We start from the raw sequence: 144179 nt of genomic DNA on the forward strand, positions 1-144179 counted from the left end.
GATAAAGAAATTAGAGGTTGAGAGCTCCTGTTTGACCTCTTGGTTGAACTACACCTTTCTCTCCTGTGCCCGGATCCTTTCTGCCGTGATACCTGGCTGGGCTTTTGTCATTTTCTTCATCATGTTGAATCTGAGTGCACATTTTCACTTTACTCCCGCTGCCTGATTGCGTGCCATCTGCCATTCCATGGCCCCTGCTCTGGTTACTCTGGCACTCTTCCCCAGCTGGTTCCGTCTCAGTTATCGCACTTGACTCACAGTTATGTTGGCAAGATTTGTTCCGTACCTTCACTACTAGTATTTTCTTTGTTTTCTTGTCCTGTCGTCATCCTGAAACGGGAGAGATGATCTCTCCACCCTATCCGGTGTCTCAGTTCGTGGGATCATTGTTGGATTTGTAGTGTTGGGGATGAGTTCCAAGTCCTCCCCATTTTGAGTATTAAATAAAGCGGGGGGGATACTGATCCTGTCTGTCGAACTCTCCAGAACCTGAATTTCGTTTTCCAGGCTAAGACAATCGTTGATTAGAATCATGGACCAGGCCACAGACATAACAGTCTTCCACATCGGCCCTTACCAAAGTGGCATCCGAACTAGTGCAGTCCGACTGAAGTACGTGGCTATAAAACTTAGTTTGTAGTTGAGGGAAGAATGTTGATATTTTCCCTTGTTTCAATCGATTCAACGGACCTCCCTGTTGCGTTAGCGTTCATTCCATTTCATCATCCAAGGGGGAAGAGTCCGCACAACGCAAGTTGTATCGTTTGTTTTTGCCTTTCATGCTGCTTTTCTATTGATGTCACACTCCGGCTCAAACTAAAATTATATGATTGCTGAGTAAAATAGATCACCTTATATCATTCGTTGACAGGGAAGTTTAATCATTCCAGTCGCTGCCGATACTCGGCAGCAAGTGGCTCAAACGGAGTTCCCCATAGTGACCACTTACTCCGAGTCACAGTCTCTATAGCAATGTCTGTATCCAATAAAGTATTGTTTCAACCAGTTCACCGTGTTTTAGGCCCCACACGTGCTTCACCTTGAGCAAACCCTCACACTCTATCCATGTGTCGGGGATCAGAGTTACGTTCACACACAATCTTACTTTCCAGTTCACACCAGGTAGTCCTCATATGCAACATAGTACTTTCCAGCTTACTCCTATCACCGTAGTCTTCCCAATGTTCTGGTCACCGGCCTCCCTTCACGGTCTGCTTTGTGGGAACCGCACCTTTTGTAGATTGGAGGCGAAGCCTCAGCCGACTTCCTCTCTCCTTCACCATAGATGCAACACTGCTGAGGGTTACACTAAAGAACGCCGTCCTCTGACGACTGCTAACACTTTGCAGTCCACCTCGTGGGAACCGCACCTTTTGTAGATTGGAGGCGGAGCCTCAGCCGACTTCCTCTCTCCTTCAGACTACACGCAACACTGCTCAGGGGAACACCAAATAGCGCCGTCCTCTGCCGACTGCTAACACTTTGCAATCCCCAAATTTAGGGGTCATTTGGGGGTCGCAAGGGGACCGCTGGGGTTGCACCTGATACTGCAGAGGCTGCAACCCCTAGAAACCCCCAATTGACGTCCCTATCTGTAGTTCCTATTTGCAGTACCTTCAACGGCTGAAAGTGGAGATTTTAGAGTTTACTTCAGTACCCGGGGAAACCACTGCAATATTATTTGCGGAACTGCAGCAGGACCTAGAAAAAAAATGCTTTAAGGGAAAAGGTCATTTACTTTTGTGCAGATAACACTAACGCAAACCTTCGCAGGAAAAAAAAGCTGGAAAAAACAAAGTGTACTGTAAGGTGAAGAAGGACATCCCTGAAAATAAAATAATTGGTGTGGATTGTACAGCACATATTGCGCAAACTATTCCTGATGGGCCTCCCTTGGACATTGGATCCTTCCTCTTGAAACATTTGTAAGGGTGTAGGAGAGAGAGGTTGACACGGGGGTGACATTTTTCACAAATATTTATTGAGATGTTAAGAAAAAGGCTGTGTGACCCTATCACTGTGAGGGGATTCTCTATCTCAACCAAAACAAAAGGAACTGTCAGAATGTCTGTCAAACAAATAGTCACCGTCCTGTGTCCACACCTATCTCTAGCCCTTACACTCTACAACGGAGGATATCTAATAACACAAGTTCTCCCACCAGGGGAATGACTCTTTTCACCTGGTCGATGCCGAGAGTTCTTCTTGAAAACTTTCCAAAAGGTTCTGAAGACAGGGGTAATGGCTCCCTTCCCCTGACAGCTAAATCTTATTCTGCAAAAGCTCACACAAAGTAAATAGATCCTTATCCAGGAGAATGACTCCCTTCTCCTGGATTTGGTATGGACTTCCACATCCTTTACCGGGGCCAGTGGCAATAGCTTGACCGGGGGAATAGCCTGACCCTTCTCTGCTATGTAGTGGAGCCCTTGCTCACTACTCTTAGAGAGGCACAGCTCCTCCCTACTGATGAGGTCCAACCAGACCGAAACACGTGTCTGGGGATGCTGTTGGTACTCTTGTTCAGAGGAGAATTGCCTAGCATTTCGGTGCTGGACTGCCCCAGGGCAGGACAAAGACTGATATGTTTGGGATATTTCTTCTTTGTGAAAGATAGTGAGCTTAAGACTCTGGGTAAGTCTCTCGTAACCAGGACTAATGTCTGGCAGAGGGGCTCCCAGGACCCCCCTTGTTAATGTGGATGTATGCCTGCCACTGCGATGAGGACGGCCTCCTCTGTTGCTTATCTGGACTTGATTGGGGTCCTCACCCATTACCTGGTGGTCAGTGGGCTTATTGGTATAGCCACTGGCATGAAGAATATGTCCTTGGATGCTGTATTCTTGATGGTAGGAGTCCTCGACACTTCTCAGGAGGTCAGTGGGATTATTGGTATGGCCACTGGCATGAGGAATACATCCTTGGATGCTGTATTCTTGATGGTAGGAGTCCCCAACACTTCCCCATTGGTCAGATGGCTTATTGGTACTGCCACTGGGACAAGAAAGAATTCCTTGGATGCAGTATTCTTCATGGTAGGGGTCCTCGACCCTTCCCTGGTGGTCAGTGGAATTATTGGTATAACCACTGGGACGAGGAAGAGGAGCTGTGCTACACATTGGGCCTTTCCAGGTCAGCCTGGGCACTGTGGTTACAAATGGGCTCTGGGAAGTTAGCCTTAACCTGCTTTACTTGTGCCGCCACATACCCTCTGGGTCTCCCGCATCAGTCGTTACCTTGATTTGGGTGCAGGTGCATCGCCGGGGCTTCGAGGGACTGCGGCCCGCCAGCTTGCTTCTGCAGGCTCTTCAGATTTCTGTTTGCTGTCAGGTGGTGACTCCACCAACAGCTTTCCTCTGCTCACCTTACCTCTGGCATGTTGCACAGGCCTGCTCCTGCAGTCCTGTCTGTAATTTCACATGGCCGACTGCCAGCATCCTACGTACTCTTCTTTCTCGGGTCTGCCACACAAGCTCGATACTCCTGCGTCGGACGAGCTCTACTTTCCCAGCCTATCCCAACTGGGCTTGACACATTACTTAGTCCATAGTCAGTTTTTATACAATGTAGCAAGATCTCATTCGACCCATTGTGTAAGTCCTTTATGTCTCTCTTGGTCCCAATTCTCATGCCTCTGCCTCCATGTGCCACCTTGTATCAGCATCTCTATACTTAGTGATCTTCATGGTTCCCATGTTCTTCATCACGGTACTTCTGTTCCCACTGATGTCTTTTGTATTACAATAGTACATGGTTCTGCTGTTTAAAAAGAGGTCAGCAGAGGAGGAGCTAGAGTATGTGTTGGTGCAATGGTGTTTATCGGGCCATACCCCAGGTGGTCATCCTTATCTCCAGGAGAGGAGTTCCTCCCCATGAGGTCCTCGCGCATTGAACCACCCCTAGGGGGATTATTTGGTAGCGGCCACACCTCCTTAGCCTCATGGGAAAGGTCTCCCTCCTGTGGAGAAGTGACAACAACTAGTGACTCATCACATACCTTTCCTATAATGCTGCCGGCTTCCCAGCCTCCCTCCAAGGGAAATTGTGACAGGAAATCAAAGTTTCTTGTTCCTTTTCATTCCTGTGCTTTACACCAGTGCATTGTCCTTGGGTGGGTGTCCTTACATAAACTGGAAACAGGGAAGTGGCGTCCTGCCACATATATTTTGTAACTTTACAAGCACATTTACTGTACAGATGTAGCCATTTAGCATACTTAGTACATGCAGAGCTGTATTTATTAGCTAACTCTCATATAGAAAGTCTGAGCAAAAAAACTCTTGTAAGATACACTTTAGCTTTTTATTTAGCCGGTCTTTAAAGATGCAGATTCAGTTCCGCATTATGTTTACGTAACAAGTTCTGTATTTGACTTGTATTCAAATATTGTAGAAAAGAGCATACAAATAATCAACAGATACATGGGTAAACATTCATATAAAACATATGTACATATACGTGCAAAGCAATTCCAGGGCCGTGTAAACATTAGTGGTTAGCCTCAATGTACAACATATAAAAGAAGAATCTTAGATTATCCAAAGGGCAACCAACAGAAAATACAGAGGCAGTCAAATTCAAAGCAACATTCTTCCTAGCATTAAATGTTTCAATTTGACTGACGGTGAAAGGACCTAGTCGTACATAAACTGGGCCAAGTGAGCAGTGAATGATCAGTGACTAGCCTAAATTTCCTACATACCCAATTGCCCACTTTATGGCTAGTGCCTCTAGCTCGATAGTAGCACTGTTTCTTTTCGGGCGACCAACTTCATGCTGATGTATAGCATAAGGTGTTCCACACCAGCATAGTCTTGGAAGAGTATGGGTCCTAGACAGAATTGATTTCAGCATGTCAAAACTGGCCTGATCCTCTTTCTGCCAGTGTAGTTTCTGTGGTTCGACATTCTTTAAATTATCAGTGAGACAAGAGGTTATGGTGGAGTAGTTTTTGATGAACCTCCTGTAATAACCGGTAAGACATAGGAATGCTCTAGGGTCACTTTCCCTCTTTGCGGCTGGTGTCTCCTGTACAGCTTGGACCTTTTCTACCTGGGGTTGGCCCAGCTCATTTCTGACTAACCCACCACAAGTAATTTACCGCTGACTGGACTAAATGACTTTTCTTGGGGTTAGTGGCTAGGCCTGCTTTCCTCAGGCCTCTAGTTATCTCATATAGATGAAAAACGTGGCCTTCCCAGGTTTGACTATGGATCACTATGTCATCCAAATATGTGCCGTATAAGTTTTAAAAGGGTCACAATATTTGGTCCATTCATCGCTGGAAAGTGACTGTAGCCCCATGGAGTCTGAAAGGTAGGACTTTGAAATGCAATAGTCTTCTGGGGTGGAGAAGGAGGTTTTTTCTTTGTCCACTGGATTTCATTGTACCTGCCAATAGCTCTTGGTGATATCAATCATGGAGAGGTATACTGCAGATCTCAGTCGATCGATGAGTTTGTCGATGCACAACATGGAGTTATTGTCAAACTGGGATACAACGATTAACTTCCAAAAGTCGATACAGAACCTCCACAAATTATCGGGTTTGGCCACTAGGACTATCGGCAAGAACCATGGACTTTGATATTATTCGATAAGATCAGCTGCAATCATCTTCTCCACCTCCTGGTGGACGATTTCCTTTCTTGCCTCCAGGACCCAATAAGGTTTGAGATTGATTACCTTGCCTGGCGGTGTGCGGATGTGGATGTGGTGTTTAATTCCCTTCACTCAGGTTCATTAACAAAGACATCAGTAAATTGATCTGAGAGATCCTGTATGTCTTTTTGTTTCTCTTTAGAGAGCTCTGAAGGTACTAAGCTGTTCTCAGCCTCACCTTCTGATAGTAAGGCAGCCATTAGTACAGATGAGGATTCTACCAGGTCTTCCTTCCACTCCTTGATGAGATTAATGTAGTAGATTTGAGATTTAGGTCTCATATCTGGTTGGGCAATTCAATAGTTATATGGCCCTGTCTTTTCTAATACAACAAAAGGACCATGCCAGCGGGACAGACTCTTGTGCTCAGATGTGGGTAAAAGCACCAAGACCTTCGACCCGATGGAGAAGGACCGAGGTATTGCCACTGAGCCGTTTGGGACATTGGTAATATGGTCTATTCCCTCTCTTCCCACGTCTCCCTCAACATGTCCTGGATGTCTCGTGGGTCCCGGCCATAAAGGAGTTTGAACAGGGAAAACCCTAGGCAGGCTTGTGGAGACTTCATAATAGTAAAGAGGGCCCATGGGATCATCATATCCCAGTTGCGGCCATCTGCTTCAACAAGTTTCTTCAAAACATTTTTCAATGTCTTGTTGAAGCATTCGACTATGCAATCCATCTGGGGTGGTACACAGAGGTACGCAAGATCTTAATTTGCAAGATCTGTTTCAACTCTGTCATTAGTTTACTCATGAATGTCATTCCTTGCTTGGTTAGAATCTCTTTCGGAAAGCCTACCCATGCCAAAAAGGCATTAGATGTTTGAGAATCTGTTGTGATGAGTTGTAATGCATGGCAATGGCCTCCTGATAACAGGTTGCATAGTTAAGAATGTATTTCTTTTCAAGTTTGGATGGTTGTCGTTGACCCACAATGTCCATGCCAATCCTTGAAAATGGAATGTCTATTCTAGGTTGGGGTTGTAAAGGAGCAGGTGGAAGAGAGTGTGGTGTGGTCTTTTGGCAGAGTGGGCATGTAGCCATGACTTTTTTACATCAGCGTAACCACCTGGCCAGTAGAATCAGCTGACTACTTGCCGTTGTGTTTTGGCCATCCCTAGATGCCCGGATGTCAGGTGGGCATGTGCAATTTCTAGGACCACTCTCCTATGAGTAGAGTAGGCCCTGTTTAAGGAAACAGCATGGACCATCTTTTGTACTTCCCTCCTCTTCAGGAATGACCTTGAGGAAGGCTTCTGACAGGACAGGGTTGTTGCATTGTGCAAACGCTAATACATGGATTATCTCTGTCTCATCTTCTCCCCGGGTCTTGGGTATATCTGCCACCTCCAGTAAATCTGTATTGGCTTCTCTAAAACCCTTGCAGCCTCTATCTATGAGGTCTTGTTCTTGTACCTCAACTGGTTTGGGAAAGAGGACCCAAAGTGATTTTCTCCCCAGCCATTACTTGATATACCTGTTTCCCATTGTTTTGTATCAGTATTTGTTTGTTCCCCATGTGGTCTGGGTCTATTACACCTGCCATCACCTCTAATCCGTATCTCCAGGCTAGACCGGACTTGGATGCTAGTCGGATCTAAGTGCCCTTGGGAGATGATTGGATCAACTCAGTGGGGGGATCAATTGCTGTACAGATACTTCTATCAAAATGTCCCGGCTACTATGTAGATCAAGTCCTATTGACTCACTCATAGCGATTGTGGGATCTATTGTTCAGGGGAGGATATTTCAGGGGCAACATGCTCGCCTTGGAAGCAAGACGACGCAGAGCAATACAGGTTTGATCCCCCGGTCCGCACTTAGAAACCTCTCGGTATTAAGCGCTTTATAAATAACAAAAATTACAATTACCAGTGGGTCTATTACTGAGTTTTGTATACTTGATGATTCCCCAACTTTTATCAGTTGAGTCAGATCCCACGCCTGACCTCATATTTAAGGGTATAGGAGAGAGAATCTGACAGAGGGGTGACATTTTTCACACACATTTATCGAGATGTTAAAGAAAAAAATGATCTGGCCCGATCACTATTAGGGGTTTCCCTGCCTCAACCAAAACTAACGGTACAGTCAGAATGTCTGTCAAACCAATAGCCACTGTCCTGTGTCTAAACCTCTAATAACACAAAAGTTCTGTAACCAGGACAATGACTCACTTCTCCTGGTGGATGCACAAAGTTCTTCTTGAAAACTGTGCAAAAACATTCTAAAGCCAGGGGGAATGACTCCCTTCCCCATATGTCGATATCTTATTCCACAAAAGCTCACACACAATAAATAGATCCTGATCCAGGAGAATGACTCTGTTCTCCTTGATTTGGTATGGATTTCCATGTCCTTTCACGGCCAGGGGGAATAGATCTCTTCCTCTGATGCACTCTGGTTCACTTGGTATGTTACACAGTTATTCAAAAGAGTTTGCCATTCTTTCCAAGTGTAGGCAAACTTACACTCTTTCTTATTGGTATTTCTTTGTCTGGGTTCCCGACCCCTTTCACACTTCCTTAGTCGGGGTCCCAGCCTCTTAATTGCGCCCAGCGCGATTCGACCTCCCCACTGAACTGGGGAACATTTTCTCCTTGACTTCAGTTTTTTATTGTTGGGGTCTCCGACTTTTCTCTGGTGAGTAGTGGACTTATGCCTGCCACTATGATGAGGACGGTCTTCTCTGTTGCTTATCTGGACTTGGTTGGGGTCCTCAACCCTTCCCTGGTGGTCAGTGGGTTTATTGGTATGGCTACTGGGACGAGGAAGAATTCCTCTAAGCCAGTATTCTTGATGGCAGGGGTCCTTGACCCTTCCCTGGTGGTCAGTGGGCTTATTGATACAGCCATTGGGATGTGAAAGAGGAGCTGTGCTACACATTGGGCTTTTCCCAGCTCACATCCCCTGGGCACAGTGGTTAGCAAGAGCTTCAGGGGAGTTAGCCGTAGCCTACTTTACTTGCGCCAATGCATTCCCACCGGGTCTCCCGACCGCCTGTTATCTTAATTTGGGTGTAGGTGTGGTGCCGGGGCTTCCAGTGACAGTGGTCCTCAAGATTATTTCTGTGGGCTCTTCAGGCTGCCATCTGCTGTCGGGTGGTAACTCCACCGACAGCTTTCCTTTGATCGCCTTCCCTCTGGCCGGTTGTACAGGCCTGCTCCTGCAGTCCTACCTGGAAGTTCACGTGGCTGACTGCGAGCGTCCTCCATATTCTCCTTCCTCGGGTCTGCCAAACGAGTTTGAAACTCCTGAATCAGATGAGCTCTGCACTCCCAGCCTAACTTGACTGGGCTTGACACATCCTTTAGTCCATTGTCAGTTTTTATACAACGTAGCAAGGTCTCATTCCACCCATTGTGTAAGTCCCTTTTCTCTCTCTTGGACCCAATCCTCATGCCTCAGTGGGGCCACCTCATATCAGTAAAGATAAAGGCAAATATGAAAGAGGTGGGCATTCTAATAGCCTAGAGCACTTGTTTTCTGTTGTTTGTCTTGTCAGCACTCTGAGGCTTTTGGGTGTGTGGCGCTATACAAAAAATATATATATAGACAGCATTTCTATAATTAGTGCTTTTCATGGTTCCCATGCTCTTCTTCCTCGTGGTACTTGTGGTCACACTAAGGTCTTCTGTATTACAATAGTGCATGGGTCTACTGTCTAAAAAGAGGTCAGCAGAGAGAAGAGGAGCAAGAGTATGTGTTGGTGCAATGGTGTTTACCAGGCCATACCCCAAGTGGTCGTCCTTGTCCCTAGGAGGAGAATTCCTCCCCATTAAGTCCTCCCGCATTGAACCCCCCCTAGGGAGAATATTACGTAGCGGCCGCACCTCCCTAGCCTCATAGGAAAGGTCTCCCCCCCACGGGGAGAGGTGACGACAGCTAGTGACTCGTCATATTGTCTAAATAATTCCAAATCTATATGGTCAGATTGGAACCACTGAAGAAGTTCTGTGAGTTTGTCGATATTGAATACGAAAGCCACCTTGGTTTATGTAGTACACATTGTCTTTCGCTATTGCCAGCTCTTGCAAGGGTGCTGAAACTGGACCCAGCTCTTAAGTCATATCACAGGATAAAGCCCCCACAGCAATTCTCAAGCTTTTTGAGAACCCTATAGGGGAGGCGTGGCTCGGTTTTTTGCCAAACCAGTGTGCAATTTCTAATGACACAGTTAAGGCTTTGGAAAAGCAAAATTATAATGCAATTGATGTCGGCCAAAAATTTATGAGACTAAATGAAAAAATGTGGGGAAGGCGAAATGCATTTTTTAGCAGTAAGATAAGTGCCCTCCTAACCTCCCTTTCAGAAGCAGGGGCTCTAATGGAAGTGAATCTGTCTTTTCATTGTATGACCATTGTGTTAATTACTTAGAAGTTACGGGGGACATAGGTCTCAGAGATTAACACTTTTTCCTGGGTCCTCATGAACAGGTCCCTGTTTGGGAAGATGTAGAGGGTGCCCTACAGTTTGTGCAATCAACATCGGGCAGAGTTGAACTGGATGACACTGAGCTGTTTCATGAACAGAACTGTGTGTTGAGTTCGATGGGCCTCATTACGAGTATGGCGGTGTGTAGAAAAACAGTAGGAATGCAGTGGTAACTTTGTCATCACTGCATTATCACCGCATTATTGCACCATTGTACTACAACTTTGGTGGTAAAACAAAGGGGTTTCCTCCATAAATGCCCATAGAGTCCTATGGAATCCATTAAATGTGGATTCACATCACCTACCACCACTTGTAATCCTGCGGTAAATTCACTGGACCAAGTACGATAACGATAATTCCGTTTGGTGGCATTTTGGTGGATTTACAACCGAAATACAGCCAAACTTGTAATGAGGCCCTATCTATTACGCTCACCTGGTCTCTGTGGAGACCGTTGGGGCACGGTTGCAGCCCTCCCTGAACTTGAATCACCCCCTTCAGGCCTCTCCCTCAGTAGAAAAGCTGTGAGCGGTGGTACGTGGTGATACTGCTCCTGGGTGGAGATAAGATTGTGTGAGTGCGCCAATCTGTGATTGTTGTACCTCTCGAACTCTTCACCCCAAAGTACGGTTTCTGTGTGCATACGCCGGCCCATAAAGTTCACCTGTGAATTATGGAAGATAAGCTCTCCTTCCTGCTACTTCTGGCAGGGGCGCGTCGAATGGGATCTAGTTCCTTCACAGATCCCTGATAAGGATTAGTCCAGTCCAGCTGCGACTATGCTTCTACTTATGATTGGTAAGTCTCTCTTGAGCTCTTGTGATGCTGTTCGTTCTGTTTAATGTCTATATATGTTGCTCCTATTTATGCCCGTAATAATATCTCTCTTCTGTTTTTTTCCCTTAGATGGAAATGCAGCCTCAATGCAGCTGTGAGACACGAGACGTGGCCGAATGGAAGATGGATGCTACCGCAATGTTCGACAGCAGGTAAGTGATGGTTTAAGGAAAAGCGTGAAGTATGGCGAAGCGCAACCTTAAACTGACTGTTTTTTCGATGTCTAACCTTGTCTTCTGTTTTTCCTTGCAGGCGCTGCCGTCGACGATGGAGCGTGTTGTGCTGTGGTTCCAAGATGAAGATTTTGGCGTTCGGAAAGTGTAAAGATGAATACTTGGTTCGCCGAAGAGATGTACAGGTAAGAACAGCTTCCCCCAGTTGGTAAGTATGCTGGCAGGAAACAGGATGTCCAGTAAGCAGGATCTTCAAAGGTAAGTCTGACCTCAGGCGACGGTGAGCGTTACGCTGCTTACAAGTGCAGAATAACGCAACGCGTCTGTCTTGAGGATCGGGGCAGCTTATATAGCTGAGATCGTGGGCACGCCCATTAGGGCCGGCTTACCAGACACATCCTGCCACTCCTAGAGAGTTAGCACGTGCAAAGGCAATCCATTAGCAGCCACACCCAAGAATACACTTGGGGCTGCTTAATGGATGGAATGTTCAAGGTTAATGCTATGTCCATAATAAAAGCTTTTTGGTGTTAAATGGATGCTTTTGTTTACATTCAGTCATGAGCCTGGCGCCAAAGGCGCCAGTACAGTGTCCACCCAGGTCTCCTGTGCATGCAACCCCTGAATGCCTGTGCCCCTGACTTCATGAACATGACTCTATGAGCCTAATAAGTCTTCAGATGAACGGCGGGTGGGGGTTATCAAATAATTTTCAAACTAGAGCATTACTTTCCAAAACAGTGCTATAATGTTCCACTTTGCATTTTGTTTTCCATCTGTAATGAACCTGTGTAACAAATAATTATTTATAATTATTACATTTTTATAATGCGCTACTTGCCCATAGGCCTCAAAGCATGCCACAAAACAAAACAAGACAAATATCTATAGAAAAAATAGCGCCAGATAGTGTCTGCAACCTGAGTGAAGACTGGGGCCTAGGAGGGTTAATCTGGATTGAGATTGAACAGGAGGGTTTTGACGCCTTTTTTTAAATCAAAAGAAGAATCTGACTGCCTCAGCTCAAGATACAATTTATTCCACAGGGCTGGAGCCTGGACATCAAATGTGGGGCCTCCAAAGGTCTTGAGTATATACGTCGGTTGTACCAATTTGGATGAACCACAGGAGCGTAAGCAAAGGCCATGTGAAAGGGTGATAAGGTGATGTGACAAATACTGGGGTGCCTCACTGTTATGACATATAAACGTAAGAGTGAGCAACTTATGTGGGGCAGCCAATGAAGCTCTCTTCTGGCCTCAGTAACATGGTCTTTCCTACATAGACCAAAACGGCTCTGACTACCCCGTTTTGAGCATCTTGCAGCGCCTGAAAATTGTCCTTTAAAGGTACCTGATAACAAACTGTTACAGTAATCCAGGCGTGAGTTAATCAGGGCTGTGGCTAATAGGGATCTGTCTTTTAATGAAATATATGGACAAATGTATTTCAATAATTTATTGACGTAACCACAAGAGGCTCAAACATTGGCAACATGAGGTTTCATGGAAAGTTCTGCATCAAGAGTGATACCTAAAGTCTTAACCTTCTTGAACACTTTAATTTTGTGCCCTGCTATGTGGAAACTTTCATAGTTTGTGTGCAGTTTTTTAATCTTTTGTCCTGAGGCTATGATCAGAAGTCCGATTTTTTCAATATTCAGGGCCAAAGAGGTGGTAGTCATCCACTCCTGGATGGCTTCATAGATAATGTTAATAGCATCTGAGTCTTTGCGTTAAGATCTGGTCAGTTCTAGCTCATCTAGAAGAGTAAGGAGAGACATGGTATAAACATTAAACAGTAGAGGAGAGATGTAGTATCCCTGAGGGACCCCACAGGTGCCAGATGTGGAGATGGAACATGCATTGTCCAAGGCCACTCTTGCGCTCATGGGTCTGAGAAAAGAAGAGATCCAATGGGAAGCCTTGTTAGAGCAGTGTGCTTTATCACTCAGCCTGGCGACTAACAGAGAATGGTCAACCAAGTCAAACGCGGCTGAGAGGTCAAGTAGCATAAGGAGAGCAGGCTTGCCTTTGTCTACAATGCTGCCGATGTTTGATTTAAGGTCCAGCAGTGCAGTCTCTGTTACGTGCTTAGGTCTAAAGCCTGACTGATTGAGAACATTATTAGTTTCTATAAACTCCTGAAGTTGTACATAGGCAACACGACCCAGGATCTTAAGTAAGAAGGGTACATTTGTGATCGTACGGTAGAGATTTCTCTTTTTCAAAAAAAGGGTGATCAACGCTTCTTTAAGGATCAAGGGTACAGTGGCTTCAGCAAAGGACAGATTCACCAATTTAGTCACCCATGGGTCAAGGGTGCCCATGCAACCCTTGAAGATGCTGGAAGGGAAACTGTACCCTAGACATGGGGTTGGTTTCATGTCTGCAACAATTGCAACGATCTAACCTTCTGTACAGGGCCTAAACTCAAATACAGTTTGTATGGGAGGGATATTAATAGATGGTCCTGACAGATTGGTGAAACCGGATGGGCTATTAGTTCGTCCTGAGCACTGATTTTGCTGGTCACCTATTTGTTTTTGATGCCCAGAAATGTTTTTATTAAATTCATTGTCTATCAGTTGACACCAGGCAGAGTCTTTATGTCGTGTTGTGTCGATAGGGAGCTTGCCCTCGAACTCTTTCAGAATTAAAAATAGAAAATGTTTCATGGTGAACAGCACATGGACTGATGAGAGAAACCGATTGGGCATAGGCACCTTGAAAATGTTGTTGGTTAGAAGAGTAACTTCCAACCAGGGCTACAGCTTTTTTTCATAACAGAGTACTGAGAGACAAGAAATGCGGCACAAAATTAATTAGACACAAAGGTAATCTGCTCACAACTACAAAGGGAACATGTAGGGCAATATTTGGGAGGGCATCGTTGTTTTTTGCCTTTTTATTTTCACTATGAGTGTAATGGATTTTAAACTTCTCTGAAATCAAAACCTAGTTCTCGTTTGGTTCCAGGAAATCTGATCCATTGCAAATAAATGTAAATGATAAAGATTGTCATAAAGTCATCGAGATGTGCTATCTTTTTGCCCAAAAAACATACAAGGTGGTCAGCAGTTGTTATTAAATTATTGTCACGTTCCGTCACCGCCGCTCCCTGGCATGGCAATTACAGGCGTACACGTCGCTATGGCAATGTTACATGGGACATCGGCCCTTCCCAAGATGACAGCGACATCCCGCCTCACTCTGTGTGATGACGTAGACTTCCAAGATGGCGGACTGCACCGATAGGTTAAGGACAGCGGTCTCCAGGTAACGGTGCGTCGCAATCAGTCTTTCCTCCCGATTTCTATGACACTAGTTTCCTGGCCCCGGTTGCTGTTTATTCCCTTGCTTCCTTTTGCCTTCTTGATCCTTTGCTCTTTCTGTGCTCTATCCTCTCCTGGTATTCCTGCTGGTTCTGGCTATGCTGGAGCTCTTGCCCGCTTTGCTTGCCTCCTTTCCTGACCCTTGGAGATACGTAATTCAGCAGTCCTTGGATATCCATTCTGGAAACCTGAAGAGCACTTGATTCCTTGGCTGGAGGTTTTTCCCCTCCCTGGAAGGGGTCCTATACTCCATTTATTTAGGCTACCTTTTCAGGTGGCCTCTAGGCTGTTCTGTTTATTTCAGACAGCAGCGTGGCTACCAGGCGAGGCAGACCGTACCTCTTCGAACACAAACCACGCAGGACCTCAAAGGTAAGGTCTGCTTTTGATAATTATGTACAGGGAAATAAGCATTCATTTTATGAAGCTGTGTTTTAATTTACCATGTAAATATTTAAAAGTTGAAAATAACCCAATATTAGCATACCACAATATAGGCATGCACTTGTTCAGGTGGTTCCCCGCATATTCAGTATAAAAACACAAAATACTGATAACAAGACATGGATGCAGTATTTTCATCAGTATTTTAATGGAATTAGTTGATGTGCGCACCCACCACACTACAACCTCCTTCATGTTGGTGAGTGCTGTCATTAGAGTCCTATGTTTGTGTTTTAGTCCGTCTTTCGTGTTTATGGCCACTACCAAAGTTGAGTCCTTGCTTTGTGTCAGCAACCACAGTGAAACTGTAGTGCTGCTTCTATGCTGGTGGTCTTTAATTTTGAAATTCTGGTCACCGTATGCAGGAGGCCACAAGAAAGTTAAAGGAGGACATTGGTGAATCAAGGGAGGGGTAAGGAGAATGTTAGGAAAATGTGGGTACTTGGAGGAGGTTTAGCCAGGCAGTTGTAATTACTGAAGTAAGTTTTGATAGAACCTAGGATAGGAGAACGGGAGATGAAGGCATTAGGAAGTAGTAAGTAGAAGCTTGGACTTGATCAGGTGGTAGGGAGAGAAAAACAAAAGATGACAACAGGTGATAGATGGAGGAGACCCGAAGGTGGTTGTCGAGAATGCCTGGGGATAGCGAATGTAAGCCATGAGTGTGTGATAATGAAGGCTAGTAATGCCTTAATTGAGGAGATCAGGCAGTTTTCAGAGGGCATGCTTGCACAAGGCAGGGGGCAGAGAGAAGATTCCGATCAGAAGGTGTTGAACCGATTGTGCCAGGAACCAGCACTTGGCGTGACACCAAGGAGGGTCAGGGGAAGAGAAAGAATAGCGAGATTATCAAGGAGGGATAAGCCCAGGCTAACCTAGAGCATAAAGAAAATAGGGCCCTCTTATCCTTGTTAGTGGATTTAGAGGAAGGCACTCAAAGTTTGTGTCAGCGTACTATGTCCATATTGTTTTCTTTTCTTTAATTGACAACGTCAGCCACAGATCTCAAAGCTGGTTTAGGCTTAATCTATCTTTGCTATTGGTGCACAGACTTTTGAGACACTGTTCATGATTCCTTGCCATTCAATGGGGGTGTTTAGCACCTACACTTTCATGCGCTCGCCCTGGTACCAGGCACGCTGAAAGTTGTATGGGTGTGTAACATAGGCATCCCTCACACACATAGTTATTTAAATGCCCTTCGCTGGTTGTAGCAGCGGTGACTGCATGGGTTGAAAGCCTACCTGGGGAACCCATTATAGACTCAGGACCAGGGTTCGAATCTGTTCTGAGCCTCAGCAGCTGTGCCAATGCCTCATCTGTTATGTGACCCCCTAATCAACTGGGTCCCAGAATTCAATCTGCCCTATTTTGATTGTTAATGTTAAGTTAATTTATTAGTACATTTTACACATGTGGCATTTATTGAGTATTTATTTATGATTTTTGTTTTTATTTACCTCCTGCTATTTTCATGTGTTTTTATATACTCTATTTTTCTGGTTGCAGGAAATAAGTGTATACAAATGTGTGCAGTGTTAATTGATTTTACTGTACATATTGAATGGATGGGGCATACTTGTAAGTACCACAAGCAACACATATAGACCAACCCCCACTTTACTACCTTACTCACAAGGAGTGTCCAGCTGAAGCTGCCTTCTCCTCGCTCTCCATCTCCCTCAGCCATTGATAGTGTGAGGAAATCGACCATCTGCACGGTGAGTGTGCGCTCACCTGGGCTTATTTGAATTTTTATATGAAATTGAATGGTAGTAGATCAACCTCTGAAAAATGTGTGGGGCTAATCCACAACCGTTTTCGTATGCTCACCACACAACATACACATAGACCCGTGAACTCTGGGTGGACACAGCCTACAGGCTCAGTCCTCCCAGTCATATTTAGCTGGAATCTGACAGGTGAAGTACACGATGCATCTAAGAAAGGGGGAGGGCCAAAACCGTCCTCCTGCCATGGCCAGCCTAATTAACTATCAAAGCCTGTATGGATCTGCCCTGTCCTTTTGTGTAAACACTGCAGATGGTGGCGACAATGAACATAATTAACATACTAATAGAGTATACTTCAAACAGGCACACATCGGGACTGGCTGCATAGGCTAAACAAAAGACAAGAAAACCCCAAAAACATTTGATATGCTCTGTGTCAACCTGGAGCCAGCTCCCGCCTCTCAGTATCAAGGGCAGTGACCTGTCATTTCTGGGACTATGTATTTACAGTAGTCATCCCCGCAGGGAAACCCCATTCAGAAGGTATGAGTATGTGGTTTGGCGGCAACCAAAGGTTTGGTCTCGCCACAACTTCAAGGGAAACCTCCCACGTTAATCAGGAACCACAGAGAGCTCAATTAACCAGAGAGACCCTTTGATCCAGGAGGGGTGGGTGGGACTTAGTATTACATGTTTTCACCCCTTTACCTTTTCTGTTGCAAAGCCCTCTGGTTATGACCTCACACATACAGGAGATTGTTGGTTGGGACCCAGGATTGGTTCAATAAGGTAGGCTTGGCCTACACCAATCACTGAGCCCCATTTGGCTTTGAAAGAGGGTTGAGCCCCTCTTTGGGCAGATCATCTGAAGGCATTAGGATAATCTGAAGACTTTGCAAGGACTAACAAAAATAACTAATTCGGACCCTGGCTGAAGATACAGTCTGCCTTACAGCTTCTGCCAGTGAAGGAAGGCCAGGATTTCCAAAGAGGGAAGCAAGATCCCGCCCCTAAACATCTCCCAGGGAACAGAGGGAGATACTGTATCCAGAGGACCCTCAAGCAGCTCCAGAACCAGTACCCAGCCAGCACAGAGTGTGCCCTGCTAGGCTCTGCAAGCAAGCTTCCCAGGTGGGAGGTGCCAGAGAGTCTCTGAACCAAACCCAGGACAAGGCTGGTGCCTGCAACACTCTCCTCAGCTTTGGACCGTCCACCTTAAAGGATGACACAAGCCCTGTGAAGAAGCTAGGAGGAGTGCATCAACAAGCATCAACCAGCATCTGCCTTAACAGACATTTTCAAGCCAGTCAAGCCCCTCTAGATGCAACTGACTGCACCACTGACTGTTGTCATTCCACCATTGCTAACATCGTCTGAGATACCATGACCAGTGCTTCAGACCCACCAACAAGCACTGAGATGATTCCTGACCCCGAGCCGCCATTTAGGCCAGTTGCAGCCATCCGTTGAGCCTCGCCTGATACCCACAGCTCTCTCCCATCTTGAACGCTGTCGCAGGAGCTGAAAAGTGCCCTGAAACTGACTCGACCTGTTGAGCACCAAGAACTTCTACAAGCACAAGGTACATTGTGGTTCTGTCCCCCTGGTCCTTCTCCGAAGGCCCCTAGGGACATTTTACGACTCATTGCTCCCTTTGTGCGTAAACCAAGTATCCTTGAACTATTGCAATTAATTACTTTACTGACTATCCCCCTGTCAGTATACTGACTGCATCCCTTTTCCTTCTTGAAACTGTCTGTCCTCTGCATTCCTTTAAAGGGTGGGTTGTTTTTTGTAGTGTGCTACAACTGTCTGTTGAATCATAATAAAGTAGATATTTTTATACAACCTTGACTGGGCAGTCCCTTTTATATTTGGGTAATAATTGTACTTTTGCTTTGTTGCAACTAACCAACGATCCACGACCTTGCAGAGATATGCCTGCCGTTCCGTCCACGTTACCAAAATTGGACAAGGAGGTGTATAATTTGCTTTTGTTTCCAATCTGTTCAGATCCCTTCTGGTGTATTATAGGTGTGGGGCTGATTGATGGTTTAGAAACTGATGTTCATCCCTGGACCACTGGTGCCCTGGAAGTTCATTCGTCGCAGCTAGCTTGCAGCAACAGGATCCCATGTGAAAAGATTTTAAGCCCTATGCAAGAGGGTAACATGACTGATGCACCCTTAACTTCACACCTGAGCCACCAAAACCAGCCTGCTACGTTGAATCCAAAATTCACAGTCAAGTAAGAAAGATATCAAATGAAGAGTGGTAGCCCACATTTCAATAAAGATGTCACAGCATAGAGACAGCATTGTGATGATAAATAGTAGCTATCAGAGTATTATTTTATTTATTTGAGGAAAACTAAGTACCCAAACCATGTGAAAAAAGGCAAAATTGTTTGGGAGACGTGGAAATCTAACCCAGCACCTTGTCACTGAAGGCAAACTTTTATGTCCCTCTGGGACTAAGAATACACGTAACTGCATTAACCCACACAGCCCTCAGGTCATACAGACACAATAAGGAGGAGAGACCAGAGCGTAGGGAAAGGTGACTTTATTCACTGGCTTCCGTTCCTAAATGAACTTTTTTTCCCGGCAACTTCCCCCAGCCATGCCCATAACATTACTCCATGCTCACTTGATGCGGCAGCAGGCTTCACAGAAGACACTACACAAACAATGAAGATTACCCCTGCCAATAGCGCAAGGAGTCTTGATTCTATTAAAGACAAGGGGGCGAGCAATATGCTTCAATTTCTTATTTATTCCTGCCTACTACATTTCCCTTAAAACAAGTCCTTCTGCAGTCTATTTTGCCCTGCACACATGACCATAGTCCTTCATGTTCCTTCCTTCCTCCTCTTCTTTGAATGCTCTGAATTGCACTCCAACATCTTAACTGAACTCTCAACTTGTCAAAATACAGAGCAGTCTGTCCACCAGGGGGAGCACGGATGAGGTCCTTCCCCGTGTAGGCTCTAACCCCGAGGTCTGAGAAGAGGCATGAGCCCCCGCTTCTAAACCCCCCCACGGAAGAAAAAGTGATCTGGTCTTGTCAGAGTTCCCCCCCACTCCCCACACGGAAGAAATCCCAGAAGAGATTGGCTTGGGAAAGCCATTGAAATCGACGAAAGATTGTGACGACATCAGAAGCTACGTCCAAGCGAAAGTGAAACTCAAACTGGCCCCGGCTTCAGACTATGGAGAAACCATGGAGGTCGGCAGCTGCATGGAAAACTTCACTGCGGTATATGCGTGCCCTTGCTCCACTACCCACCCACTGCCACTGCTAGGTGAAGTGAAGCAGCTTCCCTGCGTACGGAGAGAAAATCAGTGTGTGGTGCACTCCCTGGGTCTCGGGGGCTGTGCTCTGGCACGAACAAAGAATCACCTACGACGAGAGCGGATCAGGTTCTGCCACGCCCGGAGGACAACGTACTCCAGCAGACTGTCTCCTACACCGTCAGAAAGGAGGCCCCCCATATGATCCAGCAGCCCTGGGGAATCGAATCTATGCACCAACCGAAATCCGAGTGGAACTGCTGAGGGAGCTGACCACCGGAGATACTACACCGGACGGCGGACGCATCCCAGTGCGCACAAGAGGTGGCTCGGTCACAGCTGCCAATGCACACGGTGAGTGAATCCCTCTGATGCTCGCCCGATTATAAGTAATATCAAACACTGTGGTGCCGCCGACCCTCTAAAGGCCCAGCACTGACTGAGAACCACGCCACACAGCCCACCGGTGCCACCGAGGGGAAGGGAGATCACACACCCACTGGTACATGGACCTATATAATAAGCCCCAACACAACAAGGGGTACTGTGCGCTGACGGCCCCACGTGAACCCCTGCAACAATAAGGTACGCAATTCCACAACAACTACTAGAACCACCCGGATGAAGAGAACACAGGCTCCCAGCTATGCACGAACACACATTTGAACTACGAAGTCGGTTTCACTGCACCAACACGGCATAAAACATGAAGATACGGCCGTGACATACCATGGGCTCTTACCCTGATCTCTGGCCAAGGGCGAATATAGGTGAACTCTCCCTGTACTGCCTGGACCCCCCCACCCACTCGACCAGGTGCACCACATGAAAACAACCCGCATAAGCCACTGCAATTCTCCAACTGCTGTGGCCATTCACCGCCTTTGATGTGCGCACACCCACGACCCTCCATGATCTTAGAATCAGTCTAGAGACATCTAATCTGTTAATCCGGAACTGAGGTGACACAGACAGATAGCGCCCCCCTGAATGTGATAGCATAACTGATAGAAAGTACAAGGGAACATAGGCAGCTCACTTGGAAGCCCAAGGCATTTCCACAGCACCACATACGCTCTTAAAGCCTTCTCAAACATTGTTCAGAGGCCTGGCGGGGGTGTTCCGAAGTGGTGAACGCCTCTCCCACGACTGAACCACCCTCATAGGTGCCTCTGTCTGACCAGCCTGGAGAGGGCTGCACCCCAGGTCCACGACAGTGCCCCATCTACATAAAACCTTATGGATCACGGCTCGTGAACCCCATGGCCGCCCTGGACCCTCAATCCTAGTGTTAAGAGCTATCCAATATCCACAACTGAACTGTGTGTGCTAAGGGGTTGAGCCCTCTCGGAAAGCAGAGAGGTGTGTGCCTCCCTTGGGCTAACACACTTACAATAAAAGACAAAAGAAGGGAACCCCTGGGTACGAAACAAAGGCAATTGCACTCCATAGATGGACCGCTGTTGCGGAGGATCTGCCCGGATAACCTTACACCAACAAAACCCGGCGAGAGGAAACATCTCAGCCCCACAGCGGCAGCGAACGGAACAAAAAGCGCATGGACACAAGCCAAAAACTTGCTAAATATCGGTACTCCCCACTCCACTCTGAAGCGGATCCCAAATAGACACCTATCATGGCAACATCAGGAACAGAAGCCGCCGCAACGAAGGCCGATGTAGCAGCCCTTCTTACTGAGATGAAAAGCATGAGAGCAGACATTGGGGGAAAGATCGACAGGATCACAAACAGAATTGATAAACCTGAAGAGAGGCTCGAGGGAGTGGAGACCAATCAAACCTCCCTAGACACACTTGAATCCCAAATAGACCAGAGGCTTGCGGACATCGAGACAAGGGAAGAAGAATATTGCTTGAAAACTGATTTGGAAAATCGCGAAAGGCGTAACAACCTGAGAATCTTTGGAATACCAGCACGAGAAAGGGAAACAGAATATGACTTGAAAAGATCCCTCCATACGATTCTCAAAGTATTATTCGAGGACGACATGGTAGATGAGCCCAAGATCGACCATGTCGAGGGGAACTCCCGGTGGCCCTGAAGACGGTACTCGTGAGATTCCACAATTAATCAGACAGAGCGAGAATCCTGGAGAAGGCCAAAAACACCCCCCAAATAGTCCATGACACAGCTAATGTGATGATCTTCCAGGACAAATCCTTGCTCACTCTGGCCATGCGGAGGAAATGCATACCCCTGACCAAATGGCTTAAAGAAAAAGGAATCTGATATTGGTGAGGGTACCCCTTCTCCCTCATGTTTGAACACGAGGGGGGCCACGCCCCTCCTGGGCCACGCTGTACTCGTTTTTTTAAGGCCTCCATCTGCCCCAGTGCCCATGCGCAGCCCATCTCTCAGCCCCCTCCCCTGCTTCCATTTCCCCGTTTGTGTGCTTCTTCCCGCCTCCCCAACCCTCCCACCTCCCCTGATTGGACCATCTGGCTGTCATAAGCGACCCTTCCAGGGCAGCCCTCTGCCCGGCAGCCCCCGCGGCTAAGGGCCCCAAGGCCAAGGGTGGCTCCAACAGAGGCGGCTCCAGGAAGTGTCAGCAGGTGTCCGCAGGGGAAGCCAACGAAGCCAGCAGACACCAGCAAAACTGTGAGTGTTGCATGGGTGGAGTGTAGAGCAATTACTCTACTCCAGAAAGTCCCTGTCACTCTACCTTACCTTCCATAGCGTAGACTGCCATAGACTTAAACAATACATACTTAGGAAGACTTTTGACCACTGTAAATGGATTGTAAATGTTGCCTTTGTGATGCATATGCTAGTGCCACACATCTAGGGAACTGAACTTTAGCTTGCACCGCATCTAGATTGAAATGGAATTGTTAGCATGTGCCACACTCGTATGGAATTCTGAACTTTGGCTCGCGTCACGTCCAGATAGAAATGCGATTCTTAACATGCGCCACACTTAGATTCTGAACCCTAGCTTGCGTCGCTTTTTTTAGAGCCGCCAGAGTGATGGTGCGCGTTACAAATGTCCTTTAACATTAACTGTGTCTAATTTCCTCTCTGTATAAAGTGGAATTTGGAAGTGTGCCTATTAGCGTGCCCTGGTTGACTTTAGAAGTGTGCCTAACAGGGTGCCCCGGTTGACTTTAGAAGTGCTCCTAATATCCTCTCTGCACAAAGTTGAATTTAGAAGTATGCCTATTAACATGCCATGGTCGACTTTAGAAATGTGCCTATAAACATGCCCTGGCTGTCTCTAGAAATGTGCCTATTAACGTGCCCTGGTTGACCTTAGAAGTGGGCCAAATAGCGTGCCCTCGCTGAATTTTGAAGCGTGCCTAATATCTTCTCTGTGCAAAGTTGAATCTAGAAATGTGCCTATTATCTTCTCTGTGCAAAGTTGAATTTAGAAGTGTGACTATTATCCTCTCTATGCAAAGTTGAATTTAGAAGTGTGCCTATTAGCGAGCCTTGGCTGAATTTAGAAGTATTCATAATATCCTCTCTGTACAAAGTTAAATTTAGAAGTGTGCCTAATAACATGCCTGGTTGACTCTAGAAATGTACCTATTATCGTGCCCTGGTTGACTTTAGAAGTGTGCTTAATACCCTCTCTGTGCAAAGCTGAATTTAGAAGTGTGCCTATTAGCACGCCTTGGCTGAATTTAGAAGTGTGCCTATGAGCACGCCTTGGTTGATTTTAGAAATGCACCTAATATCCTCTGTGCAAAGTTGAATTTAGAAGTGTGCCTAATAACGTGCCTTGCCTGATTTTAGAAGTGTGCAAAATAAAGCGCCCTGGTTGAATTTAGAAGTGTGCCTGATATCTCCTCTGTACAGAGTTGAATTGGGTTGCCTAATATCCTCTCTGTCCAAAGTTGAATTTAGGAATGTACCTATTAGCGCGCCTTGGTTGAATTTAGAAGTGCGCCTGATATCCTCTCCGTGCAAAGTGGAATTTTAGAACGGTGCTTAATATTGTGCCCTGGTTGAATTTAGAAGTGTGCCTGATAGCGTGCCCTTGGTTTACCTAGAAGTGTGCCCATTAGCGTGCCTTAGTTGAATATCCTCACTGTGCAAATTTTAATTTGGTTGCCTAATATCATCCCCACTGCAAAATTGTTTTGGCTGCCTATTACCCTCTTTCTGCAAAGTTGAACTTAGAAGTGTGCCTAATAGCGTGCGTTGGTGGAATTTAGAAGTGTACCTGATAGCGTGCCCTGGTTGTACCTAGAAGTGTGCCTATTAACGTGCCTTGGCTGATTTTAGAAGTGTGCCTAATTTCCTCTCGGTACAAAGTTGATTCTAGAAGTGTATATAACACCACCACTCTGGAATAGCAGGATTTGACAGTGCCCCTAATAACGTCACTGTACCAAAGTCTTGAAAGTCTACCCTATATAGGGTGAGCGGGTGAAGTGGACGCCCTATATTGGGTGAAGTATGGGGATGGAACGGGTGAAGTATGGGGATGGAACGGGTGCAGTATGGGGATGGAACGGGTGAAGTATGGGGATGGAACGGGTGAAGTGTGTGGATGGAACGGGTGAAGTGTGTGGATGGAACGGGTGAAGTGTGTGGATGGAACGGAAGAAGGGTGTCGATGGAACCGATGAACTGACGTAGAATGGGTGAAGTAGGTGGGACGGGTGAAATGGTAGAACGGATGAAGTAGGTGAATGAACGGGTGATGTGCTTGAAACGAGCGAAGTGGGGAGAACTAGTGAAGTGGGTGGAACGAGTGAAGTGGTACAATTAGTTAAGTGAATGGAACATGTGAAGATGACGTATGTGGATGGATGATGCATGGAGTAAGCATAACATGGGTAGAACGAATGAAAGGATCAGTGTGAAGATGACGTATGTGTATGGATGATGCATGGACAAAGGATAACGTGGCTAGAACGAATGACAGGAGTAGTGCATAAAATGGTGAAGGGCATAAAATGGTTGAAGTACATGGAACGGATGGGAGTGCATGGAACGGATGGGAGTGCATGGAACAGGTTGGAGTGCACAGAATGACGGGACGTACATGAAATGGTTTGGAGGGCATGGAATGTCTGAAAGAACACTGAAAGGAATGGTCTGAGTGCTTGAAACGGTCGTAATGCATGGAACAGTCGGAGTACATGGAACGGATGAAGTTCATGGAACTATTGGTGTGGGCGCGATCTGAAGCACCTACAGTAAACCACCATACTCGCATCTCCACGCTTACTCTCTTCTTTACACCACCACTCAAATAGAACACAGCGATACTATGACACCATTCAGTATAGCTGTTCTCATACCAACATCTGCCTCATACTCCCCATCGCTCTAACTAAACACTGCTGGTTACACACCCCCCAGCCAGGCATTCTCCTCAGGCGTAACGCAGCCACGATCGGTCTGGATAATTCCTGCCAGAACGAACACATATTATTGACCTCCCAACCACCACACCTACCGCTAAGAAGCAGCTATGACAGGAATGCCACACCAGCTGCACACATATCCGGTGCTCACACGCACCTTTGACTCTCTACTCTCTCCACTGACTTGAACTTCGGTTCCCAAGGGCGTTCAACCTACCAGCGCCTTCAGACCATACCAATGGTATATAAGGCGCTATATAAATGCAAAGTAACATAACATAACAAGTGCCGTTAGACTGCAAACAGAAAAGGACAGACAGAACTGCATAGCAGACCTAGTAGGCATCCTACCATATGAACAGAATCCAAAAGAAAGACCCCATGAGGATCGACAATGGAAGCTACAGGGACCCAGACGTAGGAAAATCCCGGGATCAAGGAAACATAGGAGGATGAACGCCTCACCTTGAATGGCGCACTGATGGTGGTGACTGTCGAACAGGTGGGGTCCAGAGAAGCACTACCCCGGAGAACATTGAAGTTCCGGCAAGGAAGAACCCCTGAGGATGCTGGGGGCCTGAATGTGACTCCAACTGCAGGACGCCTCAGATGAATAATGTAATTGATGGCAGTAGTGATCCGCAGCTAAACACTGGGGTAGGGACCGTCATGGTGGGTTAAACCATTTGAACCCAGTCACGACACTAAAAGTCAGGTGTTCACCATGAGGGTGGACATCATGTAAATAAATAGCAAAGTACTCAAAGACTTGCATAAATGGACACATAAAGGGGGGGTCTAGGGGGTTCACGGACGGTTATTTGTGATGTTTAAGATTTGGACCGTGGGTTGCACGTTCCGCACAGGTGATCCGAGGCTGGCTGGGTGAGATGTTGCAGCTAGATCGGATGCCAAGGGGGAGGGAGGGGAGGAGGGATGGGGATGGGGAAAGAGAGCGAGCAGAGTCAGGGAGTTTGATAGATAGGATCAAGGGCACAGAGCAATTAAATGACAATAGGTGCATGAGATATCTGCATAGCGATAAAAGCAAATGGGAGTACAATGATGGCGCCACCCCCAGTTAGTGCACATGGGCTGCTCAGGATAGGCACGCTGAATGTGAAGGGCTTAAACTCACCAAATAAAATATCTCTGGTGTGCAGGGAATTCAGGAGAGCACACTTAGATGTGCTCTTTCTGCAGGAAACAAAATACATGCGGGGAGAAGAATGAAAACTTTTGCAAGCTAGAATGGGCTCTGAATACTGGAGCTCCAGTCCCTTGAGAAAGGCGGGCGTAGGCATACTGGTCAGGAAGGGGTAAACCTTGAGGTCTCCAAGATATGGACCGATCAGGAGGGAAGAGGCATTTTACTAGTGGGCAGAATTCACAACATTACCCTTACCTTAACAACACTATACTCCCCTAATACGGGCCAGACCCTCTTTCTGAAAGGCACTGTTCCAAAGATAATGCTAGAGGCAGCTGGACATACTATCCTAGAGGGGGGACTTTAATCTATGGGCCGATCCCACCATTGACAGACAGGCAGGCAACCCAGATGCCGGCCCTCTGCCAGACGGATGCCGAGCGGAAGTGGTGGGGATGATACGAGTCTATGGTTTGCATGATGCCTGTTGGCATTTACACCCCAATGACAAAGGGTTCACTTTTTGCTCAGCCCCACACCTAATATACACTAGGATAGATTACATGTACTTAACAAAGGACATCTTCGAAGTCACCAACACGGCCGACATAATCCCAATCTCATGGTCAGACCACGACTTAGTAGTAATGGTCGGTATTAGACTGGACACCCTTCCATCCAAAAACACAAAATTGCGATGTAATGAATCGCTTTGGAAAGACCCAATTTTCCGCACTGAAATGGCCCATGGAATTGAAGAATACTTTAAAATAAAGAACACAGGCACCATCTCAAAGAGAACGGTATGGGAGGCGGGCAAGGCAACGTGGAGGGGTGTCTTAATTAGAGAGGGGGCGGCAAAAAAGAGGGAGAGTGCCATAATAGAGAAAAAGCTGAGGAATTAAATCACACAGCTGGATACAATAGCATGGACTAATGAGACCGATAGGGCTGCAAAAGTCGCAGAGGCAATGCAGAAAAAGGAAGAATTAAAACGTTTAGAGCAAGACCTAGTGGTGCGCAAACTTCAATTCCTCAAACAGAAACATTATGAGAAGGGAGACAAGGCCGACGCCTTATTGGCGGCAAGACTACGGGGACAGCGGACAGAAAGGTGGGTCAAGGCCATTGAGGAGGAGGATTGGACCTAGCCTAACCTTCATAACCCCCCTCCTCCCCTTCATGGTAGAACTATTTAACAACATCTAACAAACAGGACTGGCCCCTGAATCCTTCTCCCAGGCTTTGATCTCTGTAATTCCAAAAGAAAGAAAGGATCCCAACCATTGCAGTTCCTATCATCCTATCTCCCTTCTTAATATAGACGTGAAGATATACACCAGAGTGCTGGCCGCCAGGTTGGAAACCCATATCCCCTCTGTGATTCACTCAGACCAAGTAGGATTCATATTGGGATGACAGGGAGCGGACACGATGCGGAAAACACTTCACCTCATTCATGAGTCGCAGAAAATGGCAGACAGTCCGGCGCTCTTGTGTGTTGATGCCGAAAAAGCATTCGACAGTGTAGAGTGGAACTTTCTGGAAGCAGTCCTAGCCAAGATCGGAATAGGCCCAACCCTTCGTAAAGGGATCAAGGCAGTATATACACCCCCCAAGACCTCAGTAATGGTAAGTTCTGAATACTTGAGGTGGTTTGACGTGAGCAGAGGAACGAGGCAGGGCTGTCCACTCTCTGCAATCCTGTTCGCCCTTTCAGTAGAACCCCTTGCACAAATCCTAAGGGCGGATCCCCAAGTCGAAGGTCTCCAGACGGCCAGAAGAGAATACAAAATAGCTCTCTACGTAGATGATATCCTAGTTCACGTCCAAAACCCTCTTACTACCATAACTAGGGCCATACTACTGATTGATAAATATGGTGCCCTTTTGGGCTTCAAAATTAATAAGTCAAAATCAATAGTATTTCCATTGAAGGAGCTCATCCTGTCAGAGGCGCAAACGGCCAAGGTGCCAAACAGCATGTACACTTCAAAAGGTATCCCACGCCCAGGGGCCATTGCTCACATGGCCTCCTCAGACCCTGTGTATCCAGGTAGGCCTCCCCTGAAGCAGACCGCGCCCCTGCAATCCACATAAGTGTGTCTCCATTCAGCAGTGTTCCGTTGCCTTGTCTGCACGCCCCCGGCCCATCCATCCCACCCCCTCTATCAAAGGCAGTTCACACCAGTAGATGTGCGCTGCCATGGGGGGCTGTCAGGGGCACAAACGGCCAAGGTGCCAAACAGCATGTACACTTCAAAAGGTATCCCACGCCCAGGGGCCATTGCTCACATGGCCTCCTCAGACCCCGTGTCTCCAGGCAGGCCTCCCCTGAAGCAGGCCGCGCCCCTTCAATGTACATAATACCACGACATATACATGTCATTCATTCACAAACACACCCCTTTTTGTTATTCTTTATAGACCACTGGATGTTTACCATGATTACATCTTTGAGCACTGCAAGTCAACTCGTGAACGTGCTACTCTGTGACCGCTTCGAGTGAACTTGTCAGTGTGCTGCCTGTGATCATCACCCTGTTCTCCTTCCACTAATTACTCTGTTTGCTGAATCCAACTGTTTGTTGGTCAAGGTAAGGACATGTATCCTAATCGAATTGCATCCTTCGCGGGCCGTGCCTATAGTATAAGAAAGTTTCATTTTCGTGCATGAAAGAATATTCAAGGGACCAGCAACATGTTCTGATTTTCAACACATCAATGATTCGTTCGTGAAATTTATCCTATTATACAGCCGCACATGCTGCACTGGTTTTGCTGTGGTGCCCAAAAGAAAGCGTGCATCGAAAAATGTATGGTCCAATTCATTCTTTCTCACATGCTCATGCAAAATAATTTTCTAATAATGTTGACCTTTATTTTGCAGAATTTACAACAATGCCTGCATGTGCTATTTTCGGTTGCCCTTCGAAGACACATGACAAATCCGAAGGCATTACAATGCATGTATTCCCTAAGACTGTTGATCGAATAAGAGAATGGGTCAGACGTTGCGGATATCCACTGGAAGACCTTGAAAGTAGAGTCAACCAAGTCTTGGAGGACAAGAGGGGTCATCGATACCGCATCTGCAGCCTGCACTTCTCACCGAATATGTACGACACATCCTTGTACACAAAGAGGAATCAACCGAGAGCAACTCGGAAATTGCTCCCAAACGCTATTCCGACTTTACTCGTGAAAATGCCCCCACAGGTGAGTCACGCTGCATGATTTGGCTTTACGCCTGTATTTTTGATGTAAATGCCACTTATAGTACTTTCCATATTTATGTGATTGAATAGCTGCTGAAATAATGAGTTTTTTTTTAAACATCAGTACTTGTTTTGTAGAACCCACATAGAAAAATGATTTATGGGGACGGATAACTATGCTATATTATGCGTTTCAATAAGTGTAATTTTCTAGTATTCAGTATCCTTACATGCCATTTTGTAATGTTTGAATTTCTAAATCGAATAATACTTTCCCTTTACCACTCCATTACTATCCACCGAATATGAAGGAACAAGATTCAACATCCACGTGTTGCCTGGAGTTATCAACTACTTCGAGCACGTATCAGGTAATCTTACCTAGCTATTCTGTTCCAGACTGGTTTTATGTATGGAATTCTAGATAATGTGATCATATTTTTGCAACATATCATTGCATTACACAATGTTTCTTTACCACTTTACTGTTGATAAGTACCTTTGTCGTCTTTCCAAATTGTGTGTACCGTTTCCAATCTTTTCGACCTCACTAATGAAAGAACTGTGTTTCAGGGAGATGCTGAAGCTTCCACTACAATGCGAACACCACTCCTAGTAGATCCGGTGTCAGAGGTATGGATCTTCAGAGCTCAGTAGGACGAGATAATCAGATCATATTTTCGCAACCTATCATTGCATTGCACAATGTTTCTTTACCACTTTACTGTTGCTATGTACCTTTGTGGTCTTTCCAAATTGTGTGTACCGTTTCCAATCTTTTCGACCTCACTAATGAAAGTACTGTGTTTCAGGGAGATGTTGAAGCGTCCACTACAATGCAAACACCACTCGTAGTAGAACCGGTGTCAGGGGTATTGGTCAACATAGCTCAATAGGACGAGATAATATGTTCATATTTTCGCAACATATCATTGCATTGCACAATGTTTCTTTGCCACTTTACTGTTGATATGTTCCTTTGTTGTCTTTGTCCCGTTTCCAATCTTTTCGACCTTACTAATGCAAGTACTGTGTTTCAGGGAGATGCTGCAACGTCCACTATAATCCGAACACCCCTATTAGTAGAACCGGTGTCAGGGGTATTAGTCAACATAGCTCAATAGGACGAGATAATCTGTTCATATTTTCGCAACGTATCATTGCATTGCACAATGTTTCTTTACCACTTTACTGTTGATATGTACCTTTGTAGTATTTGTCCCGTTTCCAATCTTTTCGACCTTACTAATGCAAGTACTGTGTTTCAGGGAGATGCTGCAACGTCCGATACAATTAAATTATCCATTGCAGTTGTTCCGGAAACAGACCATACAGTTGCTCCAGAGCCAGAGGTATGCGCATTGACAGTACTATCAAATAAAAGAAAGTCGGTCTAATTAGATGTGTAATGCCAATTGCTTATTTTAAATGGATACTATTTTTTGTAGGGATGTATACAAAATCCGTATATTGAACCGGAGGAACGTGTATCAGAGTCGGTCCGCCAGTTTGCTGATGTTAGAGTAAAGAGGGTTTCAAAGAAAATAAATAAAAATAAGGTTAGTTATAAACACTTTCTATTGTTGGCAAATGTTTTGTGTTAATGCCTTCTTTATATGCTTTTTTTATGTCAATTGTACAACACTGTATGTTGGATTTAGACTGAACATCCCTTTTCCTATCTGTTCTGTAGTTGCCCAATCGAGTACGGACTATGCATACACAGACAGCGATACAAATGACAGATGCTGCTTGCCAAACTGTTTTCACCATGGAGGAACAATTCATTGAGGTGCGTCGTGTTGACACTCGAGATGCCTATGTCCAATGGCCAGAAAATTAATTTAATAAGACAGGCGATTCCACCAAAGTGTTCTTGGACCATTGCTACAATGCACCTGCTTCCCCAGCGGAAGACGCAATTGAATTTATAGAAGATAGTTTTACATTACTCGATGACCACTTGACACAATCGACACCCGCCCAAAAAATGTCCCCCAAAAAACAGTCCACATTGATGTTTTCTCCTATCCATCGTCAAGTAACAGATGATGAAATGACAGAAACTAAAGCATCAACACTATTGACCGACGAAACAGACAAAGATATCGACTATAGTGTGCCCGGTTTGGTTGATATGTCCACAACGGTTCAGTCCAAAACAACAGTGTTGCCAGATGACAGTATAATAAAAGAGGCCAAATACATAGTATTCGGCAGCAGCTTGATGGAGATTATAAAGATGCTGAACTGTGTGCATTCAGTGGGAGGGGAAGTATGTGGAAAGCCATTGGTGAGCACACGGCAGTAACCTGAAAATACATGCCACCTGTGAAAAGTCACATAAAGCATTTTCATGGTCCGCTCAACCGATGCTGGGGAAACTGCCAGCTGGCAATCTACTAAGTGCAGCAGCTTTACTTTTCAGTGGCTCTACTTTCACGAAGTTATCGAGTTTCTTTCAGTTTGTGGGACTACATTTCATTTCTAAAACGCAATACTACAAATACTAACGTGATTATCTATTCCCTGCCATTAGTGAAGATTGGAAACTTGAACAATTGGCTATTGAAACTACATTCCCTGACAAACGGTTCAGGCTAGCCGGCGATGGACAGTGTGACAGCCCCGGAATTTCTGCTAAGTACTGCACCTACCATCTTCAGGACATGGAAAGTAAGAAAATCGTGAGTTCGGTGGTCGTGCAGGTGTCCCAATGTAAATCCTCGGTGGCCATGGAGAAACTTGGTTTTATAAAATCACTGGAAGATCTACAATCGAGGGGAATGCAAATCGACCTCATAGCCACGGACAGACATGTTTCAATAGCCAAGACAATGAGAGAGCAGTATCCAAATATTAAACATCAATTTGATGTATGGCTTGTTGCCAAATCAATCAATAAAAAAATCTCGGCTGCAGGGAAAAAAAATGTTTGGAAAGTATTTCACAATGGTCCCAGTCTTTCAGCAACCATCTTTGGTGGAGCTCCAAAACATGTGATGGGTCTGTGGAAATTCTACTGGAAAAATGGCGGTCACTAATGCACCACTGTTCCAATGTTCACCACTGGACAGAAAACCAACATTTCCACCAATGTGAACATGGCCCTTTGTCCCCAGAGCAGGCATGGAAGAAGAAGTGGTTGATACCATCTTCACCTACACACAAAGCCCTTGAGAAGATTGTGTTCGATAAAGCTCTATCAAGCGATCTGACGGGACTCACAGAATTCTGTCACACAGGAGATTTGGAGGTGTTCCACAATATGTGCCTAAAGTACAGGCCAAAGAGATTGCATTTTGGCATCCAGGGGATGAAATGTAGGACTTTACTAGCGGTTTTAGCGCATAATGAGAATGTGGGCCGGGAACAATCTAGGACTGCAGAAAACTTGGGGATGCTTCGCTACAATATGGTCTTTACAAAAAGAAGCAAAAAAGGGGTGGTCAAGCCAGTAAATGATCAAACGGAATTTAATTTTGTGAAAGATCTCATTGTTAATGTCGTTGAGATGCATACTCATGGAATCGTGCACAAATCTGTTCCGAGCACACATACATTGCCACAAAACATTGCCAGCGTACCATGTCCACCCGAAGCAGAGCTTGTTAAATCCTTCAAATCCCGGTTGAAATGATTACCGTCTGTTTTTATTTTTGCAAAAAAATCTTTCTATGATCTGTATAAATAAAGTATGCATTTTGTCTTTTGAAATATATCCTCTCAGTCCTTTATCTTGAAAATATATTACAATTATTACGATTGCTTTCACATTTCACAGTTTAGTTGAGATACTGTGGGACCTTCATTTTTAGTGTTAATGAACAATGGGTAACAGTGTGTAAGAATATTAGTGTTTTGGCAGTTGACTTGCAATAAAGTTCCGCAAAAAGCTGAATAACTGCTGGACCTACAAAAGGGATTAGACATAGGCCGCAAAACATTCTAGGCACGCAAGAAGTACCGACTGTGAAAAAATGCCATGTGGTAGGAGGTCATGAAATAAACAGTGGTGGCCCTATTGGCAAATTTCATCTACAGCTGAGCAGCGCCACGAACAACGAGCGGCCCCCTATTTCCTGAGCACGTGTTTCAAAATTCATTTTATCATGGATGCATTGACACGGGATGTTGCAAAGTAAGAATGTATGTTAATTTTGAGTGAAGGTCAGCAGCTTTGAATTTCAGCTGGGGAGCTGTGAGGCCCCATGCGTCCCTCGCACAGTATAAGGTTCTATTTTTTTTTTACCTTGAGAGGCAGGGACCGTTGCGAAAGGGATTAAATTGAAAGGGGATGTAATAACGTATGATATGATTAGGTTGCCCATTCTGAAACTGCACCTAGTTACATGTAAGTTCAGTTTATGAGAAAACGTTGACACTAACGGAGGGTTCTGCATCACAGTCTGCATTACGCCTAGAGAATGGAAATTGCGAATTTAATGTAAGTTTCTCTTTAGACGATTTCATACCAGATCTAATCGAAATAAGAATAGCTGACCGCTACTGATGGGTGACATTATACTTGTTGTTCTGTTTGGCATATTGCAATGAAGTGCTAGTGCTTCTATCTACCGGGCAACAGGGGCAGGCCAGCATCGAGACGCATGTAGAACACCACTTGTTTCTCCATGGCTCAAAGCTAATAAATCATTACATTGTTTTTGCACCTCCAATTATTGCCCCAGTTTACGCATTACGTTTATAGCTCAACATTCTCATTTGCACTATCCGCGGAAGCAAATAGCAGAGTACTTTGATATTCCACGTTGTATTCTCTCGGTTCACATTGTGTCACCTCTGCGCTAATAAAGAAAATGAAACATTGTAATAAAGATCGGCTACTGAGACACTTTTCGATTTTTATCTTTTGCAAACAGTTACATCGTGCCGTTCTGCGATTGACATCTATTCCAGACCCCGACCGATGGCTTCTTCAACCACCAGCTGCAGCTACATGTCAATCACTGGATCTACTGGACCGTATTTTGGGACGACAGACAGGGTCCAATCTGTCCGTACGCGGTACCGGCAATTAGGAGCAACATAACAACCTTTACTGTGGTCTAGTACAAAGTTGAAGCACCAGCCTTGCAACTCACCATGCGACCGAAGTGCTTTGATTACCCAAAACGAACACCCTGTGTGCCCAAAAGGAACAGCGTGTGGCTCACAATAAACATTTGCGGATTTATTACCCAAAACGAACACCCTGTGTGCCCAAAAGGAACAGCGTGTGGCTCACAATAAACATTTGCGGATTTATTACCCAAAACGAACACCCTGTGTACCCATAAAGGAACAGCGCGTGACTCACGATAAACATTTGTGGATTTATTAAATGACAGACAAGGTCCATTCTGTCCGTACGCGGTACAGGCAAAGAAAAAAAGTTCTATTTTAATTGATTCGGTCACACGCCGGTTGTTATCGAAACATTTAATGTGAAATAAATGTACTTTACCAATTGTACAGTCTTGTTGTTTCTTTTTAAAATACAGTTTCATATTCCTAATTGTGACGGGCCGCGCTGTGAGGGGATGTGTGTTGTTTTCCGGGTTCCGCGTCTAGTCGCGTAGGTGAGGACAGGGCTCGTTTGGCCACACTGCCCAGCAACGTCACGGAGAGAGGCACAGAATATAAATGATTTGGTGATATCAGGCTCAGGGGCGGGGGATATGATTTAGGGCCGCAAACGCAGGTCACCCAGGGCGATGCGGCAAGTGATAAGATTATCACAAGATGTCCGCGCCCTGATCCCTGATTTTGCTTGTGTTCATGAGACGAAAACTTGGGTAAGGTGCATATGAAATGTTTGTACGATCGATCGAATTAAGATTAAAAGCACATGGTCGAACCATAGGGAAAACAATATTTCTGACCGAACCATTCCTTTAAGTGATATTGCCCACAAGACTATTAATGTATAGAGTCAACAGATCAAGTATTTGTTACCCCAATATGGGGAAATAATCTGGCGAACCAAACATGAAAAAAGGCAAAAGTGCAATTGATGTGTCCTAGGATGATATTCGAATCCAGCGGTGGCGGTCTGATTGACTTCATCTGATAATCACAGTGAAGTGTAATAACTTTACAGAAAAATATTACAGAAAAATATTGGGTATAAAGTTACCAAAGTGTACACACAAGTGCATCAATCATGTTGTAAATGCATAAGCATACAGGTAAACACAGACAGGGAGCCCCACTCCATAAAGTGTCCCAGGGTTGCCCTGGCTAACCATTGATATTGTCATTATGCATATTCATTCAGGCACCCTGTGTTCTGAGTGAAATTCCCGAATCTGTAACACCCAGGGCAAATCATGCAAGCAATCTCTAGACAGTAGTGTTCACAGGGAAGTATGTTGAACACATACACGTATAGTTACACACTGCGTCTCAAAATGGATGACATCACAGTATTTCAATGCAAACAAACATGTAAACAAAAATGTAAACAAAAATGTCAACAAGAATGTCAAATAATGTGTAAACAAAAATGTACATGTGCAATCAAGGACATTCATGGAGTCTAAATTTATAGAGTTGGCAAAATCTGCCAGCTTGTTGGTTCATTCAGGCCCATAGTATCTGTTTTTAGGCGGAAAATCCAAAGTTGTTCTGTTCTGAAGAGCAAATGGTGCATATTTCCTCCTCGCTTTGGAATATTGATTTTCTCAATGATTGTCCATTTAAAATCATTTGCGCCATGTTGGTTTTCTATAAAATGGTTTACCATTGGTGCAGTCAGTTTCTTGGTGCGAATGCACGACCGATGTTCCGACAATCTAGTTTTTATGGGTCGAGTGGTCATAACCACGTACCTCATTCCGCAAGGGCAGGTGATTAGATACACAACATTCTTGCTGTTACAGTTTGTGAAACTCTTCTGGAGCCATGGGTAATGCATCTGATGTCTATTGATGTGGTTCTGGTTGTTTCCATACATGCACTGCATGGCCCACAGCCATCACATGGCGCATGTCCTGTGGGTTTTGTCTGGTTCCACAAGGTATTAATACTAGGATCTCTTGGTTCCTTGTAGGTATGGACTAAGGAGTCTCGTAGGTTCTTCCCTCTTTTGATCGCAAATCTTGGTTTTTCTAGGCTTGATTCACCTACATTGAGGAGAGGCCAGAGTTCCAACACCTCCTTCTTGATCTTGTTTGTTAGAGGGAAAAAGCTAGATATGGCAGTGATTTTTTCTTGTTGTTTTTGTTTAGTGTGTTGTTCCAAGGTGGTGTCTCTGGGAATATTTTTTGCTCTCTTTCCTGCCTGTTTGATCAGACATTTTGGGTAACCACGGTTCCGGAGTTTGCAGGTAAGTTGTCCTGATTGTTTTTCATCCCACCTTCTCGTTTGCAGATCCGCCAGAGTGCCTGGGGACCAGCTCCATTGGTGACGGTGCGCAGTACAAATACCTTTAACATTTAACATAATCCCAAAGGGATGAACAGTTTCTCCGATACCTCAAAAAGCGTCCAAATGGTAGATTATTCCTCAAGCTTGATGGATGTGTAGAGGAGATCCCGGGCATGGCCTGAACCCCTGGCCCCCATTTCGAGGGACCAGGAGCCTACTCGCCAAGGTATGTGACATATGAGGAGCAAATGCACCAACAGAGAGCCGCGCTTAGACTCTGCCCAGTGTACATCAGAAGAGCCGTACCTGTTGAAGCACCAGCCATTGGCTGCACAATACCCTTTTAGGCAACCATACCAGCAGCTGAGACGAAATGAAGAGTACCTACAGACGATCCACAAAGAGACCCAAAAGCCTTAATGGAGGGCCAGTGGAAATGACACAAGGGCCTGGACAGGCTCGCAAATGAACGAAAACGGCTATCAAGGATAGCACGCCAGTGCGAGCAGCTATGAAAAATAGATGTAATGGACACAGGAAAGAGACGATGTTAAACCATAAGGTAACGCTGTGATGAGACAAGATGGAAGTAACCAACCAGTTAACGCATGTAAATAGGCTTGAAACACAAGAAGCTAAGAGAACGATATAGCTTGCAGAGCTTAGTAGAAAAATAGAGCGGCAAGCGCCAACCATATATCTACCTCAATAAGGCACATTATACAAGTGCGACTCCATTTTGTAAGTAGAAGTATGCACAGGCGGCCAGAGGCCTACTAGGCCAGGTTTCATATTCCAGCTGAAGCCAGAAAGAAGAGCGGAATCAAAACTCAACAAAGAGCAGCTCATGCCTGGGCATTCGAGGTCAACCCAAGGAAAGGGGGAGAGCGGCAACGCTAGAGAATCAAAACTTCAGAGCATACCAGCCTGCCCCGTGAAGGTCAAGATAAGGGAGGCCCAGGCAGGTGGCGAGACCAAAGAAGAATCAAATACACGAAAAGCTAGAAACTGAAGAAAATTCACGGTGAACAGACATGTGACGAGTCAGGCGCGAAGAATTACCAACGTCTGATGTCACCCAGATCCAAGAGTGCCATAACATCTCCAGGTAGGAGGCTACAGCTTCGAGGCGATACCCAGCCAACTAATTGACACATAGCTCAAAAGCCCTGATTGATGGAAGGGAGGCAGGGTGAATCTTGGGACACTAGGCACCTGGGTGTCCAGTCTTCATGCTGCTAATTAAAATAGAGATTTATGTCTAGGGGTGTAACCTGCCCAATCATAATGGACCAAGTTATCTAGGGTCCTATAGATAGTAGAAACAATGGACGTCGTAGTTGTAGTGATGTCTATCATGCGTGATGTAGAGGGTTGGGCGTAGACGCCCACCCGATAAGAGTTATCCAATCTGCATGCTCTGTTACCATATACAGATATAGCACCTATACTTAAGTTACTATTCCTAACCAATTAGATTGCATGACGAATTTGTAGAGGTGGACGTCAGTGATGACAAGTTTTTTGTATAAAAGTTGCTGTTCAACTGAAGTTCGAGGAATTTGAAGCGAGACAGGCGATCGCCATGATGCTGATTTCCAATTGTTTACCTGTTTGATGTACTTGTCATTAAACGGACTTCCCTTTGCCAAACTACTGAGTCCTCGTTATTGAGTCGTGTTGGAGTAAGTGAATCCTGCACCCCATTCCTCACGTGGTGCAGCTATTTTGTCTTACAGGTACTAGAGGGTGAACACTGACCTATGGGCCCATCAGTGGAAACACCGCCCTCCTGTACAATTGGTAGCGTGAGGATGGTTTCGGCCATCGATGATTGATTATTGATTATATAATTCTAAGACACCTATAGACCGACGGCACAAAGTAACTCTAGGCTTTCGGCAATATCACGAGTCCTTTCACCATTCCGGCTGAGTAGACTGAGAAACATCCCGTGGTCAATGATAGTGTAAATCCATAAAATCTGCAGTGGGTCTGAAGGAACCCGCCTTTCTAAACATAACCCTTCTCATTACCACGGGCAGCCAATCTGACGAAAAGACTGCAAGAGGCTGAAGAGGGAGGGCGGTGATCCTGAGGTTCCAGAGAGGAAAAGATGTGAGCGGTGAGTGAAACAATAAACTCGTTACTTTGGCAAAAGTCTTGTAGGCATTACAACAAGTAAGGGAAAGGTAACGGAGGGTGGCGGAGAAAAAATAAAATAGTCAGAGGTAGAGAAGACTGCATATATATAAGGGGTAATGACTCCAGCATAAGAGATAAAAAAGTGGTTACCGGGGGGCACCCAAGAGAAAAATGTAAGGTTACCGTGGGGCACCCGAGAGAAAAACGTAAGGTTACCGGGGGGGCACCCGAGAGAAAAACGGAAGGTTACAGGGGGGGCACCCGAGAGAATAACATAAGGGGATTCGCCTTGTTCCTGAGCTTTAATACAGTGGTCAGAAGAAACGTGAACTCATAGCCCACATAATGGGGGACAATTAGACTACGGTGACGTTTAAAGACGCATCAAAGGAGTTTGTTTAAACCCCATGTCAGGGTATTGATTAGAAGGCAGGTATATGTATGACCAGCTGGTGTCCGTATAGTCTGTCAAAGTGTCTGTCATATGTGTTCTGTTGTTTGTCGAATGTAAAAGAACTGCATCATTGGTTGTGTGAAATGAAATTTGGTTTTACGCGATTCTGTAACTAAGAGGGAATCGCCAATGAATTGATGGTCTTGAGTAAATTGATAGTATGAATTTTGGCGGGAAAAGAGTGGATTGGAGCTCGCGTATTTGGTGCTCGCTCATACTCTTGGTAGGGTAAAACCTGCATAAATACTGGTGGTGATGAAATTGAGAATGGAAGAGGTTACCCCACTTGCGCATCTGTGTAAGCAGTTACCCAAACATGCACCTAAACTTAAAAAGTACAGCACAGAGTGGGTTAAAGGTACCGCCCACAAGATGTTTATGCCTTGGCCACAGAATGGGTCCCTATCTAAAGCCGTCTTACAACATATGATGACTTACCTACATGCCACATACACAGGCAAAAAAAAAAAATTGAGAAACGCCTCGCTGTTCTAGAACTTTGGAAAATGTTCGAACAGACGAAGGAGGAAGAACCGCCTGCAGACTGGATATTAAACGTATGCACGGAGGGGGGTGAGACGCCTAACGCGCCACCGGCCCTGCCTGAGCCAGTCATCAAGGGAAATAAGTCACAGGGACTCTGCCCGCTAAGAGAACTTAAGGCAGCCACGGGGTATAGCAATCCCGCATTTGAGTCGCCTGCGTACAGTAGTGACGACAATAAAGGAAAGAAACAGGAAAACAATCTTGCCTGCGCAGTCCTGAGGGACAAGGAGAGACGCGATGATGAAAGGAAGGACCAGGCACACAGTTGTGCACCTCTCATTAAGGAGAGAGAGGGAAAGAAATGGAAAGGAAGTGATGGTGTGAGACCGAGAGAGAGGTCTGATGAGACGCATAGGAGGGAGAGAGGAACAGAGATGGAAATAAGGGAAGAAAGGATAAGAAGGAAGGATAGGCTGAGGCGAGAACAACTATATTGCGAAGAGCAAGAGAAACAGCTCGATCGCAAACAGAAGGGAGCCTATGACCAGTACAGGCAGAATAAGCAAAGGTTGGAAGAAGAGCAAAGAGTACGTGAGAAGAGAGTGAAGAGAAGAGAAGATGAGGAAATTAGCAGGGCAAAGGAACGTAGAAACGAAAGGATGAGGGAAGTAGATAAGGCTAGAGAAGAAGCGAGGAAGCGCAAGGAAATAGATGGGGAAATAGAACGTAAGCGCAGACAGAGGGCACAGGATCTTGAATATTTGGAGCGGGAAGTCAAAAAACCCAATCCTGTTGTAGAATGAGAAGACATAGAAGAATTCTTTCCTGCAAATGACTCGGTACCAGGTGCAAGTAGAACAAATATTGAGGATGACTTCGACACCAGAAGCATCGGGGAAACGATCAATGAAATATATGATGAGATGGGTTGGAACAAAATTCCCAAGGGTGAAGGGAAGATGAGCGCTTGGAAAGCACTCAGGTATATGACACTGAGGATGTCACCCAAAGTCGTGGGAGCAGGGGACTGTCCCTAGACAGGCTGGAGATTGGGCAGAACGAAGAAGATACAAAAAGTTGTGTAAACTGGGAGCATTCAGAGTCTGACTCTGGTGGGGAAACGGAGGATGAGGCACACGAAGAAAGGAGACGATGTGAAAAAAGGCTCCCAAGGGACTGAGGGGTACGATGGTCAGATGTCAGCGAGTCCGCAACTAGGACACCGAAGTCTGCCGCGCAGTCCATGAAGAAACTCCCCACGGTCAGAGGGGGGCGTCACCACCTGCCTATGCAGACAGATTGAGGGCATTGCAGCAATGCGGGAATACTACCCTAGCAGTAGACAGGAGGGCTATGGGGAAAGAGAAGGAAAACTGCGCATTCCAATTCCCACTGCTAGAAAAGGGGGGAGCAAGACCACAATATATTCCATGGCCACACATGGATCGAGAGAACCTAAAAAATAAGCTTCCAATGCTGACATCGGGAGCTGGGAAGTGGATACATGAATTAGAGAAAATAACAGGGGGTGTCACCTTAGCTATAGGGGACATTAAGGGCCTTCTGATCACCATACTCGGTGAAAGAGCAGACGATGTATGGAAAAGGGCAGGGTACCCTAGGGTAACCATAATTAGCACTTCCCATGATGGAGAGCCATTTAATAATTGTAGAGCAGCAGTGTGGAAAGCGCTACAAACGCTATACCCAGACACTTCTGATATGGGAGCTATAATGACTCAAAAAATGAAAGAGTCAGAAGATCCGTTGAGTTATATACAGAATTTTCAAGACGCATGGGTGCTCAAAACGCATGAGTCTTGGACGAAATCCATCCCTGTATTCTACCACATATTGTGTCAAGGGTTGCCTGAACTGGTTCAAAAGCAGCTCAAGAAATTAGTAGGAGTAGAAGCTAAACCCTGGGCCGAAATACAGTTGACAATTGCGCACTACTGTAGATTGTTGCAAGAAAAAAACTGAAAAAAAGGAGGCAACTCGTAACAGAGAGGAGGCGAAGCTGGTGCAAAAGAAACTCTCAAGGTATGCTCTCGAGAGAGCCATGTTGACAAGCCCAGCTGAACCAAGCACACAATCAACAGCTAACCCATCCCAGAATAACCAGGGTAGCATGGGATTCTACCTGAGGGGTAGGGGTTTCAGAGGAAGAGGATGGCAGAGTAACCAGGGAGGGTTTCAGACTAATCAAGGTGGATTTCAGAATGTGCAAATGGGCAGTCCAACTACGCCAGATGGACAGATAGCCTGACCACTGCCAGTGTGTTGGCTGTGGGGAATGACAGGACATGTGGCGCGCGTGTGCAGAAGCCAAGGCATGTGGCAAAATGGCCAAGGAATTGGGGCAGGCATGGTGAATCAGCCTGCCGTCCCACAACAGGGCGGTGCACAAAATCACACAGTGCAGCAGTAGGCGTCAGGCTTGCAGCAAGGTGCACAGCAAGTGGTTCAACCCTCCAACATGGGGAACTTGCTACAGGGACAATCCCAACAGGCACCGCCGCAAATGCCTCAGGGCACTAACTCCGGAGGGGGAGCCAACCCTGGAAATGGGGGAAATCCACAAGTATACAGTGGACCAAACTTATATGTGAAATAGGACAGCTCACCGGGGACTCTGATGTGCTCTAGTCCATCAGTGACACCAGACCCTAATAGGGAACCTAGGGTGAATGTCGTCATAGGGGGCAAAGAATATTCCTTCTTAGTTGACATGGGTGCAACACGCTCGTGCATACGAGAAGGCAAGTTTTCCTTGTCCGGCGAGGCCATAGATAATCAGAGTTTCACAGGAGCTCACAGTAGAGTTCCCTTTACAGATGCGCTCCCAGTCTCTATAGGAGAGCGCAATATAAATGTACCCTTATTGTATTCACGTCAGACCCCAGTAAAAATTCTGGGTCGGGACTTGATGACAAAGTTGAATATGACAATCTCGTTTACCGAGAATGGTATAGTGTGCTCCACTCCAGGAATGCATTATTCAAATGTATGCAAAATGATTATTGAATACTCAGGACGGATAGCCATGAGAGCTGTACCCTTAGAACCAGACGTCTTTGAATATGGTGTGCGTGTGCTTATGGTGGGATTGCCAGGCCTCACAGATAAAACTATGAGAGCCCCTGATGAGTTCCTATTTAGACCAAGAATACCTATGCATCAAGAAGAGGGACAAGTGTTTCCCTTAATGATACAATCTGTCACAGTGCGAGGGAAAGTGGTATTGGTCAAAGCATACGATGACGAAGGTAGACAATGGTGCGCAATTATCGCCATCGAAGAAGGGTATCGAGTGACTGATGTCACCGATGACGATCTGTTCGAAGAACACCATGACCTAGAAGAGACAAGGGTGGAAGTTGTTTTGGGTCAAAATGATCAAACGAGAAGTGCCACAAAGAATGATGTTGGCACTGATACGTCCAGAATACTTTGATGATGACATGGCCCAAGTACCTGTCACAGTATGGACAACAGGGCCCTATAACGTGGGCCTCTTAAAGAGGGCAGGTCAAGTGAAAATGAAATTGAAACCGGGAGAAATTCTACCAAGAGCGCAACAATATCCCATGTCCAGAGAAGCAGATGAAGGGATTGCAAAGACAATTCCCGCTATGATGGAGCAGGGCATCCTAGTGACGTCAGAATCACCTTGCAACACAGTGATTTACCCCATCAAGAAATCGAAAGGAGGGTCTTGGCATTTAATCAAAGATTTAAGAGCATTAAACGATATTGTTGAAGCCGAGTTCCCTCTAGTCCCTAATCCATCCCCAATTTTATGCAACATACCCACTGAGGCAAAATATTTCACGGTGATTGACTTGAGAAATGCGTTTTTCTCAATCCAGTTGCACCATGATTCGCAAGACCTGACATCATTTACTTTCAGACAAATGTGTCTGAAAAGCTCAAGATTGCCACAGCGGTATTGTGTGTCTCTGTCCATTTTCAACAGAGTCCTGCAAATGGACCTAAGCAATATTGCAGTAGACAGTGTTGTTTTGCAGTATGTGGATGACATTCTGATCTGCAGCGTCACTGAGGAACAATGCAGGCGCAACTCTGTCCAGCTACTAACTATCTTGGCTGAGAAAGGATATAAAGTTGATAAGGAAAAGTTACAATACTTTCATCAAGAACAAGAGGTGCTGTACATAGGCCAGATAATCTTACATGAAGGGAAAAAGGTAACCCGAGAAAGGGCTGAAGCTATCATGTACACGCTAAGCCGCTCACGATAAAACAAATGCAAAGCTTCTTAGGCCTGTGCAATTATGTCTGAGCATGGGTCTTTGATTATAGCTCTTACTCCAAGCCCTTGCTTCTGGCCCTAAAAAGGCACAGGCGACAAAAGAAAAAATTGAATGGACTGAGGCAATGGAGAAGGGCTTTGCAGAACTCAAGGGGGCGATTTGTAAGGCCCCAGTTCTAGGGATTCCAATTTATGCAGAGGAATTTTACCTGTTTTCACGCACCAATGGCAATTTTATGATGGCGGTACTCCCTCAGCGAACCTCACTGGGGTATAAGCCCTTAGCGTATAACAGCAGGAGTCTGGACCCGGTTATGAGAGGCCACTTCCCATGCAAACAAAATCTAGCTGCCGCCGCATTCGCCATCATGAAGGCATCATCCATTGTGATGGGGTGCTCCATGGCTTTGTACGTCGAGCACTCATTATTCGCCATACTAGAGAAGCCAAAGGGCACACTGACATCTCAGAGAGCATCCGCCTATGAGGTGATTACCTCTAACCCATCGATCAAAATAGTTTGATGTAAAACTGTAAATCCAGCTACATTCATGGCTGAGCCAGTCACAGAGGGAGAACCTATACACGACTGTGCGCATTATGAGGAATTCTATGATGAAATCCCCAGGGTAAAGGAAAATGCCCTGGCGGGTGGAGAGATTGTGTTCATTGACGGTTCATCAAGAATTAACCAAGAGGATGGACTAAGATATACAGGAGTGGCCTTGGTAAAACACCTAGCGAATGGAGAGTTTCAGGTACTCGTCAATGCGCGAATACCATCTCACTATTCAGCACAGGCTGCAGAACTATTGGCACTGATACTCGCCATTGAGAATCATGCAGACCAGGAAGTAACGGTGTACAGTGACTCCGCCTATGTGACATCTACCGTGCACACAGGTCTAGCACGCTGGAAAAGGAGAGGCTACCTCCGAGCAGACGGCACGCCAGTGAAACATGCAGCCTTATTGGACAGGTTGATAAAAGCACTACAGCTCCCAGTGGGCATAGCAGTCATGAAATGCACCGCCCACACCAAAGGGATGGATTTCGTGTCACGTGGAAATCATGAAGCGGACACGGAAGCCAAGCGTATGGCATCCAAGAGTGAAACAATCATGGACGTGAGAGGATGATGGTAACACGAGCCACACCCAAGGCCTATAGCAACATGGGGCAGACTCAGCTAATGGAGCTCCAAGGGGAGGCACCTCAGGAGGAGAAGAATTTATGGAAGCGTTGTGGGTGCTCTTTAAGCCCCTCTGACGGATTGTGGAGGCAAGACAGCACTGGTAAACTGATAATGCCTGTCGCCCCACTGAAGGTAGCATTGGAGAAATTACACTACCCTATACATATGTCAAAAGAAAACCTTGCTGCAACGCTCGTAGAAAAGACTGATTTACACCGAATTTAGCAGAGCATGTTGCATTCTTCATGGTGAACTACATTATCTGCCAGCAATTCACCGCTGGGCACACATTGATAGTAGTGAGAGGAGTTATCCCCCAGCCCAAGGGGCCATTCCAGCACTTGCATATCGATTATGTCGACATGATTTAAGTGTGCAATGGGTACAGGTATTCAATTGTGGTGGTATGTCCATTCTCTAGATGGATAGAAGCAGGTCCCTGTACACACCCAGACTCTACCTGTGCTGCCAAATTTCAGGTGACGGAAGTGTTCCCTAGATGGGGGGTGTGCACGAGGTAATGAGATCAGATAACGGGGCTCACTTTGTTAATGCAGTATTCGAGCAGATCAGCTTGTTGCTTGGTATAAAGCACAAGTTCTCGTCGGCGTATCATCCAGAGGGGAATGGCATATGTGAGAGGCTCAACGGCTTGTTAAAGAAGAGGATAGCCAAGCTGAAACTCACATTAAAAAAGGGATGGCTGCACTGTCTACCACTGGCATTGTATGCACTTCAGAACCAACCCGACTCCGACCATCATCTCACGCCGCACAAGATAGTCACAGGCAGAAGGATGAGGACCCCTCTAACCCCCTGAGATAGAGCTAGATGTGATGCCCAGCCAACAAGGGAGGTCTTGGGGACAGAGATGCAGGATTACCTGAACTGTATGACATCCAGCATCTCTGTCATTTCAGGCCAACTGCAGTGACAGCGAAAAGGGTGCAGCACAGTACAAAACACAATAGGAAGTGCTGAAACAGACGCCCCGCAAGGTCTATGTGCACCTCTCATCTTCCCTGGTGATGCTGTGCTTATAAGAAACTTCACAAGGAAAAGGTGGGACGAGCCACGATTTAATGGCCCTTTCATCGTGGAGGACTGCACCCCTTCAGCAGTCAAGCTTCAGGGAAGGAGGGCATGGCTCTTCCTAAACGACATTAAACCATACATAGAGGAGAGCCCTCCAACTGCATCTAACCACGAAGAAACCACAGACGATGGGGAAGAACCTCAGCACGTGCAGACAAGATTCATGGCGAGGAAGAAGGACGCAAGAGCAGCAAAATAAAGGCAAAAGAACTCTGTTATAAATTGTGGCTTTTAAACAAGACATTTCCTCAATCCAGAGAAAGGTGATTAAGAACAATAATACGAACACTCTGTGCACTACAGTTGCAGGGTGAAGAAGAGAACTACACATACAAAGCCACAACAACATTGATAAAACAAACTTTTGAAATCACGTCACACTCAAGTAGTATAAAGAATCAAGACTCTGATAGACTGCAAATAAAACATTTTCTGAGAGCGTAACACAGTATCTAGAAGCAACCATTGTCAAGACTTTGTTTACAGAATGTATGGTATCTCCCAGCAGAAATCTCAAATGGGATGTTCTCACATATTTTCAGTTGGTGGTGATATCATATCCATCACTCATAGGGAGAGAAACCAGTGTCACAGACTTTATTCAAGATCCTGCTAACAAGAAAGTAATCTGCCAACTGCTGACTGTCATTGCGGAAGCCCTTGCTGAGCTACCCAAGCACAGTGAAAAGGACACAAATGCTTCCACCATGGGCATACATTGAAGAACTCACCTCATCGAGAAATGCCGGGCACTTGTCAGAAGAACCACAGACACACGCACTTTCATCAGAGACCCAAGAAACCTAGCATAATTGAACTAGCTGTGGACTAAGCTAAACTATCTAGTGGTGATCCATGCAACAGGAAAGTGCAGAGACTGTTCGAGTCAAAAGAAAAGCTTGTGATCAGGACTCAGCAAAACAGGACAAATGTCCCTGTCACCCGAGGACACCTAGCTGGCACATAACGTTTTGTTCAGACTAGTCACAGACTATCCGGAAATGGTGGGAAGGCCTGCAGATGTTGACGTCATCACCTTCCTTAGAGATCCAGCCAATATCCCACGTATGGGCACACTCCTCCACGGAATCATGCTCCAGGTGGAACTATCTAACTTCCAGAGAGAATATCTGAGGAGATTCCAGTGAAACTTTCAGCCGAGGGACAGATCGAGGAGGTAGAGGCACAGTTCATCATCTTTTCGCCGAAGGACAGATCGAGAAGGGCAGAAACGAGAACTTCACCATCTTATTTTCCTTTTGCTTTTATTATTTCTTCTATTTTTCTTATTTGTATTTTTATTTTTCCATGTTTACTTTTATTTTTTTATTTTTTATTTTTACGACATTTTATTTTTGTGTGATTTTTAGCAGTTCTGTCTTTTCATTCATTCGCATTGAACAGGTTCCAGCAGGTCCTCAGGACCAAAGCAAATTCGAGGACTGCACAGGGATCTTACCTATCGTAGATATGCATAATAAATGTGACGTGCCAAAGATGCTAACCTAACCTTTTTCCATAGTCTAGCAAAAGAACTGTACTCTATATCCAGAGACTACCGTCATCACTTGCAAGAGGGGGGGTCACTTGAGGAGCACTCGTCACTTTAAAAACTCACGAACTCTTGAGCAACGAAATCAGATAATAAAAGAAGTAAACGCTGAAAATAGACTTATGCTCGAGATGGGGGCCCGGAACAGTAACTTGGTTTTACCACCAACAGAGGGGCGCCCCCGCTTCCCTGGAAAGAAATGCTGCTTACTGTCCTACAAGTCTAGAATGTCTATATGCGTATTAATTATCATTTTATTTCTGTCTTTGACTATCAGAACTGCATTTTTTTATCGGTGCACGAAGCGTCCCAATTTCAGTGCATCCGCCAGATAATGAATGCCTGGGTCCATGAAAGCACCCATACCCTATATAGTTATCCCAGTTCCAAGGAAAACTGATGGAAAGTTAACAAACTAAAATTGAATGTAATTAGCAGTGACACATACACACTCAAGGTGATGAATGAAGAGAAAAGCTAGCGACAGGGTCAGCACGGAGTGAGTGAGAATGTAGCGCTGACCACTGCACACACGCACACACTGAATGCACACGAAACAGGGCAAGTGTCAATGGCAATAGGGCCTCAAGCAAGGACAACAGAAAAAGAGAAATTGCCTACCGAACGACCAGCCCCAGAAAATAGTGGAAGTAACCAAGAGGAGCCAAGCGAAAAATCAAAGAGAGAGGGCATCGCAAAATCCCTCAAAAGAACAGAACTAACCACAAAGGAACTCACAGAGAAAACACAATTGCTGATAAATCATGTGTTCTCGTTCATAATTAGAGCAAAGAAACTGCACGAGGAGCTGAGAAATAGAACTACAGAGACTGTAACAGCAAGCACGCCAGCTCCAACACAAGGAACAAGCACCAGGCCTATGACACAGCCATGCGTTGGGAAGTTGGTGAGCCAATGGTGGTTAGAGGAAGTATATAAAAAATTACAAAAAAGGAAGTAAAAGGAAACACAAAACATTCTCCTACCACAGCGATACAGCCATGCCAACCAGCTCCACCAAGATGCCCAGAGTGGAAAAGAAGCACAGACGCATTTAAAGACATAGTCATAGCAAATTACAGAAGAACACTGAGAATCAAGAGAAGCCCGCATGAGGATAACAATGAACTCAATGATTATGTGGACAGCACAGCCCATCTCGGAAACAACATATGGTATCAACATATGAAGGAAGTAGGATGAAGACAATCAGAGGGAGAATGCTTCGTCTGTGCACTCCTACCGTACAGCATGGGAAAACCCAAGATCTTTGTAGCTGTAGAAATTGATGTCCCCACAGCACAGTGTATGTCACACGTAGCAATGTGCAACACCAGAGGACAATTTGTGGGAAGGGACGCCTCATTGATATGGGCCAACGAAAAGGATTACGCAGATGAAGATGGCTACATCCAGGACATTAAAACAAGAAACAGGGCGCACACCAGGAATCACATGATCAGATACGAGAACCCTACAATCAAACGATCAGGAATAAGATGGGAAATAAACCCGAGACTGAACGTTCAAGGAAAAACTGCAGAAGAGGCTCAAATTTGGAAGAACAGAGGCCAAATGCAGATTTGGGAACAGTGGTTTCCCCCAGATGGATGGGAAGAAGGAGTAGCAGTCTGCTGAGCTTGGATGGTCCTTGTAGCCTGCCGAGAAGCAATAGATAATTTGCAGAGGTTATGCAAACCTCTATGGCCAAAATTGGTAAAGCTGCTGACATGGGTCGTGGACAGAGGAGGACCCCTGCAAATATTACCACTGGAAAGCCCGAAACTATGATTCAGAAGCAACGGCATGAGAAAGATGGGGGAGAATGAAAACTGCTGATGAATGTATGAGGCCCCAAAAATGACACAAGGAACCACAGTTATTATGGACCATTACTGGGCGTGTGGATCCAGGGCATATATAAGACTACCAAAGAACTGGGGAGGCATATGCACATTGGTGAATGTCCACGTTCCCGCACTATTGATCCCAAAAAATGACCTGAATTTGGACAGTTTCCTGAAGGCAGATGCTCATCTCAGAAAAAGGAGATCTGTGGAACTGATATCTAGGATGAAGAGAGAAAATTACTTTTCTGCCAAATCATAAGAGGCATTCCATGCAATCCCATATGAGCACAGGCTGTTCAGCCTCACCTCAACAGTATTCACAACACTACTCCTGCCACACATCCAAGTTGGAGTGAATACTAAATGGTTGCAAATAACCAGATGGGAGTTATTGCAGACCATCAATTCTAATATAAAGGGATTTAACGCAATCAAAGAGGAACTAAGAGCAATCCGACTGATGACCCTACATGACAGATATGTACTAGACATGATCACAGCAATGGATGGAGGTGTTTGCGCAAAAATCGGAGAATCGTGTTGCACATTTATACCATCGCACGATGAAGAAAATGGAACCCTAACAGAAGCCATAGGTATGTTGACAAACCTAAAGAACCAGATGATCGATGAAAATGATGAGGTGGTCGACGACAGCTGGTTAGGAGCCCTATTCTCATGGGTCCCACAATGGATGGCGGATATATTCAAGTTTCTGGGAGCCTTACTAGCAATGATACTGCTAGGATGCTGTGTTATCAAGATAATCATCACACAGTGCCAAAAAACAGCAAAGAAAGCCATTGGGATGAAAATAATGGTTGATGTCGAACCAGGATGGCAGCCCAGAGATTTGACTGATGAAGAAATAAGAGACTTTGTGAAGGCTAGTGAATTTGCGCCAAAAGGAACAAAGTTTACATATCCCAGGAAACGAAGAAAGTATGAAGAGTAATGATCACACTTGCGATACTTACAACCCTGTATATGTCTTTTGCCCCTTCCCCTCACCTCATCCCACTCTCCATCTGCAGGTGGGATCTGCTGTCTCAATCCAATTGCAGCCCAAATGGACAATGCCAGCTAATGACATCGAATCAAGATGAACATGTAAAAACCGCAGGAAGTTTGGAGGGTGTGATAAAAATATGGACTCCAAAGACGGACACATTCACACCATCATGTACAATCCCTGAAGACGATGAACAGGACACTGAAGAAACTAAGGAAATAAATACAAAAGAAGAAGCAGAAGTGGTCGATGAACCGACCAGAGGGGGGAGTGTAGAGGAACTCCCGGGCATGGCCTGCACCCCTGCCCCCCATTTTGAGGTACCAGGAGCCTACTCGCCAAGGTATGAGACGTATGAGGAGCAAATGAACCAACAGAGAGCCGCGCTGGGACTCTGCCCAGTGTACATCAGAAGAGCAGTACCTGTTGAAGCACCCATAACCAGACAGCCATGGGCTGCACGATACCCTTTTAGGCAACCATACCAGCAGCTGAGACAAAATGAAGAGTACCTACAGACGGTCCACTAAGAGACCAAAAGAGCCTTAATGGAGGGCCAGTGGAAATGACACAAGGGCCTGGACAGACTCACGAATGAACGAAAACGGCTATCAAGGATAGCACGCCAGTGCGAGCAGCTATGAAAAATAGATGTAATGGACACAGGAAAGAGACAATGTTAAACCATAAGGAAACGTTGTGATGAGACATGATGGAAGTAACCAACCAGTTAACGTCTGCAAATAGGCTTGAAACGCAAGAAGCTAAGAGAACAATACAGCTTGCAGTGCTTAGTAGAAGAATAGAGCGGCAAGCGCCAACCATATATCTACCTCAATAAGGCACATTATACAAGTGCAAATCCATTTTGTAAGCAGAAGTATGCCCAGGCGGCCAGAGGCCTACTGGGCCAGGTTTCATATTCCAGCTGAAGCCAGAAAGAAGAGCGGAATTGAAACTCAACAAAGAGCAGCTCATGCCTGGGAATTCGAGGTCAACCCAAGGAAAGGGGGAGAGCAGCAACGCTAGAGAATCGAAACTTCAGAACATACCAGCCTGCCCCGTGAAGGTCAAGATAAGGGGAGCCCAGGCAGGTGGCGAGGCTAAAGAAGAATGAAATACACAAAAATCTAGAAACTGAAGCAAATTCACGGTGAACAGACATGTGACGAGTCAGGCGTGAAGAATTACCAATGTCTGATGTCACCCAGGTGCAAGGGTGCCATAACTTCTCCAGATAAGACGCTACAGCTTCGAGGCCATACCCAGCCAACTAATTGACACATAACTCAAAAGCCCTGATTGATGGAAGGGAGGCAGGGTGAATCTTGGGACACTAGGCACCTGGGTGTCCAGTCTGCAAGCTGCTAATTAAAATACAGATTTATGTCTAGGGGTGTAACCTGCCCAGTCATAATGGACCAATTTATCTAGGGTCCTATAGATAGCAGAACCAATGGGACGTTGTAGTTGTAGTAACATCTATCACGCGTGATGTAGAGGGTTGGGCGTAGACGCCCACCCGATAAGAGTTATCCAATCCGCATGCTCTGTTACCATATACAGATATAGCACCTATACTTAAGTTACCTTTCCTAACCAATTAGATCGCATGACGAATTTGTCGAGGTGGACGTCAGTGATGACAAGTTTTTTGTATAAAAGTTGCTGTTCAACTGAAGTTCGAGGAATTTGAAGCGAGACAGGCGATCGCCATGATGCTGATTTCCAATTGTTTCCCTGTTTGATGTACTTGTCATTAAACGGACTTCCCTTTACCAAACTACTGAGTCCTCGTTATTGAGTCATGTGGAGTACGTGAATCCTGCACCCCGTTCCTCACATAGTGCAGCTATCTTGTCTTACAGGTACTAGAGGGTGAGCACTGACCTATGGGCCCGTCAGTGGAAACACCGCCCTCCTGTACAGATGATAGCTTGTATAGGTAAGAAGGGAATTTATATCCGTTGTCTTGTTGTATACCATGGTAGATACTTGATTGTTTCGTATTTCCAAGAGTAGATCTAGGAAGTGATGGATGTTTGGCTATGACTTTCGGAAAAGGTGAGAAAGGTATTTTGTTTGTTGAGCCAAACCATGAAGGATTTAAGTTCTTGTTCATTCCCTTGGAAAATCATGAGGATGTCATCGATGTATCTTGTCCAGAGATTTATATGTGCCGCCCAAGGATTGTTGATATGATAGATAGTCTTCTCCTCAAAGTCAGCCACATACAAATTTGCCAGGCTTGGCGCAAAGATTGCGCCCATCGCTGTGCCTGATATTTGTTCAAAAAACCTGGTTTCGTACATGAAATAGTTCTTTGTTAGCGCATTCTCTGCAAGTTGCATGATTAAATTAATCAGTGTTTCAATGGGAGGGACTGAGTCTCTAAGGACCTTTACTATGACTTGTAGGGTTGTCATCTGCAGGATCTTTATATATAGCAACTCGATGTCCAAAGTAACAAGTAATTGGCTTTCTGAGTCAAAACTATGAGTGCCATTCAAAATATCTTTTCACCTCTAATATGGTGCTGGACTACATTATACTCAGTAGTCAGTTTTCTGTGTCTACTCCACTGGTGGACCATAATGCTTGATTCTTCGGGAAACACACACACACGGCAGTAACTGGTATACATATGCACTTTGAATCTTGAATAGTTACAGCTCTAGGGGACTTTTGGATTTGAACGCGAGGTAGGCTTCTTTTTCTGTTCATCCTCGTTTTTTCTGAAGTTTCATATGATCTCAGACCCACGCCAGATGACACTGAATCTGACCGTGGTTTAATACGCGGTCTGGGTTCAGCATGCTCTATCTATACACAGCCTAGTCTCAGAGTGGTAATCCCTGCCACTTTGATCTTCGAACATAGAACCTGTATTAAATAGCCCTTAATATCCTGATGTTTTGTGTCCGGAGTCTCCTTCGTTAAAATACGCCGCGGGCCAATTCAGTTTGGAATTGACCTATTCACGTTAGCACTCTCTATTTACAAATGTAAACAAATTGCTTAGATATGTGTTGCCCTCCAATAGTGAGACACTTATCATATAATTCTCACTTTAGGTTCCGGGCATACCAATAGCCTAATGTGATCTTAGGAAGTTACGTGCACACGCTTCCTCACCACACAGATTGACACCAATGGGGATCTTCACTACTGGGTAAGACATCACCATAGGAGACTGTGGGGCAATGTCCTCTTGGTTTACCTGAATTTGGTGATCACACTTGCGATACTTACAACCCTGTATATGTCTTTTGTCCCTTCCCCTCATCCCACTCTCTCCATCTGCAGGTGGGATCTGCTGTCTCAATCCAAACTAAATCAGTAAAACTTGAAAAAGACACATCATATAACGAGTGTTTGTTTAGCCCTGATGAAAGTGGTTGCAATTTGGTAACACCACTGAAACCGGTAGGCTTTTTTTCCAAATGTACCAGATGAGTGACTAATTTCTGGAAACTCAGTGGAAGTTTGAATTATGATCCTCTTGAAGAAAACAACACAAGGACACTCCACTCTGAACCAAGTCCCCTAAAGGAAACTAGGAAGATTGGTTCATAGTATACAGGAGAGCTGAGTAAAATACTATGGCTTTATCTAACACTGCGTTCTGAGGAACAAAAACACAGGACACAGATTTACCCCAAAGAAGCAAAACTTCAAAGGGACTTTTTGTTGGACAGAAATACAAAATAACTATATACTTTTTTAATCCTGTGGATAGAGAAATGGAATAAAATAGTTTTTTTCATCTATGAAGTAGTTTTTTTCATCTATGAACACAGAACCCCTCCCCCAAAGAAAACTTCAGAGGAGGGCGAACCCCCTAAAAAAGAATAATAAAAACACCATAAAATACCCCAGATACAATAGACTTGCCTGAGTCTTCAAATGTGTGAACATGAAAGGAGTAACTACATGGCCCTCCCCATTGAGCCACATATGGTCACCAGGTATATGAGAAGAAATCCACGATCATCCTAGATTCCAATCATGGTATGATGCAGGTTTGGAGAGGGTCGGCAATTGTGGAGAAACGGGTCATACATCACGATTACTGAACTTGAAGAAGCTCTAGGAATCCACCCACTATCGGTCTTCCTCTTCCTGCAACTAAAGGGCACCGTCATGAGAAAAGAATGGGCAGAAAAACTCCAGAGAGATCTTACCTACTTTGAAAAGCTTCTAGATACAATGTCTGGAACCAAGGGCATGATATCTGGCATGTATAAAGCACTAATGAAGGTGGGGAGGGGCTCCACCGACAAACTCAAACATAGATGGGGAAGGGACCTGGGCATAGAACTAGACCCAACCGATTGGAATACCATCTGTGGCGGAGTGTCCTGGGTATCATTAGCAGCACAATACAAGCTCCATGCCATTAAGCTTCTCCACAGGTGGCAATATGACCCCCATAGACTATCTAAAATGTACCAGACAGGGAGCCCACTCTGTTGGCGCCAGTGCGGGAAGCGAGCAGATTACTGGCATATGTGGTGGGGGTGTTCCCGTGCCTGGACATACTCGGATGAAGTCCTTAGTTGGATCAAAAATGTGGGCGGGATTCCCAGAGAAACAACCCCACTCCTGGTTCTGTTCGGCCTCGACCAATTAGAGGGGGTGGTGACTAAACTAAAAGGTATAGTAGCCATGCTCCTGCTAGCCGCAAGGGCATGCTTGGTCACCAAGTGGAAAGCAGACATTCTCCCCAGCCTGAGAGAGTGCGTTAGAGTGACCACCAATATGTACACAATGGAGCGAATCACTGCCACTCCCCATGGAAAGTCAGCCCAGAATGAGATGATGTGATTTTGTAAGGGAACACTTGACCAAATCCTCTCCGGACACTTAATCACAAGAACACTAGTAGCCTTTTCGAAGTATGCTCCTAATTCTTCTTGATGTGAGATATGCCCCTGGGCAGCCCAAGCCCCTGCATCTATTGACCTCATTGTTACCGAAACTGAATGAAAATTAACGAGAATGCGGATTATCTGTTCTGAGCAACAACCAAGTGCACCTATGAAATGCGAAATATATAACTCTCTATTGAAACCCTGCTCGGGGGTAGGGTGGAGGGAGGGTACGGGAAGGGGAAAAACGAACCAGTTGGAAAGTTAAGTTAAATGTTTAAAGTTAATTGTTGCATGGATCTATTGTGAGAATCAGAAATGTAAACATGATTGCAAATGCCCAGATTGTAGGTGTAACCCAACTACTTTTCTTTGTTGAAAATGTAATAAAAACCAAAATTTGAAAAAAAATACAGAGCCATCTCTCTCCTCACTGAACTGCTCTGTTCATTCTAAGGAAAAACTCCTGATTGGCCTTGCTGATCTCTCAGCCTGTGCCCTCGCTAGTCTGGCTCAATTGTTCTTCTGGTCATCTCCTACCAAAACATAAAGAGTATATAAGGGAGGTGGATACACTACCCTATTTCTAATGAAATCGATTATTAACATACATCAACAGACATTTATTAACTCTCCTGTGCATCTTGGGTGGGGAAGTAATGCTCTCCTCCTTGTCTTTAATAGAATCAAGACTCCCTGCGCTGTTAACAGGGGTTATCTTCATTCTATGTCACGACCGGAGGCGAGCATTATGCTTGTTCAAAGCTCGTCATTACTGTCGCTGCCACTGATTGCACAGGCTTAAATAAAACGCTCTGAATGTATTATTGCTGGCCCAATCGGCCGCTTGCAGAATATCTTGCAACTTCGCTCCTTGCGCTGGTGCCTTCAAGGCCATTGCTCCTCTCACAGACTGTGCCCCAAACCTAGACATGTCTACTCCTGCCAATTGCATTATCTCACGTACCCATCTTGCTATGGTGGATGTCGCAACTACCTTATGCGGCTTCCTAAGAGCTATTAGCAGTTGCGATTTCCCCATAGGTCTCATCTCCGCTGTCCTATTTTCGTACTCCATTATAAAGGCCGCCACACACCACTTGGGGGGTCATGTAAATAAGGATAATCTATCGACATGGAAGTCTTGGTTCTCCTGACCATCGTGAAGGTAACTCCTTCTGGTCTATATGACTTCCTGTTTACATCTTACATTTTAATGTCTGCTACTGTTCTTCAAGATACTAGGCATAATAGCATTGCTATCTTCCCTGACAATTGCTTCAAGGATAGGTACTTGTTTGCTGGCCAACTGAAAAGCGGTTTCAGCACCATTGCATGCCCTATAGGTTGTCGTACCTCGGCTCTGGAGGCCTCCTAAACCGTACTCCTTTAAGGAGCTGAACAACTGCTGTATTCTCTACCACAAGTATGCCCTCAATGGGCAGATGTCCTGCCAATATGGCATAACTGTACACTCCTATTGTCCTGTATGCTTTCCCGTCTTGCAGTAGTTCCGCTAGAAAGTTCAGGATCACTACTAAAGGGGCAGAAGTGGGATGAAGATTTCTCTCTTTGCACCACTGAGACAGTCTACCCCAAGCTGTGTTGTAGCTCTGTCGTGTGGACGGCGCCCATGATTCTGCGATGAGCCGAGCAGCTTGTGCTGAAATGCCCAGGGTGGGGGCGCCAGTGTCTCCGGCTATCCTGCATGCCATCAGCGGGTGAGTTCATTTCACTCTCAGAGGATGAAATGACCCAGCTTGGTCCGTGAGTAGATGTTCTCCTGGGGGGACGATCCTCGGGTGATCTGTCACTAGTTCCATCAGTGTCAGGAACCATACTTGCAACTTCCATATCGGAGCTGCTGTGATCAGCTTCGCCTCCTTCTTGAGAGCTTTCGCTAGCACTCTGTTCATCATTATGAATGGTGGGAAAGCATAGTGCATAGTCCCCCTCAAGTCCTGGAGGAAGGTGTCCACTCCTGTCGATGTTGGTTCTAGCCTCCAGATTAAATATCTGCTCTTCTGTGCGTTCAACCTGGAAGCAAATAGGGCAATGAGGACCGGGCCTCATAACTGTTCTGTCTGTTGAAAAATACGTGCGTCCAGCTTCCAGTCGCTGGAATATGATAAGTGTCTGGAGTTCCAGTCTGCTACTACTTTGAGCGAACCCGGAAGATATTCTGCTATTACTGAGGTCCCTTATTCGAGGTAATAATGCCAGAAGTCCTTGGCTAGCTCCGCGAGCAATCTGGATTTTGTCCTCCTAAGTGATTGATGTATTTGACTGCAGATATGTTGTCCATTTTCAGCAGAATACCTGAATTCACTTTGTCCTCGTGAAGGCTTTGATCGCAAATGACCCCGCCAACTAAGCTGTTTATGTGTAGAGTGAGCTCCTCTGGGCTCCATTTTCCTCCTGTTTCTAGTTCTCCGCAATGGGCTCCCCAGCCTGCTCTGCTGACGTCTGACTCTATTACCAGATTGGGTCGGTCTGCGAATATGGCTTTCCTGTTCCAGGCGTCCATATTCTGTAGCCACCATTCCAGCTCTGTCTTGGAATCCAGATCGAGGGGTACCGCCTGATGATACTTTAGCCCCCGCTGCAGGTGCCTTATTTTTAGTCTTTGCAGGGCCCTGTAATGTAGGGGCCCTGGTAATATTGCTTGATCGATGCCGCTAGTAGCCTCACTACTCTCGCTATCATCCTCAAGGACACTATGTCCTTGTCTAGGCAGCTTCTGATTTCTGATTTGCTGCCTTGGTGTCTATGATGAACCCGAGAAAATCTATTCTCCTTGTCGGTGTCATATCTAACTACTCTCGATTCACTAGGATGCCTAGCGATGAAAGGATTTCCTTCACCCAGCTTGTTTGTTATTGGATTGTCTCTCTGCTGCTCGCCAGCAGTAGGATATCGCCCGGGTAGATAATTATAAAGGGCCCCCTCTCCCGGGTCGCTGCCGCTATCGGTCTCATGAGTTTTGTAAAGTCCCGTGGCACTGATGCTAGCCCAAATGGCATTGTCGTGAATTACCAATATTGTCGGTCCCAGTCGAACGCTAGGAAGGGTCGGTATTCCTCTTGGACTGGGATCGTGAGGTATGCGTCCTTTAGGTCAATCCTCGTGAGTCAGTCGCCCTTCCTCAGAATATCTTGCAGCTGGTGTGTCTCCTCCATCTTGAAATGGTGGTACGTCACCCAGCTGTTCAGATCTTTTAAGTTTATCACGGGCCTTACTTTTTCTTTCCTGTGCACCAGGAACATATTGTGAAAAGAGAAAAATAATATGAGGCCGGGAAACCCAAAGGAAACACACCAAACACCGGTTACAAAGGAACATACAAAGTGCTTTATTTTAAGGTCAAGCAATGACAAAGTCAATGATAGATCGGATAGCTATCGGCCCTCAGTACAACACAACGAACTTCAACGGGGTTCGATGTATTCAGTGAGAGACTGTACATTGAGACATTCAGGCTTTTATACATTTCTCCAGCCTGTTGTCCAACCCCTTCGCGGGTTAACCATTCCATGAATGTATTACTGGTGTAGGGTCTCTGCCAGGTCAATTCTAATTTATTCATCAGTATGTGCATAGATCAGTTCCGTTGATACAGGTAATCCATTTACATGCAGGTCAACAGAAGGACAAGGTCTCAGTTCACAACCCTAACAAGTGGCCTGTAGGCAAGTTATACATTAGCTGTACAGAGGTCAAGACGACCTAGATTCTATTCGGAATGGCATCGTCCACCATTTTGATGTACAGGTGACTTTTACACAGCAAGAGAACCTAAAATGGCGGTTTGATTCAAGATGGCGGCCTACATTAATTTCTAAGGTCAAGACCTTGGCGTAGAGAGTTATTCGCTTACAGTTTTAAGCAACTTGGCGTAGGCCAATATACATACAATCGTTTACAATAGGTGGCATAATTTAATATCCAGTTTGACAAACCCTCCTTTTGGCCTATGCCAAGTGATAAGACTACTTCTGATCTCCTTGCAAGTAACTCCATACGTCATCGTCCATACACCCTAAATCGCTGTCAGAGATATCTATGGCCATCAGGTCGTTCGCTAAGATCTCTTTTAACTCATACTCCTTGGAAGTTTTATCCGGGGCATATACTTTTTGTCCTATCGTACCTATCGCCTGAGCACAACATCCCCCTAGCATGGAACATATACTAGGCAGACATTGGATACAACAACAAAGGAATAGCAGAACTCCCAAAATGATCAACAAAACTGAAAGTACCTTCCAACCCCAAGATCGCAAGAAATCCCAAAACCAAGCACTAAGATTCCAGTTCCCCTCGGGAACATGCACTTCTGAGCTAAGGACGTGCAGATTCTGAATTGCTTTGAAAATGGTTGGGGAGGAGTCTGGTACGAAAACACAGCAAGTGGACCCCACTAATTTCCATACTCCACCACGTTCAGCCAGAATGATATCTAATGCCATCCGGTTCTGGAGTGCTACTAATCTTATCGCTTTCTGCTCTAATGTCATGTTATAGAGTATATCTGTGCTCCGGTTGATGGTTCTCTCCAGTACTCTCGCTAGTCTCCTGATGTCTTCGAATTTGCTATCTGCCCCCAAAATGGCACAACTGATTTTGCTATATCTCCCATCACTTGTGCGGGGGTATCACCATTCTCGTCCCGCCGTGGACAAGCCTTTGAAACTTCCAAAGTGCTTGCTATGAATACCCCAGGTAACAGGATCCCTAAATAACAGGTTCCCTTCAAATCCCTGGGCAACCATGGAAATGCTACATTACCGCAAACGAAATAGACAGGTTCGCCCACATACAAAGGTCTGTCTTCCCCAGTCAAATTTGCAACGTGTGCACATCCTTTAAAATCTCCCATTGACCGGGTACCATTCCTCTGTATGCAGAAAGAAACTGAATCGGGGCTATGGTTAACAGAGTAAGAAGGAGGTACGGCATCCTTATTGCCTATCAGAGCCATTTTAAAGGAAACCAAAGATTGGAAAGGACGAGATAGTATATCAGAAGGCCTAATTGAAGCAACGTTGAGTTTGCTCCTATTTGCAAAAAGCGAGCATCCCAGGGGAGTCAGAACACGTTTTTCATAATTGTTCAAATTAGTTCCATAAAAATTCCCCGAGATGCTATCATTCTATCGGCCAAAGAACAGTGCTCTAAGAGAGGCATAACAAGCAGTCGTCAAAGATAAGGGATGAAGATACCAATCTAGCCCCTTATCCCCGTGTTGCGGTAAATGCGAGCAGACCCAACAATTGGTTTTGTAAAAAAAAAATGTGTCGAATTCATAATCAGCATCATAGTATTATTGTGATACTTCTATCTATGCTGAGAGTCCGTAGGTGACAGAGTATGCAAATGTACAAAAGGAGTAAAAACAGTAGGTACAATTTCAGTTGGCAAAAGAGGCTCTAGAGGATAAATCTCCTCGACGTACCAGAATCCTAAAGCAGTTACTATAAAACCCCCAATTATTATCATCAAAACACAGCAATACGTTTTCGGGGCCCAGGCACATTGTTCATTTTTCAAGTTGGACACCCCCTTATTTACAAGTCCAATACGGGCAGTAGTGGTGGCAGGCATCATAGTCTTCGGATGGAAACCCCAATGTTCGTTGCTGGCGACCCCTCGGTCACGCGGCTTCTTAGTCCTTCCCCAACCCTAGCCGACAGAACCCTCTTTCTCAAATTTGGGCAAAAGCAAGCCCTTGATGATCATTTCCTTCTTTTGAATGCACAGTTGAACCGTGCCATAGGTCTATTTTCTCTGCCGAAGATTATATCTGGTGGTTCCCGGTACTGTTTGATCCGGAAATAAGGTAACGTCACTTCCTGAGGGAAGCAACGTATCAGAGGCAACGGAAGTTGCAGAATTCGGAGCAATGGTTTCCGGAAATGACTTAGTCAAAGAGTGTGGAGACAAAATGGACGGTTCCCCAAGCCCCACGGGCTTAGAGAGATTCTCCGACTCACTCATAGTGCTATTTGCTGCTTCAGGATCATCGATTGCAGCGTCAGCGAGGGGTTCTGTTTCTTCTGTAACGTGCGGCGTTGGGTGAGGAAGTTTCTTGACATGCATCGCATGTATCCAGTTCTTCTTTCCAGCCACCCGCACTGCCGTTTGGGTGACCAACAAGACCTGGAATGGTCCCCGCCAGCGAGGCGCGAGGCAAGAGGACCGCTCGTATGCTCTCACCAGGACCCAGCTTCCAGGCCGGATGGTGTGTCCTGGGCCCTTGTAGCGTACAGGTAAAGCTGATCGTACCTGATGATAAATGAAATACAGATTTTTAGTCAACTGGTTACAGTAGTCTGAAAGCAATACATTCTCAACATTTATCCGTGCTTTAGGTTTCGGAAGACCCCAAATATTGGCAGGCCTCCCCATCACCACCTCAAATGGAGAGAGCCCAGTCTTAGTTTTAGGGGTAGTGCGCATGGCTAGTAACACGATCGGTAAGGCGTCCGGCCATTTTAGTTTGGTACCGGCACATGTTTTAGCGAGTTTGTTCTTTAGTATACCGTTATGTCTCTCTACCAACCCGGCACTTTGAGGATGTCTATCCGAATGAAATCGCTTATCAATATGTAGTGCCGCACATATCTGTAAAATTACAGCAGCAACAAAATGTGGACCATTGTCCGACCAAATGACTCTTGGCAACCCAAACCGTGGGAAGTATTATTTTATCATAATTTTTGCAGTGGTCATGGCTGTAGCATCTTTGACAGGGAAAGCCTCAACCCATTTACTAAAGGCACAAATGACCACAAGGACATATTTTAAGCTATTGCACCGCTCCATCTCAATAAAATCAAAATGAATCACTTCAAATGTGACAGAAGGAGGCCCAAAGCTACCCCTTGGAGTTACCGTCCCCTTCCCCACATTGTGCTGTAGGCAAATCATGCAATTTTGGACATAATGCTGAGCAATTTACGAAATCTTATCATTTACCCAGACTTTCTCTAACATTTTCGTAATCTGTTGAGCACACACATGTGTGGGACCGTGTGCCATAGTAACCATCATGACTATGTAGGCATTAGGAAGTAACCATTTCCCTTCAACTGTGTCCACCCAACACCCATCATCATCTAATTTCCCCAGGCCTTCAGCCCATTTCTTAGATTCTTCCATTGTGGCATCAGCTTGGATATCCCGCACAGACCCAATATCCTCGTCCATTACATAGACATCCCTAGTTTCTCTTAGAGCATACATTTCTGTGCGAAGATCTGTGGCAGCTTGTCTAGCTATCTGATCAGCGAAAGCATTCCCTTTTCCTACATCGTCTGTGATCTTGCGATGCGCTGCGCATTTCATAATCGCTAACTGACTAGGGAGCGCGAGCGCCGAGAGCAATTGTACTATCAGGGAGCCATGCTGAATCTTGGTCCCATGTGAAGTTAGAAACCCTATCTCTGAACAAAGTCTCCCAAAGTTGTGAGCCACCCCAAAAGCATAATGACTATCAGTATATATATTCACTGTTAGCCCTTCGGAAAGCTCACAAGCTCGGGTTAATGCTATAATCTCTGCGGCCTGCGCGGAGTTATGTGTAATTCGCTTGGTCTCTACAACCGTACTTAATGTAGTGACTGCATAAGCAACTGTGGATGTACCATTCAGAAGTTTGAAACAGGAGCCATCACAAAATAGCTCCCCTTGCGCATTATCCAAAGGAGTGTCCTTCAGATCAATTCTGCCCTTTGTTTCTTGTTCAGTAGTATACAGGCAGTCATGTGACTCATCATCACCGCAAACAGTATTTTGTGGGAAAGGTAGGAGTTCAGCCGGATTAAGAACACAACACCTCCTAATTTGTATGTGGGGAGCAAACAAAATCAATTCATATCTCGTCAATCGTGCGGAAGTGAGGTGTTGCGTTTGAGTTTTGTTCAATAGAACATCTACAGGGTGAGGCACCATCAGGGTTAGATCATGGCCTAGGACAATTCCCTCACTCTGTTTTACAGACGCGGCAGCAGCAGCGACAGCTCGCAAACATCTTGGCAAAGCGCATGCGACAGGATCAAGGGCGTAAGAGTAGTAACCGCATGGCCTATTCTTCCCTCCATGTTCCTGCATTAATACAGCCAAAGCACATCCATCACATTCATGCACAAACAACACAAAGGCCTTGTTATAATTTGGTGTACCCAAAACCGGTGCAGAGCATAATGCAGTCTTGAGAAGCTCAAATGATTGTTGATGTTCTGATTTCCATGGCAATGGCGAAGAAATGCCCTTCTTTGTCAAAGCCAACATCGGTTTTATCACTAGTGAAAAGTTCGGGATCCATAACCTACAGTAAGAAGCCATACCTATTAAGGCTCAGACTTCCTTCTGTGTACTTGGGACAGACATGCCAGAAATGTGTTTTATTCTTTCAGGTGTCAATCTTCTTCCCTCCTTTGACAGGAGGTAGCCTAAATAGGCGACCTCCTGGCAACAATATTGATACTTTTTAAGCGAAGCTTTGTGACCATGCTTAGCTAGATGGATGAGCAACAATACAGTGCCCTCTTTACAAGAGCTCTCAGAATCTGCTGCTAAAAGCAAGTCGTCAACGTACTGAAGCAGCGTACAAGTAAGGGGTAATTCAAGAGTTTCAAGCTGTTCTTTCAAGGCCCTACTATAAATGCTAGGACTCTCGGTGTAACCTTGAGGTGCACGAGTAAATGTGAACGAGCGTCCCCCTAAGGTGAATGCGAACAAATATCTACTGTCCTTGTGTATAGGAATACTGAAGAAAGCATTCTTCAGGTCCACAACACTAAAGTAAGTAGCCGTAGCTGGAATCATAGTTAATATCGTCGTCACATCAGGCACAATTGGAAATTGTGGAGCGACAACTCTATTGATGGCACGCAAATCAATTATAAAACGAAACGGAATAGCATTATCGCCTTTTTTGTACACGGGTAGGATCGGACTATTGCACAAACTTCCTGTAATCTCCTCAATCACCCCACGATGCACAAAATCGGAAACAATGCTCTTCAAAGCTCGCTCACCTTCAACCGAGATCTTATACTGCGGGATACGTGGCAGCTTAATACCATGTTTCAAGACTATTCTAACAGGCTCAATCTGTAGAACACCGACACCATTGTCGTCAGCCGCCCACAAACACTCCGGGACATTACTGAATTCTGGTGGCAAAGGTCTAGTCAAAAATTGTGAAACAGAAAACTGCTGTGGTGAAATCGTCAAACGCACTCCATCAGATGAACAATGAATTACCGCATTTAATTCCTTCAACAAATTCGACCCCAACAAATTCTCTCCACAATTCGAAGTCAAAAGAAATGGACAGTGATCTGTTAAGGGACCCAAATAAATAGGTACCGGCGAAGAAACCGGACAAATGACTGGTGTGCCAGAAAACCCTACGGAGACATTGGTTTGCCCTGACAGTGGAATGTTTGGAACCCGAGAATGATCAATGGAGCACTTCTGTGCTCCAGTGTCTATCAAGAACTGATGTTTCCTATTTCCCACTACCATTTAAACGTAGGGACCTTTCTGACTAACGGGAATAGGTGCAGGTTCCAAACCCTGCTTCGGGCAATCCTAACGAAACAAAATATCATCAGAAGGAAGCTCCTCAGAGAGGTAAGCAGCAGAAGGGTGATCGAATATGTTTCTAATATCCACACTCGAAGTCTGATTGTCCTGTGAAAAAGGTTGCTGAGGATCCTGTGAAAACTGACCTCTACCAGGGCCCCCCACCCCGGGGCGACCTCTGGGTCGTCTACCCATACTCCCAAATGTGTTATTCGACCTCTGTCGAAGGACCGGGCATTGTGCACGCCAATGACCCTCCTGGAGACAATAGGCACACTGGTTAATGTTCACAGGACCCAAGGGCACATTCCCTTGTGGAACATACTGACCTCTAATCTGCGAACTACCCCCTCTGGGGCCTCTAACAATTTGTTGTAACAATACTTTAGTCTTTAAGTCTCCTTTTCTCTTTTCTACTCTATCTTTTTCATTATTGACATGGTTGTCGTAGTACTCAGCCATGTGCAGTACTTCTGAGTGGGATTTCGCCTGCCAAGCGCTCTCGGAAGACATAATCTGTGACTGGATGTTAGGCAGCAATCCACGCACGAATGTGTCTACAAATACCCTTTTCCCAGATTCTGTGCCTAAATCCTGTCCACTGAAGTCCGAGAATACTTGTTCGAACCGATTAAAGAACTCAGTGGCACCCTCAGATTTTCCTTGGACACAGGTCGTAAGCTTGTCCCAAATAATTCTTTTTTCGGGAATTATAGTTTTTAATTTCGCAATGATTCTGTCAGGCAAAGTGAGTATCAACTGAGGCGGTCTCTCACCAGCTGGCCTTTCCCCGTCAAGCTGAGTTATATTAGCCCACGACTCTCCCAACCCAGGTGCATCATCTATTGTTCTAGCCTGCTTCCACAAATCTACGGGCAGGAGTACAGGGAATAACAAGTCAATATCGCCTAGGGTGAACACTGAGGACTTCAAGACGGACTCTATCTCTTTATAGAATCCTGTCAGATTTTTCCTAATGTCGGGAATAGATTGCCTAATAGTGTTCACTTCCTGTCGCGAAAACGGGACGTGAACAAACTGCGATACATAATGTGCAGGAATGTCCACAGCAGCTATACCTGCTGCAGCATTAGCGGCAATCTCAACTTTTGGGACAAATGTCGGAGGTACCTCTCTCATAGGCAACTGAGATATAGGCAACTCCGAACGCTTACTAAGCAACAGAGCTAAGTCGAGCGCTAAAGCAGTCGAAGAAGTGTCAAGTGAAAAAGCTCTCTTATAAATACCCAGTAACTCTGTGGGACAACTAACCTTCTTCCTCACACATTCATCCTGCAGGTACTCTACCATTACCTGAATCACCTTCCTCTGCATTTCTAGCGTATATTGACTGTATGTGTCATATACCTCAACCAGAGTCATCAATAAATCCGAAATCCATCTAATCGCATCTCTTGTACAAATTTGCGCTTCCTCAGATGCCCATTTACGACATGGAAGAAATCGTTTCTGTACATACATACTCTCTTCTTCGTCATCCTCATTCCGTAACTTCTCCAAGTCTCTCCTATACTCAAACAACCTTTCGACATGCTCATGTACTTTCTCCACAGTATCTCTTGATAGTGCTAAAGTATTCAGATCCCTCAGCCCTTGTGGGAGATCCACATTATTTAATTTACCCCACATTACGCATAAATGAATCCCTAAACCTTCAATGAAAACATTTTTCTCAGGAAAATTATCCATATTAGACAGTGTGGCAAAAACATTATCTCGATCATCTCTCTCCATACAATGCTTAGCCCATGCAAACAAATCCCGCTTTTTATCTGTAGGGACAGTATTACGAGTAACAACCTTCGACCCCGCACTCCGATCAACTATAGTCGGTACAGAACCACTCGGGAGTGGAGGTGCAGGTAGATTCAATGGAGGTGTTATTACTGGTGCAATGGGAAGAGGTAGTAGAGCAGGCGGAGGAACAACAGCCGGAAGAATAGGAACAACAGGTTGAGCAGGGAGAGCAGGAATAACAGCAGGAAGAAGCAAAGCAACAGGAAGAGGATCATACGGAGGTGGTGCAGAGGCACCAGGCCTTCGCTCGTTTAACAATTTGTCGAGAAACTCGTCAGAAACATGAAGGTCTTTAGAAGGAAAGATTTTCTGAATACCGAGTGAGAAAGCCCTATCCATATTCCTAACTGACTCAGACTGTTTGTCCTGATCATATAACAACGCCTTTTCAGCGTTCGTTTTATGACGGCGCGCATGTTTTTTCCTACTCTTAAGCTGCTGCAATGCTTCTTTTTTCCAATTCTGTAGAACATCAAATGCTGCGGGTCTGGCCTTTTTCTTTAACAAGACCGACACTAAGTATTCAATACGAGGGATCTCAAAACTACCATTGATTGGCCACTGAAGTTCGGAGGCATGTCTGGTTTGTCTGTGCCAAATATCACTAAATACTACACTTCCAATGCCATGTTTACAATACATAGGGCCTCATTACACGGACGGCGGTAAGGGTTAACGGTCACCGTTAATGGCAACGGTGACCGTTAACCCTTACCACCGTACTACGAGGTCCCTCGTAGTACGCTAAGCTAAGGGACCTTGGAGCTAATTACGGCACCGCAAAATTGCGGTGCCGTAATTAGCGCCTTCCCCATTCCCATAGAGCCCTATGGGGCAGAAATGGGAATGGGGAAGGGCAATGGCGGAAGGGGGATTTACCGCCCCACCGACCTTGGAATGGGGCGGTAAATCCCCTTACCGCCAAGGCGGTGCCGGTAATTTACCGGCATGGTCCAGGGTGCTAATAGCGCCCTGGATCACCGCCTTCCGTGTAATGAGGCCCATAGTAAACGCCGGCGACCCCTCCTGTGGTGCCGGGCGGCTAAATTCCAAAGATTGTCGATTGCAGCGGAATAATGCCCTAAAGCACCTAGACAATTTCCCAGGCATTTCTCAAAAACTTGGTGTTACCTGGTCAATAATTGTGTCTGCAGATACAATGCACCAAATTCAAATTGTCAGGGTTAAATTAAGAGTCGGGTCACGACTCACCTGACCAAACCTAAGGAAGACCGTACGGTTTATCAAAGAACTTACCTAACGAATTTTACCTTGTGTTTGGTGATTTCGGCAAATCTGCCCGCCTCAAAAGTGGACCCTTGTCAAGATGCCGTCTCAAACTGCACGGCTATCGTCCAAGGATCGGATCGTGCAGCGCTGTAGAGGTGTCAAGTCTCATTCAGTCGGGCCCATAGTATCACACCGTCCGATCCCGGTCCGATAGCATGCGTCAACCTTCAATGGTCCGGCATCAATCTTGAGGGTCCAATTCGGGCGCCAACTGTGAAAAGAGAAAAATAATATGAGGCCAGGAAACCCAAAGGAAACACACCAAACACTGGTTACAAAGGAACATACAAAGTGCTTTATTTTAAGGTCAAGCAATGACAAAGTCAATTATAGATCGGATAGCTATCGGCCCTCAGTACAACACAACGAACTTCAACGGGGTTCGATGTATTCAGTGAGAGACTGTACATTGGGACATTCAGGCTTTTATACATTTCTCCAGCCTGTTGTCCAACCCCTTCGCGGGTTAACCATTCCATGAATGTATTACTGGTCTAGGGTCTCTGCCATGTCAATTCTAATTTATTCATTAGTATGTGCATAGATCAGTTCCGTTGATACAGGTAATCCATTTACATGCAGGTCAACAGAAGGACAAGGTCTCAGTTCACGACTCTAACAAGTGGCCTGTAGGCAAGTTATACATTAGCTGCACAGACGTCAAGACGACCTAGATTCTATTCGGAATGGCATCGTCCACCATTTTGATGTACAGGGTGACTTTTACACAGCAAGAGAACCTAAAATGGCAGTTTGATTCAAGATGGCAGCCTACATCAATTTCTAAGGTCAAGACCTTGCCGTAGAGAGTTATTCGCGTAGAGTTTTAAGCAACTTGGCGTAGGCCAATATACATACAATCGTTTACAATAGGAGGCATAATTTAATATCCAGTTTGACAATATTGCTTGTGAATCTTGGAGGATTGCTGTAAGGCTCGATAGCTCTCTTCCATGCTAAGCTTTACAGCTCAGCGTGTAAAGTTACTTTCTCTGTCTGTGCCATGTGTATCGGGGTGCTTCTGCAGGGGTACTTGTATAAACTTTAGCTGTAGCCCCCTCTGGCTGTCTGCAACACCCAGGTGTTGCTGGAATGTGCGTGCCAGTTTTGTCCCACTGGAGGGTACGCTGTATGGCTCAGCTGTTGAGAAGCTTTGTCCTCTTCCCAGTCCCCTTCCTCGGCATCTACTTGGGAAATGCCCCTTGAGGGGAAGAAGGTGTCCTGATGTTTATTGTCCAAGTAGTTGACCGTGTTATTTTGAGGCCTTCTCACGCCCTGGTAGCGACTGGTCGCTCACCCTCCGTATCGACCGGTACCCGGTGAAAACTCTGCCCGGGAATATTTTCTTAATGGATGCGTGGGCCTTTTCCAGGGTGGTGTATGTCCTGACAAATCTCTCCATTTCCTTTCAAAATGTTTTACTGAACAGGAGCCCCTGTGCCGCTTCTCCTTCCTCGTACGAGGCTTGATCCCCCTAACTTGGGGTCGATCTTTAGGAGGAGACCTCTCCTGCACTCTGAAGAGATGGTGCAGTTTGCGACGCCTAAGAGGCAAACGGCTCCCTGCTCCCAGTTCGCTAGTATGTCAGGATCCACCTCTTCCCCGGTGTCCCGCGCTCGCTCTGCCAGGTCCATGATTTTGGCAAGAGGCCCCGCGATATCGAGAACTTTCTACTGGCAGCTTCTCCAAGACCTATTTCCTTCCGATGGTCTCTGAGGTCTTTGATACAAATGCTAGCATCTTCGAATCTACTTTTGGGGCTTCTGCCACCTTTTCTGGCAGCTCTGGCCTCAGGCATTCGTCTCGCAGATGCTGCCTCACTTTTCTCTCCAGTGCTTTGCGCAACCTCTGTGTCATATATTTTGTGACTTATGGCGATGGCAGCCAGTCCGAGGATTTCGGGTTTCTAATATTTTCTGGCTCAAACATGTCTGAGATTTCTTCATTATCTTCTATGTTGTCCTCTTTCCTCAATTTATTTCTTTGCGGGTGGTTGTGGCTCATCCTCCTCTGTTCCATCGTCCTCCTCCTGCGAGGATCGTGGGGTCTGAGGTGACTATTCTTCGGAGTCCTGTCCCTTGTTTCCAACATTCTCTTCCCCTGGGATGGGGGTCGTGAGGCTCTGCACCTGACTTGCGCATGAAAGCATCTCTCAGCTTCATGAAAGCGTGGGTAGCCTCTGGGGCCTCTTCATCTTCCCTGTCTGCCCTGTCTGGATGACCCAGGGGGGGTTAGAAGCGGTCTTAGTACACCCCTGGGGCCCTTTGGCGTGGCCCTTGTGGACGTGCTTTCTTTACTGTTGGTGCTTTTGTCTTTCTGGTTTAAGAATGTTTCAATTCTAGCCAGTCTTTCCTGCAGGGGTCTATACTCCCTGTGCCACTGCTTCCACCAGCGAATTGCCCAGCACCTCTCTAAAGCTGTAGACTAGGTGTTCTGCTGGTCCTCCTCACTCCACTCAAATTCTGGCATTCTGAGTGCTGGTGCTTGTGGCTTGACACCTTTGGTCAGGTCGTGTGGCACGTCCACTCCTGCTATGGGGTCTGTAGCATGGCTGCACCTGGCTTGTCCTGTTAAACAGGTCTCTGTGCTCCCTCTATGAGCTTTCCGTCTTGCAGCCATGCTGCTATTCAGATGTGCGGCCTGGACGCGTGTGTAATGGTCGTATTTGCTCAAATATTGTTATGCGACCCCTCCCTACCTCAGGGGAGTTATAATGTGCGCTCCGGTGTGTGCGGATTTGCTAGTTTGACATTTTTGTATATGATTTAATGATGTACTTGGTCTTGCCGAGCGTTCACCAGCTCTGCGGTCGATGTTAGAGCTGCAGTGAGGGACAGCTTCTCCTTGTCAAGGGTGGGGGTTCTCGTGCTCCATCGCTCGCTGCATGCGCTAGCCATGGGTCAGGCATGCATTGGATGGCATCAGGTGGCAAAGCCCGCCTCCCCAGGGATGGAGGCTGCTGCTCTTGTTCAGCTCTGCCTCCCCGTTGGAGGGGGCTAGAGTTTCTGATCCTTATGCTGAGCTTGGCAGGGCCCGGATCATGCCGAAAAGAACAGAACCGCGCAAACTCCGTATTGGTAAATATTTCTCAGAAACAATTATAAAGTACACTATTCTAAAGTACACAATTGTCGCGCACGCTCTACTTTCTTGATTTGTAATGCTTCAGCATGCTCTGCCTTTATTGCGTGCGCTCTACAGTACAAAAAGCACAATCAACACTGTCAAACTTCAGAGATAAAGGAAACGTCAACTTATCTGCTTGGAGAGCAGGAAAAGAAGAGGAGGAAGGAAGGAACAGGAAGGACTATGGTCACGTGTGCAGGGCAAAATGGACTACAGAAGGACTTGTTTTAAGGGAAATGTAGTGTTTGTTAAAAGAAAAAAAAAGAAAAGAAATGTCCTCTGGAAAGTTGAAAGGTTTGATTTGTTGAAACTGCTGGAGACAGGCATGAATAAGAAGTTTAAGCTTAATGCTCGCCTCCGGTCTTGACATAGAATCTCGCTGCTTCACAACTAGTGCTGTGTCGATGAAATATGCAGAAGCATAACTGAGCTTCAGCTCATCCCCATACATTGCCATGTAAACATCTATAAAGTGACAAAAGACATTCAATTTGCACAGCACTGCAGCACGGTACAATCATTTTTCATTCGAGTATGTCTTTTCTATTTTACACCATTACAAAAGCAACAAACAGAATCGGTTTTGGCAAAATCTTGCAGAGCCAGCGCAGTTTCATTCACTGCCCATGACCACAAACCAGAATTCAGTTGGGCAAATAAAGGGGTTTGTATCACGGCAAAGGGTGCATCGTATCCCAGCAGACATTTCAAATAAGGATAACAGTAACAGGATGTTACACTACAGTCCCCATTTCCGCCTCCGGCAAAACATTTAGTGGAACTCTTGTGCGTACAGACAGCTGAGGAGGTAACATACACTTTTTTACCTCTTTACTGTTATTTTCTCTTCCAGGTCCCTGCAGCCCACACCAAACACACTTGATACTCACTCCTGACTGCCTCTGACCTTACAGCAAATGTGCAATTAGGTATAGCGAGTCTGTGGGGTGAGCTGGGGGGCGGGCGGGTGAGTAGAGGGGGAGGGCGGTGTGCAGTAGTGTGAGTGGGGTGAGGCATAATGACTGTATGGAGTGAGGTAGAGCGGGTGAGTGGGGCCACGTAGGGTGGGTTAATGTGCCCTGTCCCCAGAGGCGTTGCTAGGGGGGCGGGGCTTAAGGGCTATAGTCCCGGGTCTTTTGGTTGTAGCCCTGGATAGAATCTCAGGGGCTACAACCAAAAGGCTACATAGCCCCGAGTCCCGACATTAGTGTAGCCCTGGATCTTTTCCAGACCTAACAACACCCCTGTCTGTCCCAGATCAAACATAGAAATATGGATGCCATATATGGGCACTCTCATCAAACAACCCTCAACGTTTACCGGTATCGCATTGGCCAATGGATTGTTATAGTTGCATCACTGTACTTGTAGTGGAAGTTCTAGATAACATGACTCTGAATAAGGCATATATTTACTGTGCAGTAACTGACCTTTCGTCCTCCACTCCCAGGCCCGAGCATGGGCTGAGCACGGTAGATTACACCTATGCTGACACAGATCCTGTGATCACGCAACAGGATTACCTTTTGCTCCCAAATTGCCTTCTCATCGTCTCGATGCAGCAACTCATCTACGATCTTGCACAGGACAAGGATAGAAAAAGGGAACGTAATAATTCAGTACTATATCCTAAGGTTACTATGCTTCCATCAAGCAAATTTGGCACCTTGTGTATAAACATTGGGCATGGTCATGAAGTCCTATCAGGGGCAATCACAACTTCTTTCATGTGTATGTATAGATATGGTAAGGTAGCTAAGGTAAATGGTCTTATGTAGTGAACTTTTGCAAAGATATTGGCTTTGCTGTACATGGCTCTCTAAGAAAAAGGGGAGGGAAGGGCCGGTGGGTCAGGGTGACAGTGTTAGAGGGACAGTGGGAAAGTCAGGTATGTAAAAGCTGTGGAGTTATGATATGATATGGCATTTATAACGCGCCTATACACAAGTGTTTCAAGGCGTGACAAGGCAAGGGAGGGAAGACAGACAACTATCCTACTAGGCCAGGTGTCATTCAGATCGCGCAAGTGCGTGGGAAGGCGGGAAGGGACAGTGCAGCACATGAGAATAGATAATAACAATAAGTAAGTGACGGCCAGCATGTGGCAAGTGCAAGGTTAAGTGCAGATATCTGGTTTCAAGGGCTCGTAGGGACTGTAGGGATAGAGAACAGTTCCCAAGTGCAGGGCTTGCCAGGCGGGCAGTGCAGGTGTGTGACGCTGGCAGGGGAGGGACCTGGTCCCGAGATCAGAGGGTGTTGATTGCAGGTCAGAAGCACCCATTACCTGTATGGCAATATGGGATTCTACTGTGTTCGGGACTGGGTGTGTTACACCCAAGGGTGGTTCCATTGTTTAATAAAGCAGCAGTTGATGTGCTGGCGTGGGGGGGCATGTTGATAGGAACAGGACAAGATGTGAATCTGGGTCTAGTGTGCTAGACCTTGTGGGTCATGTATTGGGAAGTGAGTGCGGTGTAAAGTTGATAGGTTTTAGCAGTAAGTCCGTAATGAGCAGAGGTAGGAACTGAGGAATGTAGTCCGAGACTTCTTCCAGTGAGATGTGGCAACCTTGCTTTGTATACAACACTATTTCTACGTTCATGCAATCCTAGATACTGCCAGATACATTCGATAATGGTAAATGTAAAAATCAATGTACTGTTTATAAAATATTCCCAGTTTAGTTACTGCCGAAAAGTCAAGCTTTACAACCCTTACATGTCCTCCTGCTTAATTACACTTGTCTGTGGGTGAGCATTCCCACTGCTGTGGTATTAAATGATGAGCCCTTGCTACATTTCTGTAATGTGATACCCGGTACCATAATGTTCATGCATTCAGGCATTGCAGAGACAGCAGTTGTGGTCAGGTAGCAGGTATAGCCGGTGTAAAAGTAGCTTACAAGTCACAATGCACAATGAACAACTGTAAGACCGTCTCCAGAGCTTGGTCCTTTAGATGGGGTAGAAAGGTTGGAGGAGGGTGTGACAAGCCACCAGAAGCAGAAGTTGGACACAGAGGAGGCATGATTCAAAGTGAGATTTATTTCTTGGAAAATAAAACCTAACTCTACCTAACTCTAGAGGGATTCCCCTAGCTAATAAACAATTATCTAAGGTCGGTCTAGTCAGAATGTCTGTTCAACTAATAAATCTGTCCTCTGTCTAAACTCTTGATCTAACCCTATCACTACTAACAGAAAATCACTAAAAATACTCTTGAGGGGGATGACTCCTTCCTGCTGATTAACAAAAGGTTTTAACCGTCCAACACTAAACACTTAGAATTAAAATTGGGACGGCAGGATAATGACTCCCTTCTCCTGACACAGTTCCAACAAGGATACGTTTTTGTGCCTGATTCATGGAATTATTTGCGTGAAAAACGCAGATGTGTGCGCCTTTGTGTCCGAAAATCCCTGTTTGAAGTATGGGGATTTTCGGGCAGAAAGGCGCGCAAAATCTGCGTTATTCACGCAAATAATTCCATGAATCAGGCTGTTTGTTTGTCGCTTACTCTAGGGACTGATTTGCCAACCAGGAGAATGTCTCTCTTCTCCTGGTATAAATCGTTCCTTGGTATGATCAACAAACACATTTCATCAGGAGTTGGAACTCCTGCCACAGTTCCCCCAATGGCTGTTGCACTTTCCTCCTTCGCACCCTGGGTAATGGTTGTTACGCTCACCTGATATCCCCGGGGGCGTCTGGGAGGCTCTGAGATCTGGAACCCTGGATGCGTAGTTGCCCAGTGCTGAATAATAAATCTTAGTTATTTGTAGGGTGAGCTATCCATCCTGCGTTTCTTGTGCAGGGGCGCTTGACGTTTGTTGGCGAGCTGCCCAAGTTGCTTCATTGGTGCAGTTCGCCTTCCTTGGGCCCAGGCCTGCTGTGACCCCGAATCTGCTGGTAGGCAGGTAGGTTTGTTAATTGTAAGTCTTTGTTCTGTTTATGGTGGGAATTTGTTAATGTCTTAATCTCCTTTTTTTCAGGTGCGAAGGTCTTGATGCTGGAGTGCCGGATGGAGAGGCACGTTTCTAGGTAAGAGAAAGCGCAAAGCGCAGCGCCTTTATTGTCTTTTAAAGCTAACCTGTGTTTTCTTCTTCTTATCCTCACAGGCCGCTGTGGTGCTGTGAGTGGATAAGAGCGCGATGAAAAACAGGCCTCTGGAATCCATTAAGGCAAGTACAGTGCTGTGTGGTTGTTTTATATTGAAAGCGAACCTGAATATGTCTCTTTTCCTTTGCAGATGTTGTTGTGGTGCTCCGGATGGAAGCGTGGCGTAGCACGATGGAATTCAGGTAAAACTGATGGAATTCAATGTTTTGGAAGCGTGCGTTCTAATATTGTTTTTCCCTTTCTCGTTATTGCAGGTCGCAATGTTCAAACAGCAGCTGTGGTAGCGGTTCGCCGGAAGTTCTTAAGCTAGTACTCACAGGTGATGATGTTTCTTCTTCTCTCGGTTTCCACAGATTGCAGCCCAGTTGAGATGCTGAGTGCTGGATGGTGTTTTCTCAGGTAAGACAGAATAATCTTGTTCTTGTTCTTGCAGGATTACAGGAAGATGCTGAAGACCAGGAGCTGGACACGGTGAGCGTCACGCTGCTGGTGGCAGAATAACACGAAGCGTGTTCTGCAGTCAGGGTGTGGTTTATATAGCCAAGGTAAAGTAGTACCAGGGAAAGTAGTTCCAGGCCTGCCACACCCTAAGCACTAGACCGCATGGCTTGGTTCTTAGAACTAGACTGTGTGGGTACTTCCATGTCGGAGTTAAAGGCCCATGTACATATATGGGACCTAGTTTGAACAGCTCTTCCTTCCTACATATGAGCCTTGTGCCAAAGGCACCAGGACTGGCTCCAGGAGCCCCTTTGCAGTGGTTTTAAGGCCCTCAGGGGTCTGGTGGGAGCCTGCTTGTGGCACAACTTGTGCCCCCTCAGTGGTCATGACATGGTCCAAAGATCTTCTCTTTGGTCTCTGATTATTTACCAATGATTCCCAACTGTGAACAGTATCTATCTTTATGAGATTGGTATGATGGAGTTTACCCTTGACCCACACTGTACTTCAGTAGTTTCTTCACTGCTACTGTGACGAGGGAGACCACCCCCGAGAGCTCTTTCCTTCAGCGGCTTTATCTCCACTGATGGGCCAAAGGAGATCACTTTTAATGCACAGATTACAGTCTCTTTCCCTAGTGGCACTGTCTCTGCCACTGGGTCAAGGGAGATTACTCGCGATGGACAGGTCACAGCCTCTTTCCCCAGTAGCCTTGTCTCTGCAACTGGGCTGAGGCAGATTTACCGTTCCCACCCCCCGATGCACAGGTCACAGTCTCTTTCACCAGTAGCCTTATATCTGCCAATGGGCCGAGGGAAATTGCTCCTCGATACACAGGCCACAGTCTCTTTTACCAGTAACCTTATCCATCCCACATGTTAACCACCCCCAGGGGGATTATTGGTTAACTGCCACACCACCCTAGCTTTACAGGGAAGATCTCCCTCCTTGGCAGAAGTGACATCATCCAATGATTTGCCACAAGGGGTAAACAAGTTACGTGAACGTCTGCAGTTTCAATTGCTCCATTGGGTACCAGATTAAGTACAGACAACAAGGCCTTGGCACCTGAATCAAGACCTATTGACATTTTAAAACTCAGGCTGACAGAAACTACCCATGTAAAAAGGTACGGAAACCTTGCAAGGGACCAAAGGTGGTGCTGAACACTCTAAGAGAGGTGCTCTTACCCCACTGCTATGAAAAATGACACGCTCAGAGCGGTAAGGCGCCTTACATACTGTAGCACGGTATAAAGTCACCTCTGCCATTATGTTTTGGAAGTGGTCTGTACAGGATTTTTCCTGTGTTTTGATGTCTTTAAGCATTGAAATTAAAATACAGAAACAATTTTAAAAAGCTAGAGTACTTTATGTACACCTATGTAATACTTGGAGCAGCATGAACTGCCGCAGCTTGAGCACTTACTGTACTGTTGGAAGTGCCGCAGGCATTTTACTTATGAACTTTGCTTATTGTAACCCTATTTTAATTCTGTAGTTCTGTAATAAATGAAAGCAAAAGAATACAAGCTGATTTGCAAATCTTTGCATTGGGCTGATTCCGCATGCCATGCTTTGAAAAGATATACATTTTGTTCCCTGTGACAAAGTCCCCAGCCTCACTAAAGGGACATCTAGAGGGGCAACCAAGGAAGACTGGCACCTCCCAAGCTGAAAGATGATGGGCATGAGGTCAGGGTGGGGAGGGTGCCCTGGTCAACCTCCCATCGTCCTGATCATTTGGCATGGGGAAGTCACAGGTGGAAGCTATACAGACCCCTCCATTCATGTTAAAGAGAATTAAAGAGAATTAAGGTACTGACCCAACGCCCAGAGTGCACAGACCCATCGCCATTCAGCTCTGTTAATAGCATACTTTTAAAACTCACAATGTTAGTGTTGCTGAAGGTCCCCCAGTAAAAAATAACTCACATCAAGGTCTCAGAAAAATGATCTCTGACCTTGAAGTTCCTGTGAGTGATACAATGGGCCTCATTACAAGTTTGGCAGTAGCCTTGCCGGTAAAACCGGCAGGCTGCCGCCGAACTTGCGAATTATTCCGGTGCCTGGCAATGGGGAAATACAGGGGCATTACAGCCATGGCGCACCCTGTATTTACCCATTGCCAGGCGCCGGAATTCATCACTCCCCATTCCCATTGAGTCCCATAGGAATGGGGAGGACGGTAGCACCGGCACCATTCAGAATGGCGCCGGTGCTACCGTCAGTGTTTGCTCGCGGGTGCCTTCCCACCTGCCAGGTCTGAGCAGAACTCGTAATTTGCCGGTCCGGTAACAACAGTACAGGCAAGCTCACCGGTACCGTTGTTACCGGACCGGCAAACTTGTAATGAGGCCCAGTTTGTTTAGTTTACTGGCAGAATTCCCAAATGAAAAGGATGTAATCTTATATACACTCACAAGTGATACAAAATTGAAGTTATACTGAAGACACTCAGAAGGATTAGAGAGGTATTTAAAGGATTTACCAGCATCAGCTCCAAGCTGGAAAATGGTGTTCCTTCCAGGCAAGGCTGTGCAGTAACAGGAAAGGGGAAGTTGATTCCAAGTTGGCAAACAGCCAAATAAAGGTTTGGTCTGTGCTCTAAAACATAGGGTAATCCCAGGTGAGCCTATTATGTGCAGCCAATTCTAGGCCCTCACCAATTCTATGACATGGGTACAGACCCTCACAAACATCCCAGCCTAGGTAGAGAGTGCACAGAGCTATACAAGCCCACACGCACAGTCTGGTGGTGTGGGTTTTTGAAGAGAGACGGTCAGAGTTTACAGAAGGAGCCGGAGAGGGACAGACATTTCAGCAGAGATTGGAAAATATATACACAGAGGAGGTTAGTAAAGAGGTCTTTGAATCTATATGAGGCCAGGTAAGGGAGCACTGGGGTTGGATAATGACTCAGCAGACTGGAATCCAGAGGCTGGGTGAGGTCCTACTATGAAGAGCTGGATCCGGACCTAAGAGGCAGGAACATTGACTTTGGGGACGAGGTGAGGTCAGGCCAGGGAGTCCTTGCACTGGATAAAGACCTGTGAGGCTGGGTGAGACGAGACAAGGAAGAGCTGGATTTGGGTAAAGACCCAGCAAGCTGGAAGAGAGACCACACTAGGTGGGATCCATTCTGTATAAACACTGAGCGCTCGAGAGAAGATCTGGAGCTGGAAAGTAGTGAGGAGGTTTGTATCAGTAAGGAGGTGACAAGTGATAGTGAAGAAGAGACTGAGAAGCAGCAAGAGATGATTGTTGATAGTAGGGGGCGTTAGGAAGAAGAAGGTGGTGGTTGTCGAGAAGAAGGAGGTTAGAGAATATCAGGAGGTGGGTCGTGATAGTTTAGAGGAAGTTGATGAAGTGAGTAACAGACTGTGTAAAGGTTATCAGCAGGTTGGTGACAGTACAAAGGAGGTTAATAGAACAGACCTGGAAGTGTCAAAGATCATAAGGGGGAAGTTCAAATATACAAGGAGGAGGTGGGGTGAAAATTAAAAGGTTGGAGACTATCAATCAGCGTTAGGTCATAGATGAAGAGGTTTTCAAACATTGTCAGAGTTTGGCAAGTGAGACAGAAAGGGAGACTGGGCTGGTTGGAGAGTATAATGAGGAGGAAGAAGAATCCCCAGAAGTGGAAGGAGGAGAGACAAACGTCTCAGTAGTTGGTTGAGGAGATTAAGGGGGATGAAGAACATCATGAGGAGGTAGAGGAACCAAGGTCCCAAAGCATTGTTAGTCCAGGAAGGTTCTGTAAGGCCCGGTTGGCCCTTGGGCAGGTGTTAGAGTTGGCAGGAAGAATGAGCATACAGCAGGGAGCATATGAGAGGTTCAGAGAGGTGAAGGAGTAAACCTGGGAGGAAGGGATAGGCAGGTCTGGGAGACTCAGCCTCCAAGAAGACAAGAAGACCCCACCTTCATGGCTCTGCCAAACACCAGGTGACAAGCACCGCCACCAAGCAGAGATATCCGAGGCAGAGCTGGATGCTTTTCTGGTGCAGAAACAACTGTTTTGCCTCTTCCTCCTTGAGGAGGTCCGTTGAGACCTGCAGAGGTACCGTAGGAAAAAAAAACCAAACTCGAGGAGAGGCTGAGAGAAGGTTTCTTAAACCCCTAAAAGCCTGCAATCAAGGGTTAGGGAACCCCAGAAACTAGCAACTAAGGAACCTTGTCCCAGGCTTATCAGAGATTTCTGGGTTGAGCACTTTATTTTCCCAGATAGATCCTTCTCTTAAATTACCAAGACACCAAGACCTGATTATTTTAGTGAATGAAGACCCATTATTTTTTTAGTTTTGCCCATCATTTCTACATTTCCCTCAATACAACTGTTTAAGAGAGATAGGTTTGATCTGGCCGGTCAATTGATCCCATCCCAATCTTTAAACCGGATTACTTGTAGGGCCACAAAACAAACTGTGGTACCACTCTCTATAAAAACCACAGTATTATGGTTTAAGATGGTGCTCATGCAGAATGTTATGACTAATAGAAAATTGTCTGAGTGAGAGAGTGAATCCATCACAAAGCGATAGTCCTATTTAGCAGCGGAATTTGAAGTCTTTCCTGCTGCTTACAGTGGTGCGTGGAAGGGGGTGTATAACGTAAATGCAAAGGGTTCCTTATTGTAAATACAGAGAATCTTTGATTAAGAGGCACTTTGTGACATTTGTGACAAACAAGCACATTTTGTGTCACACATCTTCTAAAGACCTAAAAACAGCATGCAAGGCAGTGCTGTGATAAAATGAGGTTTGGGAGTGGGGTCTTGGTAACTGGTAAGAGGACTGGGAACTGGTCTTAAGGAACTTTCCTCACACCCCCTTCTCGCAGCTCTGGACGAGATGCATCGGCAGCGTGAGGGTTGCCAGTTGCATTGTTCCCTGCAGCTATCAACAAGGCAAGGACTGAGATGTACTCTGGGGGCATTGGTTCTTAAGTGGTGGCTAGCAATGCAGCAGATAGGCAATGCAGCGTCTCTTTGGAAAAAGGAGAGCGCAGTGCGTGTTTCTCAAGCATCTTAGCTAAGGAGAACATGGCTAAGAGCAGACTTGGGCCAACAGCTGCCCTTCTCGGAAATACATTCTCGTTTTAACTCACCCTGACAGAGAACTTGATCTTCTGCTGAGCTTGAAAATAATCTGGAAACACCCTGCACAGATTATGCTGCTAAAAGAAGTTCAAGAAATTTATGAGTTCAGGACTTTTGTCTCCTTTATTTATGCAGGAAAATGATCAGCTACGCCCCACCTCTTAGTTCACCAGCCGCCACTAGAGTAATTTTGGGCTTGGGGGCTTGTGCTGCCTTCCCCATGTTATGTTATGAGTTATTTTAGAGCGCAAACTATCACCAGCAAGGGCATCACGGCGCTCGAGATTAGATTAAGAGGAAACAGAAAGCAAGATAAGCAGGACCACCAACCCACCTAAAGGCGTGAAGAGAATGGTTTTAAGCCCAGATGATTGTCTAAAGCATGAAGCCTGGGAGGCAAATTGTTCCAAAAAGAGGATGCAGCCACTGAAAAGGAGCGCTCCCCCAGGTGCGAGCGCTTAAACCAAGGAACCACAATGCGGCAGCAAGTAGCAGACTGGAGCGGGCATACGGGTATATACTGCCTAAACTTCAGCTGCAAATACAACGGTCCTTTACCATTAAGGGTCCAGTGGACCAGGCAAAGTGCCTTAAACTCCCCCCCGTGCCACTACGGCCACGTGAGCTGCCGAGTTTTGAATGATCTGAAGCCACTAAAGCAGATAGGCGGTTTGGCCAAATAGAGAGAGTTGCAATACTCCATATAACCCGCGACTAGTGAGGAAATAATCAGAGGATGAAGATAAATAGGAAGAAAACGGAGGACTTTACGAAGAACCCGATGTTTAAATTGGACTGTTTTTGCAGACTGCACTGACCTGATTAGCCATGGTAAGCGAAATCGACAGTATGACCCCCCAGATCTTTCACGGTGGACGACGGTCTGAGCAGATGGCCCATCTCCGGGGGCCAAAACTCAAAGGACCTGTGCCTTCTCACAGTTTGCAATCCATCCAAGCATGGATCACCTGAAGACATGCCCGGCAGAGAGCCGCCGAGTTGGAACAGGCTAGATCAAGATGCACCACAATTTGTGCGTCGTCAGCATAAGAATAGCATAAACCCATGTACTCCTTAAACTCATTTGCTGTTTGCAAGATGGCAGAGAGCAGTTTGTGCGTGCAATTCTGGCCTGTCCAATCACTGCAACCTTTGGCTTTCGTAAATTGTTCTGCTAAGTTGTTTAAGACATTTCTGATTATTCCTGCACACTCACTGCTAGGGTGGCCAACTTTCTACAATCATTTTGCGGCACACTTGCACACACGGCAGTGATGATGTCACCTTTAGACCACCTCAGTTGTTATTTAATCAATTGTTTAATGGCTGTTGACGCTTTAACACACGGCTTAATTCCAATGCTACTGGTTTGTCCTTGGGAGGTAATGGTCACGGTTTTTAACTGCAAACATGATCATCATAACCCCATGAACAAAGCATTAGCATTGTCATTAAGCTGGTTGTCAGAGCATTTATTAACATTCAGCATGAGAGGTGGCAGCCGCTCGATCTGCAGGCACACAAAGGAGCCATGGGTCGAGACTGCTAAGTGAACAGGATTTTTTCCCGTATATAAAGGGACAAAGTCCTCCACAACCGGAAAGTCCTACAAAATATGGGATGGTTGACAACACTACCCACTGTCCACAGACCTCCTCCAGCACTTGACTCTTTTCTGTATGGTGAAGACAGGAAAAAACAAGAGGTGATGGCTGGAAAGGTTTAGAATTAATCGTTACCTCTGGCATGGCCTTGGGCAACCCTCCAGACCATAGTTCTTCACCTGCCAAGCCATTACAGAAGAAGAAAGACCATATGCAAATAATGCTTCGTCCCAAGACAAAAGGGGAAGTCCAGCCTGAACTGCTAGGTCACATCCCTTCTGCACGAGATCACAAGCAGCCCCAGACAATTTTCGGCCTTGGTGGGCCTCATCAGTGAGGAGTAGCTTGGGCCTCTAGGACTAGCAGGCACGGGACCCATTTCTGGGCATGCCCGTCCCACTCAGGTTGACTGTAGCAAAACACAAGATGTGATGGCTGGAAAGTTTATAACTAATCTTAACCTCTGGCAGTGCTGTGGGAAACCCCCGAGCCATCGTTCTTTGCATGTGAATAGGAAGACCATAGACATTTCGAGGAAACCATGATTAATGTTAATTGGTTAGTACAGTTTCTCTACTCTGATTGGGTTAGTACTTTTCCCCATCCCATTGGTTAGTACATTATTCCACGACATAGGATGTGCAACCCACCAGGTGTCCAATTAAGCCAGCAGTGTAGAGAGCGAAACCTACCACCCCCCCGCCCCGAGCAACAAATTGGATACAGTGAAGGCTCGTCCCATGTGACCAGACATCTTGCTATCTTACTTTCACTCCCAAATTCTGCCAAAGCGCTGCGTCCCGTGGGAGCTTGGCCTTACTGCTATAATTTCTTTGTCTCTTCATGCCAAGGACACAAACCAAAAGCTCACACATTGTTCCCTGTCATTATTCTATTATATGTATGAGTTTCTATGGAGAGGCTCTACAGGGAGAAATACAACTGTGACCTTATTCTTTGGACAATAACTCATATTTACTCTGCTCGCATCCAGCCATGGCTCTTAGATTGCTGCAGGAATAAAACCAAATTCAGTATAGGGCAACGCAGTGGTGTTCACTAGGCCACAACTAGTCCTCAAATGTGTTTGATGACCATAAAGCCTGAAAACCCAATAAAACATGACGGTAATGAAGTTTACCAATGGCAAAGCCTAACCCTAATGCAATCAAAGATGGCAGAAATGCCCACTTCAATATTATTCACACAGTCTATATCCCATCCTAGGTTTGTGATGTTGTACCTACTTGTTTACATTCCCCCCATTAGTTGATATTTCAACTACTCCATCTTTCTCCTTCATTTTATCAAATAGAGTCTTCGGAACCCCCTCTTTAAAAATGTTTGTTCAATCTCCTGTATTCTCTCTCCTCTCTATTCTTCCCTCTGTCCCGACTCACTCTGCAGGGCACATCCTGGATGTTCTGATCTCCTCAGACCTCCCCGTCTCAACCCTCTCACCATTCCTCTCTCCTGGAATGATCACTTTCTCCTTTCCTTCCACCTCTCTCTCTCTCTACCACTGGTCCAAGCAAACTCCAGCACTGCCACCTACCTTCTCGGTCATCCGACCCATGAAGCGTGTGTCAGTTGAGGCTTTCACTGCTACTTTCTCTCCTCTTTCTGTACCTTTGGCTGACTCACACCCTGACACAGCCCTATCTAACCTTCATCTTTCCATTTCTAAAACTCTTGATGTACTTGCCGCTGTCATGAGGATTCACTTGAAGCCCAAATCCAAAGCAACTCTTGGTACGACTCCAACCTCGTCACCCTCAAATGCCAAGTGTAGGGTGGGTGAGAGGAAGTGGAGAGCATCAGGTGCACCCTCCGACAAACTGGCCTGCCGCCTGCTCCAAAGGCAGTACAGACTTTTTGTCCTTGCCAAGAAGAGAGCTCACATCCAAGTCCGCATCTCTGCAACATCTAACATCTCGGACAAACTGTTCAAAATATGCAAGGAGCTTGCCAATCCTGCTGGAGGCTTTTCCTCTCCTGTTCCCTCCCAGGCCTTCTGTATGGCCTTGGCTTCTCATTTCATCACTAAAACTCAGGACATCCTGTCCACCCTTTCTACTTCTTCCTCTTCATCCTCGTCTTCCTCCTCCTCAACTCCTGGCCCGACTGTGGCCATCTCTCCTCCTTCCTTCTCTCCCTTTTCCTTGTTCACCCCAGATGATGTTTCTAGACAAGTCCAATCTATGAAAGTCTCATCAAAGCAGGTTCTCCCCTGTTCATCCAGAGCCATCAAGGATCGCATTGACATCTTTGCTCCAGCATGGCTAATTTCTGCAATCGCTACTTTGCCACTGGGACCTCCCCCCCTTAAACAATATCTGTGCACCCCCCTCCTAAAGAAGCCCTCTGTCAATCCTTCCTCTACGGCTAACTATCACCCGATCTCAATCACTCCTTTCCTGGGCACACTCTTGGAATATCTGGCCTTCTCCTGGCTTAACCTGCACACTGAATCTGTTGGTTGTCTCCACGACTACCGGTCTGGCTTCAGAGTTTCAAGAAGCACGGAAAATGCTAAGTCTTTCTGCAAGTGTGATGGTACTTTGTTAGCAAGGAGCAACGTGTGTGATACTTCTGTTTGTTCCAGTACTACCTGGCAGGGCATAAAGATTTCAGATATCATTCCCCCCTCATCTTCAGTGTCCTCGAACAGCCATTTATTGTACACATCCCTCAGTTGTTTTGTTGCATTAATGAATAAAACTGTTTGCCATTCCTGATCTTACTTATCCACGCCAGACAGCACCTAACTTAGTACAACTGTCACGCCAGGAAGTAATACATCTAGATGGAGTGGCACACCTTGCAGGGCACTGTGGCCAAAGAGTGCTTGTATTACAGCGGCATTGCTTGTGTGGTACCTGCCTGCCGTGGTATACACTATACCTTCCTCCTTAATTGAGAATGTCATATTCAATTCGCTCATCAGGTCTCCACCCAGAAGATTGTCCGGGGGTCTCGTAAACATAACAAAACTGCGGAGAACGCATGTGTACTCACGGTGACGGGTAATTCTTCAGTGAAAGGAACCAATACCACAGCCCCAGAAAATCCCTGTGTGTTCATTATTTTGTCCGAGTTAAGGAATGACCCGTTGATAATGCAGGACTTTGTTGCTCCCATATTGACCAAAGAGGAGATTGTTTGAACCCCTACCTTAACTCCCACCTGGAGTTCCTCATCCGGGTTGGCAGTTACTGATAGTACTGGGCACACCAGAGCTCCTTGTGGTATGTCCAATTAAGAAAATGTGTGTCATCCAGCGTCACGGCCATAGCTGAAATTGGCGGATGTTTCTGCCTTGGAGCTGGAGACACAGAGGTAGGGTGTTTTAGTCCCTTCTCTGTGTTCTTGCTACCAGCCCCAGTTACGTGACGCAGCGCCGCTGGGAGTATTTAACTCCCCGCCTCCTGGTAGACGCTGCGTTGCAACCCACTTTGGATGCTTTGCTGTTTCTGGGTTTCCTCGCTCCGATCCTCTGCTGTCCGCCTTTCGGATCTGCCAGAGGGTTTCCCTGTCCGCTGTGTGTTCCTGTTTTTTCCTCGGGACGCTACTCCTCGCTTCATTTCCTGCCGCTGCTCCGAGCGGTACTCTGGTGTGCTTTATCCGTTTCTCTCTCTCTCTTTTGATTTTGGGGATTCTTCCCGTACTCTCTTTCTGCTGGGCTCCTCTGAGCTGTGCTTGCTGCATACCCTCTTCCTCTTCTTGGATCCAGTGCCATATCTTCGAACTGCCACTAGGAGCTTCCGACTTCCCTGACTCTGCTACTCCTTGGTTGGACTGTTGGACATCTTCTACTCTGCTATCCACCTCGCTCCACTGCTCTCATCAGCGATTGCCCTGTCATCTGGATTGGAAGAGTCAACACTACACCCCAGGGTTTTTCCCTTTTGGGTTTTTCCCTGATTTTTGGCTTGGTTGCAGAAAGGGAGTCACGGGACAGCTGTTTATCCAGCAGTCACTGTGGCTTCCCTCCGTGACAAGCACATTCATCATAAGAAGGGAAGAGACTACCTTGCACGACGACGCCTACAAGAGACCGACAACTCAGACAGCTCAGGTGAGGAGAGTGTGCTTGGAGGGGAGAAAGAGATTGAATTGCACCATTCATCACAATGTGTTTGAGCCTGGGAGTGGAAATTGTTACCCCTAACACCCTTGCCCCCCGAGTAGTGACTTACTATGCCCTATGGCAGAGGGTTCTTATCCCACAGCTGGGTAGGTGACTGGGTGAAATTTGGTGTCAGGGGTTTCTCCTGCTGTTGTACTAGGCCCAGGGCCTAAACGACCAAGTTCTGGATCTTCAGGGCTAACTGTTGTTGCGTGTTGTATTGGGGCTGGTGCCTTGGGGGAACTTTGGTGTTTTGTTGTATTGACTGGGGCTGGTGCAGAAAAGCGAGTGATACGTTGGGATGTTATAGTTGAAGGGCACTGCTGCTCTGCTCCTACACTCTCATGCAGTGGCCCATTTTCCCACAGGACCAACAATGCTGACCATTCAAGGCCTCATGCCTCCAAAGCTGCCCCTCTGCCCCTCTGGAAACATCTTCTTACTCTCTTAAAACCTTCCATGTCCCACCTAAAATCTCCCGGTCCCTCCGTCCATCCCTGCGTGCCGCCTTGCTCATGTTGCCCTCCTCCCATGCTAGTTATCACCACCCCCTGCACAGTCATCTTTGCTAAGATTTTCAGAACTAAGTTTGCCTCTGCTCTCTGGGCTTGCTCTGTCTGATACTTCTCCTTCTCCTGTTTCTGTCAAGAATAATGTACTATGTGTTCCTGTATCTTTGGCCATTCTTTTGCTTCTAACTCAACAATTTTGTTGAAATCTGTACGTCGGCAGGGAGTCATCTACGCAGCACATGATAAAAAACAATAAAGTTCTTGTCTCACACCTCTCCTGTCTCTCTCTGACACATTTCTTGTATTTGTTGTATATAAGCTGCAGGGTCCTCATCTCCCTTCGCTGTGTGGGCCATGATAAGAATGCATGTGAGGCCTATCGAGGTACATGTACCTCAACACACTACACACATGCGCTCAGCAGTTATTAAACGGGGTGCCATCATGAGCAGTGTTATTTAACGTGTCTCCTATATACCCTGCCTTTTTCCACATCTCATCCGCTTGTTCCCCTAACAAGGAGGCAACCCTATGTTTCATGCCTCTCACAGCCAAGGTAATGCTTGTGGTATGTTTCTATAGGGCATACATCCACTTGCATGCTCCTGCTGTATGGGAGGGCAAGGCGTTAATTAAGTTTTGCCGGTCCATGTGAGGCCATGGCACATACTGTCATGCCCCTGCTGCTTCTGGAGCAATGTAACTGTGTTCCCTGCTGGATGGATCGGGCGACCTGCACCAGTCTCTTTGTCTAGGGCTATCCAACCAGGCAGCAGATGGAGCTTTCTCCTCTATGACCTTCCCTCTTCCTTGTATTCCCACCCAGTTCTGTTCTCCTCATCCTCCATTCATCAGCACATATAGGGGTACACATTACCCCCTCCCACCCCTGTTGCCGGTTTGCATTTCCCCCTGCTCGTGATAGCTCCCTGTCAGCCTTCTCTATTGTGTCCTGAAACTGCCGGCAACCTTGGTCTTCAAATACTGTAATCCATGAATATCTGGTGAATCCCCATGCTTTCCCTGGCTTTGTTTTCCCCCCTCTACTGTGAGAGAAAATTTGGAGTTGGTGTACCCTACAGCAGGTCGAACAGGGTAGGATCCGTATGGAGGTGGCTGTCATGACCCTTGCCCCTGGCCCTCACTGGCAAGTCAGCCTTCCAGTTAGGGCCAGGTCAAATGCCTTAAAACCTCATCCAAGACTCTCTTGGAGTCAGTCCTGGCGCCTTTGGCACCAGGCTCATAACCATCATGAAGACCAACATTAGAATGGGACTATTTACCTGGAACTATTTAACTTGGGGGGGTTCAGCCAACATGGAGGCACACATTTAGCTCAGTTACAAGGAACTGAGCTATGCGGTCTAGTCTTTTGGGTGTGGCAGGCCTGGGACTACTTTACCTGGACTACTTTGGGTGTGGCAGGCCTGGGACTATTTTACTACTTTACCTGAGACTATTTAAACCGCACCCAAACAGCAGAACATGCTTTGTGTTATTCTGCTGTGGGCAGAGTTACACTCACCGTGTCCAGTTCTTTGATGCCAGCTTACCTGAAACCAAGGACCTGCAAAGAGAAAAAGAACACTACGAAACTTACCTGGAACAGTATCCTGTCTTCAATCCACGGCCGACTTCAGTTCCACTCACCTGAAGGTACGAACTCCATCATCCGGCAACGCATGGATCCTGGAATACCTTAACCTGGAAAGAGGAGAAAGAAAGACAGCATTAGTAAGCGTTTACTCACGTTTCCTCCCGAATGAAGAAAGCCACACAATTCTTACCTGGGTAGTCATCTCCTGGTCAGTATCATTGCTGGAACATTACAGCGCTCAGCGAGGAACATCGCAACCTGCAAAGAGAGAAAAGACACAGGTTAGCAATATAAAAGGCGAAACAGCGCAGCGCATTGCGCATTACTCACCAGACAGCATCGCACACACCGCGCTTTCGCCTACCAGCCCATGCTCATCTTCAAACTGCATGACAACACCAAAATACCTTTCCATACCTAAAAGGAAATAAGCAAGACATTATCATTCGAACTAAGAGGAACATAAGACCTGCATATAAAGACTGTAAAGCAGCAAACCTATGGAGTCGCAGCAGGCCTGGATTCCCAGATGGGGGGCTTGCACCAGTGAAGTAATTTGGTCGCTGCTCGCCTCCCACATCTACGAGCCCCTCCCACGAGGAGCAGGACGGAGAATCCCCCTTTTACAATATTAAGGTGAGGAGAGGGCCCAGGGGGGAGGAAGGAGTTGAGGCCAAGGGAGGTGGGAAAACATAAAGACAATCTGGTATTGAATCCAGCCCTCCTATATTGCAGACCCACCTTTAACCAGAGGCCTTACCAAGGGACCGGGAGAGGGTTCAAGAGTGCAAACCATCCAACCAGGGCTGTGTGGCGTCGCGTGGATGCCTGGTGAGCCTAACAGAACGCAAAGCCTCAATAATATTATCCACCTGGGCATCATGGAGACTTCAGAGACTGACCAGTTAGTTCAGTTGTTGGGACAATTAAGCGCTGAAGTACATTGAGCCAGGGAAGAAACCAACGCTCTTAGGAGGGATTTGATTGTTATTAAGGATCATACCGACGAAATAAGTAGACAATTGCTCCAATCACAGGCAGGACAGACCCCATTGCCTGGTAACATTCCGCCAGCACCTGTACCAACTTCTTCCACCAATCCAGTACAAATAACCCTTCCTGGGGCAGTTCCTTTAACTCCACCTGAACGATTTACAGGGGACCCCAAGAAGTACGCAACGTTCATGAACCAGTGTCGTCTTCATTTCCTTTGAAGACCTGGGCTTTTCCTAACGACCAAGCGCGGGTTGCTTTTGTCTTGTCATATCTGAGTGGCAGTGCTGCGGATTGGTCGGTACCATTGGTAAATCAGGATAACCCATTGTTACATGACCTTGAGGGTTTCCAGATGGAAATGGAAAAACTCTTTGCTCGTCATAATGCCAAGCATTAGACAACAAACTTTTGTCACTCCGTCAAGGAAGTCAAGACTTGCTTACATATATAACAACATTTAACAGACTAGTCGTTGAAGCTGGGTGGCCTGAGGAAAAAAGGACCACACTATTTCATTGGGGTCTACGAGGGGAACTAAAGGATGTCCTTGCTCAAGTGGTTAACCCACCTAAAGCCTGTGGAGAATTCATCAACCTTGTGGTTCAATTAGATCACTGATTACAAGACCGAAAAGCGGGCCGGATAAGGTTAGACACTCGAGCTGTGTATGTCCGGTCAAAGGATAATGTTGCACGTAGACTGGAAAACATGGTAGAACCCATGCATATCAGAGGTGTATGGCCCCCTTTAACTAAAACTAAAAGAGACAAGAGAAGGCAACAGCAATTATGCCTATATTGCGGAAAATCAGGCCACTTCCTCAAAGAATGTCCAGTGAAACCAACAAGGAGAACTTTTGGAGCCACAGAGAAGGAAGATAATAACAAGGAGTCGGAAAACTACTAAGCCCGGCAAGCGTAGAGGTCCGCTTGTCGAGCGAGAAGGATGAGCCACAGACCTCACACTTTGCATTACCAGTAATTTTGATCAATCACCAACAACCATCTCGGATGCATGCTGTCGAAGCATACATAGACAGCGGAGCAGTTGGGAATTATGTAGACCAAGATCTGGCAGCAGAGATGGGGCTTCCCTTATGCTCTAAGTTCACTACTGAAAAGGTTACTACTGTTGATGGGACAGAAATAGCTTCCGGACCAGTAACCCAATGCACAGCAGCACTAACCCTACTGTGCCAGGATGGACACCGAGAATCTATTGCATTCGATCTCATCAAAGCTCCTCAATTTCGACTAATCTTAGGGATGCCATGGTTGGTAGCTCACAACCCTCTAATAGATTGGCATGCCAAGAAGTTGGCCTTTTCCAATGATTGTGCTTGTACCTGTTATTACCAAGAAAAGGGGAAAACAGACTTATGTACATCTGTTACTCCCAGTACGGCGGCGATTGTACTAGGTGTGACTAGTACTCTACCAAATGAATAGCAAGATTTTCAAGACGTGTTCCAGAAAGAACAAGCCAATACTCTACCACCGCACAGGCCCTACCATTGTCAGATCAACCTCATACCTGGTGCGCAAATTCCTTGTGGTCGAATTTATGCACCTACCGAACCAGAAAACCTCCATTTGAAATCTTATCTTGATCAGTACCTGGCAAATTGATTTATCCGCCCATCTAATTCACCGACAGCCAGTCCCTTATTCTTCGTTCCAAAGAAGGAAGGAGATTTGAGGACTTGCATCGACTATAGCGCATTAAACCAGATCACAGTAAAAAAACATTATCCACTGCCCCTTCTTCCTGAATTATTGGATCAAGTCAAAGACGCCCAAATCTATACCAAACTGGACCTTAGGGGGCGTACCATCTTGTTCGAGTGAAGAAAGGAGACAAATGGAAAACCGCCTTCCGTACCAAATACGGCTTGTATGAATACCAGGTAATGCCTTTTGGACTTTGCAACGCTCCTGCTGCATTCCAGTACTTTATGAATTATGTTTTGCGGGAGTTAATCGACGTTTGCACCCTGGTTTACATTGATGACATCTTAGTATATTCTGCTACAAAACAAGACCATGTCAGGCATGTTCGCTCCGTCCTTACTAAACTCCGCCAACATAAACTGTATGCTAAACTTGAAAAATGCTCTTTTCATGTCACCGAAGTGGAGTTCCTGGGTTTTATCCTCACACCAAAAGGTATCAGAATGGATAGGCACAAGGTAGAAGTCATTCTTAACTGGCCGTCACCAACTTCATTTAAAGGAATCCAGAGTATGTTGGGCTTTGCAAACCTTTACCACCCAATTCATCCCAGTTCTTTTCCCAAATAGTGCATCCAATTACATCACTATTGAGAAAAAACAATAAAAAGTTCCATTGGACCGAAGAAGCAGAAAAGGCCTTTCAAGAATTTAAGAGAAAATACACTTCTGCTCCAGTTCTACGGCATCCTCGCCAGACCTCCCTTATATAGTTGAAACAGATGCCTCTAGCATGGCTATGGGAGCTGTTCTCTCACAAAGGGACCCAGGAACTGGCCAGTTACACCCTGTGGCCTTCTGGTCACGTACATTCTCACCTCCCAAACTCAACTATGCTATCACAGACAAAGAACTCTTGGTTATAAAATCAGCTTTCAAGGCATGGCGACACTATGGGCCTCATTACACGGATGGCGGTAGGGATTTAACATTACCGGTAATGTATTACCGGTAACGTTAAATCCCCATGTGGATCACGACCCGGCACACCGCTATTAGCGGCACCGCTAATTACGGCGCCACTAATAGCGAGCAGGCCGCGTGCGCGCGACCCTCCATCCCGTTAATGACGCCATGCCGCTATTAGCACAGCATCACAAGGCCAGTGCACATGCTAATAGCAGCGTGGTAAATCCCCCCAAACCCCTTACCGCCATGGTGCTAATACCGGCATCGCGGACCACCCGTTAAGGGAAATGAGCAGTGTTCCCACCTGCCACAGGTGGACCAAATCAGCACAGGTGGAGGCAATGGAGACTGTGGCAGCTAAAAAGGAGCACACCACACCCCTTCACACACCCCTTCCCACACCAAGATGGTTCCAAAACTGGCAGCATTACATGGCCTGGAGGACCTCATTGCAGCACAGCTACTACAACAACAGGCAGCACAAAGGAGACGCAGGAGGAGGAGGAGGAGGGCAAGACAGGCACAGCAAGCACCACAACGGCACCTAATCATACCACAGAGGCACCCACCAATACCCAGGATCAGAGCCAGTCCATTCAACCTGACCCCTGAGCAGATACACACCCTGTACCGTCTGGACAGGGCTACCATCACCAGCATCGTGGACATGATCCACGACGACATTGTGAGCCTCATAGACATCAGAACTGCCATCCCCCCGCTACTGAAGGTGGTGAGTGTGCTCCACTTCCTGGCCACAGGCACCTATCAGCATACAGTGGGACAGATGCATGGCATCTCACAACCAGTATTCTCACGCACGCTGAACCAGGTACTCGATGCACTCCTGAAGCATGCACCTGAACACATATCCATGCCACAGACTGCCCAGGAGATTGCAAACACAAAAGTTGGCTTCTATTCACTGGCAGGCATTCCAAGTTGCATCGGGGCCATCGACTGTACCCATGTGGAATTGGTGGTCCCACATCACAATGAAGTAGTGTACCGAAACAGGAAGCAATTCCACTCTATCAATGTCCAAATGGTATGTGACGCCAACAAGATAATCACACATTGCTGTGCCAGATTCCCAGGATCAACACATGATTCCATGGTTCTGCGGAACTCAACTATCCCACGCTACATGGAGCGACACACCGGACAACGTTCGTGGCTACTTGGTGAGTAGCGGGGCAAGCACATGGCAGCGTGATTTGGGGGGGGGAGAGATACATACTCCAACTGGGTGTGAATGGGGGGGAGAGGTACATACTCCAACTGGGTGTGAATGGGGGGGAGAGATACATACTCCAACTGGGTGTGAATGGGGGGGGAGATACATACTCCAACTGGGTGTGAATGGGGGGGGAGAGATACATACTCCAACTGGGTGTGAATGGGGGGGAGAGGTACATACTCCAACTGGGTGTGAATGGGGGGGAGAGATACATACTCCAACTGGGTGTGAATGGGGGGGGAGATACATACTCCAACTGGGTGTGAATGGGGGGGGAGAGATACATACTCCAACTGGGTGTGAATGGGGGGGAGAGATACATACTCCAACTGGGTGTTGACTGGCGTCCGTAGGGAAAATGGACATACAGATGTACGCCAATGTCCTTCAGGGAAGGCCACGATGTACTTGAGAAGAACCCACATGCAATTCGAAGGTGCACAACATTGAGAACAATGCAGGTTGCAAAATATTACACATCCATCCACATTGCACATCATGCCATGCCACATATTACACAAATCAGCAACATCGCGTCAAGACAGTAATACAGAATCAGTGCAGCACAACATCAATCCAGCAACGTGCCCTTGAATGTATGCAAAGGGATCACCCCTAGACATAGCACTGAACCACACACCTATGGCACCACTGAAGTGATGCTTCACAGCATGGCAACATCGGTGTCAGGATGGCGGTACACTAGCAGTGTGGTACCAAATTTGGATGGGCCAGGGACACCTAAGACCTGGCCTCACCCAGGACATGTCAATTACTGTTGGAGGCATTAATGTGGCATTTCTACTTGCAGGGTCGACCTCCCCCTTGCACGTTGCTGTCACACAGACCATCTGCATGTATGCTGTCAATTCAGTACTTGAATCACAATGCAATGTCAATTTGTGTGATGTGAACAGGCCGATCTTGAGGTGAACAGTAACAGGACCCCGTTCATTCCCCCATACAGGTGATGCGGGCTATCCCCTGAAGACCTGGCTCCTCACACCTGTACGGAACCCACAGAACAGGCACGAGGAGGAATACAATCGTGCACATACCCGTACCCGCATCGTGATCGAGCAGGCTTTTGGACTTTTGAAGTCACGTTTTAGGTGCATTAGCAGGTCTGGTGGTGCTCTCCTGTATGGACATGAGAAGGTGGGCAAGATCACCATGGCATGTGTCATGCTGCACAATATGTGTATCAGACGGAATGTGCCACTGCCCCCTGACGTTGAAACAGAAGCACCTGATGAGGATGATGATGGTGATGAGGACGGAGGTGAAGGGGATGCAGGTGTTGCAAGAGGGGATGGCCAGGAGGGACGTGCTGTGAGTCAGCATCTGATCAACCAAATATTCTGAGGAACATGTTTCCGTACTGTCACAAGGATATGGGGGGTAATGCACTGGTGTATGTTTTGAAGCACGCAATCGACCCTGTCGCCAATAAAGTACACACACACAATGAAGATGTCCAAGCCTGTGTTTTGATCAGAAACCAGTGTATTGAGTGACATAAAGGTGTAGAAGTGCAAGCCCCAAAACATCCCACCACCCTTCCCACCCCCCCACAACAGACCCATAACACCCTTCCCACCACCCCCCACAACAGACCCATAAAACCCTTCCCACCACCCCCCACAACAGACCCATAACACCCTTCCCCCCCCACAACAGACCCATAACACCCTTCCCACCTCCCCCCACAACAGACCCATAACACCCTTCCCACCATCCCCCACAGTAGACCCATAACACCCTTCCCACCCCCCCCCCCACAACAGTCCCTCATGTGTCTGCCACGTATTCCCTGGACAATGCATACAGAGGAATCTCCATCAACCCCCTATTTTCCATTGTCCTTGAAAGGATCTTGACGGTTGCCAGACGTGCGCCTGGTGGTGCGCGATGAGCGCCGGAGGGGGCTTGTTTGTCTCAACCCGGAAGATGAGGACGGGGCAGACTGGCCTTGTTGGGAAAAGTGGCGGTCCATAGTGTCAGCCATGCGGACAAGGACCTCCCTGAGCCTCGCTATCTCATTGCATAGCCTGTCGGTGTTGGCGTCATTCCGCTCAGTGCAGTGCCTCGCCGCCTCGACAATGTTCTCTCTGAGATTGGCAGCCTCCTCAACATGCTGGCCGACCAGCACAGTCAGCTCGTTTTGGCGCTGCAGGATGGTGGTGAGTTGGGGGGCAGTGCTGGGTGACCGTGCACTGGATGCTGTGCCCTCCGATGCATCCACTGCAGCAGGTGATGGTAACATGGGGGACATGATTGCAGGGTTGGTGTCCTCAACAGTCCCATCAGACCCAGGGGTCTGGAATGGCGCTGGGGTTCCAGGGGGGCTTGGGGTGTTCATCTCCATGTGCTGGCCTAGGGTGTCCTCCGGATCGGATAGGGGGGCAGTGGCGGCTTCCTCACCAGCGGAGCTAGCCGCAGCTGATGGTGGGCCCTCGGTGGCTGGCATTGGTGCCAGTGGGTTCACCTCCGGTGGTGGGGCCGCAGTTGGTGGTGCAGCTACTACTGCCCTGGCAGTGGCACTATGGCGATGTTTCCTACTCCTCAGGTGTGCCCTTCCCCCCTTGCCCCTGGATGTTGTTGGGGTATCCTCCGGCTCCTTTGCCCTTGGCCTCTTGCATGTATCCTCCCCATCTGTATGTGAGCCTGTCAGGGACGAGAAGGGGGATATCATTGGTTGCGATTCAATTTACTTAATGAAGATTACATGAATGATGCAGTTGTGGCCATTGGGACTCAGTGGTTGTGGATGCAGGTGATGTGCCAGTTCAGTGCCTCATCCATGCATGGTTGTGTTTGGGACTTGTCTCTGGTGATGTGTGCATGTGTGTGTGTTTGGGTCTGACACTGACATGGTGAGGGATGGATGCATGTGTGGATGTGTGTCCATGCATGAGAGGAGTCTGTGCTCACATATGGGGGTAACAGTACTTTCACACCGCATCCTGTCATGTGTACACTCACCTCCATCTGAAGTGGTAGCCACGCCGATCTCCATGCTGCCCACTCCCTCAATGGATTCAACGGCAATCATGTTTGCGCATGTCTCCTCCCATTCCTTCATCCGGATTGGTTAGCCATCTCCACCGGCACTGGCAATGCGGTGGTTCTCAGCCAGGATGCCCCTCACCCGCAGCCTGAGGTCGTCCCACCTCTTCTTGCTTGTTTGTTTGTTTGTTTAGTATTTATTATGCGCACCGGACCCTGGGGTATAAGGGCGCAGAAAGTAAGAATATGTACAGCTTAGAGCATAAGTTACAGGTTACAGTTACAAGTTACAGAGAATACCAGTTACAGGTGCAAGTTTACAATACAAGTTTACAATCGTATGGTGCAGATGCTGTGTAGCAAACAGGCGTAAGCATTATTGTAGGTTCAATTAGCAGTTACTGTCGTTAGCCAGTTGATTACAATTTGCCTGAATTTGGAAAAAGAGCATTCTAGCCTTGCGGTAGTGGGTAATTCGTTCCACAATTGAGCAGCTTTGACTGGGAAGCTAGCTCCGCCTATGGTGGTCAGTTTAAAGCGTGGTACTTGTAGGCGATTGGTGTAGGCAAGTCTGGTTTGTCTTGTGGGGTGTGATCTAGTGAACCTGTCCTTTAGGTATTGAGGGGCTTTGTTATGTAGAGATTTGTGTGTGAGAGATGCAGTTTTGAGTCTGATTTTCTCATGGGTGGAGAGCCATTTGTGTTTCCTTCTTATTGCTGTAATGTGTTCTCTCCTGGGGATGTTCAATGCCGCTCGGAGGGCCTTATTTTGCTGTATCTGGATTTTGTTGATGATGGATTTAGTGGCTCCTATGTATAGTGCGTTACAATAATCTAGTTTAGAGATGATAAGGGCTCTGGCTAGTGTTAGACAACTGTGCTGAGAAAGGAATTGTTTCCCTGCTCTAATGAGCTTACATGTGTAGGCTGTTGAGGAAGCTAGGGAGTTTACCTGTTTGGAGAAAGATAAGGTAGAATCAAGGCAGATCCCTAATGTTTTAACTTCTTTGGCAACTTGTATGCAGTTCCCATCTATGGTGAAGGAAGAGTAATTTGTACTTAGTTTATTGATGAGGGGTGCGGTGCCTAGGATAAGAAGCTCAGTTTTATCATCGTTCAGGCAACGGTGCGCGTGCTGGTGCCCACAGCACTGACTTTGAGAGCTACCTCCTCCCAGATGGCTTTTTTCTTCAGCAAGGTTGGCGGGCGCATGTCATTTGTAAAGACTACCTCTGCATGCTCTGCAAGGGTCTGTGTTAACAGGACCAATTCCTCATTGGTATATTTTTCCTTGCGCTGCCTGTCACTGGTTTTCTTCAAAGCCTTGGGCATGATGCAGGTGTCCCAGATGAATTTGCACAGCTCCCAACTCAAAACAGGTCCAGGGTGCAGAGGATGGCAATGGATTGTGTTTTTAAAGATGGCCGCCGTGCTCTTTCCCGTTCCTGTGCGATGACGCTATTTCCGGTTCCGCAAATTTAACAGTCACTGCTAATAGCGGTGACCGCTAATGGCGCAAGGGCGGAAGTGCAATCTGCACTTTCGCGGAAGGCGGTAAATGACTTTTTGGGGACTTTAGCGGCATTGCGGTAGGGTCATTAACGGCATGGCGCTATGCTCGTGTCCGCGTACTCGCAATGGTACGCCATTAGCACCCTCTTGCGAGGGCGGACACGTTAATAGCGCCATGCCGCTAATTTGCGGTTTTTAGCGCACAACGTGTAGTGAGGCCCTATGTCCTTGGTGCTAGAGATACTGTCATGCTCATAACTGATCATCGAAACCTGCAATACCTAAAAACAGCAAAGGCTCAATCATCCCGTCAACTGCGGTGGGCTCCTTTCTTTGCTGAATATGACTATGTGATCACATACTGGCCAGGAGTCCGAAACGGAAAGGCTGAAGCCTTGTCCCGCATGGGTGTTGATGAAAAGTTATACATAACTCCAGATCCAGTAGCCATCATTCCAGAAGACAAACTCCTGGGTCTTACAACAATATTGACACAGGGTGAACTCCAAAACAAGATCCAACTCTTAATGGATCCCACTTTCTCACAAGAGTGGTGTACTCAAGGAGAACATTACACAATTAAAGACCTGTTACCAAATTTTAGGACCCGTCTATACTTGCCAAGTAAAGATTTACAAGAGCAGGTTATTTCGGGTTATCACGACTCCCTGATTGAAGGTCGTCCTGGAATTGCCAAAACTCTAGCTAAAGTAAAACAAAACTATTGGTGGCCCACATGGCATAAAGATATCATACAATTTATCCAATCTTGCAGTGTGTGTGCACAAAACAAGTCCCAAAAGCAGAAACCAGCTGGTCTTCTCCAACCATTGGAAATTCTTCCCGCACCATGGCGCACACTGTCCCTGGATTTCATTACAGATCTACCTCCCAGTCAAGGATTCAATACCATCTTAGTAGATGTAGACTTGTTCTCTAAAATGGCACACTTTATTCCTTTTAAGGGTCTTCCAAATGCATCCAATTTAGCAAAAGTATTCCTGGAGGAAATCGTACGGCTACATGGCTTTCCATCGGTCTTGATCTCAGATCGAGGTAGTTCGTATCCAACTTCTGGAGGAAATGCCGTTCAATGGCCCAAATTGACATTCGACTATCCACAAGTCAACATCCTCAAACAGATGGCCAAACAGAAAGAACAAACCAAACCCTCGAGCAATACTTACGTTGCATGTTACATCAAGTGGAAAGAAATTGGAAGGACTTGTTATGGATAGCTGAATATGCCTATAATAATTCATTACACACCAGCACTGGACAAAACCCTTTCTACACTATATAAGGTAGACATCCACGTACTTCAGAATTGGATCTCCCAACCCCTTTGGAAATGCCAGCGGTTAAAACCCTACATACAACTATTTCCCAGGCCTTCAAAGAAGCAGCAGAACATTTACTCCAAGCCAAGAACAGACAAAAGAAATTAGCTGACCAACATCGTAGTAAAGCCCCTGACAATCAAATTGGAGACAAGGTCTGGTTAGCATCAAAATATGTGCCCATAAAAGGGACTCAGACCTTTCGTATCCGCTATTTGGGACCTTATTCTATTGACTCCATAATAAATCCAGTGGCAGTTAAATTAGCCCTTCCACCCACTATGCAGATTCATCCTGCGTATCTCTCCTGAAACCGGTACAACCCGGTACTCGGGTTACAACACCACCAAAACCAGTATTAGTTGACAGAGAACCAGAGTTTGAAGTAAAGGATATCCTAGACTCAAAATACACCAGATCCAAACTATACTACTTAGTTGATTGGAAGGGATAGGGCCCTCAAGACAGATCATGGGAACCTAGTGAATACATCCATGCACCTCGCTTAATTAAAAAGTTCCATCAGAATTACCTAGAAAAACCAGGACCAGGCAGAAGTGCCACCATGAGAGGGGCTTTGGGGGGAGTCCTGTCATGACCCTTGCCCCTGGCCCTCACTGGCAAGTCAGCCTTCCAGTTAGGCCCAGGTCAAAGGCCTTAAAACCTCATCCAAGACTCTCTTGGAGTCAGTTCTGGTGCCTTTCGCGCCAGGCTCATAACCATCATGAAGACCAACATTAGAATGGGACTATTTACTTGGGACTATTTAACTTGGGGGGGTTCAGCCAACATGGAGGCACACATTTAGCTCAGTTACAAGGAACTGAGCTATGCGGTCTAGTCTTTTGGGTGTGGCAGGCCTGGGACTACTTTACCTGGACTACTTTGGGTGTGGCAGGCCTTGGACTATTTTACCTGGGCTACTTTACCTGAGACTATTTAAACCACACCCAAACAGCAGAACATGCTTTGCGTTATTCTGCTGTGGGCAGCATAACGCTCACCGTGTCCAGTTCTTTGATGCCAGTTTACCTGAAACCAAGGACCTGCAGAGAGAGAAAGAACACTATGAAACTTACCTGGAACAGTATCCTGTCTTCAATCCATCACCGACTTCAGTTCCACTCATCTGAAGGTACGAACTCCATCATCCGGCACTGCATGCATCCAGGAATACCATAACCTGGAAAGAGGAGAAAGAAAGATAGCATTAGTAATCGTTTACTCACGTTTCCTCCCGAATGAAGAAAGCCACACAATTCATACCTGGGTAGTCATCTCCTGGTCAGTACCATTGCTGGAACATTACAGCGCTCGGCGAGGAACATCGCAACCTGCAAGGAGAGAAAAGACACAGGTTAGCAATATGAAAGGCGAAAGAGCGCCGCGCATCGCGCATTACTGACCGGACTGCATCGCGCACACCACACTTTCACCTACCAGCCCATGATCATCTTCAAACTGCATGACAGCACCAAAATACCTTTCCATACCTAAAAGGAAAGAAGCAAGACATTATTATTCGAACTAAGAGGAACATAAGAACTGCATATAAAGACTGTAAAGCAGCAAACCTACGGAGTCGCAGCAGGCCTGGATTCTCACATGGGGGGCTTGCACCAGTGAAGTAACTTGGTCGCTGCTCACTCCCCACATCTACGCGCCCCTGCCATGAGGAGTAGGACAGAGAATCCACCTTTTACAATATTAAGGTGAGGAGAGGACCCAAGGGGGAGGAAGGAGTTGAGGTCAAGGGAGGTGGGAAAACATAAAGACAATCTGGTATTGGCTCCAGCTATCCTATATTACAGACCCATCTTTAACCAGAGGCCTTACCAAGGGACCGGGAGAGGGTTTGAGAGTGCAAATCATCCAAACAGGGCTGGGTGGCGTCCCCGTGGATACCAGGTGAGCGTAAGAGTGGCAGGACACTTATCTGCAGCAGGGGTTGGGCACTTGCCTGTTTAACCATTTCAAAGGGGCTTTCTTCTGTAAACATTTTCTGTAAATTCAGACTACCTTGACGATTCGTCATCTGTTTGCCCTTACATCTTGATAGCAAATATGTATGCATATGTTCCAATAAACATTTATCATACGTGCCTTCCTCAGGCCATCGTGTAAACATTTTCCTATCGTTCTCTATACCCACTCTTTATGATATTTTAAAATCTTCTCTTTATACTCTGGCAGAGCTTTACACATGTGCTCCAATGGTGTGTCCATCCTGCCACAAACTTCCTGTCAACACTGGCCCAATGGTCACCCCTTCCACCAAAACGTCAAATGCTCCTATCTCAACTACACACAATCTGACAATATAACCGGTTCACTCACACAGATACTAACCTCGCTGAACAATAAATAAAACCTGTGTTAACAGAATTACTACAACTATCTAACTCCAAAACACCTTAGTATACACAGTTGCTACTAATACTGACCAAAGAAAAACATCTTTATATACACAGTTGATAACATATTAATCACCAAATAAATCACCTATTTACAGAATGATGTAGATCCTTCCTCTGTCCCCTTACCTTGAGACGAGTGTACTAAAACCTCCTAGAGCTCCCTTGCACCTTGGAACCTAGGGATATCCTGCCCTTTTATAGTGGAACGATCACTCTACACAACGTTGTCTTTCCCCATAAAAGAGGAGCTTCTCCAATACTTCTTCAACACACATACAATAACAAACTACAAGAAAAGAAGAGAGAAACACTGTATCTTGTCCAACATGTGCTCTCTACTTACTATGCAATCGCAGAGTCCTCTCGATGCTGCGTCCTTGTAACGGCCTGCACAGCGCAGCCCAGTCCTCTCAATCCAGCCCAGTGCTCTCAATCCAGCCCACTGCCCTCAATGCCCAGACATGAGTCCCGAGCCTGCTGGGCCTAGAGACCCTAGGTACTCCTCAATGATGATGCCCAACAAAGCTGAAACATGTATCGGGATTCTTGTGGTCTGTGCAGAATTGATGTGACCTAGAAGTTCGGGCTGAGCGGCTCCTTTTGGGGTGAAACCAAACCTGATTTGCATATGGTTTTCCCCCTTCTGTAATGGCTTGGCAGACTGAAAAACAATATTCTGAATGGGTTCCCACAGCTTAGCCCGCGGAAATGATTTATTGAAAACCTTCCAGCCATCATCTTTTGGTTTTGCTTTGGTGATGTAAAGGAAAGATGTGCATTGAGTAAATAATTTCAATCGTACAGTTAGGGTCAAAGAACTGCTACAACCACCTTCTCCTTCCTTAGCCTGTAAGCAGCCAACAGAAAGCTGCTAATAGCCAGGGTGATGTTACAGGGGGGACACACGGCTGAATGCGAACACAGCTTGCAGGGCCGTGTTCGCATTGTCGTCTATAATACATGGGTCACAGAAAGCAGGTTGGTGGGCTGCTGTGTGGCCCGCCAGCTACATGTTGGACAGGGCTGTTTTACACAGTCAACCTGAATTCTGTCCTCTCTCATTCGAGCTCGGCAGGTCCAAGATTAAGCTCCTAGATTTTTTGGGTGAACAGTAAAACATAGCCTTTGTAAACAAGCCAACATGTTTCAAGGGAGCACTTGAGCGCATCATGAACCCATCACAAAGCAAAACACCTAGTACAAGTACTGTTGTGATCCACTAGGATTATTCTTTCTATATGGAGTCAATCAATTACAGCAGACATATGGATGGATTCCCTCCACATCCCACATCCATTAACCTTAATGTTTCTTAATACATTTTTATTTTACACAGTCAACTCCTGGCTCTGTCCTCCCTGGTATTTGGGTTTGGCTGTTCCAGAAATAATATTCCGGGGACAAATAAACCCCCACACTCCAAAGGTCTGTTTGAGCACATCTCAAATCCAGATAACCACTCACTATTATTAGTAGTACCTACTGAGTACTATGCAATCGCCCTACCAGAATACTGCCCACTATTACACCCCTCCAATATCTGCATTCGTTCTCTGATTGGGATGTGGCAGGCCAATGCACATGCAAACTGTCACCATTTCCACGTCACTCCTTATCCTGTCCTTTCTGTCGCCCAATACCTAATGTTTGTCTATATCTATATTCACTGTACTAATCCTCTGCCCCTTGCCTTTTTTACTCTCCCCCTCAGACCATGGTCCGGATACTCTGGACAGATAACGCCATTCTTGGAGCTTTGAGACCACCGCAGTAGTGAGATGGCACGGCACAAAAGCCTTACATCCTACTATAAGGCCCTATATGGCGCAGCAGTGAAAACATTTCATTAAATGGCTGCATGCTCTTAGTACTTTGCTCTGTAACTCTTAATTCGAGGTGAACTTCCAGGGATTGCTACTATGTAGTGCTTTGGCATACATGGCTTGTTGACTGTAATGGCGATTCTACTCTGGGAATTGAAGCCAAAGCGTGGGCAGAGATACAAAGTAGAATAGTCCACAATTGTAAGAGAATCAAGGAGGGAGACAGCCCAGAAGCAGAAAACGGACGAGGCAAAACTAGTGGAAAAGAAACTAAGGTTATCGTTCAAGCACCAATGAAGGCACCGGCTCATGGGAAAAGGACGGGAGAATGAATGGACCTGGACAAAGTCGATGGAACTGGACAGAGTGGATGGAACTGGATGGAGTGGATGGAACTGGACAGAGTGAGTGGAACGGGATGGAGCGGGTGGAACTGGATGGAGTGAGTGGAATTGGACAGAGTGGATGGAATTCTTGTCTTATATCTGTATCCCCCTATATACGCTATATATGTATCCCCGTAAATATCTGTATCCCCGTATATACCTGTATGGACCCCTGTCACATTCTATCCGTATGTCGCTATGTATGTTCTCACCGTTCTGTCCACGTGCCTTGTCTCAGGCGCTTCAACAGATAACCACCATATCACACCGCTACTATTACTCTCTACTATACACCATACTCTCTACTATACACCATCATTCAACTAGAACACAGCTATACCCCCTGATAATTTGGCCTGGCTGTTCACTTACAAATACAACCCCATGAACACCTCATCACCCTAATAAAACGCAGCTAGCTGAGCACATTCCAGCCTAGCTGTTCACATAATCGTTCCTCAGGCCTAACGCAGCCAGAACCCAGTCTGAGTGTCCACCCATCAGCATGCACACATCCACTGATATCCTCATCACCACACCTATCGCTAGAAAGCAGCTTTCATCCAACAAATACACTGGCTGCACACATATTCGGTGCACCCATGCACCATATGACACTATATCTCTCTACTGACTTGAACTACGGTTCCAGAGGGCGTTCAAGCTACCAGCGGTTGGAGGTCATACCAATGATATATAAGGCACTATATAAATGCCAAGTAACATAACATAACATAGCAAGAGAATGAGACTCCTGAGAGATCGAAGATACATGAAGACCCCAGGGCCTTGTCTCCAAGTGTCCAACCTAAAAGTAAAGGAGGATGAAATGTAAAGATTATCCAACTCAGTGTCATTCCTGGCTTAGGGGAGTCAAAAATGCAGTAGTGACAGTTTGGGTGCATCTAGGCATTCCAAAGGAGGCAAGTGACACATAGGATATTGAAGGGCAAAGTGGGGTCTGCCATGCCATTCTGTTATGCCACAAAGATGGTTCTCCTTAACAATGTTGTCAACATTTCTAAGTGTGCTGCAATGGATTCACATATTTGTAAGAATGGAAGCAGAGTTTTTTTTTGCAGGCAGGTTGAAGGGTCTTTGAAATCTTTGATAATCTTGAACGTTTCCTTCTGGCCATGTTGCTCGCATTCATGCATAATAAACTTTCTTGGCTTTATCGTTTCTGCTCTGATTGACTGGAGTAGTCGGTAGCCTGTCATGTTGACCATTTGCAAGTAGCTCTCTCTCCAGGATTGCACACGCCTCTTGATTACTTTCTTGAATTAGTTGAGCTAGGGGGTGAACCACTTAGCACTATGTTTCTTCTCTGAGTATTTTATTTATTTATTTATTAGAATTTATAAAGCACACATCGGCCCTGGGGAAACTTACTTGGTACAGATTTGTAAGTACAGTGCAGACACAAAATGACAAACGGTAGGCGAGTAGCACATTACCTATTATGTAACAGTGGGTCAGTGAGGTACAAACAGAACAGGTGATGCAGGTTACAGAGAGGCATACGAGGCATAATTAGTTGAATAGTTTCGTTTTCGGGCATTTGCGGAAGCTTGTGTATGACCTTTCATTTCTGAGTGCCGTGGGGAGGACATTCCAGTTTTTTGGTGCTAAATGTTGAAAACTGGAGCCTCCTGCTTTGGCTCTTTTGAAGGAGGGGACATAGATCTGGTCGGTGAGATGAGATCTTGTGGGTCTGGATGATGAGATGAGGATGATCCTTTCAGACAGATGGGGGGGTTTAAGTGAGACGCATTTGTGCGTAATGGTCAAGGTTTTAAAGAGGATGCGTTCTTTGACTGGCAGCCAATGTGTGTCCTTCCTTGCCTGTGAGATATGCTCCCTTTTACGAATACTCAGTGCTGCTCTAAGGGCATTGTTTTGTGTTACTTGTAACTTATTAAGGTTTTTGGCAGAGGTGCCCAGGAAGAGGGCATTGCAGTAATCAAGTTTAGTGCTGACTGTGGCTCTGGCAATGGATAGGTAGTTTTTGGTATATAGGAAAGGTTTGACCGTGTTGAACACTTTAGTGGTGAATGCAGCAGATATGATATATGATATGATATTTTATTTGTATCGCGCTCGTACACAAGTGTTTCAGAGCGCGACTAGGCAAGGGAGTGGAACAAGGGAGAACACAGTACAACATAAAAACGATCTTACTAGGCCCAGTGACATTGAGAATGCGCAGGTGCATGGGAAAGGGAAAAGGGAAAAAGTGCATGGAAGGGGGAGAGTGGAAATTGCAGAGCCGAGGAGCGCAGATAAATAAAGTAAATAGAAAATTGAGGCAAACTGTGGTAGTGCAGCCAGCAAGTGGCAAGTGCTGTGTTTAAGGCAGCAGACTGGGTAAATCTGAATAAGTGCAGAAAAAGAAGAAAAATGGGGGGGGGGCTGTATGGGTAAAGATACAGTCCTCAGTGCAAGGGGTGGCCAGGAGGCAGTGCAGGAAGGTGGCAGGGTGAGCAGGTACCTGGGCCCAGGGGACAGAGGGTGGCCAGGTGCACAGTGCCAAGAGAGCAGATCAGCAGGGGAGGAGGGGAGCGAAGGCAGAAGCAAAGAGGAAAGTTTTGAGGTGCTTCCGGAACCCGCAGATGGTTCTCCTCAAGTTTTAGAGTGGCAGGGAGGCTGTTCCAGAGGGAGGCCACAGCCGAAGATAGAGATCTACCCCCAGCTTGTTTCTTTGAAAAACGACTGACCCTAATGGAGTTAGAGGTAGAGGAGCGAAGAGCTCGAGAGGGGAGGTGTTTGCGGAGGGATAGCTGAAGGTATTTTGGACCCAGGCCCCAGAAAGCGTTGTGGACAATGCAGAGGGTTTTGAATTGAGGAGGCTTTGGAACTGACATGGCGTGTCATGGACAGGGAGTAGTCCAGGTACACTCCCAGTGTTTTTACTGATGAGGAGACAGTGATTGTGGTATTATCGATGTTGAATGTCTTGTTTTGTGGGGAGAGTTTGTTGAACGTTTCCTCGGTGCCTACAACAAGGATCTCTGTTTTGTCTCCATTGAGACATGTTTGGATGGCTGTGTAAATATTGGCTAGTGCGGCAGAGTCTTGTTCATAGATGCCGGTTAGTGGGAGAAGGACTTGTGTGTCATCGGCATAGTTAGTGTATCCTATGTCACGATCCAAGTTATCGTTAAAGAGAGGGAGGGTGGAAATGTTATAGAGGGTGGGAGCAGTACATGATCCTTGTGCATCTCCACAGAGTATGGTGGTGGGAGCGGCACAAGCAGAGTCTGAGAAGACCCTCATGAGTCTTCCATTGGGGAAGGATGTGATCCAAGCTACGGCTTGCGGGGAGAAGTGGGCGGCATTTTTTGAGTTGCTTACCGAGGATATTGAGGTTAACGAGACCAAAGGCCGCCAACAGATCTAGTAGGAGGAGCAGTGCCGGTTTGCCTTTGTCCATGATGTCACCAAGTTACATTTTGAGATTGAGTAGGGCAGATTCTGTCCCATGACCTGGGCGGAGGCCGGATTGCCTTTTGCCCAGCATCTTGTTTCATTCTAGGAATTGCTGGATTTGCATGTACGCAATCTTATCCAGGATTTTGAGCAGGAATGGGATTGTGGTAATGGGCCTGTAGTTGTTTGCTATCTCAGGGTCTAGTGAAGGTTTCTTCAGAAGTGGGCAAACCCACGCTTCTTTTAAACTGTCGGGGACTGTGTTGGAATTGAACGAGGCGTTGATAAAGGTTTTTAGGAAAGGGGCTAGGGTCTCTGAACAGTCTTTGACCAGTTGGCTCGGCATGCATCACCTTTACAGTTAGATGGCCTGGTTTTTATTACTATGTCCACTATTTCTGACTCAGTAACTACCCTGAAGGAGAAGGGCTTAATAGTGTCTTTGGGGGGCTTGCTGTCTAGGTTGGAGGCTGACTTGATGTGTTTAGAAAGGCTTTTATGATGCTCATGGATTTTGTTTTGCAGGAGCTCAATTTTATTTATCAAGGCTGTTTGTACCCTAGTACACCAGGCTTTGTCTTTAACAATCTCGTGAGAGTTGGTGGCTGGAGTGGATAGTTCTTTGAAGATAGTGAAGAGCATCTTAGATTCTGAGGTGGCATTCGAGATTCTATCGTTGTAGGAAGAAGATTTAGCTGTGATTATGGCTTTCTTGTATTGAGAGGCCAATGTTTTGTAGGCGGATAGCGTGGATTCCTGTGCGGAGCCCAGACATTTGCTTAAGGCTTTAAGTGTTTATTTGAACACCTTATCTGTCACCACTATGTCAAGCTTTTGTGATAGAACCCTTCTTGTCCTCTGTGACTCGGTTGTGCCAGGAACCGGTGAATTACGCACACTAACGTGGAAGTGCCAGCAGACATGGCCAGCCCCGATAGAGGGGAAAAGTGCCAGCAGGCATGGCCAGCCCCGATGGGGTATTCCACATTCCTACGCAGACCTTTTGTTCCATATGAGAGAAGAAGGATCCTTTGCTATATCCATAGGAAGCAACTTAGAGCCACGAGACTCAAGATTTTAATGAGGATCATTCAACTAATTAATAATCATTTCAAGTCCTGAAGAAAACATACTTCCCCAGTTCTGGAAGACTTACATGTTGAAACTAGTTATGGAGTCACTGCGCCGGTGAAACTTCTTGAGCTATGATGTGACGTCAACACAGTGGGCCTGATTCACAGATTATTTTCCTATGGGATTGTCCCATTATAAAACACTTCTGTGAATCAGGCCCAATGTGTGCTAACATTGTCTCAACTAGTAGACTATTGTCTGTAATGATCGTTTGTTGAATCATTCTCTGTTGACCCTATCAGGCAATAGACTTTGAATGCAATCTAACAACATTTTTGGTTGGAGGCAACTCTTTGTGCCGAAAACAAGTTTTAAAGTGTTGTGACTGAATCGTTTCTCACTTTATGCACGGTTTGCACTTTTTTGGACTACCCCAGGTGGGGTTCACTGATTCATGCACTATGCTCTTTCTGCACCAAATGACTTTACCATTATGTTTCCATGTTGATGTTATATATATATTTCTCTGAGTGCTCTGCTTCCGTTATGTTTGCACTAATAAACTTCGCAAGTTACTTCATCTTGACTGTTTTTGTATCATTGTTGGCATCTTGTGTCCCGGAGTGTGGTCCGCCTGCTCCCTGCAGGTTCCTGTTTTCTTTCGATATATTTCACGGTGCGTTTCTGTGCTGGACCGGCATCCGGAGTGTCAATCCTCTTTTTGGCGTGGCTTGACCCGTGAATGCGTTGTGGGCCAGCACGCAGCCTCTGGCGGCTTATTTCATGCACCCAGGAGTCAATCCAGAGCATCCACGAGAGCCGTGAGCCTGCCGTGCCCAACGTCCGATTTATGATGATGTGTATCCGAGGGTGCACGCCATCTCAATACGGTAAGTGCTGCAGTGCTTCCATGGTTACTCGTTACATACTCATGGGGTATTGCTGCCTGTTTATACTCAATGGCAGTTTCTCCTACAAGTCATTTTGTGCTATTAAGCACACTTGTTTTTGACCAGTTGAAGAATTCACGGTGCAATTTCTTACACAGAATGCAGGGACAAGGGAGACAGTACGCCTATTACAGGCTCAGAGGGCCTCATTACGACCCTGGCGGAGTGGGTTTACGCCAGCGGTATTCGCGGCGGAGTGGGTTTACGCCAGCGATATTCGCGGCGGACCCTTCCGCCCTACTATGAGTTCCCGTAGCGCCATGGAGCGTTTTCCGCCTGGTTTTTCCGGGCGGAGAAATCCATGGCGCTACGGGACCTTGTTGTTAATTACGCCACCGTATTTTACGGTGGCGTAATTAACGCCTTCCCCACTCCCATTAAGCCCTATGGGGCAAAAATGGGAATGGGGAAGGGTAAAATGGGGAATGGGGATTTACCGCCCCGCCAAGGTCGGAATGGGGCGGTAAATCCGCCAACCCCCATGGCGGTATCGGCAGCTTTCCGCCGTGCTCCATGGTGCATATTGCACCACGATTTCCGCCAGGGTCGTAATGAGGCCCAGAGTCTTTTCAATGAACAGCAGGATGTGATGAGTTCTTTGAGTAACCACATTAACAAACAGCCTGACCTTGCCAGGGAATTGATTTTAATTAAGGAAATAGAGAAGCAGCAAAGGAAAGAGATCTCTAAGTGGTGTTAGGAACACTCCCTTCAGAAGTATCTGGATATTGGCTGTGTCCTGAGGGGGCTACGAGTAATGATAACCCCTTCCTTTGAGGATCAGGATCCTGCAATGCTCGAAGAGTGGGGACTGGCAATCAGAGATTGTTCAGCACACTTTCTGACTATATTGGTGAAGTATGCCAAATTGGATTGTGCAGCAGCACTCAAACTTATTGAGGTGGCAGAAACTGAGCTTAAATATATCCTCTCAAATGACGATGGCATTAAACTCCGTGCCAAGATCAATGGTAATCTTGGGACTTATGAGGAAGAAATAAAACAACATAAGCACAGCAAATGTATCCGTGACAAAAAGAGTTTACACTTTTGCCAAGCGCTTTGACACTCTACGAACCCAATCTTAGCCCAAGACATTGCTATCTATCTCCAAAGAAGTTGGGGCTGTATCATTTGAATCTGATGGATCCAATTCTGAGAATGACAGCCCATCGTATAGCTGAATTTCTTTAGAAGAAATGCGACTCCTGTGCGCAGATGGAAAATCCCAAAAAAGGGGCAGGTGTCGCGGAAAAGGCAGAGGCAAAAAAAAAAAACAGTTGGAAGAAAACCCACCAAGGACAACGTGGGACAGGACTCAAATCAAGAGTACCATGGCAGGTTAACTTGCTTTGGGGCATGGGCCAAGAAACTAATTCTATGGAAGAGACACAGGTGATCAATTTGACTTAACATGCTTTAACCAATGATAAAAAGTACCTTCTTTGTTTGGGGCTCAATTTCTGTCCTACCTTGTCGTATGACTATGTACAAACTCGCATTGACTTTGATTCTTTTTTACGCAAAATTAAATTGAAGACATTTTTTGCCAATAACGAAACGAAAACTGTGCAATCCACGCCACATGGAGGGAAAACTAATCTTTTAATCTCAGATATTCCTACATTGACGGATTTGGCCACACTGGAGGATGCTTCCTTTGATCCTACTCACATCGACTATGGAGAGATTGAAATAGAGTCTGATCCGTTGATTCACGATTGAAGGCCAAATTGAAGTTTGCTCCACCCATGCCAGTCGGGGGTTGCATGGAGGCGTTTCATGATCTTTGTATTGCACACTTAAGGAAGCTGTGCAAGTCATCGTCTTCATTGGCAAGACAAAATCTTACCAAGTTCCAATGGGACTCCTTGCAGGAGTTACAGAATTTGTCAGATATCGTTATCAATCCTTCTGATAATTAATTCATCGCTGTGATTATGTGAATGAGGCTACGCGTCAACTTCAAGACAAAATATGCTATTCCACTGTGTCCTCTAATCCTTTTCCTTTGATACAGCGTAATCTGGCCAGTACGGTCACCAAGTGGTGTGAGAAGGGTATCCTGGATGAGGATCTTGTTAAGTTCTTGGTCCCGTTTTCCTTTACAATCCCCACCATTTATTTTTGGGCCAAAATCCACAAATCATTGGTGCACCCACCTGGTAGACCTATTGCCACTTTATCAGGATCTCTGTTGGAAAACATGTCACGGTTTATAGATGAGACTTTAATTTCTTTTGTTTCTGTGTTACCCTCACATTTACAGGACGTCAAGAACTTCCTTGCACATATCAATCATACACCATGGGGAGAAGGTTTAATTTTAGCAACTCTTGATGCTGTTTCCCTTTACACTTCCATAGAACACATGGGTGGCATCAGTGCTTGTAAAAATTTCTTGGCATCACAAGCGTTGAATTTTCTATCTCATAGTAACATGATCCTGGAGATGTTAGAATTTTGTCTTAATAAGAATGTTTTCCTTTTTGACAATGTCTTCTATCACCAGAAACGAGGCACAGCCATGGGCAGTACCTTGGGCCCTCCTATGCCAACCTCATGATGGGTGTGGGAGGCTACTTTTTTGAACGACATTATATGTGGCATCGCCTATGAACAACTTGTATCGTGGTGGAGGTACATTGGTGACATGTTTGTCACATGGAAAGGCAATCAAACAGATTGGCTAACCTTTGTTAAGCACATTAATGACAACAAAGTCAATTTAGTGTTTATTGAAAATCACAGCTTCAGTGAGATTGTGTATCTCGATGTTATTGTGACCTTAGATACACTTGGTCCACATACTTCGGTGTACAAAAAGGCTACTAGTTCCGGGTTCCCTCTGCATGCATCTAGTGGTCATCCAGCCCATTGAAAAAGGAGCATACACTATGGGGAATTTGTACGATATCGCAGGATCTGTTCTGATACTGTGACATTTGACAAATGCTGTGCTTGAACCTCACACAACTTTCTGCAGTGAGGGTACAGCAAGGGTGTCATTGATAATCTGCAGGTCCTAAACATTATTTAGTGATGAGTCCAATTCATCTGCTAGCATCTGCACTTTAACCTTATGTGTCCGTCTAATGTTGACTCATTGACCATCTCAGGGTTTCTTTCATTGCTGCAAGCACTTGCACTTTAATTTTCCGTGATCATTCTTTTATCAATTCATGTATGTTAACAATGGGCCTCATTACGAGTCCGGCGGTAACCGAGGCGGGAAAACCGCCTGGTTACCGCCGGACTCTTATTACCATTCCGCCTCCATGACTCCCTGAATTACCAGGGCATTACAGCCCCGTTGTCCCGGGAGTCACGGAGGCGGAATGGGGTTAATCCCCATTCCCATTGAGTCCCATAGGACTCAATGGGAATGGGGAAGTGGAAACACTGGCACCATCTCGTGATGGTGCTGGTGTTTCCACATCCGCCTGCAGGCGGGAGGTGTTCAACCCGCCAGGTCAGACCTGGCGGGAAGATCACCTCCCGCCTGCAGGACTCGGGATCGGGCGGTCCGGAATTAACAGTGGCGGCGGGTTTACCGCCACTCTTAATCCCGGACCGCCCGACCCGTAACAAGGTCCATTGCGTTTTAATTTCATGTAGATTTTTTGATAACTCAAGGGCATCATGTATTGCTGCGAACACTTGCATTTTAACATTTCCTGAATATGCTTTTCCCTATTTTGATCATTTGATATTTCTACCCTACTCTGGAATGTTTTAACAGTGTGTCAAAGCATGTGCCCGTTTTCGGTATTTTAATCCTCAACTAATGAGCACTGTCGCATTCAAATGAACCAAGATTTGGTTCAGATATACCACTTAGGTTTCAATACATTGCAAGATGTCTGCCTTCTTGCTGCACTGTTCCCTGGTGACATAAACAGTGACCATTGACATGGTGGAGGGACTTGGGAAGTTATTTAACTATACACTTCCCACTGCCTTTGTGTGATCAAGCTCTCTGTGAGCGTGAAACGCGTTACCTTTTACCTTCTCCCAGTGCTCTGTTTCCGTTGTGTTTGCACTGAACTGAATGCCCTGCTCCCAATCCTCCATCAATCACCAGGCATCTATGAACACTTCTTACAGAGAGAGACGAGATAAAATCAGATGCCTGGGAGATTTTTCATCATTGCCTTTATTTTCTGGAATAACAAGACACACACTCAAAGACATTCTTTCTTTAATCTGCTTTATAGTCTTTTGAGATGATACAACATTGTTATGCAAATGACTACCTTGCACATGGTATGCTTCTGATAGGTCCCTTTAGTGCAAGAAAAAAACATGCCTTCAGTATCATTGGATAGCTTAACTTTTTTGTACAACAAGCTCACATTAGTATAGCTGGCATCCACAATTTTCTCTGTTGCATGAAACTGATATGCTTATTTTAGACTTGGCTGGAACCAACTATGACAGTGATCAACTCCTGGCAAGAACGTTTTGACACACCAAAATCTAATCCTTATCTGATTGCTGAGGTCCTGCCAAGTTAATTAGTGCTTTATGCTCCCTTAGAGCAGATTTTATGGCTGCCAAAATAATACAGCCCATCTCTCAGAATAGTCTGCATGACACACAGGGCCTCATCACGAGTTGGGCGGTAACCCTTAAAATCGGCAGTAACACTATCAGCGCCGATTTTAAGGGTCTGTCGGATCAGGAGCCCAAATACCGCCGGCGTCATTACAGCCGGCGCAAGTACAGCCGGATGTACAAGCGTCGGCTGTAAAAGCTCCAGTAACCATTCACATTAAAACATAGTAATCACAAGTCTGGCGTAGGCGCAATTAGTGCCAGAAAAGCGGCGGACAATCCGCCGAAAATACCCCCAACAAAATGCTGGAGGTAAAAGAACACAGGCCACAGCAATAAGGGCCCAGGTGAAACCAATGCAAATCAGAGGCCTACAAAGGACCTGCCCATGCACAACACACCCTCCCCAACACCATTCCACCAGCAGGAGCAGGGAGGAGACTGCAATAAGGGCCCAGGTGAAACCAATGCAAATGAGAGGCCTACAAAGGACCCACCCATGCACAACACACCCTCCCCAACACCATTCCACCAGCAGTAGCAGGGAGTAGACTGCAAAAAGGGGCCGGGTGAAACCAATGCAAATCAGAGGCCTACAAAGGACCCACCCATGCACAACACACCCTCCCCAACACCATTCCACCAGCAGGAGCCGGGAGCCTTGATGTGGACTTCTACCTGCTGCGCCTGGAGCTACAGAGGCCAGCCAACCAGGCCAGGGGCCTGGGAGCTCAGGGGGTGGTGGGGATGAGGAGGAGGAGGAGAGCAGCACCAGCAAGGCGGCCAGCCATCCCCAGGGTCAGGGACGTCATTTCACCAAAATGCCAGAGGTAGCGGAAGTGACATCACACGACCCTTGACCCCTGATGACATCACAGGAAGTGATGTAATTTGACCCCACCCCGAAGTGGTATCGCGGGAAGCGATGGAACACGACCTTTCACCCGTTGACAGAACAGGAAGTGACATCACATAGCATTGTACACTACGAAAAATATGGTTACAATATCACTATAATGTGATGTACATTTCATGCAAGAATGGATCACCATATGTAGCGTTAAGATCAGTGTGTATAGGCCCATATTATCAAATTACTGTGAATGCAAGCAGACGTCCATGACCAAATGATAATGATGTGTTATTATATAGCACTTACGCTTAAGCGTTTTACATAGAAAAAATATACACCCAATATCACCCAACCTGTGTTGGTACTCATTTATCGACCTCAGAAGGATGAAAGGCTGAGTTGAGGCATTTAAGAACAGACTAAATCAGTGACTCACCCCCTGAAGTGTGCCTGAAATAAACCTTCAATGAGTCTAGCAATGATTGTATAGAATTCCAGAAAGACACATTATTTGGTTTCCTATTCTTTCTTATTTAGGGTCAGTGCTGAAAGTGTTAGACTTGTGGTGCTCCTGTTCTTATTTTTCTTATTTTTTTTTTAAGGGCCTGAACATGAAAGCCAGCCAGTCCAGGAGCATGCATTATAAAAAACGAAGAAAAAAAAACGACCCCCAAATGACGTCCCTGCCCAGGGTCAGGCCAACACCCTGGGCCCTGACTGATGGCCAGTTGGTGACCGAATATCGGCTGGACAGGGCAACCATCACCCAGTTGCTGGACACAATCCAGGCTGACATCGGCAGCCGTATAGCCATCAGCACAGCAGTACCCCCGCTTGTGAAGCTTGTGTCCGTGCTACAATTTGGTTTCCTATTCTTTCTTATTTAGGGTCAGTGCTGAAAGTGTTAGACTTGTGGTGCTCCTGTTCTTATTTTTCTTATTTTTTTTTTAAGGGCCTGAACATGAAAGCCAGCCAGTCCAGGAGCATGCATTATAAAAAACGAAGAAAAAAAAACGACCCCCAAATGACGTCCCTGCCCAGGGTCAGGCCAACACCCTGGGCCCTGACTGATGGCCAGTTGGTGACCGAATATCGGCTGGACAGGGCAACCATCACCCAGTTGCTGGACACAATCCAGGCTGACATCGGCAGCCGTATAGCCATCAGCACAGCAGTACCCCCGCTTGTGAAGCTTGTGTCCGTGCTACAATTCCTCGGCACTGGCAGCTGCCAACACACCGTTGCCATGATGCATGGCATGGCCCAGTCCACATTCAGTGCCATGCTGGGACAGGTGCTGGATGCACTGTTGAATCATGTGAATGAGCACATTACATTGCCAGCCACACAGGCACAGGTGAACCAGCTGAAGAGTCTATTCCATGCCATTGCCCAAGTCCCGAATGTAATAGCAGCCCTGGACTGCACACATGTAGCCCTCGTACCACCCCAGGCACATGAGGCAGCCTACAGAAACCGGAAAAATTACCATTCCCTGAATGTGCAGATGACATGTGGCCCTGACCTCACCTTCAGCCACTGCTATGCCCGCTACCCAGGATCCACCCACGACTCCATGGTCCTGCGCAACAGTACCCTGCCAGCATACATGGAAAGGAACCAAGGGCAAAACACATGGCTGCTGGATGAGTACAAATGTATACCGTAATGCATGTTGATCCACATCTGATGGGGCTGGTCACACACAGTGAAATCCCTGAATGGTAATAGGCAGCACCATCACTGCAGCATTTCCATTCAAGCACCTTGAGCGAGAAACCCTGGACATGTCCAACACAGCAGAAGACACCCAATCAGGATGTAAAAGACATGTGGCAGCACAGTGACATGTGGAAGGCCTACCACCACAAAGCCTCCTGTGTGAGTAGCACTATGGCTCCCCACACTGACACAGTACAGACATCCCACCCTGCCCACCCGACAGTCATGCAAATGTAACACAAAAGTCGGCACATCCACAAAAGCGCCACACATAAGTAGTCTGATTAATGCCAATGTACATCCCCCAAACACTGTCCCCTGATTGGCCAATGAAATGCCTGGAGAACAGTACACAATAGTGACAACCAGCAAATGCAACAGCAGCCAAAGGGAATGGCAATGACACATGAGGTAGCCACTTCTCGCATGCACAAGCAGATGGAAGGGTCCCCTTCCCCAGTGACAAGGGGATGAGTACTGTTACATTCTGAAACAGAGGCGTACCAAGTTGTGAGTACTTCATTGAATTAATGCTGCTCGTAGCACAGCACACTCCACAATGTTAGTGACCAAATGACAAGTATGGCAAAATGACAAGTGAGGAGCTGCAGCGACGGACTTCTCTACTGGCATTCTTTTTTCCTGTCGATCCTGTCGATCCTGGCGTTGGTGTGGCTTTAAGGAAAAAAAGCCCAACCAACCATAAAAACTACGGAAACGCGCGGAGTTCGGCAGAGTTCAGTCTGCAGGAGACCCTTGACAAGTGAGGAGCTGCAGCGACGGACTTCTCTACTGGCATTCTTTTTTCCTGTCGATCCTGGCGTTGGTGTGGCTTTAAGGAAAAAAAGCCCAACCAACCATAAAAACTACGGAAACGCGCGGAGCGCGCGCGGAGTTCGGCAGAGTTCAGTCTGCAGGAGACCCTTGACAAGTGAGGAGCTGCAGCGACGGACTTCTCTACTGGCATTCTTTTTTCCTGTCGATCCTGGCGTTGGTGTGGCTTTAAGGAAAAAAAGCCCAACCAACCATAAAAACTACGGAAACGCGCAGAGCGCGCGCGGAGTTCGGCAGAGTTCAGTCTGCAGGAGACCCTTGACAAGTGAGGAGCTGCAGCGACGGACTTCTCTACTGGCATTCTTTTTTCCTGTCGATCCTGGCGTTGGTGTGGCTTTAAGGAAAAAAAGCCCAACCAACCATAAAAACTACGGAAACGCGCGGAGCGCGCGCGGAGTTCGGCAGAGTTCAGTCTGCAGTCTGCAGGAGAGGAGAGGTGAGTTGGATCATGCAAGATGTCGGCCCACAAACGCGCCTAAAAGCGAAAAACAACAGGGGTAAAACCCAGGAAATAGCTCCCCCTACCATGATATTGGAGCTTTCCAACTCCAGTGTAAACTATACCGACCCGTATGAACTGCCCACAAACATGCAAACACCTAGCTCACCTGCCTTAACAAACAGAAACCCCTACGGTAACCCTCCAGTTTCGCCCACTCCAGACTCATATACAACATGTACTCCTATGCAAGCTCCTAGTCAGATGCTAAATGACACTTCGATGTCTTTTGATAGAGTACAATCAAACGAGACACTTAGAGAGAAAGAAGCAAAAGAGGGGAGGGGAGAACCAAACACTGAGAAGATACAGAGGCTCTCGACATTAGTGATTGCGAGTTTGAACACCTGGACCGTTGATAAGCTATCAAGTAAATCCACTGGTTCTAAACAGTCAAATGACCTAACTCCTTCCAATCCTGCGAGAATCACAGACCAACCTGTAAAAGACAATTGCTCGAGCGCACAACAAGCGTCTCGAGTAGAAACGCAATTAGACATGGACCAATCTCAAGAGACAAACAATGACAAGAGGTGCGTTGACCTGGCAACATCCAATGAAAAAATTCACCTAGATAAAACTGTCTCACCACGACCCTCTAGGTTGGATAAATCAGACAGAGAATTGCTGGAAGTCTCAATTGCCCTGTCTCCGCTGACACGACCAAATGGAAGCACACAGGAGGTGCGAAAATCAGCAAACAGCGCTGAATCAGACGATGAAAATTCTCAGGGACGAGATTGTCTTGATAAAAATAAAGACAACATAAAAAATGGTGAGTTCTCAAACCCAGCAAATAGAGACCCCATTATAGCAAGAATTACGTCATCCATCTCGAAAATATTACCGACAAACTTAAGTACGATTGAACGCCTAGCCAAGATGACAGCGGCAAAATCCAAATGGAAATTGGATTATGAAAGAGACATCGCTTCTCCAGTAAACAAAACACAGAATGCAGTCAGTGATGAAAGGATCTACAATGATAGTCTGCTGTTAGAACCCACAGAACATGTCGCAAATATTCTGCGACACATGCAAGCGGAGGACATGGGAACATCCCCACAAAAAATAGATCCGCCCACTACAACTGTATGTGTTCATAAATTAACTCACGAAGAAGCTGCAAGGGAATCAAAGTTAATGAAGAAAATGAAAGAAGACTTCGAACAAATGAAGCAAAAACTAACAGAAACCCACTTGAAATTGCAAAGAAAGGACAGACGCACCAGTAGTAATGACTGGGACCCACACAATTCTAACACTCTGGAGAATAGCAGTTCCACACATCCAGCTCGTCAATGGACACAAGCATCCTCTTCACAAAAAAAGGGCGAGCTAGTGTATGTAACAAATACAATGCCAAAAACAAACTTAAACATAAGCATGGCGGAAAAGACTCTTGATACTACAACTGCAAGCAAAAATCATAACGACTCAAATGGCTCAGTAAATAACGAAGAAAAAACAAAGGCCACCGCTAAACCAAACATATCAACGGCCGCTGCAATTCAAATACACAATAATGTGCTAGCTGCCACCTCCTTGGCTCTCATTCCCTTTACCAAACTATATGAATCGCTTGGTGACGGGATTACGACACAGGGCTCCATGCTAGCCAACATAAACGAAAAACTAAATAAAATGGAAATTCAACATGGTGAGCTACTAACACGCTTGGAAAAGGAAATAGAACAAACAGCGGCTTGGCACTCAAGGCTAACCGATCTAGCAATGCGTGATAATCATGAGAAGGAAATCCTGATGAAAGCTGTGCTAGAATGTATGTCATGGCTGCGGCACAGAGAAGATAATAATGAAAAAAATGAAACTCATGGTACCAAAGAAGCAAAGACAGCGGTCGTCAGGACCAACGATACGACTGGGCCCGCAGTTGTAGCTCCCCACAATAAATGTGCTGCATCAGTAAGCACACAAACGTCCATAGAACCCAGACAGCCATTACAGTTGGAACAAAAAGCGGCAGGAACCAACGACAAATTAGCAACACGAGTCGTAGTAGTGGAAAGTGACCACGACCCCCAGCAAGTGCAAGAACCAAACTTCCCACCTCAAACAAGTCAGCTCCTGTCGACTTCGCTCCATCAAAATCCAGTAAAAACTGCCCCACTTGCCTCACAAACAGATGTGCATGACCAGACTGGGAAAAAAAACACACCCTTGACGTTCGATATGTTTAAAGGTCCAGCGAAGTCGACTTTATTCATTCTAAGTAAAGAAACTAAAGAAAAGGTTGCAAAGACAGGGAAAAAGTGCACAAACACTAAAAAGGCAGGAGCAAAGAACCAAACAACTAGTTCCAGAAAATTTTTGAGAAATCTGACCACTCCTACCAGGCCTGGTTTGTTTGACCGTGAAGTCTCAAAACCGACAGCCCCTGCAAAGAAAAAGCAAAAAGTTGCGAAAGATACCAATGAGCAAACGATACTCGATAAAGGAAATTCGAAAAAACGAGCTCGTCACGAGTCGGAAAGTAGTGAACTTCACTCCACACCTTCATCAATAGATCTTGCAGATTTATCCACCTACTCAGTAAGCTCGGAGGACGAAGCTAGTCAAATGACGTCATCGAGTCCTGATAAAAACAGAAGCCAACACTTGGCAACTATGGCTGAGCAGACAAACCAACAAAAAAGACTAAACCGGAAAAGGAAACAAGACGAAAATTCAGATATAATCCTGGGCTCTACCACAAAAGTAGTAGACAAACAGGCCCACAACAACCCGGCAAAGTCTCCAAGACTCAGCTGCAATGATGGCTCTCAGCAGGGAAAAACCCACAAGCAAACCGCTGCTGGGACGACATCAAACAAACACTCCAACTTAAACCCAAATCCCAAATTGACAGCAGCCCAACGATCCAAAATAAACAGAAGTGTGCACATCGATACAAAAAAGGAGACAAATGAATCCGTGAGTAAACTGAGACTCGAGAATGTACTGGCAGACAATGATTCAATGAATCTAAATCGCCGGAACGTCCTAAACTTACTGCAGAGTGTTCCCGCTCTACGGACCATAACTACAGATGATATCAAAATTGTAGAATATGTGTCCGAATGCAGCACCGACATAGTACTGCTGCATATAAAATCTCACGCAGTGCGCCAAGCAATTCTGGCTGCTTCGGAGGAACTGTTGTTTTTTGGATTTGAAATAAAACAAGAAGTCGCCTCTCCAAAAAATTCTACAAGAGACAACCTAAGATCCTCTCCAAACGAAAAAGCGAAGGACCTGCTAAGAGCGAAGCTTAGGGAAACGATGAAACTCTCTACAAACTCCTCTAAATTCAGAAATAATGGAGACATGAAAAGAAATAGATACACCTCTGACACAAGACCGGAAAGAAATCCAGTTTAGCAATGAATGGACGTAAAGAGAGATTACTCAACACTTGTATCCTGGAACACAAGAGGTTTTGACCATCTTTTCAATGAGTTCTTATTAGACCTAGAACTGAATCTGATCATATGTTTGCAAGAAACTTGGTTACGTGAGACACCCACGAGAGATGGCTACCTAGTTCTCGCAAACCCTGCAATTAAAAACAGGCTGGGGCGCCCATTTTCTGGACTGATAACGATGGTCAAACAAGGAAAAGGGTGGGAAGTGATTGAATCAAACAATCCGAACCCATTTGTACAAAGCACACTGCTACAATTAAAATGCCACGCAGCTGAAGCAAGGAAATACATGTTAGTAGTTAATGTATACTGGAACCCAGTTAAGATCTCAACTAAACATTTCATTAATTCAATAACAGCTATAATAGATCAAGGACAGCTTAAATATAATGACTTGAAGATTCTAATATGCGGCGATTTAAATCTTGCCGATCTAATTGACATACAACTCCAATCAAATGCAAGTTCCTCTACAGGAGAAATGGGTTCAAACAGATGTAAAAAATGGACTCAGGCCATGCAAATGAGGAATTGCATGATGACAAATGGAAACCTAACAGGTGACTTCCCGCCTCATCACACGTGGCACAACATGGGCCTACACAAAACCTTGGACTACATCTGGGTCTCTGCAAATCTCTGGGACCAAGTTCTTGATCTCTCCATGCACATAATGACAAGAAGTGACCACGACGCGTTAGTGCTGCTTTGGCAAACAGACCAGTACATCGCTGACAGGATACATACTGGTGCCCTTGAAACAAATCAAGCTGGCAATCGCTTGAGATTAAACAGAAAACAAATCTCAACTATGACTGCGAAACTTCAATCGGAGAATGACGAGGCAGTACCTCTGATAAACTATATGCCTCTGCTGATGCAATTTCATTTACCCAAAGGAAGGAAAACAGGTAACAACGTACAACACAAACATAAGTGGAGTACACTGACCAACGATAAAAAAAAAAGAGGTACGGAAAGACATAAGAAAACTAAAGAAAAACTTCGGCCCACAAACTTTACTGCTGATTAAAAAAAGGAAACAACAATATCATAATTGGAAAAAATCCTTTGCTTCAATGAGAGATCAGGAAAGAGGAGCTCTGATGTTAAAACTAATAGTAACAAAAAATGCAAGTGAAACCTGGGCGATTTTGAATAACGAAGCTCCGTTTCAGAACTTAAAGCTGGCTAATGGGGTAGCCGAGGCGACTTGGGTAGATCACTTCTCAAAACTATTCTTCACCAACAGTGAATGCACGAACAGTGACAATTATATCACTCAAGTAAAGTGGGATACGTCTGAGCAACTTGAAGACATAAACATAAAACTCTCAAAACTCAAAAACTCTAGAGCGGCTGGACCAGATGGAATTAGTAACATAATGCTAAAAAAGAATAAAACAGAATGGTCCCGCTTCATTGAGATTGTACTTAATCACATCACAACGGCAAAAAAAGTCCCTCAGTCTTGGACCACGGCAATAATAGTGCCAATCTATAAAAAAGGCTTACGCGAAGACCCCTCCAATTACCGACCAATCGCGCTGCTGGACACGATTGGAAAAATAATGGCATCCTTTTTGCAGCAGAAGTTAGCAAATTGGGCCTCAAAATCGAACCGCTTGGACCTTCGGCAAACTGGGTTCACCAAAGGAGTGGGGACTGAAGTGAACCTAGTAATATTGAATTTACTAAAACTAGAAGCGCTAAAACAAAAAAGAAACATACACCTAGCTTTTGTCGATATGCGTCAAGCGTTCGACTCGATAAATCGTGAGTTACTGTGGAAGAAATTGAGGAGCTGGGGCTGCCCCGAAGAGATCTTACAGCCTATAATTGCCCTGCACACAAACACCTCAATCAGGGTACGACTGAACCAACAAGGAGACCTGTCATCCCCCATTATGACAAACACGGGTGTGAAACAAGGGTGCCCCCTAGCAGCGCTGCTCTTCAAGCTCTTTATCGCTGATATTCCAACTGCTTTAAACCAAGTAAATTGTTTTCCTCCGAAAATAAATGGCCATCAAATAAGAGGTGTCGCATATGCTGACGATATAGTCTTAGCCGACCAAACGCAGATTGGCCTGCAAAGGCTGCTAACAGCGCTTGACAATTACATGCGCAAAAATAAACTGCAAATCAATACAGCAAAGACCAAGATTATGTCAATTGGTTCGACGGCAGGAAAAAGGAATAACAAGTACAAATGGTCAATTACAGCGGAAAATATAGAAAAAACAAAAGAAATACGATATCTGGGCATCTTATTTAACACATCAATAAGAGAATGGGCATGGTCAAAAGATCTAATACAGCGGACCCTGACATTTGCACAACAAGCCACAAAATTGCATAGACTATACGGGAAATTTACGATGCTACCCGTACGGGAATTTTACCAACTAAAGGTAACACCGGCACTAACGTATGGCGCAGAATCCGCTTGGAATCTACATCACAGAATATGGCCGTACCTAGAACGCAAATTTTGGAGAAAGGTCTTGAGGCTACCAACTTACATCTCGGTAATCAAAATTCGAAACGAGCTCGCACTAGACTCCCTGCAAGGAGCAGTCCTATGGAAATCAATTTCATTACTAAGGAAAATGAATCTAAACCCTCCAGAACCAGCGTACGAAATCTTTAAAAACTGCCATAGTGAGCACACGCGTTCTCTGATAAATGATTGGAAAGAAAGCGTCAAAAAAATACTAGTTAGTGCAGATATCACCCTAGACACGTTGATAAATCGCCCTGAAACTGCAAAAAAAAAATAAAACAATGGCAATGGATTTTAAATACAGAAAGATACAATAACCTAACATCTGCATTATACCTAGGTCCAGCTGCAAATGGGCTAGACTTAATACCGGCGTACATAAAACAATTCCCATCAAGATACCACCGCGACAGTTTTATGAAATTGCGTCTAAACGCCTGCAGAACAAAAGATCAATTATTCAGAATACACGCCAAGGATATAGGTGACAACCTATGCAGAGTATGTAAAGACGAAGTTGAAACTACCAAACATTTAGTAATCGAATGTGCCGACCTTAAAAGCCAACGAACAGTTCACCTAGGGAAATACGCCCCGAAGAACTCAAACATGGAAGATTGGTGGTTTTATATCCTTAGTGGGAAAAATGTACCGCTGACATGTCGAATAATTGACTATTTGGATGAAATCTTGAAAGATGATGTCAAAGGAGATGTTGGAAACAAAAGACAATGATAGAGTCTGTGACAAGTGATTGCGCTTTGTATCCTGTGGTAAAATCTGTGAGAAGAGTGTTTTTCTTTTGTTTTAAAAAGTTTGTAAATCAAACTATAAAATTACAAAATAAAAAAAAAAAAATAAAAAAAAAAATGACACTGGTGACTGAGCCCTGTACACTCACTGAACTTACCTTCTCCTCAAACCTGCTTTCTCCCTCCTGCAGGTGATTCTGGATATCCCCAGTACACATGGCTCATGACCCCTGTGCGTCATCCACACACTGCAGCAGAGCAGGCATACAACATTGCCCATGGTCGTACACGGATCTGCGTGGAGAGGGCATTTGGACTGCTGAAGGCACGCTTCCGGTGCATAGAACGTACGGGAGGGCATTGATGTATGCACCTGAAAAAGTTTGAAAAATTGTACTGACATGTGCCATGCTGCACAACATCTGCTGTCGCAGGAATGTGCCACTGCCCCCTGATGCTCATGTGCAGCCACCTGAGGATGGGAGTGAGGTGATGACGTGCCTGAAGGTGTTGCACGTGCACAAAGGGTTGGGCTGACGGAGGGGAAGTTGGCCAGACCGCGCTTGATTGATTTCTTTTTTTGATACGGGTGACGGCTACATTTTTCACAGGTCACTTCAACATTAAAGAGCACTTAATCACAATGACTACTGTCCATGCTTTGTGAATGTTGAAACATGATCTATTCTCAGTTTAACAATCCCCCCTCCCCTCAGTGAACACCCAGCACACAATCCTCCCTCCCCCCAGTGAACACCCAGCGCACAATCCCCCCTGCCCCCAGTGAACACCCAGCACACAATCCCCCCCCCAGTGAACACCCAGCACACAATCCCCCCTTCCCCCAGTGAACTCCCCACAACAGTGCAGGTAGGTGCATGTTTGTTTTCAGGGCACCCACAATGATGCCATGTCCAACTACGATGGTCGTGGGCGCTTTCCATGTCCAGGCCCCTCTGGTGTGTGCGACCTCAGGTGGCGCATTGAACGGCACCTAGGAGAAGGCTCAAGGGATCCCTCCGTAGATGTAGTGGAGGTTGATGGGACTGACCATGTTGCTTGCATATGCTGACGGAGAAGGTTGTTCCCCTCCCTTGTCTGCTCAGCAAGTGCTGATACTGCCTCGCACAACTCCCTCACCCTTTGACCAAACCCTGTCAGGGCTGAGATGCATTGCTCCACCACTCTGCATGTGCGCGCATTGTCTCGTGCAATGTACTTGCATCCATGGTGTATGGATGCACTGATGGCCTTCATGTGCCGGCTGTGCACTTTGGCCATGGATTCAACTTTGGCCTGTTTGGCCTCGATCACGTCCAGTCATCCCATCTCTGCTGCCCCTGTGACAAAGGGTACCCCTGGTGTGGCAGGTACAGGGCTACCACTTGTGCGCTTATGGGGGGGGCTGCATGGGGACATGTTGCCGGCTGGGATTGGGCTGCCGGGCTCTGAGTGCCGGTCTTCAGGGCTGCCATATGATGGCATGTCTTCGTCTGGCTGTGGTGTGCGGACACGTCGCACATGAACAGGTGGGGTTTGTGCTACCTGTGTGCCTGGCCCTGGGGTCCCCTGTGGTGTGCCCATCCCTTCAGCGTCACTGCTTCCGGGTGAATGCAGACGTTCTGCCTGATGCGCACGTGGAGGTGTCACTCCCACGTCGGGCTCCGATCCACAGGTGACTCCCTCGGCATCGGGGGTATGCCTGGTGGCTTGCGGCAAGCTGGCCGCGGACTCCCTGCGGACATGTGGGTGCTGCAGCCGTCTGGTTGGGCTGCGTTGTGGGATTTGGCCTGCGTTGGATCCCTTCCGTGCGGCCCCTTTGTGGGGTGGTGGTGCTGGTCGAGGCACGCTGCCTCGGACGCCGTGATGGTGTGGCCTCCTCCCCATCATCTTCATCCCTTGAGGTTTGCCGTGTGCCTGTGGGGTACATAGGGTGTGGATTTAGTTCAAGGCAACCTACATAAGTTTCAAGCAGTTCATGCCATCAAGTGGGATTGTAGACAGTATCAATTATGCATTCAATTTTCATTTTGTACAGTCACCATGTGGGGATTGGTGTGATGTGTGAGTGTGGGGGTACACTGCATGGGAATGTTTGTGTGACAAGATCGCATGCGGGGTTGGGGTGCACTGCGCTCAGTGTCCTGGGGGTGTATTCTTGCACACTCACACTCTACGTAGCTGTTCCATGGCTATGGATGTCTCTCCCCTGCCCCTTCTATTGATGGACTGCACTTGAAGGGTAGTCTAGGCAGCACTACGGTTCAATGGATCAAGGGGTCACTTATGGGTGTCTGTAGTGCCTCACACGCATTTCTTCACATTCATTCACTCAGGGTCTGCATGTGTGGTACTTTCACTTGCATGCATTTGGGGTGGGACTCACCTGCAGTCGGATCAATGCCAGTGCCTGCCTCCGCTCCACCAATTCCCTCGATGGTGCCAATGTCAATCAGGGCACTCATCTTCACCTCCCAGGGTGTGAGTTTGGGTGGGGGTGGTGGTGGCCCTCCTCCAGCGCTCCTGCTTGCACTCCTGTGCTGTGACAGGATGCCGCGGACTCTCACACGCAAGTCGTTGAGCCGCTTGCAACAATCTTCGCCATCCCGGGGCACGCGCCCCATTGCAGTTACCCTTTGGCTAATGTTGTGCCAAATCTATGCTCGGCGCTGGCCACTGGTCTTGCACTGCTGCAGCTTCTCATGGTGGATCTCTGCCTCCTCCACCAGTACAGCCAGCTCCTGGTCGCTAAATGTGGGCTTCCTCACCCTTTCCAGGGCAGACTTGCTCCTAGCGCGCTCCTGTGACATGATTCTGTCTTCCCAGGGGTGGGTGGCTTCCAGGGGCTGTGATATCTGACGGATTGTGATTTCCACAATGGCCGCCAATTTGTTTCCCGTTCCGGCGGAGACGCGTTTCGCGCGCGCCATTAGCGCAGTATGGTGGTAGTGCACGGTGCGTCAGTTTTAATGGTTCTTGGGACGTTTTCCGTCAAGCGCTCTTTGCGCTACCGCCATGTCCCTGTGCGCGTGCACTAAAACTTGTGAGCTGGCGGACTATCCGCCGGGGGGCTTGACGTTAGCGCTATTTACGCTCGACCAGAAAACCACTGCATTACCGCCGAACTTGTGATGAGGCCCACAGTGTACTCTCTTCAATAAGAACATAGATAAACTTATCTAAGCTTTCCTTACTTATCTGGCCTCATCACAAGCTTCTCTGCTTTTTCTGCCAATTTCCATTTATTTTTGACCTAACAAACCTAATTACCTCACTGCGAGATACTGCCAAAGACTATCTCCAATGTATCAGCCTCTGTTGCTGGTCTGAACACTCTTGGCATGGGTCTTAGTCCTCTACACCTGGCTTAGGCCTGGAAACCATTTTGCACTTGAGTATTCATTTTGAAATATATTTTTGTCTGACACTGTATTTTCTCTACAGGGAGCTATTATTTATTTAATTAAGCATCTCTCACTTTGTATCCTTTATTCATAATATATCCTTATACACTTATGGTATGTGTGTGATATTTAAAGCACCTTTTATTTCCTGGGCCATCCCAACCCAAATATGCGCAGTGCCATTTCTTCAATGATGGAACTATTTCATCTGCCTATCTAGTTATCTAAATTCAGTTGAGAGGGGTTGGCACACCAAATACAGCACTAATAAACTTTGCAAGTTATTTCCTCTTGGCTGTTTTTCTGCCGTTGTCGGCATCTCGTGACCTGGAGTGCGGTCCGCCTGCTCCCTGCAGCTTCCTGTTTTCTTTCTTTGTATTGGTGATTTATGGATTTATGGAATGTGTGATTTATCTGCGCTATGATAGATTTGTATGCATCCGATTTTTCTAAATTAAAATAAATAAATGTACTGAGAAAATAGTTTTTACTACTGGTCCCCTTCATGCACCAATTCCTTTATGTAAGCTTTTGTGATATACATGCATGAATGCTGTGGTGTCTACTTTCTGGTATTTCAAATTGGTTATTGTGGCAGGGGTGTGACTTGGCAGTTTCCAGTTTGTCCTAGAGCAGGTCCAATTGCTGACCTACCACAGCAAATCCTATATAGGAGGAGGCTTGGTGCTTTTTGGTAGTAGTGCACCTTAGTAGGATTGAGACGGTGGTCCATCCAGGGTGTGTTCCGTCCAAATGTGGGTCATTTTATTCGCTGTTTGAGAAGCAAGGCAGCCAGGTTCAGAGAAAGGTTGTGTGGCAGTGTTGTCCTCTTTTTCCAGCTGAAGGTTCAAATCTCTGATTGTGCTGAGAGGTTAGCTAGCCATCTCCCGAAAGAGTAGCAGCTGCATCTGCCAGGCTGTCCAGGAAGGCAGTGTTGTATGAAGGGGTTCGATAGATGAGAAGTCCGGAATGGCAAGTAAAGGAGACATTTTCACTTCTCATGGTGTATTTCTGTATTTGTGTGATTCCTCCTCTCTGACCTGTTCTATAGTTGAGTTTAATTGCATATAATGAATAGATGGATTTGTGAACCACCACCAACTAAGTAAAAAATAGAATGTTCTGCTATGAAACAGGTGTTGACGGCAGGCATGTGGTGGTATAGTTTTCCTAAATGCTCCCATGATTCAATGCTTTTCTGGGCTGTTTGCTGATTTCTGGCAAGGTATTGTGTACTCTCAACAATGCTTTCTTCATCCTTGACGAGCCCGAGCAAATTCTTCTCAAGCTCTGGGGGGACCTCTTGGCTGCAGTGGAAATTAGTAGCCAGGTGGCGTTTTCCAAAGAACAGAGCGATTTGGGGGGATTCGAGAATGGGTGGTTTGCTGGATATTTCTCTGTTGATTAAATGTTGAAAAGCGGGCAGATATCGAATTTTAGACTTCGATGGGCATTCCTGATGGCAGGAATGTGCCCTCTTATTTTGATTGGATCTTCCAATTGTGGAGCGGTTTTGTTTGTGAAGTGGATGAGTATGTTTCTAAAGGGGACAAGCGTCTGGTAAGGTATCTTGCAATGTAGGAGTCAGAGGTCTTCTAGGCGGGTTGTTAAGTTATTTCCAGTTGATTGATGGTTTGTTCTCTCAAAATGAGGACTACTGGTGAGGATGCGCTGAGAATGCCATTCCAAAAAGGAAATTTTTTAGGCAGTGAAAGGGTGTTCGCTAATTCTAGGATTCAAGCCCTGTGGGAGGTACATACCCATTAAGTCCTAGTGAGCTATAGGAGCGAACACTGCGGCTGGTGGCAGTTTTGTTTGCAGGCAATTCGGCATACAGTCAGGGGACAACCAAGCAGTAAAATCACAATGGGGAGAACCAATAAACTGGGGAACAACCTACAAGTAAAAGTCCCTATGGAGAGCAAATCTACAGTAGGGGCAAAACCTAGAATTTAAATTCCTGACGGTGCAATTTAGGAGTAAAATCACAATGGGGCACAGAAATACGAGACAGATTTATTTTCCTGGACACCGATCTGCGACTTGGTGGGTGGACAACATGGCAAGCAGGAAAACAGGTGTCAACCATGGCCTGCTTCCCTGTGAGGTGTCAAATGGGGGCTGATAGGCTCTAGCCAGTGGAATTAGACTTTGCCTCCTTGGTGTGCAGGGGTGGGGGGAATGTCATATGATCCTTTCTCCCAATCCAATCAGGGAACAGTGTCAGAGGATGCTGGGGGTGAAACAGTGGTAAGGAAAGAGGAGACAAATGCAGGAAATTACTGAACCGCCTCTGCATCCAAAATCATTACATTACAATTTGCCCAACCAGGCTAGGCCCAAATTAACTGACTTGGGCTCCACCAATGAGGGATACTGTCTATACAGTTTACCTGAATTGTAGTGGGGACTGCATTTTCAGATTGAGGCAGGCATAGTAAGGAATGGGCAATCGGGTACCTGTATGCAGTTTATGTGAAGAAAAAAACTCTTCATCAGCACTGTATGTTTTAAGAACAGTTTCAATAAGAGTTTCTGAAAATGAGTAGCAGTAGCAGTAGAGAAGACTAATGCCTCCTGGCAAAGGAAAAGAGTTCTGTGCAATTTGCACCTATAATAAGAACATAAGGAGATTCTGGAGCAAGGTCCTACACAGTCCTACATGAGTTCACCAGTGTGGTGGCACGCCCCGGCGAGTCTAGGAGGATACAGAGGCAAAGCAATGACTCAAATTGTTCTTGAGCGTTTGTTTAGTCATTGCAAATCGTGACATAGCTTTTCACTGGGGAGTGCAGTCACTCACAAATTGTTGAGGTGAAGGGAAGGAATTGAAAAGGCAACGGTCTAGGATGAGGTGGCTATGCGCAACAGAGAATACCTAAACAAACACACAAAATAATGGGGGACCAGGGATGAATTAGAGGATTCTAGAATGGCAGCATGGGAGTGGTGCGCTCGGGTGAAGGGGCTGAGGGTGGGGGTAATGCAGGAGGTTTGCATGAATTGCTCACAGATGCAATAGTTGCCCCAATGCTACAATGTATTATAATTAAGTCTTTCCACACCTGTCGCATTCTGCATACATGAAGGTTTGCTATGTTCATTATTTTTCTGTACTAGACACCCAAAACAGAAATTAGCGTTTCTGTGAACAGCAATAGACCACACGCATGCTCTATATGACAACTTCGATAGGCGTTTGCCAGGTGGAAAACAAATGAGCACACTTGATCAAGCAAGCACACTAGTGAATTCATGTGCTTTTCTAAAGAACAAGACGCAATCATACCCATATATTCCTGTACTGCAATCTAGCTGAAGGGTTCCTAGCAGCTTCCCACACTGACCTCGTTTTCTGACAGCGTTGGATGTGAATAGATTAGAATGGTAGGCTGCAAGCCAAAAATATTGAGAGGATGGTTGGAGTATTAGCTCACTCCTCTAATGTAGAAGATGCAGCATACAGACCTGAGACAAAATGACTACTGCTCTGCAGGACTGCAGGCTTGAATAGTGGCTAAACCACTTACTAATTCCCACACTACTATTAAACCAGCAGCAATCCCAATCATAAAAGTAAAACAGACGCAGCCAGGCTGGTATACCTCTTTCACCTTTTGTGGTAACATTGGTCAAGGGCAGGCTACACTCAGGAGGGTTGTGAGGTGATAGCAGTAGAAACCCAAACAATTTAAGAACAATAATCCAAAATAAAAGAGGTTCTGTAAAAATGTAGACTTTTAATTAAACAATCGAATTCAAATAACTCCAAATCCAAACCTGTAAAGAGAACACAGAAAGTGCAGGCTGGTGTATAGTATGGCACTCTGGGTACCTGAGCAGGGGTGTTCAGCCAAAAAACTGCACTAATGTCACTGTTCAAAAGGATATGCTTTACAAGGCACTATGCTCTCACAAAGTGGACCATGGGGAGTGGGCTCCTTAATGGTACCTTGTTCTGGTCTTTAGGAGGCTTGACAGCATTGACGGGCTTCTTGGCTCTTCAACTGCAGTTGAACCGATGTCGAGATGGTTTGATTCAATGCGATCCCACCGGCAGTTGGCATACAGTTGGTTCAATGACACTTGATCCCGGAGGGTCTACTCGGCAGTCTAGATGGCAAAATAGTGTCCTACAATGGTGCGAGTAGCGATTGGGTCAGCAGCAAGACAATAGCTTCTGCTGGGTCAAGTTGGTGTTCATGACAGAGAGATCTATGTCTCCTAGGAGGTTGACAAATGTCGATCCTGCGGTTCGGGTTGTTCGAGACTGCCCACAGCAATGGATCGAGCTGGTATCTGTGTTGCTTGAGATGCAGCAAGCAGTTCCAAGTTGACTTAGAGTGCCAAAAGCTGCACCATAGGTCCTGTGGTGCCTCAAAGGGGTAGAGTGCAGTCAAAGCATTCTCAAGTCGTAAAACAGGATTCCAGCAGCTCTTGGGGTTTCTCGGTGCTAAGAGTCCTGAATCATGGGACTCTAGGACAAGGTGAGACCTTCTGATTCATGCCCAATCCAGGGAGCTTATCTTGTACCTACAAGGATTCCTTCACCTCTTTTGACAGGGTCCTGATTCCAGTGCAGCCAGTTGTTGAGCCCTTAGTACAGCAGTAGTTCACAACCAATGTGCCCTTGGGATGTTATGTTAAGGTGAACAAATTATAAAGCGCAAACTATCACCCCAAGGGGATCATGGCGCTAAGACAAAACTATGCAGAGATCAGAGCCGCACACCGGACCCAGAATTTACACAGCAAAAATCCAGGTTTTCATGGCCTGCCTAAAGCTAAGGTGGTCTACGGTAAGGCGGAGAGGGGGTTTCAGAGCAGAGCTTTCCACTGCCTTGGAAGCCTTCTGACTTCATCTCTATGCCAGAAGACTGTGGCATGAGCTGCACACAAAACAGAGGTCTAAATGCGTATTCTTCTTCCTGATTTCCAACGTAGAATCAAGGAAGGAGTTGGAGATGTGAGGAGCCAGGAATAAGATGCGGACGCAGAGAATTCATATTTGTGGTTACAGACTTTTATTAAAGGAAAGAGGGTTGGAAAATCCCTCACTGTCCCTACTTCTAAGAGGCATTTCCCTACCTAATCCAAAACTAAGGGTCTGCCCAATGTCAAGATGTCCAAAGCAAAACTGTCCTGTGTCCGAAATACTATCCTTGCCCTCACATTCTAAAGTAACTTTAATGTGCAAAGGGGTAATGTCTCTAGTCTTGAAAGGTGCTCAAATGTTCAAGTTCAAAAGAAATATAAATGCACTCCAACACAAATGTTCCCAATGGATAAGGTTCACAGTTCCAGGGGAGGGCTCTTTTCCCCAGGTTTCTTTTCAGGATTTCCCAAGACTCTGAAAGGGCACAAAACATTCTTGGAGGTTTCTTGGTTAGTAATAAAACAAAAACACATTGGGCCTCATTACGAGTCGGCTGTGCCGGAATCCGGTGAAGGTTGCGGAAATAAGGAAAGATTACAACACTTGGGTCGCGCGCAACACACCGAGGCGGAAACTGAGTCACCGCCGTCATGTAAACACCCACACACATGGACTTTACGCCACAGAAAATGGTGCTAAACTCGTGTCCGCCCCCGCCGACACGGAAACACCGGAAGCGGAAACACCAACACCGGAAGCGGAAACAGCATGACCGTGGGACAAAAACGGAAACGGAGAGGCGGCCATTATACAAAGCACAATCCACTGCCATCCTCAGACACCACAGGTCAGATTACCTCCCTGAGACTGACAACTCATCGAATGGCATCCAGGATACCAGCACGCAGACAGCGAAAGCCGCGCTTTAGTGAGGCTGAGCTCACAGTACTGGTGGACCACATTGTTGAGCATGGGGAAATGCTCTTTAGTGCAGACCAGTGGTGCGCTACTCAGCAACGGCGCAAGGAGGTGTGGGTGGAGGTAGCACGCAAGTGCACAGCGGTCGGTGTGACCACACGCTCTGTGAAGGACTGCCATAAGAGGTGGGATGACCTCAGGCTCCGGGTGCGCAACCTCATGACTGCACACCGCTAACACAGCACTGGCACTGGTGGAGGCCCTGCATCCCCTCTCAAGTTGCAACCGTGGGAGGAGTGCTGCAGCAGTGTCATGCACCTCTAAGGCATCCACGGCATAGGAGAGGCAGAGGCAGGAGTGAGCCCACCTGCACATGCTGGTAAGTGCACATAGTACAAAACCATAAGTGTGAATGGGATTGACCCAATGGACCCACTCACAATGCCCCCCCTCCCCAACAGGGCAGGAGTGACCCAATGGACCCACTCACAATGCCCCCCCAACAGGGCAGGAGTGACCCAATGGACCCACTGACTAGCCAGATAACAAGTAACACATCCCCAAAGCATGAACCCTGGAAATGCACACAGTGCGTGCCTGACTGAAAGCAGACACACACACCTGAGTGCATCAATAGTCATAAGTGTGTACATGCAAGTGGTCATGGATTATCATGTCGGATGCATGTGATGGACACATCTAGTAACATCACACAACTAACAGCATGCCCTCTGTATCCCCACAGTCGAGACAAGTGACAGCGACGGCCAAGAGGCAACGCAGCGGCCACCTGCACGCGCCGAACTCAGTACTTCTGAACAGGAGGATGATGCTAGCTGCTCCAGCACACAAGGACCGGCTGCATCAGGCACACGGGCTACATCAGGCACACGGGCTACATCAGGCACACCGGGAACATCAGGCACACCAGCATACGCCACCATCCTCATGCAGGCACCCACCCTAGCCCCGGGTGATGATTCGCAGCCCATCTGCACAGCTGAGGAGGCTGCATCAAGTGATGGAAGTGGCCCGGCCATGCAGGCCGAAGCAGTACAACAGGGTGAGGGGGACAACCTGGATGAGGTGTCACCCATCCATGGCCTACAGTTCAGCCCCCAAGAACTGCACAGCCCCATGCGCTCCCCAACTCCCTCCATGGCTGAGCTCAGTACACGCTTGCAGCACTTTGAGCAACAACAGGCCACCCTGACGCAGCTGATGGAAAGTCAGCTGGTGGAGGCCAGGCTGCAGCGTGAGGAGGCCGTGCATCAGCAGGAGGAGGCCAGGCTGCAGCGTGAGAGCAATGCTACGTCGGTGCGGCGGCTCTCCAGGTCGATTGGACGATTTACGGCCACCATTGTCACCCTGGCACGCCATGTCAGGGAAGGGAACAGTGTGCAATCCAGCATTGCTCAGTCAATGTTGGTAGCCCAGCAGGCGTTTCAAGGGCGCTTGCCCACAGTCACACCGACAGTCACCTCAGCCAGCACCACCCCATCCAGCTCTGCCACTGCCAGGACACGGAGGCGTTCTAGTTGGGTGACTGGAGCCGCCAGCAAGGACACGGCACCGCATAAGCGCACCCGCAAATAGTGGCATGTGGGGATGCCAGTCAACATGACATTTGGGGACACCATGGGTGTAGGGGGGTGGGTACATTTGGGTGGTGGGGGAGGTCCATTAGGGGGTTAGTTGTTTGGGGCCTGGTTGGGGGTGTGCACGTTTGGGTGGTGGGTGGGCACGGGTGTACAGCTTACCTACCCAATGCACTTTCTTACCTGGTTTATCGAAAATACAACACCTTTGAAAAGTACCATAATGAGTGGACATCTGTCATTTCATATGCAGTACAATTAAATGGTATTTCCGGTCCCAAATTTTTATTGTCCCTACGGGTCGGCCATGCGCTTCCAAACATTAATCGGTCGATCGCAGTAAAATTCGCCATGGACCCAACCCGGCCCCTCGTCCACTAAACAAACGATAAATCTCACTTTTACATAAATAGACAATTATCTCCATATTTATGGTTCTCTAGGGCTGCAAAGCACGCGGACAATATACACAGATGGAGTGTAGAATTCATGTTCTCAGGGATGGCTTTACACAAAATGTTGCAAAGTAAGAATGTATGCACGTTCACAGTGAAGGTCAGCTGCTTCGATTTATTGCTTGCGGACCGGAGTGGCCCACGACTCGCAGTATAAGGTTCTATTGTTTTTTGACCTTGACAGACAGGCACCATGCCTAAAGACTTCTTTTGAAGGAGGGGTGCAATAACGTAAGAGATGATAAGGATGAAATTTCAGAAACGAGACCGATTTTCATGTTTGTTCACTATAAGAAAGAACGTTGGCACAGACAGAGTGGTATTTAGGCACTGCATTACGCCTAGACAATGGAAAATGCAAATCTAATGTAAGTAACCCTTTAGATGATTTTATCCCGGAATATATTATCAATAGCGTAGCGTTAAAGGCCGGTTAAGTTGGACTTGTTCGTTCAATGTGCCATTTTGTTCCACGCACTATCAACGCCGAAGTGCTCCCCTGGCGCTCAGGCTGCTCTGAAAAAGGCGGAGGAGAGGCGGTGGGTTAGTGGGAATAATGTAACATACTCCGTTGCACTATCCTCGCTAGCAAATAGTTTCAGGCCCAATAAATGAAATGAATAATTTCAATGAAGATCGGCTGGTGAGACTAATTCATGTTTTTAATACAGGTACATCCTTCCCTACTGCCAATGCCATCATTTCCAGACCCTGGCCGACGGGTTCTTCAGCTGCCAGGTACAGCTACATGTCAACAACTTCACCACCCTGACCATTTTATGGGACGATCAGCAAGGACCAATATGCCCTTATGCGGTACTAGCGGCTAGAAGCAACATACCAACCGTTACGGTGGGGTAGTGCCTCGTTGTTGGAACAGCCTTGCGATTATCAGTGCGACCATAGTGCTTCTTTTATCGTAAACCAACACCCTGTGTACCGCAAAGGAACAGCGCGTGACTCAAGATGAACTTTTGCGGATCGAGAGCAAAGACAAATGTGAATCGCTGAATATTCTCTAAACATTTGACGTCAAATAAATGTACTTTACCAATTGTACAATCTTGCTGTTTGCTTTTAAACCACAGTTTCATATTCCGAATTGTTGCGCGCTGTGTTGTGAGATGATCTGTGTTGTTTTACGGGTTCTGTGTGAAGTCGCGTAGAAGTCGACTGGGCGCGTTTGGCTACGCAGCCCAGTAACGTCACGGAGATAGGTGGGGAATATGAATGCTTTGTTGATGTCAGGCTCAGGGGTGGGGAATATGATTTAGTGCCACAAAAGCAGGTCAGCCAGGGCGATAGGATTATCACATAATGTCAGCGCACAGCAGCCTGATTTATCGTTTGTTTAGTGGATGAAAAGTCGGGCAAGGTCCACAGGAAATTTCTCCACGATCGACATATCCATGCCCGAAAACACAAGGCCGACCCGTAGGGACAATTACAATCTGGTCACGGAAATAGCCTTTATTCATTTAGTGGCATCACCATATCCCTGAAATGCTGTGGATGTGCTGTCTCTCAAAAGTAAATGCGAATCAGTGCATCCGGTGCTCGTTGTCCATCTAGTGGACTCCCAGGAGGTGGTTGTGCCATCCCATCCCCATCCCCGTCCCCATCTCCGTCTCCGTCACCATCCCCATCTTCATCATCTCCGTCTGGGGGCATTGGAATGTTCCTGCGCTGGCACAGATTGTGCAGCATGGCACAAACGAGCGTAATTTTACCCGTCTTCACTGGGCTGTACAGCAGTGATCTGCCAGATCTGCTTAAACAGCGGAACCGGGCCTTCAGTAGTCCAAATGTCCTCTCAATCATGCCACGTGTGCGGACATGTGCCCTGTTGTACGCATCCTCATGCCTGTTCCTTGGCCTCCGTACAGGCGTCATCAGCCATGGCGTGAGTGCATATCCGGAATCTCCTACATGGGATATAGATGTGGGAGACATGTCAGTGTTGGTAGTATCATGTCTTCATCAGATGCAGTGCAATCTTGTGTCATTGTTCATTCATGCGTATGTGTCATGCAGTGTTTTCACTGATGGGTGTTAATCTTCTATGGCCATCATAGTGGGGGTTGGCAGCTGGACATTGACCAATCCATTGGTGTGCATGTGGTTTGTGAGTATGGCATTGTGCAGTGATGTGCACACATGGCAGGGTCACTCCACAGTGATGATATAGTAGATGCAGGACGTGTCATGTGCAGCCATCATGTGCATTGTGAGTGCTGTGTTGCATATTATGGGGGGGGTTTGCTGTGGCTCCAGGTGTGTGTGCCAGCGGGAGTTCAGGCTGTGTGTGTCAGGTGGCAGGGTGTGTACGGCCAAACTGTGGCTACCGGTCATGTATTGCTTTGTGAAGTTTGGGTTCTGCTGTCTATTCAGTGGATGGGCGGGGGGTGATGCATGTGCAGTTGCAGCAGCCCACTCACGTAGCTCATTGCCCTGGTCACACACACACACCCCACTTACACAGGTCCGGAGCATTGGCAGCTGTACTCACCCAATAGCCATGTGCTTTGTCCAGCATAGCGTTCCATGTACCGTGGCAATGTTGAATTCCGCAGTACCATTGAGTCATGGGTTGAGCCCGGGAAACGTGTGCAGCAATGTGCAATCACTAGCGTTGCATCACATACCATCTGTACATTCAGTGAGTGGTACTGTTTCCTATTGCGGAACACGATTTCAATTGCACGTGGTACTGTCAGCTCAATGTGGGTGCAGTCGAGTGCACCTATGCAATTTGGCATGCCTGCTATGGCATGGAAGGCCAACTTGGTGGCAATCACCTTGGGGAGGGTACGGGGTAGGGCAATCTGTTCAGACACATGGCGCAACAGGGCATCCAGTACCTGAACCAGGATTATTGAGAAACAGGGTTGTGATAGGCCGTGCAGCTCACCAAATGTGTGTTGATAGGTACCGGTGCCAAGAAAGTGCAGTACAGACGCGACCTTCAGGAGGGGGGGATGGCGGTGGAGGTGTCTATGTGGCTGCTGATGTCGTCCTCTATCAGGCCAGTGATGTACAGGATTGTTGGACGGTCCAGCCGGTATAATGTGTGGATCTGTCCTGGGGTGAGGTTCCAGGGTGAGGCCTTGATGCGTGGTATTGCAGGCTGCCTGCGGGGTGCTGCCGGCTGGACAATGGGGTTTGCCATGGGTACAGGGTTAGCTGGTTGCCGCCTGCGCCTCCTACGCCTCCTCCTCCTCTGCAACATTACTGCCATCATGTGCAGTGCTGCCTGTTGGTTGAGTAGGCCCAGTCCCAATGCTACTAGAGCTGCTGCCTGCATGGTTCTGTTTTGAGTTGGGCTGGGTGTGGCCTTTTGTACGCACCCAGTGGCCTGCTGGGTCCAGCTGGGCTGATTTGGTGTACCTGTGGCCTGATTCAGGACACCAGGCACAGTTTAACGTCATGTTCGCTGTGGCGGCGGTACCGCCACCGTGATCACGGTTTTACCGCCATTTTGTTGTCAGAGTTTCCATGTCCACGCTAGTTGTGATGCTTGCGGTGTTTCGTATTGCCGGCAACGGAGGAGTTTCCATGCAGGCGGAGTTTACGAGAGCTTTAACTCTGCGGTGGCGGTTGGAAGTGGTGCTGTTTTCAGGTTCGCAGGTCATGATTAGGCGGACGCGGAAACGGTGCCGGTATGGTTATACCGGCTGCGTTAATTCCGGACCGGAGCACTTGTAATGAGGCCCATTGTATTCCAAAACAGTTTTAGATATAAGTTCCAACTATATGTGATACCTGTAGTGCTCCCCTGCCAGGTTCTTTTCCACTTCAATTTCACTTCATTCACTGTCTTGGGTTTATCTGATTTATTCCTGTGCCCGGGTGTCTTTGGGTGGTCTATTTTCTACAATTGAAAGCATTAGCTTTGGCCTAGTATACTCTGTTGCCAGAGCTTTTAATGTACTTCACTGAAGATTTGGGATCGTTGCAGACTTGTGCTTGCCTGGTATACTCTCCTGCCAGGGCTTTCAACATCTTTCACTTTACACACACTTGCATACTTGTGGTTTTGCAAAAGTTCACAAGATCAAGGGCTCTCTCAGGTTTTTCTCTCCTTGTGTGCAGGTCCTAGACTCGCATTGAATATGGTTCTTCAAACATTCACAAGGTGAAGGGTTTTCTTCTCCTCCCTTGACCTCTCCCAGGTTTTGCCTTCCGCAATGATTCTCTTTCATTTCATTCTCAATTATTTAGTGTTCTTCGGTATCGTTTCCGAAGCACCCCCCGGTGTCCAAACCTCTTTCTGCATGACTTCGGTTCCCTTGCGGTAAGCAGGGAGCCGCGTTTCGGTGCTCTGCCGCCAGTTTTCAGGATCCACCGCTCCCACACGCCGGCTTCCACGTCCTTCATGGCTTCTGCCCGGTGGTTGAGCCTTTCTCCATGTTCCTGTGGCTGAGGTGCTGTTCTCCGGTTCCCGCGGCTGCCGACCAGCCTTCTTCCTCTGGTGCGGTCCCAGCATGGCACACTTGTTGCTGGAGCCTTGCTCCTCCTACCTTGAGCCGGCTGGCTCCACGGACTCCTCCACAGTGGTTTAGCAGTCCCTCGATCATCCTTGAGTGGACCTGGCTTCCCCAGGAAGCTCCCATTGTGTTCATTCATGTTCTGCCTTTTAGATTTCCCAGTACCTGTCAAGCGCTCGTAACTATTGGAGCATGCTCTGTAGTTCTCAGCAAGGTGAATCTGCATTTCTCCCTTCAGCCTCCTCAGATCAGTATTCTTTTGTAAATGGAAATGTTGGGCTTTGCTACCTTTTCTTTGTTCATGATACTGGAAGAGGCCTTTAGCAGGTTTTGTGGGCAGAGGGATGGAACTTTTACAATAAGTCATAAATGCTTGAGAGACAGAGACAACATCCCTAAAAGGGAAGGGGTGTAATGTGCCTTCATCTAATGGTGCCATGTTATCTCCCTGAGGGTCACCTCCCCCCATGTGGTCCTCCCTCATATAGCCGACCCCCAGGGTCAGGATAAGGGAGCAGCTGCCATCTCCTGGCCAATTCCAGTAAGTACTTAAGTTGAGCATCTGCCCAGAAAAGGGAAAACTTGTTCAAATTTGCCTCTGACCGGGACACAGTTACATGCATGGTTTACATCTACAGCTCCAATTTTAGTGGATACTTCACTCTTGCTGGGGAGACAGAGATTGAGCAAGATCCTATCCATACAATATCTCTTACTTCTAATCCCTGGTCTTCATCCAGCACATTTTCCGATACAAACAAATCTAACATGGCACTAGATTTGCCATTGTTCCAGGGGAAACCCCCTGGGATGTTCCCAGACGTTCGACCATTTAACATGGTAAGCTCCATACAAACATCCAACAAGTGTCGCCCCGGATTGTTGAAAGCTTTGTGTCGCAATTTACTTTTGTCCAGCATGTGAGGATGCACTGTGACCCTACTTTTGCTCATGCATCTAGCATCAATAGCTCCACCTAATACTATCATGTCATTACAATTGGCCTCATACCAGTTCATAAGCAACTCGGAAATACATTCCATAATACTTTCTGTTTGTATAGCCCCGGGAGCATGGGCGTAATTTTAGGGGGGGGCGGCAGTGTTTGACCCCCCCCCAACTTTCATGGCACACAATTTTGTCCCCATTCATTTGGTTGGGGCACCTTTTCTTCAGATGTCATGTCCCCCCCAACATTTTCAGCAAAGATACTCCACTGCCCGGAAGGGTCATAAACATTTATAATTAGGATGCATTTAGTCAGAGGGACAGGTAGCACCAAATCTATTGCCAAAATAAATTAATCTGACAACTCAATTCACCTGGCAGAAAGAGTATTCTTTGTGCCAGTCACCAAGTACCTTTTTTAGCCAATTCTGGAACATGGAGTAGCCATCTACATTTAAAGGCAAGGTCAACCAGGTCTCCTTAGAGCATAAAACTATTGTAACTCACCCAAGAGGGTTGTCATTTCCTTCAACCAAAGGGGGTGTCAAAGGAGGCCTTTTAACGGTGTGGGATCTTGCACCCCCCCCCATAGTAGGAGCAATTAGACACAGACATGGTGTTATTATGCCATCTAAATCATAGCCCAATTTCTTCAAATTGTTAGCCTGTCACCGGATAAGGGCCGCTGTGGTGAAAGTGGTGAGCAAGTGGTGTTGGCTAGTGGCTGGAGAGACTCCTGGCCCTTTAACTATGACGGAGGAGGAGCTGCAGTGTGACCTGGCTACACCCTACACCCAACACCCAACCACATACAACCATCACCCCCCCACGAAAGCGGAGCGAAAGTGGTGAGCAAGTGGTGTTGGCTGGTGTTAGCTGGGTTTGCAGGGTCTCAGGAGGTGCTGCATTACGACGATGAGGAAATCAATGGCGGAGCCTCCACAGATCGCTGGGGAGTTGACCGGCACTAGGACTAAACTACAGGTGAGGCAGCGTACAGTAATGACACTGATGCCTGCGTGTGTACCCGCAGATTTAAGACTCCCGTGACTTGTAAGTAAAACCTGTGATTTCACACTGATGCCAGCTACAAGGAAAGCAACTGCCGATATACACAGCGATAAAGGGATAAGTGGCCAGAGGGCTAAAAACTTGCCCCAGAGCGAGAATGGTGTAGAACCTTCCAAAACCCTCCCAGCGCAGAACAGGCATGATATATCAGGTGATGGTGCATTTGAGCAGGGGGGAGGGACATTCCCCGGAGAGTATACTCACTCAGCAAATTAGGACTGCAATGTCAAACCCCACACTCTCGAATATACCATTGACAGCCTGTTCGACAACGCTAAAAAAGCGGGAGGAGCAACTAGCGAGCTCGGAGGAGGCGGAGAGCCATATAGCCTCTGCGGCAGCAAGAAGTGAGACAATGGATGGACAGGGGGTTGGGGAGGTTGATGGGGGGTAAAGGGAAAACCTCCGTCCCCAAAAGGCAAGAAATAGAATGGCTAGAGGGTAATGAACTGGAGCAGGAGGGGAGATAAAGGGTATTGTCCATGACAAGGAGGGGTATACCTCCCGCCCAAGGAAAAAGCAACTGATGACCTAGGCCCTCCCCTTGAGCATCCCCCCAGCAATGAAAATGTGAGTTCTGAGTGCAAGGAGTTAAAGGAGATCACGACAGTTGGAAATGTACCCACAAACAACAATAAAATGATGGTACAATAGGGAAAGAACAATTGATGGTACAACCTGCAATTGACCTGGAAGTAAGAACTAGCAGCGAGCGGCTAGAGAACTCAGTCTGAGTGTGTCAGGTAGTCTAGACTGGGAGGAGAGGGAAGATCTTTTGGACTGTCATGGCAGTCGGGGAGAGAAGATGCCTCCGTGATAGAGCATGCAGTATTTCAATACCCTGAAGTAGATGAACAACATATGGACAAATGGAAGACTGACAAAGAGGCACTATTACGAAGAGAGAAACAAAGTAACAATAATACATTGACTAGTGATGATGGTAAATTAGAGGCTCTGCCGACACAAAGGGAGAAACTAAATGTAATAAATATAGCTGGAACTGATAAAAAGACGCCAATGAAAGTGAAAGAAATAAGGAACTCAGCTCTGGCAGAGAAATTAATCCATGATCTATCTGATCTCAATGGAAAGATAGCAAGGAAGAAACAAAACTGCCTTTCCTTCACAAAAGAAAAAATAGTAGCTCTCGATTACGAAAATACATCCTCTCCTATAGGTTGGGGGGGGGGGAGAAGGGAAAAAC

Source organism: Ambystoma mexicanum, chromosome 4q (assembly GCF_040938575.1).
Source record: "Ambystoma mexicanum isolate Mex_15411 chromosome 4q, UKY_AmexF1_1, whole genome shotgun sequence".
Taxonomy (NCBI): domain Eukaryota; kingdom Metazoa; phylum Chordata; class Amphibia; order Caudata; family Ambystomatidae; genus Ambystoma; species Ambystoma mexicanum.